This window comes from Camelus ferus, chromosome 3 (assembly GCF_009834535.1).
Source record: "Camelus ferus isolate YT-003-E chromosome 3, BCGSAC_Cfer_1.0, whole genome shotgun sequence".
In the NCBI taxonomy this organism is placed as follows: domain Eukaryota; kingdom Metazoa; phylum Chordata; class Mammalia; order Artiodactyla; family Camelidae; genus Camelus; species Camelus ferus.
This window is the reverse complement of record NC_045698.1, coordinates 111,404,339-111,547,840: the sequence shown is the minus strand read 5'-3', so window position 1 is coordinate 111,547,840 and position 143,502 is coordinate 111,404,339. Positions and strand designations below refer to the sequence as shown.

Genomic DNA, 143,502 nt, shown 5'->3' with positions numbered 1-143,502 from the left:
TGTTCCTTAAGCAGAGGCTGTTAATGTAATACATTTCATCAACCATATACTTAATTGTATGTAACATTTCCTCTTCCCAATAAAATTTTTTTCATATTTTATATTTATTATTACTTTGTGCAATATCATTTGAATGTGGTTAAAGACCAAAATTTGAATTTCTTGGTAGAGAGAAAACATGTAACTTCAAGTCAGAACTAAAGCACATTTGACACATACACCATGAAGGAGGTCTACACTATAGTATGTGACAGTCTGAGCCATTTTACCCCATCTTATTTTAATAACACTTTAGTGATTAAACTGGGTTTTGATCACAGACCTTAGTCTTTTTTTAATTGAAGTATAGCTGATTTACAATATTATGTTAGTTTCAGGTGCACAACACAGTGACTCAATATTTTTATAGATTATACTCCAGTTAAAGTTATTAAAAATATTGGCTATATTCCCTGTGCCATACAATATACATTTGTAGCTTATTTTATGCATAGTATTTTGTACTTCCTAATCCCTTACCCCTATCTTGACCCTCCCCACTTCCCTCTCCCCACTGGTAACCACTAGTTTATTCTCTATATCTGTGAGTCTTTTTCTGTTTTGCTGTATTTATTCATCTTATTTTTAAGATTCCACATATAAGAGATAACATACTGTGTTTGTTTTTCTCTTTCTGACTTATTTCGTTAAGCATAATACCTTTCAGGTCCATCCATGTTGTTGCAAATGGCAGAAATTCATTCCTTTTTTATGGCTGCGTAATGTTCCTTTGTGTATATATGTCTTCTTTATCCACTTATCTGTTGATGGTCGCTTAGGTTGCTTCCGTATCTTGGCTTTTGTAAATAATGCTGCTATGAACATTGGGGTGCATATATATTTTCAGACTAATTTTTTCATTTTCTTTGATGTATACCCAGGAATGGAACTGCTAGATCATATGGTGCTCTATTTTTAGTTTTCTGAGGAACTTTCATATTGTTTTCCACAGTGGCTTCACCAGTTTACATTGCTACTAACAGTGTACGAGGGTTCCCTTTTCTCCACATCTGTGCCAACAGTTACTATTTGTAGACTTTTTGATGATAGCCATTCTGAGAGGTGTGAGGCAGTATCTCCAACAGACCTTGTTCTTACAGACAGATCTGTTGGGGGAATCCCCGTGTAAGGCAGTGGAATGATAGCATAGTTCAGTGTTTTCTAGCTGTCTGTCTTCAGGTTAGTCCTGCACTGCAGATTCCTTCCCCAGTCTACTTTGTAATGGCTGTTGAGTCTAGGCAATTCTTAATCTTCCTCCTCTTCCTCAGTGCTGCATTTAGAAGTCAGTTGAGATTGTTTACAGATCCACAATATAATTTGGGCTGGGAAATGAGCTCTTATGTGAAAAAAAAATCTGATTGCAGTTACACATGTCTAGCTACAAATGCCCAAATCTTCTCATTTATAGCTTCTCATAGACTAAACAAAGCCCTGCCCCGTTGGAACCCATTCATTTGCCTCTCCAAGTCATCAAAGTGAAATTCTCTAAGCCTGAAGCCACAAGCACTTTCTACCAGGTCTCAATGCTTTGTTCTTATTATAAATTGGAGGTAACCATACTTTTAACAAGAATAACCTTTTAGAGTGTGTTGAAATGTCAGAACACTTAGAATGTCACTCAAACTGTTCTTCCGTGCTTTAGACAAAGCTGCTCTTCCTAGTTGTGAATAAAACTCTTTTCACTGCAAATAGATCGAAAATAGATTTAGTCCCAACTTTAAAGTAGCTGAATTATCAAATTTAGAAAGTCAAGAGCAATCTTTCTCTAAGGCTGTTAGTTGGAACACAAGCGTTTTAGATATTCTGACAAAGTTTGGTCAGATAAATTTGGGAAACTTATACCATGTCCCCACTTTGCAGAGTGTCAATGTCCATTATCATTGTAAAGGTTCTCAAAAGTCTTGCCATGAAGAAACCTGTTGAGCTCTATGTATCTCAGTACTCCCCTAACTTAGCTTGAGTACCCCTATTTTGTTTTAAGATAATTTCTACTAACAGAATCCACTTTGGAAAATCCTCCTTACAGCTGGTTGCTTCGGTTTTCAGTTGTTGACTTCACATATGGTTTTCTGCATTGATCACCTTAAATCTTCTACTGAAAGAAGGTAGTGTCTAAATCAACTGTTTTCTCAAGTATCTGATGGTCTTAAGAGATTGAAGAGCTAAAGTTTAGAGTTTTTCTAAATTTCAATTGTCTATGAATCTGGCTTTTTAATGAAAGTTGATATTGCACCCAAGAATTCAAGTGGGCAAATGTGCTAAATTCCCACACAAGTGCATTTTTCACAGTGAAAACCAGCTGTTAGAGGGGTTATTCCTGAGCCAAAAGTACAAGCTACTTTTGAAAGTTCTAATTCGGAACTGATTTTAAAATGAAATCCTGGGGATTCTATGAACTAACTACTTGCAATATTTTAAAGTAGTATAATTTTGATGTGAACAGCGTAATTCTGAAAAGTCAGTCCTACACGTTAGAACAGACTCTGCTGAGGAACATCCTTTTTAAGCTTTTTGAATCATCTTAACTTTTTAGGATTTTAGAGAAATTCTGCGGGCTTCACAATAAAACTACTTTTCTGAAAACAAATGTAGAAGGAGTTACTTTCTCTCTAACTCTCCTTGATGAAAAATTCCACATCTTCTAGACAGGTCTACTCTTTATCTCTACGTTCTGGATTCTAACTGCCTGACCCAAATTTACATGCCTCCTTTCTGATGAGTAACACGCACAAATCTTACTAAACTTTTCACTAAATGATGAATGCTTGTAGAAAAAGTGGGGAAATTGCGGTATAGGAAAATGACTGTTTGATGTACCTTTATACCTCTGGCTCCTCTGAAACCTGAACTTCAGGGAGATGTTTTATTTCTTAAAAATGATTTGAACAGCATCTTACATATACTATTTTTCAAAGGACGACCTTCTAAAAGCTACATTTTTGTTTGTGTTCCCTGGGACACTGTAAAGGCTGATAACCCCTCCTGGAAAAGGCTGATAAACCTCCTTTTCTTTTAAGCTGTGCATAATTATATGGGTAATAGGCAATGGAAAAGTATAGAGTGACTAACCATCCTGGTTTGCTCAGTACTGAGGGGCAGGGTGAGGTGGGGCGGTCCCAGGGCCTAGGACTTTTGGTGCTAAAACCAGAAAACTGAGCAACCTGAGACAAGCTGGTCACCCTAATGAATAAAATGATTATAGCATCTTCTGGATCTGTGCAGATCTATGCTTGTGCAGACTGCACTGTGCAGACAGAGTGTGAAATTGCTGTGCTTCACTCACAAAGGCAGGTTGTAGCTGAACTTCTATCAGGCCTGTTAGAAAGGCACAGGATAAGTTACAGGATGCATGGAAACTGTAAAAGAACTGAAGATACATAACTGTTAGTACCTGGGGTGCTTTTATCAAGACATCTTCAAGTTTACTTGGAAGACCAAAAGAGAAATGACCAAAGCTGTACCTTTTAGTGATATTTCACTTTATAAACCAGAAAGAGAAAGCATTTTTGTTAATATGGAATCTTTGTTTTAAACTTTCTTACCATTTCCCCAGCAATGATAGAGGAATATTGACGAGAGTCTTTAGCACAATATAAAGCTGGACTGCTTTGGCCCAGATAATGTTCCAACTTTATACCTTTTTAGGTGTCTCTGAGACACTAGTGATGGTGGTGGTTTTCAAATGTGGTCAGTGCACTGCTTCCAAGAAAATGACTTGAGATGCTTGTTTAAAATGCAGCCGTTCCCTAGATCTATAGAATCATCATCTCGCTGGCTACAGCCTGGGAATATGCATTTTAAACAAGCTCTTCAGGTGATTCCTAAGTACTCCCACCTTTGACATCATGTAAAGTTTGCAAGACTTGTTTAAAATCTTATTTGTTATGACAACAATATAACTGCACTAACAGAATTTTCAGAGAAGAAAAAACCTTTCATCCATACAGTAATTGTTTTCATTTTATGATGATCTTCCTATATATGCCCATATACACACATTTTCACACAGTTGTAATCACAACACACAGTTTTGCATATCCACAAATTTGCATTTCCTCAATATTTTTTCATGAGCTGTTTTTCATACTCTATAGCTTCATAAATGATGACCTTTCATGTTTGCATAATATTGCTTCAGGCAGATGTGCCATAATTAATCATATGAAAGGGTTAGGATTGCGGTTTCTTCCAAATTGGTTTCAGTAATTTGTCCTAGTAAATTTCTAAGTGAGCTCTCTTAGAAACCAGAGGAAGGGGGTATCTCTGAGCAGCCATGACTTTAGTGACATGATGAGTTTTGATGTCATTTTAGATCTGAACGCTGAATGGCTAGGACAGGCTCATCCTAGGTGGTCTTTGGGTCACAACGTGAAGGATGAGGAACATAGCAAGTGGAAAGAAAAGTGCTGCATGGTGACCTTCCTGCCAAGGAGGAAAATACCAGCCCCTCTTTCTGGACAGCCTTGGCTTTGCAGCTTTCCCTGTCTTAATTGCTACTGGCTCTTCATCTCTCAGTTTAGAGATCTGCCAGTTTTCTCCCAGTGGCTGCTCTCCTTTTCTTTTTTAGTAGCAGAGCCCTATATTTTTAGCTATGCTTCATCTCTTAAAGCAAGGTGTGGTCAAGTACCTAAATTCTCAACGATAAGATGTCAATGGAAGTTCCATGTGCAACTTCCATAAAATACCCTCAGAAGAAGTTATACCTTTCTTTGCCCTGTTGTCCTTTCTGCTGGCAGGAATATGGAAGCGATGGCTGGAATCTGAGCAACTATCTTGGACCGGATAGGCCTCATGCTGAGGATGGCAGAAAAACAAGAGAGGAGTCTAAGGCACCATACCAGCACTGAATTACTTTCCCTTTTATATGAGAGAAAAGTGAATTTTGAACTAGTTTAATCCACTGTAATTTTGTGTTTTCTGCCACATGCATCTGAACCAAATTCTAACTCATTGAGAATTCTTCCTCTCCAGAAAGTTTTCTCTAACACTCAGAGACTAAGTTAGTTGTTCCTGCTTTGCATCCCCACAATAACTTCATTTTTATCTCCTGCTGCATTCTAAGCCCCTTGAGGGCCATCTAGGGCAAATGTCCTAGAAACCAGAAAAATAAATATAGGGTGGCTAACAGAATACAGTCCTGTGTTCTCAGCCTAGTGACTATGGAATTCATAAGCTGTCTGATAAGCACTGCTTCCCATGATTGATCGCCCATTAGAATTACCAGCGAACTTAAAAAAAACAAAACAAAACAAACCCTGGATCTACAGAATTTTTAGGATGGGAGCTGGCAGTCTGCATCTTTAAACACTCCCTCAGTTAATTCTGAAGCCCACCAGGCAATGATTCACAAAATGGCATTTGGTAGCTATGAAATAGTGTCAAGATTCTCCTCCCAGCAACGTTCCACTTTCTTTTCCTCTCTCTGTCTTCTTCATGTCACTTTAAGAGCTAATAGTTCAGTGTCTTTCCAAGCTCAAGTTTAATGTAATTCTTGAGCTTTCTTTAATTTGAGAATGGCTCCAAAAACACAAAGGGGTGGAGAGAGATTAACCAGCAAGGTTTTTATACTAATAATCATTATAATTTCATTTTTCAAAACATTTATCAACAAATGTAATTATCTCATTTATTTGTTTCCTTATTTATTTTCTCCCTTTCAACCATGGCAAGAAGCTCCAAGAGAACAGGGACATTGTCTTTCTTGCTTGATTCATTATTCCTAACACTTAGCACTGTGCCTGCAATGTATTACATGCTCAATAAATAATTGTTGGATTATTTTTTTTCTCATTCCAACACATTTTAAAAATTTACTTAAATTTTTTAAAATTTCTTTTTTTAACACCTTTATTGTGGTATGGTTCCTGTACAGTAAACTACACATATTTCAAATGTACAATATGATGAATTTTGATAGATGTGTACGCCAATGAAACCACCGCCACAGTCAAGATAGCTAACATTTCCATCAGTCACCAAGAGTTGCAATTTTCGAATTCCCAATTTATCCCTTCCCACTCCCTTTACCCACTGGTAACCATAAGTTTGTTTTCTATGTCTATGAGTCTGTTTCTGTTTTGTAGATAAGTTCCTTTGTGTCCTTTTTTTTTTTAGATTCCACATACAAACAATATCATATGGCATTTTTCTTTCTCTTTCTGGCTTACTGCACTTAGAATGATGATCTTCAGGTCCATCCATGTTGCTGCAAATGGCATTTTTTATGGCTGAGTAGTATTCCATTGTGTGTGTATGTATATGTATATGTGTATGTATATATAACTACATCTTCTTTATCCAGTCATCTGTTGATGGACATTTGGGTTGTTTCCATGTCTTGGCTATTGTAAATAGTGCTGCTGTGAACATTGGGGTGCATGTGTCTTTTTGAATTATAATTTTCTCTGAGCATATGCCCAGGAATGGGGTTGTTGAATCATATGGTAAGTCTATTTTTAGTTTTTAAAGGAACCTCCATACTGTCCTCCATGGTGGCTGCACCAATTTACATTCCCACCAGCAGTGTAGGATGGTTCTGTTTTCTCCACAGCCTCTCTAGCATTTATCATTTGTAGACTTTTAAATAATGGCCATTCTGAGTGGTGTGAGGTGATACCTCATTGTAGTTTTGATTTGCATTTCTCTAACAATTAGTGATGTTGAGCATCTTTTCATGTGTTGGAAATCTGTATGTCTTCTCTGGAGAGATGTCTATTTAGGTATTCTGTCCATTTTTTGATTGGGTTGCTTGTTTTTTTGATATTAATGTGTATGAGCTATTTGTATATTTTGGAAATTAGTCCCTTGTCTGTTGCATCATTTGCAAATATTTTCTCCCATTCTGTAGGTTGTCTTTTCTTTTTGTTGATGGTATCCTTAGCTGTGCAAAAGCTTTTAAGTTCAATTAGATCCCTTTTGTTTATTTTTGCTTTTATTTCCATTACTCCAGGAGCTGGTTCAAAAAATATATTGCTGTGAATTATGTCCAAGAGTGTTCTGTCTGTGTTTCCCTCTGTTTGGTCTTACATTTAAGTCTTTAATCCATTTTGAGTTCTTTTGTGTGTATGATGTTAGAGAATGTTCTAGTTTCAGTCTTTTAGAGGTAGCTGTCCGGTTTTCCCAGCACCACTTATTGAAGAGACTGTCTTTTCTGCATTGTATATTCTTGCCTCCTTTGCTGTAGATTAATTGACCATAAGTGCAAGGTTTTATTTCTGGACTTTCTATCTTATTCCATTGACCTATGTGTCTATTTTTGTGCCAGTACCGTACTATTTTGATTTCTGTAGCTTTGTAGTATGGTCTGAAGTCAGGAAGCATAGTTCCCCCAACTCCATTCTTCTTTATCAAAATCGTTTTGGCTTTATGGGATCTTTTGTGTTTCCATACAAATTTTAACAATTTTTGTTCTAGCTGTGAGAAATGTCATTGGTAATTTAATAGGGATTGCATTGAATCTGTGTACTGCCTTGGGTAGTATGGCCATTTTAACAATATTGACTCTTCTAATCCAAGAACACGGTATATCTTTCCATTTGTTTACATTGTCTGCAGTTTCTTTGATCAGCGTCTTACGGTTTTTGGAGTACAGGTCCTTTGTCTCCTTGGGTAAGTTTATTCCTAGGTATTTTATTCTTTTTGGTGCAGTGGTAAATGGTTTTGTTTCCTTAATTTCTTTTTCTGCATAGAGTCAGGGCTCCATGGTGGCAGGAACACCTTGTGTTCCAATAGTTAGCCTTTGACTCTAGTTCCTGACACAGGGCTCCTGAAATCCTTGTAGTTTCCTGGGTGATAGGAGTGTCTTTGTTCTGATAAGGTGACTCTGGGTGGGCTCCTGGTTATCTCATGGATGAGGGTTGGTCACCAGAAAGACTAGATTAGTTTAGAAGCTTGGAATTTTCCAGCCCCAACCCCCATTCTCTTGAGAAGGGAGAAGGCTGAAAATGGAGTAAATGATCTATCATGCTTATGTGATGGAGCATCCATAAAAATCCCCAAACTATGAGGTTCAGAGAGCTTCTGGGTTGGTGAATATATGGAGGTGCTGGGAGAGTAGCATGCCTGGAGAGGGCATGGAAGCTCTGTGCCCTTTTCCCCGTCCCTTGCCCCAATGCATCCCTTCCATCTGAATGGTCCTGAGTTATATCCTTTTATAATAAACAGATAATCTAGTAAGTAAAATGCTTCTCTGAATTCTGTGAGCCACTCTAGCAAATTAGTTGAATCTAAGGAAAGGGTCATTGGGAAGCTTTGGTCTATAGCTGGTCAGTCAGAAACACAAGTGATAACCTGAGCTTATGACTGGCATCTGAAGTAGGGTGAAGACAGTCTTGTGGGACTGAGTCCTTAACCTGTGGGGTCTGACATTATCTCCAGGTAAATGGTGTCAGAATTGAGTTGCATTTTAGGACACCCAGCTGGTGTCACAGAGAATTGCCTTTTGGTGGTGTGGGAAATATCCCCTACCCCAGGTTGGAAATGGTGATCAGAACCATTTCAATGCCCAACATTTCTTTGTTCTAAATTTCTTTTTATAACAAGTTTTGCTCTTTTCACTGAATTAGGAAAACACAGGAAAGCCCCAAATCCTAGAAGCACTGTCCTTCCATAAGTTTTCTATGCAAATATAGTTATGCATATAGTTTTTCTAATTCTAAATATACTTATTGTTATTTTACACTTACAAGAGTAATAATGATTATTGTAAACACTTACAGCAGTGAATACACTAAAAAAGAATAAATCGTAATTATTCATTCAGAATTAATCACAGTTCATCAATCATTTTGGTTCATATATTTTTGCAGAATTTTTCACACATGGTTACAAAAATGAGATAATATACAAATGAACTTATTTACAAAACAGAAATAGACTCACAGACAGAAAACAAACTTATGGTTACCAAAGGGGAAAGTGGGGGGTGGGGGAGATAAATTAGGAGTTTAGGATGAACGTATATACATACTACTGTATATAAAATAGATAACCAACAAGGACCTACTGTGTGGCACAGGGAACTATATTCAGTATCTTGTAATAACCTATAATGTAAACGAATCTGAAAAGACTATATGTAGATATCTATCTGTCTATCTATCTATCTATCTATATGAATTTCTTTGCTGTACACCTGAAGCTAACACATTGTAGATCAACTGTAGGAAAAAAATGAAATCTTGGTGGAACTTAAGATCCTACTCCCTCTTTCTTTTATGTAATACGTCATAAACACTTTTCCATAACACTAGATTTCCTCTACAACATAATTCTTAAAAACCTTTTATTATGAAAAATTTCAGACTATATAAAAGTAGTTTTCTATACTATCATAAACTTTCTGTACTTATCATTCACATTCAACAATCACCAATTCTATACTTCCTACTCCTCGCCCTCCATGAAATTTTAAAAAGCAAATTCAAATACCTTTACTTTTTAATCCATAAACATTTCAGTGTATATTTCTAAAAGATTAGGACTCTTAGAAAAATTGTAATCATTCAGTAATATCAAATGTCCAGTGTTTAGCTTTCTCAATTTTCTCATCAATGACTTTTCTTTTTAACAATTGTATGTTTGAATCAGGATCTGAGGAAGATCTACCCATTGCATTTGGTTCAGATATGTCCTAAGTCATTTTCTCTATATGTTCCCATTTAGTCTTTTTTTTCCCCTTGTATTTTTTTTATTGTTGAAGAAGAAACTAGGTCTGTTTCATAGTACTTACATTCTGAGTTTTCCTGATTGCATCCCCTGCTGTCATTTGACATGTTTCCCTGTCCCCTGAATTTTCAATAGATTGGTAGTTAGACCTAGAAGTTTGAGCAGAACACTCCTTGGTGGTGGGTGGTACTTCTACCAGGAAGTACTAATCTGGAATACAACTTTTAATGGTCTCCTCTTGCAGATATAACATCATCTCTTTAATCAATCCCTTTCTTTCAAAATTTAAATTATTTCTGACATGTATTGTGATTACCAACACTGAGAGGACAACAGCTTCTTTTCTTCAGAATAGATTCCTATACGTAAATTCAGTGCCAGAGCTTAAAAAGTACAACCTTGTAAAAGTTTCTAACAATAGCTTCTTTTCTTCAGAATAGATTCCTATACGTAAGTTCAGTGCCAGAGCTTAAAAAGTACAACCTTGTAAAAGTTTCTGTGGAGCTAAACTTTCTAAGAGGCTCTCCTGGTTGCTCTGAGCTAGGCCAGAGCACAAAGACTGGTTGGGTCTGAGAATCAGTGACAGGATGTCCCATTCTACGGACTCTGCTCTCACTTTGGTTTACTGTTGCCCCGGCCAGTAAGCAGCACAGAGGCTGCACAGTCAGGGCTCCGTGGTGGCAGATGCAGCCATTCTCCACCCCGACCCCAGGCCTCCCTTCTCCTTGGGGCAGCTGCCTACCATCTCAGCCTCAGCACATTCTTCGCACTAGGTGCAAAGACTTGGCATGCGGAGTGAAGGATCTGCCAGGCCAGAGGAGCACTCCTTCCCTCCTTTGTTAGGTTTATAATGCCTGGATGCTGGGTTCATAACTTCCTGTGATACCATTGGTACTTAGCTTAGCTCCTCCCACATGATAACTTGTTTGCCAGTGGGCCTGGTCAAGGGGTCAGTGCAGCAGGCCAGCCTGGGTCTCCCCCACAACTTTCATTGGGAACCAAAACATCTGAATCATTCTGGAATCTCTAAATCTCAGTTCTTCACCGGAGGGTGAAGCAGCCCCTTTCCGCCCTGGTGTGAAGGAGAATGGAGAAGCAACCCCCACCCACTCTGACCTGGGAGTTTTGATCTCTGTCATATCGTGGTGCAAGCCTGCTACAGGCAAGGTGTAACAGTCAACTTCTGATTCCCCTTGGGCTGAGAAGACCGTCCAGACCACTCAAGAATACGGAAGCACTTCGCACTTGCAAGGGATCTTACCGAGGAAGCAGCAGGACCAAGCAGTGACTTTAAGGAGCTGGGAGAAGCGACTTGAGTGCAGGCCCTGTGCTCCAGATGCGCCTTCTCGGGTGGGACCACACCTTGCCACAAATGCGCGGAGGTTGGAATAGATCTGGAAGTAGGTAAAGATGCTGAATGTGAACAAAGATGATGATAGATCCTACCAGTTCAGGGCACTGAATTCTGCTGCCTTGAGAGGAACTCAAGTGAGCCTTTGTAACAGTCCAACCTTGTTTAGCTTATCAAACCTGGCTGGAGCCAAAACCCCAGGATCTACCCACCCCATCAGAAACAAGTCTGAACAAGCCGGGAACTGTCCATCAGATGCCCAGACATTTTGACGGTTCAGTTCTGACCACCAGCCAAATGTAAATTGAGAACTCCAAGTCATCCATCATGCTTTAGCCACGCGTGAGGTTAATACCCTGTCTTTGAGAAGCACACAAAGGGCCATTTGAGTAGGAAAGTCCTCCCAAATCCTGCTGAGACACACAGCCCACGTTTGGATCATCTTTCTGAACAGCGTCTTGGTTTGGAAGGCACAGCTGTTGCTGAGGTCGCTGAATGCAGCCTGTTGCTCTCTGTGGCAGCGAGGGTAGATTAGCGTGGTTAACCTGAGAAGCACTAATGCCCTCCAGACTGCCCCTTCCTCCCGGTAGCCAAACTGCTGGGAGCCAGATGCTGGTGTCTGCCATCGCGTCCATGTCTGCTTGAGCCAGTGCTGGGTGGCAGCCGATCTTCTTGTAGGACTTTAGGAAAGTCAGTACCCCTCTCAGGGGCATGGTCCCAATGAACAGGCTCTACTTCACTCTGGAAAGTCCCCTCAGGAATAAGCACTCAGCACTTCTGTTTCCTGGGAGGATGATGAGTAGGAGAAGTGGCCTTCTCTGACTCAACCTCTAAAAGTGCGGCTCTTGGAGAATACCATGAAACATGAGACGTAGACAAAGGACAAAGCCAGAACGAGGTTTATGCCTCTAACAGCTGTGGTTTTCAAATTGTTTCAGATTGCAGAAGTTCAAACAACAGCTGCAGATTTAGTCCTTGTTGTTGGGATGGGAGGTGATGGGTGCAGATACAACGGCAACGCAACTGCCATGACTGTTTTCTACTTCAGTAAAGCCCAGGTCATGTCTTGGGTTCTGTGAAACAAGATGGGAAACCAGTGATCTGCTACAATCTAACCAAAATGAATACATGGAGCTAGGTACCCCAACCCTTATGATTTTCCAAATTCAGATGAGTATTTTTGCTTAAAGATGCCCCAGACGCTTAAAGTTTTGAGAGAGCTTAAAGTTATCCAGTCTACATATAGGAACTTCATGGTCCTCCGGTGTCGCTCCTCATTTGTATGTTCATGACAGACAGATTGCTTTCTTAAGGACAAACATATTTTAAAGGCTTTGACACACATTGACCAATTGCTCTCCAACAAAGCTCAAAGCACAGGGCCAACGGTGTCTGAAACACTAAAGTGCAAGTTTTTTTTTTTTTTTTAGCAGCTTCACTAATGTGGGATCTCATTATTTCTGTTGTTCTTTTATTCTCTTGTCTGTATGCTTTGAGTATCAAGATGGAGTATAGAATTTCCAAAGGCAAAAACCACCCTTTTGCGGTCCCCATGGTGAGAGGCATGACTGAACACATCATAATGATGATATTACTGAAATGATAACATTTACTGAAAATTTACTAAGTGCCAGACATTAGGCATTAGCTCATAGGGTTCACTACAACCCATTTTGTAGGGGAAGCTCAGAAGGGCTGAGCAACTTGCCTGATGCCACACAGCAACCAAGCTCAGGGAAGTCTGGCAAGAGCCAGCACACCAACCCATTTGCCATGCTGCTTCCACATGGGCACTACAAATAAATATTTGTACATAGGTTGATTAATGGGTTGTTTTCTTCTGGTAGGACAGACCTGAGCAGCTTAGAAGGGAGCAGCCATAAAAATGGGTTAAAAATGCAATCTTAATTCTCCCAGTCAGTCCTGACAGAAATAGCCCCAATGGATTTCAGCATAAGCTGTTTGAGCATATGACCTGAGGTAGTATTTTTATTAAGGATTTCTTCTGACTGGAAACTCTAAGAAGGAAGCTTGAATTATCCCATATAAAAATGCAGCCATCTAAGATCATCAGAGGCATTTCCTTTTTATAGTGTTTGGTGCTAATAATAGCCTCCAAACTCCTCAGCCCAACTTTCCAGCTTTTTAAAAGAACAGTACTTATGAGAACTGAATCCTAAATCCTTGTGATGGGCGGGATTTACTCCATCCACTGTTTCCTGGGGCGCCCTTGAAGGGGAAGATGAAGGGCTCAGGGCTGATGGCTCGTACAGTCTTTGTGCGGCCCAGGGACCCGTGAGGGGACCCTGGCTGTGGAGGGAGAGCCAGGCAAAGAGAGAGACAGCCTTCGAAGGAAGTGAGGTGGTAATGTCGGGCGGGAGGGGGAGAGAGGCCATGAGGGTTTTCTGTCCGGGGTTCCAGGGGACTGAGTGGACAAAACAGGCCCCTTTCCCTGTATTGTTGTCCTTTGGGAAACCCTGCTCCTGCCTGGCCAGCGCTCCATGTCTGACCTGAGGAGGGGCTGCAACGCCTCAGAGTGTGAAAGATCTTGGCAAAGTAGAGAGTGATTTTATAAACTAAATGATTCCCTGAAGGTTTCCCACCCTTGCCAACTCCACGTCTCCCACAGCACGCCTGCCCCGGAGGCCCTCTCCCTGCTGCAGCACCTGTGGAACCATTCACCATGTTTCAAGTTTCTTAAAAAAAAAAAGAAAGAAAGAAATTCTGGAGGTGTAATTTACATATAGTAATATGTGCCCGTTTTAAGTGTACATATAGCTCAATAAATTTTGACAAATATGTGCACTCACACAACCACCACCACAATCTGGATTTACAACACTTCCATCGCCTGGAAAAGTTCTTACCTGCCCCTTCCCGGCAATCCTCACCCCTACCCACCGACCCCAGGCCACCACTGTTCTACCTTCTGCTGCTACCTTTTTTACTTTTACCTTTTCCAGAATCTCATGTGCATTGAACCACAAAGTATGTAGCATTTTGTTCCCAACATCCTTCACTAGGTGTAAAGGTTTTGAGATTTATCAACGTTGTTGTCTATATTAAGAATACTTTTTTACTGCTGAGTAATATACTGCTCTATGGATGTATTGCGATCTGTTTAGCCATTTGAGTTAGCCATTTTTTGATTATTATGAATGAAACTTCTGTGCAAATTCAGGTAAAAATCTTTTTGTGAGTCTATGCACTCACTTCTCTTGGGCATATACCTAGAAGTGGGATTGCTGGGTTGTAGTAATGTTTAACTTAATAAGAAACTGCCAAACTGTTTTCCAAAGTGGAATAGCTGAAAGTCCTAGGTGCTTCACATCCTCACCAACGCTTGGCATTGTCAGTAATTTAAAATTTAGTCATTCTCATGGATGTAAATTGGTATCTTAATTTGTATTTCTTTGGTGACTAACAGTGTTGAACATCTTTTCATGTGCTTGTTATCCATTCAGTGTGTCATTTTTTTGAAGGGTCTGTTCAAATCTTCTGTCCATTTTAACAGATTGAGTTACCTTCTTTTTATTGAATTTCCAGAGTTCTTTATATATTCTAGTTACAAGCTCTTTATCTGATATATACATTGCAAATATTTTCCTCCAGATTCCATTCTGTTTCCATTTCTTAACAGTGTCTTTCAAAATGCAGAAGCTTTTTTTAAAAAGGAAGTCTAATTTATCAGTTTTTTTCTCTTATGGTTTATACTTTTGTGTCCTGTCTGTGAAATCTTTGCCTACCTCAGGACTGTGAACATTTTCTCCTGTGATTTCTTCTACAAATTTGAAGTTTTAGCTTTTACTTTTAGTTCTCTGATTTATTTCAATGTAATTTTTATATACAATGTGAGGTAAAGGTCAAGATTCCTTTCTTTCATACAGACACCCAGTTGTTCCAGTACCATTCATTGAAAAGATCCTTCTTTTCCCATTGAAGTACTTTAGTACTTCTGTCAAAAGTCTGCTAAACATAAATATGGGTTTACTTCTGGTTCTGCTATTCACCAGCCTCATGATGTTAGAGAAAGACAGCTTCTCTGAGGCTCCATTTCCCTATCTGTAAAACGGAATAATAGCACTTACTTCTAGGGTACTTGTTTCCCTTCAAAGAGTGTGCATATAATATGCCACTGTGCTTGGCACAATAGGTCCTCCGTGACCGTGGACTGAATACTAACGTCAGTTATATTTACAAAGCTGTTTGCCATCTCCAAGTCATTTTTGAATATATTATTTGGCATGATCTTGTCCAATCCTTCTTTCTTATGCTTTAAGACCCTCGAAGGGGAAGAATTTCAAGACAATCGCCCTTGCATATCATCTGTACTCGGTAGAAATTGTAGATGTAATTAATTTCCTGAAGGGCAGAGGTTGTGTTTACTTTGCATTCTCTCCTGTTACCTAGATAGTGCCCAGCCACACACACTAGGGGCTCAGCAGTGGTGCGATTTTGTTTAGTGAAGGGAGGAATGTGCTACTCATTCTGAAATACTGCTTGATGCTATGGTTATTTGGGAAGCCAACTCATCTTTCCAAATGGATTCTGAATAGGAACCTGATCTTGTATCTTCTCATGTTGCTTTAGAGCAAAATAATAAGGCTTATCACCACCACCACCATCATCATCATCATCACTACCACAACTATCTATTCAACATGTGATGTGCTGGGTATAGCACTGAATTCTTTTCAACCTTTTTTATTCTAATCCCCAGAACACCTTTGAAATTTTATAGCTGAGAAATTTGAGGCTTAGAGAAGTATGTTCTTTAACTTGACCAAAGTGATTTCTTAAGAGGCACAGGGGAGAGAATGGAATCCAACCAGGCCCTGTTCCCAAAGTCCCTTAATCTTAAACCTTAAACTTTTGGACATTGTCTTAACTTTTGGCTTGCTTTTTCAGTGAAAAAGGCTCCATGTGATTGGTATTAGAAATCCCCCCACAGTCATCTACAACTATTGAACTATTGTTAGTGCAGTCCTGAACTAGAGATCTTTAATGATGACTTCGTTCATCATGAATGTTTCTGGCTCTTTGAAAATGACAGAGAATCATTATCTCTTCTGACCAGCCCTTCTTCAAATGGGATCCTAATCCTTAAACCTTGCAGGAATATTGACACTGGAAGGAAGTGATTTCTCAGCCCAGTTAGCACGGCTGATATTTGGGCAAACTGCTCCTTCTAAAGTTGTTTATTTGGCTTGGCTTTTTACTTAGAGAACTTTGGTTACAGAGAACACATGGGAAGGGCTTTGCAAATGATACTGATCAATAAGCTTCAAAGAGGCAGGGAGGATATGATGGGCTTAAGTGGTCCCTGGTGAGCCTCCCTGAGCCAAATGCACTTTCAAGATATCTAAAGCAATGGCTTTTAAAAACCCAGGTTCCTATTCAGTGAAAAAGACTACCCTATGCATTTGTTGCACTTTCTTTGAAAGGGAGGGAATCTTTGGGCCATCAAAGAAAACCCTCTAACCTCCAGTCTCTGAATCATGGTCTCCATATGCCACTGAAATTATTCAGTCTGTAAAAGCAGAAATGGGGCTATGAGGTGGCACCCTGGTCCAGGAAACAGTATGAATCATTGCAGTGGGGGGTATAGAGCACCACCCACTGTTGGCATTATATCCGAACGCTACTCTGCCCTCAGCACCCCCCACCCCCGCCTGTTGTGATAATCTAACATAGTGTCATAAATTTAGCTCTGAGTTGGATGATAACAGCAGTTTTTTGTGTCTGTGTAACTCTTTGTAGTTTGCTAGGCATTTTGAATCATTTATTGAGCCATCCACCTGTTCATTCATTCAGTAAATGCATACTTGGTAGTAAGATAATATTATGGGCCCACCATAGGACAAGTGTTGTGCCAGATGCAGGGGCTAGAGGAATAGTCAAAAGAATCCTACAATTATGGTCACTGCCATCGTGGAGTTGGTAGTCTAGGGGAGTGTTTTGCTTCTTTATAACCCAACTCAGTGAAACTCAGTTGAATTGTGATGTAAAAGGTATTTCTTACTGAGGATTATGGTCAAAAACATGGAAACACACTCATTTAGTGGAGGCTATTCTAAAATATTCCTCAAACTATCCTCCTGACAGCCATCAGAGAGTTCATGGAGGCCAGTGCAGGAGACAGCAAATATTAACACTATTCTTGTTTAAAATAGTATTCATCAGGTACTCTGCCTTGTAGGGGAAGCAAAGGTGATCAAACACATCAGTCCTTTCCTTCAATCCTTTTGTGACTCCCCATCATCCTTAAAATGAATCCTCAACACCTCAGCCTGATACGGAAGCCACTCAGGATGATCTGGTCTCTGGCTCCCTTCACCACTCTTCATATTACTCACTCCCTCCTCCTCAGATGCCCTCCACCCCAGATACCTGGAAACACCTCCTCACTTCTGAACACTCAGCTTAAGTACCACTTCCTTCCTGCCTTTGCCCTGCTCCTGCAGGCAAAACTGACTGCTTCTTGTCTGGCGTTTCACTGTCACCATTCTCATCACTTTTCTTCTTCTTCTGTCCATGGCACTCTCTATACTTGGGAGATCTCTCCAATTCTCCATGTAGTGCTGATGACAGGCAAGGTTTATAGAGTGGGCTCATGATCCTGGCCTAGAACCCCATATTCTGGCTGTTGCAGTTGGTCCAAGGATGATATTTAACCCAAGCAAGGCCAATCACAGCCCATGAGCCTTTTCTGTTCTGATCGTTCATGTTGCATCTCTAAATGGCCATGAACATGCAGTCTGACTTTGTAGTACCCTTGTTTGTCTGCAGCCTGTCTCCTTCCACCCCACACTGTCAGCTCCTTCAAGGCAGGGACTTTTCTTTGATTTTAATAATATATGTGTATGAATTTGTGTGTATAAAAGTCATATGTTCTCTTTGTGGGAAATTTGTAGGCAATTTATCTGTAGAAAATTCTAAAACCACACAAAAAGGTTGTTAAACAGTTGTAATCCTTCCTCTCCCAAAGACATTTTAACACCATTTTTATGATGCAGATACACACAAAACTCACATGTTATGCAATTAGGATATAATTGAACATGTGATTTTAAAACTCAGTATCACTTAATGATATACGTGAAAACTTCCCATGTAATTAGCTGTTTTTCCACATGAGTTTTATTGACTATTATTCTGTCAATGGATAAAATGTAGCATGATCTATTCATCAAAAGTCTATTAGAAATTTAAGTGGTTTCTACTTCTCATTATTATAAAAAATGCTGTATCTGATTTATACCAAGGGTGACATTGCAAAGAATGGTACTTTTATTAAATGAAGCTGATTAGTGAGCTATCCATATGGCAAGTGTATTAGTTATCTATTGTCATGTAACAATAGTACCACAAACTTGCACTTTAACAAAACACACATTTATTACCTTAAAGTTTCCATAGACCACAGTTTGGCATGGCTTAAGTAGTACCTCTGCCTCAGGGTCTCACAAAGTTGAAGTCAGGATGTTGGCTAGGGCTGCAGTCTCATCAGAAGTTCAACTGGGGAAGCATCTGCAGTAAAACTCATGTGGTTATTGGCAGAATTCAATTTCATGCAGGCTGCCAAACTGAGGGCCTCAGTTTTTTGGCTGACTGTTGGCCTGCAGCCACCCTTACCTCCCTGCTGCATGCTTCTCTCCGTGGAGTAGCTCACATAATGGCAGCTTGCTTCTTCAACGCCAAGAAGCGTGAGAGACAGAGAGAGAGAGAGACAGAGAGACAGAGAGAGAGAGAGAGAGAGAGAGAGAGAGAGAGACATTCCTCTGAAGTCAAGCATTACAACTTTAAGTAACATAATCACATACCCATAATCACATACGTCTTGTCACTTTTGCCATAGTCTATTGGTTAGAAGCAAGTCACAGGTCCCACACACACTCATGAGGAAGGGATCACACAAGAACTTACAGGGCATGAATTATAGGACTGCCCTAGATTTTGCCTCAGTGAGGGTCCCAAGCTTTCTTGATATATGGCACTTTTAATGTTAATCATTTTGTTTTCATGGCACCTTATTTATTAAGAACTATGTATTAAGCAGTTAGATCCAAACAACTTAGTAGTCATTTGAAAATTAAATTAAAAGAAAAAATAATATTTTATTTTACTTTTAAGCAACCATAGTATTTACTAATGGATTTGTGCTTCTCTTGGGCACTGCAGAACTTATCAGGCCTTGGAATCAGATTGAACACCATTACACTCATCTCCTGATTTAAAGTGATATTTACTTTATATCACAAAAACTTTGAAAAACCCAGCTTTGCAAAAATACGATGCCATTGAAGGGAATGTATTATAATTTAATGTTGAAGCCACGAACTACTTCAAGTTAACAGTTTATGTGGTACCAAATAAATGTCACTATGCTTCCTTCAAAAATGTGAAATATGCCATGACACCCCTGTGAATCGACTGTGGCACCCAAGGGTGACTTGGTGCACAGTTTGAGAGCCATGGCCGTATGGAAAAAATTTCCTTACCTTTACTTCACAGCATAAACAAAATCAGTTTCAGAAAAATTATGAATCTAAATGTAAAATGAAAACTGTAAGGCTTTTGGAGGAAAACATTGGAGAACACTTTTCTGATCCTGGGAAAGGACTCAAAAAGTACTAATTGTAAAAATGTTGATAAATTTGGCTGTATTAACTTTATATTACATTTTTTTCCATCAAAAGTGAATGATAAGGCACCTCGTGAATTGGAAGCAGATATTTGCATACATATATCCAACCAAGGGTTTGTATCCAGGATGTTTAAAGAGCTCCTGTGCACCAGTAAGATAAAGACAGACTACTCAGTAGAAAGATGGGGAACAGATTCAACAGACTCTTCAGAAAAGAGGATGTCCAATGGCCAATAATAATATGAAGACGTTTCAAACTCATTAATCATTAGGGAGATGAAAACTGAAACCACAATTCGATACCAACACAACTGCCAGATGGCTGCAGTTTTTTAAAAAGGGGAAATACCAGGTGTTACCAGAATTTGAAGAAACCTGAGCTCTCTTACAAAGTTGGTGAGGCGTACATTGGTGGAATCATTTGTTAAACTGGATCATGAACTATGACCCAGCATGCTATGGTCCAGCAATGTCACTCCTAGGCATATACCCCAAATATATGCAAAGGTGTATTGACCAAAAAAATGTTCACAGCAGCATTGTTTATAATAGTCTCAGTCTGGGAACTATCCAAACATTTATAAATAACAGAATAGATAAATAACTTGTGGCACATTCCAATAATGTAATATTGTACAGAGTGAGCAGTCTATGGCTACATGAACAGTATCGTAGAATCTAACACAATGTTAATCAAAAGAAGCCAGGGCATCCCAGCTACCCACCCCCCCCCCCCCCGCACCCAACTGCAAACCGCATACTGTGTGATTCAATATATGTAAGGTTAAAAAGGGGCAAAATTATCCATACTCTTAGAAGTCAGACTAATATTTACCCTTGGTGGGAAGGGAATTTGTGACTAGAAGAAGGCAAAAGGGGGCTTCTGGAGTGCTAGTCTCATATTCTCTTTCTTGATTTGAGTACCAATTATAAAGGTGTGTCTAGGTTGTGAAAATGGCTGAGCTGTATACTTATGTGCAGTTAACACATATATGTATGTTGTACTTTAACAAAAAGTCGAAAAAATAAATAATTCTGCAGTGAACATCCTTGTAGCTATATCTTTGGAGACATCCCTATTTTGTTTCTTTTGACTAAATTCCTAGGAGTGGAATTACTAAATCAAATGTTTTGAACATTTTTACGGCTTTCAGTGTATTTTGCCAACTTGTTGGGGACTGCCTTTATTTATCTTTGTCTCCCTGTGCCTAGCCCCATGCCACTGGCTAATATGGTTGAATAAAGGAAGGCCCTCTTTCTGTTTCTTGAATGAATCAGGCCCGTGCAAGCCTAAAAGAAGTTCCTGTTTGCTATTCCCAGAACTCTCTTGCCTTTGTTCTTCATAACGCTGGCTCTCAGCATTAAAGACACTCAGCTGGGAGCCTTTCCCAACTGTGTTAAGTTGTCCTCCATTCTTATTCTCTTTCCTAGCGCCTCTTGTTTACACGTCCCAATGTATAATTATTATATTTTATTTAATTGTATGGTTGCTTGCTTATTGCCATTCTCCCACTACACTCTAAGTACCATGAAGATAGGAATGACACGTGTCTTGTCCACTATTGTAATCCCAGCACTTCTCACAGAACCTAGGGTGGAGAAGACCTCTATGTTAGCGCGACATTTTTGGCCACCAGGGACAGAATCCTAACTCAGATGAGCTTAAGCAAAAACGAACATTTTCGGCTCATGTAATTGAGAAGTTCAGAGCATAGGTTCAATTCAGACATGGCTGGATCCAGAGGTTCAGATAATATTATTAGGCCCCAGTCTCTTTTTCTGTCTCTTGCCACTAGTTGACTTAATTTTCAGACACATTCTTTCCTGACATGGTAGCAAAAGGACCACCCATCTCAGAAGAAAAGGAAGCAGATTTTTGGTAGGGTTGTCAGCAGTCTGGGGAGGATGCTCATTGGTCCAGCTTAGGGCCATATACCCATAGCTGAGCCAAACACAGTGGGTCTGGGGTTGGAGTTCTATATCCAGGCCTTGGTTCTTTGACTATCTCTGAGGGGGTGGATGGGTGGGAGAGGAGGCTCCACCCCACCCAAACCGCAAGAAGATGTGAACAGGTGCAAGGGCTAACTTATTTGCTTAACTCCCAGTCCAGCTTACCACTTGATCGGCTGCAGAGATTCAGCTTTCTCACTGGGTGTATGCAGCCATTAACCTTAAGCCAGGCAGCTGAGACCTACAAGTAATTGAGCTATTTTCCAGCTAAGTGGGACCAGCTGAAATCAAGTACTTCCTTGACCCTTGATTGCCTTATTTTATCAGGCAATATATTGGCATTCCCTGAATGCCTTTGCCCTTTGCAATTTATTTGGGATTTAAGTGGATGTCTGCTCTTTGTAACAAACTTAGGGGTGGAGTTCATACAGAACGTTTTCCTCCTTTCCAATCCTTATGCTAAACTAGGCCTGTTTATACAGTTTTCTTGAGCAGTTTCAAGATCATACTTCCACCCTCTCATTTTATGCACCTCCTTCTCCTGCTTCAGCCAGATCAACCCGAAGTTGACTGAGCTAAGTGACAAACAGGAATTTTCTCATTGGTATGCAGAGGTACATCAGATACATAAACTCACTGGCAGTGTTAGTATTCACTGGCTCGCAGACTCATCACTTTAGGCTTTCAATCTGGCTTCTTTTTCAAGGTTTCTCCATGACCTTGAGGAAGTCAATTCCCTCTTTCTGGACCATATCAGCTCTCGCTATAAAATCAAATAATTACCTTGTCTGCTGAACAAGATAGTTTCTGGATACCCCCTTGCTCCAAATCGCTGATTCTGGAATTACCTTTCCCCAGCAATCTGGTGATGAGAAGGTTAACATTAAGTGTGGGGTGGCTGCACGATCAGCCACATGATTTGTGGGTCCTTCTACAGAATGAAAATGCAATTTCCCTTGTCCAAAAATTATTAAGAATTTCAAGATCACAACAGCAGAACATTAAGCCAAGTATGAGGACCTTTTGAGACTGGAGTCCTGTGCAACAGCCTGGGTCGTACTTCTGTGAAGCCAGGCCTGGAAGTCTGAATTAATCAGAAGATTAACCAGCTATGCTCATGCCCCTCCTTAGAAGTCTGCATTATGTCTCCACCACCTTTCACGGGGATAGCAAAATCAAATGCCTGTAAAATAAATGAGTGATGTGGGTGGGGGTGATAATGACCATAGGGGAATTTAGGCTTAATATTGCCCAACCTTCTAATATTTGAAGAGAAGCCAGGATCAAAAAATTTTTAATCTCCTGATTTATTTTGTGTGTGTATGTACTTTAAAAAAGTTTATTATCTTGCACACCCATTCAGGTAACGTCATTTATACCAAATTAACAACATGGAAGAAGTACCAGTGGGTGACATCTGATGACATATAGGCACTGAGCAAAGCCTATGCTCTGAACTTCTACCCGGTTCTGCTGCCTGCATGCCGGCAGTTCCCTGAACTCTTGCAGTTCCCTGATTGGTCCAGAGCCTGGCAGTTAGTGGGAACTCAGTCAAGGTTGGTTGAATGAATCTTTTTTAAAGACTGACTTACATCACTATGCGTTTATACATACTGTTTTCTCTTCTTGAAACACTCTTCACTCACAACTACTGTGTCTACCTGGGAATGCTTACTGATTCTTTAAGATCTATCTTAGTCATTACATACAGTATGTAAAGACTTTACAGAACAGTCACCTTCCCACATCCGGTGGACAGTCTTAATCATTTCTTAATCATTTCCTCCACATTTTAAAATATCTTTTTTATGGCACAATTCTTTATGCATCACATCAACAAGAGAAAGGACAAAAACCACATGATCATCTCAATCGATGCAGAAAAAGCATTTGATAAAATTCAACACCCATTTATGATCAAAGATTTTTAACATAAAGAAATTTATTCTGAAATGGACTTTCTGTTTTTCTTAAATTGAGGTATAGTTGATTTACAGTATTATATAAATTTCGGGTGTAAAACACAGTGAATCACAATGTTTAAACATTATACTCCATTTATGGTTGTTATAAAGCATTGGCTATATTCCCTGTGCTGTACTATATAGCCTTGTAGCTTACTTATTTTGTACAAGGTAGTTTGTACCTCTTAATCATCAACCCTCTTCCCTCTTCCCACGAGTAATGACTGGTTGTTCTCTATATCTGTGAGTCTGCTTCTTTTTTGTTATATTCACTAGTTTATTTTTTAGATTCCAAATATAAGTGATATCATACAGTATTTGTCTTTCTCTGTCTGCCTGACTTATTTCACTAAGCATGATACCCTCCAAGTCCATCCATGTTGTTGCAAATAGCAAATTTTCATTTTTTGTGGCTGAGTACTATTCCATGATATATATGTACCACATCTTCTTTATTCATTCATCTGTCGATGGACACTTAGATTTTTTCCACATGTTGGCTATGATGCTATGAACATTGGGGTGCATGTATCTTTTCAAATTAGTGTTTTTGGTTTTTTGGATGTATACCCAAGAATGGAATTACTGGATCATATGGTAGTTCTATTTCTAGTTTTTTGAGGAAACTCCATACTGTTTTCTGCAGTGGCTGCACCAATTTACATTCTTACCTACAGTGTACAAGGGTTTCTTTTTCTCTACATCCTCACCAACACTTGTTATTTATGATCTTTTTGATGATAGTCATTCTGACTGGTGTGAGGTGACAGCTCATTGTAGTTTTGATTTGCATTTGTCTGATGATGATTAATGATGTTGAACATCTTTTCATTTGCCTTTTGATCATTTGTATGTCTTCTCTGGAAAAATTTCTATTCAGTTCTTCTGCCTGTTTTTTAATAAACTTGTTTGTTTTTATGGTTGAATTGTATGAGCTGTTTATATGTTTTGGATAGAAGTCCCTTATCAGTCATATCATTTGTAAATATTTTCTCCCATTCAGTAGGTTGTCTTTTCATTTTATTGATGGTTTCCTTTGCTGTGCAAAAGTTTTTAAGTTTAGGGGATTTCCCAGGATGGCAGTAAGTGGCGGGCAGAAGCAGCCCACAAGGTCAGCCATAAAATGTCCCCTCCCACCACTTCCAGCCAGCTTTCACTGACGGCCCTGGTGGGCAATCATGAAGTGCCGAAGGAAGTTCCCTGCAGCCTTAATTTTTTTTTAAGTTTTAAAATTTCATTAGATCCCATTTGTTTATTTTTGCTTTTATTTCTTTTGCCTTAGGAGACAGATCCAAAAAAAATATATTGTTGCAATTTATGTCAAAGAATGTTCTACCTATTTTTAATGTTCTGATTTTTTAGTGTTGATAATTGTTGAGAAAAATTATCCAAAAACTGGAGATAAGGCAAAAGGACAACTGCAGTGTTTTTCAATGGCATCCAGAAGCAGCAGCTCTCAAAATGTGCTCGCTGGTCAACAGCATCAGCACTGCCTGAGAACAATACATCAGTGTGTATATGTATTTACAGAAATGCTTACATATAAATGAAATGAATGAAGGCAGCAATACACGGGAAGAATTAGGAGTATTTTGTTGTTATACTGTACTCATACTACCTGGGAAGTGACACAGTGTTATTTGAAAATTGGCTTGGATTAGATATAAGTGTGTATTGTAAACTCTAAGGCAGGCACTAAAAAAAGTGGGAGAAAAGTATAAGATATACTAAGATAAGAGCAAAAATGGAATCGTATGTGATGTTCAAATAAAACCACAAAAGGCAGAAACAGAGACAAAAATAGAAACAACGAACAAAGGCAACAAATAGAAAACAGTAACAGATATGGTTGATATCAATCTGACCACGTCAGTAATCACTTTGAATGTCAATGGTCTAACTGCTCTAATTTAAAAAAACGAGATCATCAGAGTAGACCAAAAAACAAGACCCAATTATATATGTGCAAGAAACTCACTTTAAATATAAAGATAAATGTATTTATCTGCAGCCAATTAAGCCGACTATGCTCTTTAACTTGTGGGGACCCAGTGTGTAATGGTCCAGTGTGTACAGCTTCCTTGGTAGTGTATGCAGCCTGTTGCCTGTATGGGTTGCCCCTAAGAGACCTTGGAGACAGCTCTTTCCAGTGGACATTCATGTCTGTCATGCTGTCCCCAACCTAGGTTCCAGACAGGGATGCGGGGTGCCTTTGGAAAGCCCCAGGACATAGTGGCCAGGGTCCATGTTGGCCAAATCATCACATCCATCCATACCAAGCTGCAGAACAAGAGCATGTGATTGAGGTCCTACGCAGCCAAGTTCAAGTTCCCCAGCTGCCAGAAGATCCCCATCTCCAAGAAGGGGGGATTTACCAAGTTTAATGCAGATGAACTTGAAAACATGGTGGCAGAAAAACAGCTCATTCCAGATGGCTATGGGGTCAAGTGCATCCCTAATTGTGGCCCCCTCAACAAATGGCAGGCCTTGCACTCATGAGAGCTTTGGTGCTGTCCCCTCCTTATTCACACCCACCGATAAATCCTACTTTCTGGTAAAAAAAAAAAAAAGATAAATATTCTCATATACATAAATTAAAAGGATGGAGATAAATATACCATGCTAACACTATCCAAAAGAAATCAGGAGTAGCTATATTAATTTTAGACAGAGCAGACATCAAAGCAAGGAAAGTTTTCAGGGATGAAGACGATTTCATAATGATAAAGAGATCAATATTCCAAGAAGACGTAAGAATCCTTAATGTGTCTGTGCCTAACAACAGAGCATCAAATTATGTGAGGCGAAAACTTACAGAACTGCAAAGAGAAATAGATGAATCCACTATCAGAGTAAGAGGTTTCAACACCTTGCCATCACAAATGGACAGATCCAGCAGGCAGAAAATCAGTAAGGACATAGTTGAACTCAAACCATGAATCAATTGGATATAAATGACATCTATAGCCTACTTCACCACCAACAGCAGAGTACGCATTCTCAAGATGACATGGAACATTCACCACTATAGACCCCATTCAGAGCCATAAAACACATCCTTACAAATTTCAAAGAATAGAAATCATACACTGTCAGCTCTCAGACCACAGTGGAATTAAACTAGAAATCTATAATTAAAAGATAACTGGAAATTTTCAAAATACATGGAGATTAAATAATACAATTCTGAATAACATATGGATGAAAGAAGAACTCTCAAGAGAAACTGAAAAGTACTTTGAACTAAATGAAACTTGCTAAAGTTATACTTGCTAAAGTTACGCTTCCAGGAAACTAGTTTACAAAGCAAAGTCATCACAGGGCCAACACTATTTTCATAATAAGGGCGCATGAGGACAGTTCACTCATGAGCAACCTGGAAGTTTGTGCTGAGCCAGAATGAAATAATAATTATTATTAATTATTTAATTTATAATTAGTTTAATTAAACATGTATTGTACCTTCCAAATGTGGCGGCAGGGGGTGGTGGTGAGAGAAGAAAAAGGTGCGGCTCCTGTTCACAAGGGGCTCACAATATAGTGGAGGTGGAGTAAGAAAAAGATAATTACAGTATAACAGGATCATTGTCTTTGATAATAATTAAAGAATCAGTATATAATTAGACTCTTCACACGTTGCACAGCTAAAAGCACAAGCCAAGCATCATGAACATACTCCCCACTACCACACTTTTTAGCAGTAGAATGAGAATAATTAAAATTAGCATTTGTTGACTGTTTACTGTGTGAGAGGTGCTATTCTAAGCATCCATCTAAGCCTCGCAAAAACCCTGTGATGCAGGAACTATCATCGTTAGCATCTTTTATAGATGAAGCAACAAAGTCACAGAAAAGGCTATTTGCCCATGGTCACGCAGCCAGTAACGGAAAGAAAAGGGATTTAAACCTGGCAGGGTAGCCACCTCCTAACCATGATATTACACTGTAGCTAGAAGGAACAGGGATCTGGGTCACCCGGACTCCTGAAATTTGGAACTGGTTGCTCTAACTCTGCCTCGTTTCCCTGATATCAGAGGAGAGAATCAAGCATGCAAAGAGAGGTCAAGTATGCAAAACTCTCTGCATAAGACACTAGGAAAAACCATTATTCCTTTTGTGTTTTTTCCTGTGTTCGCCATTTATTTATCCACCCACCCCCATTACTACAGTAACACATAAGTACATAAATGTTATAGAACATAGAAGAGGCAAAAAAAAAAAAAAAAAAAAAAACCCAGAAAATAATGAACAAAAACCAAACAAACCAAACCAAACAAAAAAAGCCTTCATCCAACCATAGTCTCACCATCCAGAGGTGACTGCCGCTAACATTTTGGCACATTTCCTTCTAGTCTTTTTTTAAAGTCCTTTATTTACATAGCTGAGATCGTATTTACATTTGTAATTTTGGACACTGCTTTTTCCACTTAACATCAGAGCATAAACTCTGTGCAAACATTGTTTTAAGTGGCTGCATAATAATCCATCATATGAATATTCTATAATTTATTAACTGTTCTTTCACAATTGGATATTTAGGTCATCTCCAATATTTTCACAATTATAAGTAACACCAATACGAACATTCTAGTCCATAGATCTTTGTATGCATTACAGATTATTTTTTTAGGCTAGTTTCCCAGAAATGTAATTACTAGGTTAAGTATCATGAATATTTTAAAGATTGTGTAGAGATGTAGTATTCTTTATAAATAACAGATACGTTTTCTACAAATAAAAGGAAAGTCTTCCAGGGGCTCAGGAGTTGTGTGTACGTTTGTTCCTGTGTATAAATGTGGAGGAGGGTAGTTGCAAGACAGAACTGAGAACTTTCTCCTTGGTCAGTGCAGTAACCACGGGACTTTTTCTTCTTGTGAACTACTTCCCAATTTTCAGGGCCACATGCTGATTAAATATTGATCAGCTGAGTGCCAGCAAATGGAAGTAAATTTCAGATATGGAGTTTGGATGCCTTTTGCAAGTAGATTGTCCATAGAATAAGTTAGACTTGATACTTCAGCATTTTTTACCTGGCGCAGTACTTTCACTACCATTATCTCAACAGCTTCTCACAGCTCCTGAGTGAAATGGATTGGAGTAGCCATTAACATTCCCAGGGCATTGGTTAGAAACTAAGGCCCAGAAAGCAGAATGACTTACCCGAAGTCACAGAGCTGGTTGGAGAGAGCAGGGACTAGAATCGTAGCCTCATGGCTCTAGGGCTAGAGCCCCTGTTATGGACTAAATTGTGCCTCCCCCACCCCACCCCAATTCATATATCGAAACCCTAACCCCCAATGTGACTGTATTTGGAGGTAGAGCCTATAAAGAGGTAATAAATGTTAAACAAGGTTATCAGGGTGGGGCCCTGAGCTGATAGGATTAGGGTCCTTACGTGAAGAGGGAGACCAGAGCTCGCTCTCTCTGCATGCTCACACAGAGAACAGGCCAAGTGAGGACACAGCAAAACAGCAGCTGTCTAAAAGCCAGGAAAAGGGGCCTCATCAGAAACCATCCCTGTCAATACCTTGATCTTGGACTTCCGGTCTCCAGAACTGTGAGAAAATAAATTTCAGTCATTTAAGGGTGTCAGTTATGCAAAGCCCTGGAAGACTAATACAGATGTCAGTACCAAGAAGTGGGGTCCTACTGTAACAAATGCCTAAAAATGGAGAGGTGGCTTGGAACTGGGTAGTAGATAGAGGCTGGGTAAGCTTAGAGGTCCATGCTACAAACAAACTAGATTGCCTTGAAGGGACTGATGTTAAAGGCAGTCTGGTGAAGGTTCAGGAAGAAAAGAGAGGAGCTGTAAAGAAAGTGTCATTTTAGAGAAGACACATATCATCATGAATAGAATGTTTCTAGGGCTGTGAATGTTAAAGGTAATTCAGGTGACGTCTCAGATGAAAAGGCAGAACATGCTATTGGAAACTAGAAGAAAGGCGATCCTTGTTTTAAAGTGACTAAGAACTTGGTTGAATTGCATTCTAGTGTTTTGTGGAAGGTAGAATCCCAAGTGTATTTAGATATTTGGCCGAGGAGATTTCTGAGCAAAGTGTTAAAGGTGTGACCTGGTTTCTTCCTGTTGTTTATAGTAAAATGCAAGAGGAGAGCGATAAATTGAAGGAATTGCTAAGGAAAAGGAACCACAACTTGAAGATTTGGAAAATTCTCAGTCCATCTACAATGCAAAAAATGAGAATGCATGTTCTAGAGAGGATACCAAGGCTGTGGCCGGACGATCACCCTATGAGGAGATGACTTATGCAGTTAATCTGCCATCTCAGCAGGTATCAGGAATAGAGATGGGATTATGCTAGCAGAGACACTGCCAGTTTGGACCAACAGGAACAGAGATAAAATGAAATAAAGGGAGGTCTTTGAATTGCTAGGATTCTACAGGGCAGGACAATAGAGCTACTTGGCTGTGAATATGCTTTATCCTTTAAGAAAAGGGAAGAATGACCCTGAAGGTGATTCAGAGACCATCAGGGCTGCCATTCGCACTATATACCTAGAGCGTACAGACCCAGAAGGCAAGGCTGTTTCTTTCTTGGTTTCAGAGGTTGGGACCCACTCTTGGTTTCAGGGAGCCAGGCTTCCCCTGCCCAGTGCCTCAGGGGCAGGAGGACTGCAGCAAGAAGCTGCAGGGTTGGGGTGCTGCTCAGGGAAGACAGGACAGGGCCGCTGCTGAGGGCTGTGGGGATGACACTGCTGCCCCTGTGGGCCAAAGGCAGAACATCCCGCCAGAGGATTATTCTAGAGCTTTCACACCTAATGGAATTTGCCTTGCTAGGTTTTGGACTTGTGTGGGGCCCATCATCCCTTTCTTCTTTCTGATCTCTCTTTTGCAATGAGAATGTCCTTCTGAACCTGTATTTTGGAAGCATGTAACTTGTCTGGTTTCACAGGTTCACAGATGGAGAGGAATTTTGTCCAGGATGAATCACACCTCAAGTCTCACCCATAACAGTCTTTTTGAGGCTGTTGGGATGGGGTAAATGTATTTTGCTTGAGAAAAGGATATGAATTTTGGGGACCAGAGAATGGAATGTTATGGACTGAGCTGTGTCCCACCCCAAATCCGTATGTTGAAGCCCTAAGCCCTAGCGTGACTATATTTGGAGACAGAGCCTATAAAGAGGTAATAAAGATGAAATGAGATCATGAGCAGGGCTCTGTCCGATGGGATTAATGTCCTTAAGAAGACCTGTTGTTTAAGCTGTCCAGTCTGTGGTTTTTTGTTATGGCATCTTGAATGGACAAACCAGCCTCTAAATACATCAGTAGCAGAGCAATACATTTATTTGTCCCTCTAGCGCCCAATGGTTTCAACAGACCTACCTACTAATCCTTAGGAGTGCCTAATCCTCCCCCAAACACAGCATCTTGTTTGGTTGTGTAAACTTGGATTTGAAGAAAGAGGCTCAGTGAAAGGAATAGATGACAAGAGGTCTGAGGTTCGGTTTCTAGAACAAGGCTTTGCCAAAATTTGCTAAGGGATCTTAGGCAAGCCACTTCTTTCTGATTATCAGCTTATCCATCTGGTAAGCACTGTAACAGGTTCTGGAGTTATTCAGATGTGGACTTGAATCCAGACTCTAACAGCTGTGTGACCTTGGGCAAATTACTTAGCCTCTCAGGTTTGGTTTTCTCATCTCTAAAGCAGGATATTACTACCTGACCCAGGGAATGACTGCGCTAATGAAAAGAGATGATGTATACAGAGTCCCTGGCACATATTAAAGGACAATAAAAGGTAGTTCTTTTCCTAGGTTAATTAACTTAAAAAGTTAATGTATGTAAAGTGCATAGACAGTGTCTGGCACTTAGGAAGTGCTCTGTCAGTCTTAGTTATCATTTTCTCCTTCTAACAGACGGTCAACTCTCAGTAAGTGATAGTCATTATTATTATTTTCAAGACTCATCTCCCTCCATTCCCTCCAAAGCCCTAATTCTCACCATCCCAAATTCCAGGTTTCCCCCGTACAGCGCATGGGCTTTCCAGCCCTAGTACGTTTGTCTAGGCGTTCTCTGCTTCACGCTGCATTTCTCTTCCTCCCGAGCTCAGATGTCTGCTCTGGGAATCCTCTCTTCACCACGCGGCTCCTCCCAGTCAGAAGGAATGGATCCTTGATTTGTGTCCTGCTAAAAAAACAACTCCTTGTAGCACTTAGTTCTCCGTGCCTGGTTAACTCTTTCGGAGCCTGCCTTCAACAGTGGCGGCCTCTACTGGACGGCGCTGGGTGAGTAGCCTCTTGAGGGTCACCCAAGGCGTCTAGCACAGTGCGGGACAGAGGAAATGGGCCGCTATGCAGAGAGGGGTCCAGTTTAACTCCTATATACCCGAGCCGCCTGCCCTCCCGAGGCCGCGCCCACCGTGAATCCCGATCCTGCCTCCGGCTCGGAGTCCCCCTCCCCTGCTCCCTGGTCGCCAGCACCTGAGCCACCCCTTTCCCGGCTCCCCAGGGGTCCCTCCGGCTCCTCCTCCTGGCCGTTCCTCCCAGCCCCACCTCCCTTGGAGGGCGGGTCCCCACGGTAGAGCCCCGCGGAGCTGAGGGCGGAGCATCCCGGCCGATGGCTGGGAGCCGGCCTGGGAGCTGCTTGGCTTCCAGAAGCGCCGCGGCCTGGTCGGGGGGCTGGCATGGCCGCGTGCTGGTGAGCGCAGAGAGCGCGAGGGGCCAGCTGCCACCATGCCCTGGGGAGTGGGCACCGCCCAGCTCTGCCTGCTGGCTCTCGCCCTGCCGGGATGGACCAGAAGTAAGTAGCAGGGGACGGGGGGGTGTGGGGGGCTTTGGAGGTGGACACGCTGGGGGACCTGGGGACCTGGGAGCGGCCCCCCGAAACTCCTCGGGGCTGCGCGCCTGCCGTTTCCCGGACCGGGAGCCCCGGCTTTGTTCCCACGTTGTGCGCTCCGGGAGGTGGTTGGAGATGCGGGAGACCGGAGCAGGCAGAAAACAGTCGGTCCCTCCCTGGCTTGCCTCCCTCTCTCTTTTTTCTGCTTTTGGCTTATCTTTCCACTGCTCTCCTAGTCTTTCCTCTTTTTTCCAGTCTTTGTGTGTGTGCCTATAAATATATTTTGATAAAATTGGAACCATACCATATGTACAGTTTTGTGTCTTGCATATTCCACTTGACATTATGAGCATTTCCCACATCGTTACATTCTCCAGAAACATGGTTTTAATGACTATAAATTCCATCAAGAAATCGCAGAAGCATAATTTTCAAAAAGTTAACAGGACTCTCATACACATGTAGGATGAATGGGTTGCAAAGACTGATTTATTAATGAGGCAGTGAATAGAATGGTAAAGCTGGTTCAAAGCATTAGAACAGAAGTGATACAGCCATCCACGAAAGAATGTTGAAATCCTGTGTTGGGACAGATACAAAAGTGGTCAATGCCCCATGGGGGTAAACAACCATAATTCTTAGTTATCTGTACTACACTGAAGTCGTTCACATCTCTACCAGACTGAAATCTACAGTTAACATATAACTTCACGAGTATAGCCTTTAATTAATAGTAAATTTAAAGTTAAACAAAGATACATTTCCCTAGATAATTCAATAATCTGTGGGAAGGCCTGTTAAACAATGCTCCAATCTGACATTGAAAGGACATCCTGCTTGTTTTTTTGCCTTATTTCCAAGTTTTGAAGAATTCTTCTCAAGATGTACTGTGTTCCTCTATTCCTGAGCCTTGCTTTCAATATTTTTTACAACCCTAAGGATCATTTCATTCCTTTAAATATTCCATTAAATATCATAATTCCTTTTTGTTGCAAAGAATCTAGATTTATCAGAGTCATTAGAGCAGGGACTATGCCTCACTGATTCCCCGTTGAATATCAAGCACCTAGCATAGCATTTGGCGTATAGTTAAGCACTCAGAAAACATGTAATGAATAAATTAATGCATTGCTTCTGACTTTTACTAATATGACGAAACTAATGCTAGCCTAATGAGATTGTTTCTGGGATATATTTTGATTGAGAATACATTATATCAGTAATCTGAAAGGACAGTGAATCACTCTAATTGCGCCACTGTAACAGAACAATTATGGCCATCTTTTATATCACTCATTATATTCTATGTGATTGATGTGGTTGGTTTAGAAAGAATAGATTTTGGAGTCCTCACTTCTTTACCCAGCAGTCCTGTGGATTTGGCTTATTCTTACAGAGATTAATTTGCCTAGGTCTTTAGAAATGACCGCTTTATTAAGATTGTCTGCAACCAGTGTTTGAGGTCTGCCCTGCCTAGAACAAGTCTCTCCTCAAACAGATTTCAGTTCACCTTTCTTACAAAATAGGAATCCTGCTATCTACCTACCTCCCAGGATTGTTTTGAGTATGGAGAGCTGGGTGGTGAGAATAATTTGGAAAGTAGGAAGTGATATGTAAATGCAAATTTACCCTTAGGAACCTCGGGTTCATGTGATGATGCTTTGTGGATTGGGAAGCACTCCCACAGTAACTCTCCCCAGTAATGCTGTGAAAAGGGCAAGTAGAGATCACTGTCTTCATTTTACAGATGAGAAAACTGAAGCTCAATGAGAATAATACCCAGGGGCTTGCCCTCCAGTTATACCCAGAATCCAAACACTTCATTCCTCTTCACTGATGTCATTCTAGTCTGAGCCACCAAGCAAACCTCTACCCTTGCCTTTCTGCTTCTACTCTCACCCCTGCCCCCCTCCCCCACCCCACGCTCTCCATCTCCATGTCCACCCAGCAGGCAGAAAGTTCTTTTTAAAAACTGCCTACAGATCATGTTGCTCTGTCTAAACCCTCCAGTGCCTTCCAAGTCTATTTATAATAAAATCCAGACACTTTCCTTGCCCTCTGTGATATCAGACCCATGGCTGTCTTCTGATCAAATCTACCAATTTCCTCTCTCATTTGCTAGACTCTAACTTCTACTTGTTCCTTAACAGGCCAAGTCCGCTTCTGCTCTTGCTGGTCCTTCTACCTGGGGCACTCTTCCCCTGGATCTTTGCATGTCTGCTTTCTTCCAGTCCCTCAGGTCTCAAGTAAACGCCATCTTTGCTGATCATCCTGTCTAAAATCGGTACCCCATCTTCAGTGTCTCTTTATTCCATGACCCCGTTGTACCATTTGAGAATATTTGTGTTGTCCATCTCCCATCTCTAAAAGGTGAGCTTTGCGAGGTATACGGAGACCTTGTTAGCTCTGTTTACCCCTGTATTATCAACACCTAGCAGAGTGCCTGACCCAAAGTGGGAGCCCAGAGCCGGGAATCCAGCAGATCTTCTAATGACCCGCTACGGGGCTCTTCCCAGTTGGCAGTGCATGCCTGGCTTAGCTAGGATGCGGAGGTCCTGGGTATCAATGACGTGCACCCTGTATTGGCAGGAGGAAGTGGGGAAGGCAGCCCGCAGCTACAGCATGAACTAATAATACCTCAGTGGAAGCCTGCAGAAAGCCCCGTGAAAGAAAAGGTAAGACTCAAAAAGTCTCATTTTCAGAGGCAAGAGCTGACAACTCCATTCTGCTATCAGCTTGGGGTCACCTGCTCAACTTTCCTGGTGGCCTAGTTAGCACCATTAGTTCTGTCTCTGGCCCACTCTATCCTCTCTGTGTTCCAGTTTTGGAACTCCCCAGATGGGGCTTTCTTTCATTGTCTGATAACCTTCTAGGACATTTCCAAATGCCAGCAGTTGAGGAAATGAAAACCCATGTTTTTCAAAAATAATTAATTAATTAATTTAAAAAATCCAAGTGTAGTTGATTGACAATATTGTGTTAAGTTTCTGGTATACAGCAAAGTGATTCAGTTATACATATATAAATTCTTTTTCATATTCTCTTCCGTTATGGTTTATTACAGGATATTGAGTCTAGTTCCTTGTGATATACAGTAGGAGGAAAATCCATGTTAATGCTGACACAAGCTAAGTGCAAATATATGTCACAAAAGTCACCCCCTCCCAACTGAAATCGGTTAAATATTGTCATTCTTATTTTTTCTTCCTGCATACTACATGCTTCACTTAATTGATGCAATGATATACTTGGAGGGAAAAATGATAGTCCAAACTATTTTTTAATAAAAGGCTGGGTAGGGATCTAGTCAAGAGAAATCTATCTTGAAATCCAATAATCTTAAAATGCATTAGGCTCCTTGGGCCACAACACCAGCAGAATGCACAGGCTTTATCAGGGACTGGGGGTAAGACAGAAAACATTATCCTGTTCTTGAAGGAAGGACCTGTGCATCTAGGATATTCTTTGTGGTTCTGGTTCTTATAGCTCAAGTGAGACAAAAAAGAACCAGAAAGAAGGTGTGAGTGCTATGTAATGGTGACCAGCTATCGGACCCTTCATTTTCTGAACTCCTGTTTCCTCATTTGTAGACTAGAGCTTAGAGGGGGTAACAAGGAAGAGGGCTGGAGCAGAGGGGTAGTTAGTAAGATCCCTTTGGGTCCAAACACTCAATGATTTATTAGGCAACATAGAAGAGCAAGATTAGTAGGAGGCAGAGGAGAGAGCTATGTCAGGAAAGATCTCAGACTTGGTGGTTCTTGAGTCCAGAAAGGTAAATAGAGAGCAGAAATGCCCAGAATCCCTGAAGTTATGGCCAGAGTAAAACAGACATGTCCAAAAAGTTCCAATTTGGATTTAACAAGGGAACTCACAGTGAAAATATTATGACAAATGAAAGCAAGTAACATTTTATTCTAAGGACAATGAATACATGGAATTCATTTCTTCAGAAAGTTGGAGTGGCTGAAAATAGCTTCAGGAAAAGTCGAGACAAATTAATGGATGGCCATCCTAGAGCAGGTTATTTTTAAAAGTTAAGATCTTGGCCATTCCAACCTATCCATTATTGTCTGAATCTGATACTCTCGTAGAGGCCTCTCTGTTCCCTTCACATGAGGGATGCTGGGCATCCTCAGGAAGGACCTGAGAAACAAAGTGGAGCTCAGATCCTGTCTTTGTTCCCAGCCATTGTCTGCCCAGAATCTGGGTCACTGTATTTTGTAGAAACAATTAGCACAGTGCCTGGCACCATAAATATTTGTTGAATGAACAAATGAATGAATGTCAGAGAGGGAAAGGAGAGGTAGGTCTCACTCAGGCCTTTTACTCTAGTTTATGTAATTACTTCATTCATCAAACATTAATTGAACACTAACTGTTTGCTAAATATTGTGCTATGTCTGAAGAGAGATGCAAATGCACAGGATAGATTTCCAGTCCTAAAGATCTATTTAGTCTAACCCTAAAGAGAAAGGAATTTTAACCCTGCCCTGAGGAAGTATAAACAGTGCTCAGCTCCCTGCACTTCCTAGGAGAGGTGAAGTTGCCTCTTCCCAGCACAGAGTGGAGTTGTAAGAGAAAAGCTACGTGAATCTGGACAGGGACTCAACATAGACCCTTGCAGTGCTGTTTCATTGTTTTGCTCGAAATGAGCCCTGCAAACAAGGAACATCATATTTTAAATATCAGTGTCTGAGCATCTTCCAGACCACAGAGAGAAATATTTATGGATTATCCACTCAAAAATAGGTGCTCATACTCATGTTGCAAGTTGTGTCCCTTTGGGGGAGGAATGACAGTGCTTTGATTTGTGTCAACTTTCCTTTTTTTTGTGTGGGCTCTTGGCCACCTACCACTTGGATAAGGGAGCTGATACAGCTAAGTTGCGGTGTGCTTTTCCTCAAATGCCTGCTTGGGACTCTCTGATGTTTAACGTGATTGGACAGGGCCCTTGCTCTGGAACTCCCTAGAGTAAAGTGGCAAAGAACCAGCAACCAGAAATAGGTGCTGGCCAAGCTGAATCAGGGCATCAGAAATAGGGAAGTGAATTTCTTAGTGAAAGTTACTGGGTAAACATCCCCCCAGCTTCCTCTCCCCATGGTTTTGAAATGCCCCTTCTTAACAGAATTCAATAGGATAAATTAGCAAAAAATAGCAAAGGACCAGTTTGCACAAGCACCCTAGATCAGAATGTTCAGATCTTATCAGAGCTCTCAGTGTCATGAAAGTCTCAGGGATACCCAGGACCCTAATGGGAAGTGAGATTTGAGGCTAATAAGAAGAGAAATGTGCCTGGAAGAGGCAGGCCCCCAAACCAGAGTTGGCAAAGCAGGTGACCCACTTTCTCAGACACACCAAAACTAAGCTTTGAGGTCACCCTTAAAAGGGGTAGAAAAAACTTTCAAGAGTTTATCAGTTCGTTGCTCCCAAGTTAGAGAGTGTGTATTTAAAACACCCTAAGGAATCGATTCTGTTTTTAATATGTTTAAATGTATAAATATCCTGTTTTCTGCCCATAAGAAATAATTAAATAATTAAATTATTAAATTTTTCCTGCCCATAAGAAAAGTTCAATTGCCCTGAATTGAACTGTTATTAAAGCATGGAAGTTTATGTCAACAGAAATAAAATCACACAACATGAGAGTTGTGAGTTAAGTTTTATTTGGGGCAAAATGAGAACTGTAGCTTGGGAGACAGCATTTCAGATAGCTGAGTGACTGCTCCTGAGGGGAAGGAGGGAGGGTCAGATACATGTGATTTTGGTGAAGGGGGTACATGCAATCATGCACACTTTTTGGTGTGTGCGCTGAAGGTTGCTGCTAGTCTCATGAAGGTAATTGCCAGCCACGAGGAGCATGTGGCTCTATTGATGATTTTCTAGATAGGAGGAGGCACAAGAATTGGGGCTCATAAAATCCTCTTCTGAAAATATGTCTAAAGGCCTGTTCTGCGAGTTTTTCCTGGAGCACAGAGCGCCTCATTCCTAATCTCCACCCTGAACTCCTTTCAGGGCATGTGGAAGGTCAACAGCTGCAGTGGCTCGTGATTTAATCCTTGTAAAGGTAGATGGCAAGTGCCAGTTGTTAGCTGGCATTTATGATGACTTGGATTTCCAATTTCTTTGAAATTTTTCACAATAACTAGGTAAAAGGAGATTAAAAAGTCCATTTCTTAAAGTATAAAAAGCAATTAGAGAAACATGGAAAAATGCACAAAAGAAAATAAAATTAACTCATCTCACTGCCAAGAGGTAACTACGGTAACCTTTTGATTTATTTCTGCCTACTTTTTTCCCTTTACAAAAGTAGGCATGAATAAAACATACAGTGTTATGCTTTGAACTTTCTGCTTAATCATTATCATGTGTACTTTCTTAATAATTTAAAAATCATTGAAAGTCATCACTAGTGTTTTGTCTTATGAATGGGCCATCGGTTATTTAACCATTTTCCTATTTTTGGACATTCAGCTTCTGTTTCATTAGTCATTATTGTAGGTAACAAGCATCTTTGTGTATAAACCATTTGTACCCTTCAGATAGAATCTTACATGACTCGGCCAGGGGGTCTAAACATTTAAAACTCTTGTCCGTACTGTCAAATTCTCACTGGTAGGGTATGAGAGTGCCCATTTTATAGTATACGCTCCATTGTGATTTATTGTTTTAAAAAATCTTTGTCACTTTGATTTTTTTTGAAAATATCTTTAAAAAATCTTTTTGGGTGGGGGGCAGCTACCGCTGATGTTGAACATATTTTTTAATCCATTTTGTTCCTTTGTATGATACCTTACATGGTCTCTTCTGGGTGTGTAGCTCCTTTAGCCTTCAGCAGATTTTCTCCTGTGTGTGAAATATGTCTTTTGGACCTGTAAAACCTTAGTTGGAGGTTCTCCTAGTTGTCTCCTCTGAGATGGTTTGAGAGTATTCAAACGGAGAGCCAAAATAAAATAAAATAAGAGCCCAGGATGAAGAGGCTTCCCCTGGTATTTTAAGTAACAGCCAACATGTATCTAGGGCTTCCTGTGTGCCAAGCACTGTGATAAATTCTTTACATTTACTAAGTCACTTAATCTTTACAAGATCCCTACAGGGCTGACCATTAGTATGTCAGTTTTATAAGTAAGGAGGCTGAGCTGCAGGGAGCTTCAGTAACGTGCCCAGTTGCACAACTACAGTGTCAGAGCCAGCACTTGAATCCATATCTAGCTCCACTCACAGTTTCCTGTTGAAGGTCGTGTTTTCTATCGTTTGCCTTTACCAGGTCTGCATGCAGGAGGTTACATCACATTTCAGCTCTGAGTTTCTTTCTTTTGTCTTTTAGGAGAAGGCAAATGAGGGAGGGGAACGGGTCCTTCTGGGATTGACATGATTTCGTGTTGGGGATGGAAATCGTTCACTTCCTGTGGATCAATGTCAGAGCCCCGTGCTAGACCCTGTGCCCCTTCCTGGGAGCCTGGTTCCCTGCTTTTAGGAACTGACATTCTTTTGTTGTTGCTTTTAGCATCCACTCAGAGCTGAGCTCAGGGTGACGGCTGAGGGGCGAGAACTGATCCTGGACCTGGAGAAGAATGAGTAAGTGGACTTACCCTTTGTCTAAAATGAAACGATCCACTTTCATGTCCATTCCGGACGCAGGTGCCGCTGTTCTGGAAGGAAGTAGTTAGTGGAGTGACCAAGCTCTCAGTCTGTGGTTCCTTTGCGAGGAGCATCTTGCAAAGCCAGCGTTTCCACAATCTCTTTATTTGCTGTGAAGTTGCTGGACTGTTTAATGTCTTCTTTGAATTTCCTCAGGCTTGTGTCCGGGACCTCTTAGAGTTCACTACAAGCACATGGGTGCGTGTGTGCGTGTGTGTGTGTGTGCTTGTGTGTGAGAGAGAGAGACAAAGGGAGGGATAGGCTGGAGGACTCTGGCAGCTCCAGCACAGCGCACAGCAGGAAGTGAAGGAGAAGGAGATTAGAGGAAAACAGCAGAGAGGAGAGAGGCCAGGTGGAGTGTTCCGGGATTTGACGCTTAAACCCTGGCTGCTCCATCTATTCTGGGTCAGCTCCATCTGAGCTTCTGCCAATAAAGGCATGGTCTGCAGTCTCCCGCCTTCATCCGGCTGGTTCTTCCATCTTCCTAACCTCATTCCTCTTGGGTGGCTGCCTATTACCACATTGATTTGCTGTCAAGTGCAGTTGTATCTTGATTCATTATATTGAGCAGGTAAATAGACATAAGGCATGGCTGTGTCTGTTGCCCATTCCTTGGCCATTCCCAACCTTGCTCTCCTTACTTGGCCATAGCCTTCTGAAGGCTTCTGGTATTTCCCCGTCAACAGTCCCACTTACATTCTGCCAGGCAGACCTTGTAGATAAGGCTGCACAGCTCAGAGAACTGCCTGTCTCCTTTTGGCAGCCTGGAGTACCCTGGAAGCAGATGAGTAATCAGATGCATCACTGCCAAGAAAGGGATGGTTAGGGACCTTCCCATATCCAGAAGGATGGGAATGGCTGATAAGCTTTGGTGGAAAGCAAGAATATAAATTATTCCAAATTTGGGCTTTTAGGACACTCACAGAGGAGGGTGAGTGGTGTTGGAAGTGCAGTAAAAGTGCAACTGAAGCAGCTTGTGTAGTGCTTCATCCACATCTTTCCTCTGCCTCCAGTGTACAGTGGACTTCGGGAAACCAGAAAGATGGGCATCTCGATCATTTTTGCTACTTTCCTCCTGAGAGTAAAACCAGCCCAAGATTGCATCCCATTTCCCTGGAACATACCTGGCTGGCTGCGTCTGCAGAGGGCGCAGGCCACGTCTGCTCTGGATTTCTTCTTTCATTGTCTTTCTTTGGTCCTGCAGGAAAGGCTCTTAGAGGGTTTGTTCTTAACAGCTCTCTCAGGGGCTGTTTCAGTTTCGCATGGTCCCAGCCCTCTAGCTCTAGTCTAAATGTTCCCTATTGCCACCTCGGTCTAGTCTGTTCAATTCTGCCTCCAGTTGGAGCATTTGCCCCAGTTGGTGTCATGGGCAAATCCTTTGGAGTTGGACTGGCCAACCAGGGGTCCCAGGACTCATCCTTCCCTCATATTTTGGAATCTTTGCAAGAGGTCATAGGAAGTTAGAGCTGGGACACACCTTAGAAGACACTGAGTACAGCAGGCTTATGCACAGATGCAGCAACTTCAACTCAGAGAAAGATGGGCACTTGTCTGAGGCCACACAGCAAGTAAATGAGAGAGATGAGACAAGAGTCATTTGTGTTTGTGGGTCTGGAGCCAGAGAAACCCGGATCTGACTCGCTAGCTCTGTAACCTGGGGCAAATTGCTGCACCTTTTGGCACCTCAGCATCCTCACTTACAAAATGACAGTCGTAACGGCAGCGTGGGTGGTATGACGGCCGAGTGAGGGGACGGGCACAAAGTGCTCATAGAGCACGCGGTGAAGAGTCAGCACGGCTGTGATCCCACGCTGAGGTTCCCGGGGCAAACCCGAGGATGTGGTCCTATTGTCTGCTGCCCTGAGCAGCCCTCTTGTTTCCCAGAGCTCAGCAACAGGCTGGATGTGGTTCCCGGCCTCGGTGAGTTGGCAGAAGTGGAAGCAGCGGAGCTGAGCAGAATGACCTCACCAGGTATCCCTGGGGCACAGCTTCCTGCTATTTTCGTCTAAATTGGGCTTTTTGTTTCTGAACACATGTTAGCAAGCGGAACTCCAACTGCACACGACTTCCTAGTGTGTTTATTTCCCAAAGCCTTCTCATTCATGGTGCGTGCGAGTCTGGACTCCAAACAGCTTTGGTGGGAGGGTGCTGCTTTTCTGATTTTTCAAATTTCATGAAGCACTAATGAAGCTTTTGTAATCCCGTGATATTTGAGCGGAAACGAGGCCCTGTGCTAAGTGATCCTCAGGCTCTGGTTCTTAACTGTCTCGATTGATTCATTCATCCTTTCCCTCTCGTATGCATCTGTCACATTCCAGGCACCAGCGCAGGTACTGCAGACATAGCTGTGAATAACACTTCCTGCCTTCCTGGGGCTTGGGTTCCAGTGCAGGGAACAGTGAATAAACAAGCAAACATATAGTGTGTCTGCTGACAGTCACCGTGGAGCCAACAAAGGGATATAAGTGCTCTGGAGAGCAGGGGTCGGGAGGGAGATGCTGTTTTGGAATGGTGGTCAGAGAAGGCCTTAGGGGTGAAACTATATTTCAGTCCAGACTTGAAGGAGGTGAGGAAGTGAGCCATGTGGACAGCGGAGAGATGACAGTTCTAAGGAGCAGGAACAACCAAGTTCAAAAGCCCTAAGAGATTAGGAAGTCTCCATTCCTGCTCCCTACCCCCATATACATTTCCCCATATATTGGAGTCTCTGGCCTCCCAGGAGCTGTGGACAAGGGCTTCTGGGACTCTGAAGGGAGGGAGAGAACATTTCTAGTTTCTTTCTCATCCTCATGAGGTGTCTGGCCTTCTCCCATCTAATCAAAGCCCATGTGCTAATGCACGGCCCAAAATAGCAGTGAGCAGGCCTTTAATGGAATTCACATGGGGGAGATTGCCAAGAATGGTGAGGACAGAGGCGCATGGGGGTTGGGCCAGGAGAGAGGGGACAGCTCAGCTAGCAGACACCCCGAGGTGCCTTAGTTCAATAGCATGGCAGCTGGTAGCCTTTTTCTGCTGTGACATCCCCAGGGGGCACACACACCCTTTTCTCTGTTGAGTGCAGGTGGGAAGGAGTGACATCGTAGGGATAATCTGAATGTGGCTTCCATGTCGGAACATCCTAGTTCAGATCCTGACTCTGCCGCTTACTAGCTGTATGTCCTTTTTAAGCTTCAGTTTCCCTGTCTGGGTATAATAATAGTCTCATGCTGTAGAGCCATGGGGAGGGTGAAAAGAGATGGTGCATGTCAAGGGCCCAGCACAGTGCCTGGCTTGTACTCCAGACCCAGTAAATGGCAGTTATTATTTTTGTCCCTTGTGGTTTTTTAATTGCAAAATGTGCTCATTGTAAAACATGTAGCAAGACCAAAATATAACAAGTAAAAGAATGAAAGTTTCCCACCCATGAGGAGAATCCACTGTTAACAGTTTGGTGGGCCCACCCTGGACCCTTCCTGTGCACGTGAGAACACGCACATAGATACTCATAGACACAGACACACAGAAGCGCACCCAGGCTGCTATTTTTGCTGGGTAGGGAGGAACAGAAATGAGATTATACTATACATATTGTTCCACACTTGTTTTTTCAGACTTAACTGTATGTGATGAAGGTAGTAATCTGCTCTGATAAAAGTACATGTTGCATAGTTTTACATGTACTCACACACATATACACCCTTTGCAAGTGTTGGTGCATAGCTGTCGTTAGGAGAACCTTACCTGTGATTGGAGAAGTGTAGGACAGTAGAAAGAGTGCTCAGCTCAAGAGACAGACAGTGTGGAATTGGTCCACAAACCAATTGGCCCTCCTGGGCCTCAACTTTTTCATCTGTCAAATGGAGTTTTTTGTCCCAATTGGGCTCCAAGAGCCTTTCCTGTGCTACCTGTTTAGAGGATACTGCATAAGCGGAAGTTGGAAAAGAAGTCCCTGCCTCTGGCGTTTGTTCTCTGGTTGTGGAGACATCCCTGGAAATAGGGGGCCATGGGATAAAGGCGAATACCCCCAAAACCACAGACACTGGAGTTAAGGATGAGCTGCTTGCTCAGGGCTCACCGTTTAGGCAACATCAACCCAAAAAGGGAAATGACAGAGAAGCAATTATAGGCTGCTATTTCCACAACCCACAATTTTGAGGCAAAAAATCCACAATATTTTTTCTCCATGTAATTTTCCCCGGGCTCTGAGGACTGCCTCATCAATCCACATACCATATTGGACAACAGCTTGTTTGCTGAAATCAAATGGAATCTTCCTTAGCTATAGGCATCTGGGGAGATGAACACCTCCAGGGGGAAGCAGGCTCTGGCTGTCTCCCTTCTCCGCGTTTTCCAACAGGAGGGCACCCTGAACTGTTGAACCTACTTGCAGGATGCTCCTTGGCTGCATCACTACATTACAAAGTCACCTTTGAAAGCAAATGAGCAGCAGCTCAAGCAGCGGGCACTGTGCCCAGGGGACCTTTGGCCATATACTTCTCTCTGCTAGTCTCTTGAGCACATGCTGGAGGTCTCATCTCTAAAGTAGACTTCCTACCTTCCATTCCAATGATGCTAAGATTTAGGTTTTGGCTTGGGGAAGGGAGCCACGTCCTTGGGTCTCACCCCGTTAATTATGCCCTAGCCCAGTTAGCAAAGAGAAACCCTATGTGTACAAGTCTAGCTGATAAGAATGGATGTTTGTTTTCTTTTGTGTGTATATCTACCTCCAGATCTCATGAGCAACAGTCATTGTCAAGGCAGAATTTAGACATTTGGAGGTTTACTGATGATTATACCTGCCACTGCTTCTGACTTTCACCTCTCTTCCTATCTCTAACTTCTTATCAGTCCCTCAGAGATATCTTAGGGAAGGAGACTGCTTTTGCTATCCTGGAAATCAAGCTACAACCTGGAAAATTAACAGTCATTGAGAATGGAGTGATCTAGCTCCTTGGTTTTCCCCCTCAACCCTCGAGTTATATAACACTGGAGGGCCCAAGAAGAGGAGACAGAGCAGGCAAAAGAGGAATTTTTCCTGCAGTAGACAGGATGGATTAGTTACCCCTGCTTACTGCTGCACTCCTCCTCCAAGGAGGCCTGGCAGAAACACATAGCTGATCTGGAGCAAAACTACATACAGCCCAGGCCACGGAGCTCCCCCTGGCTCCCAGCTCCCCAGCTTCCTCTGGAGTGAAGAGTAGACTTTAGCATCTTATCTGGGATAAAGGACAGCTCTCTCTGACCCTCCCTTGTCAGGAGCTTCATTTGCTGTTGGCAAAATTCAATTTCCTGGATCAAAGAGAAGCTTAAGAAAGGCTTAGATACATCCCAGTGCTCTTGGTGAACCGTGCTTCACTGAGTTGCATTTAAATGAGTCACAGACATATGGGTTACATTTCACTTAAAATACACATGGCTTAAGAAATTAGAGGATATCGTTCTTTAACCAAGTATTTGGCAGATCTCAAGTATTCGAAATGTTTTTCCAAACTCGGCACACAGCTGGGCTCCCCCGTTCCCCACAGCTGACATTGTATAACCCAAGGAGACCGGTGCCGAGGAAACGGTTGGATTGGCTGGGTGGGGACCTCAGAATTTGAAGAAAGCTGCCTGTGTCTGAAATGTTCTTCCAATTTTTTTTTTTTTTTGAAGTATTAGGAACTGGAATTAACCCTGCTGCGTTGACTCTGAGACAGCGACTGCATCAGCAGATTTGAATTCTAAGCGCTGGGCTGGGCACCTTGCCCCAGAGAGACCTCACTGTCCTGTTTGAAGTGCAGTTTCCAAAATTGTAGCTTTGTAGACAGAGATTGATTTCAACTCCAGAGCCCCTGGAGTTGCAGACCAATCTGATGTGATCTTTATACAAGCCAAGTTTTCAACCCCACCCGTGCATAAGCAGGGTCTTCATTATTTCTAAATCACTGGAAACATGACATTGCTTTCTTCAGATCCGCTGCGTAAACTAGTAACTAGAAGTGGTGATCTGAAGGGAGGCAGCTATACAGTTGCCGAAAGACAGTATCGATAACCTAGATGTGCTGGGTCTTAAGGCTGTGAGCACAGAAGCCCGAAGTGCCATAATCCATAGGGTAGAACAGGCTTGGGCTTTGGTGCCAGAGAGCCCTAGATGTGGTTCCAGGCACTGACACTTTCTGGTTAGGGAGCCTTTGTCAAGTCACTTGCCTTCTGAGTGTTGTTTCTTCATCTGTATCCATGATAACATTCCCTCCTTAGGGAGCATTTACTGAGAGCCAGTCCCTGTGCAGAGGCACTTCACGTACTATCTCATTTAATCCTCATGGCACCCCTTTTAATGAGATATTATTATCATTCACATTTTATACGTGGGGGAACTCAAGGGTGAGGAATTTGAGTAATTTACCCAGTGTCAGGCACAACCAGGAGTCAAACTCAGATCTACCTGCCTCTTACTATATTTTACTTCCTGCTTAGAAAATAGACATTAACACCTTCATTGCAGGGTTGGGTAGGCTGAAAAATGTGCCCCACCCTCCAAGAGACCACACTCTCCCTGGGACATGAGGCAGTGCTGCCTTATGTGACAAAAAAGGATGTTTGTAAGTGTGACTAAATGAAGATCTTGAGAAGGGGAGATTATTTTGGATTTTGTGGGTGGGCTGCAAATACAACCACAAGTATTTTTGTAAGAGGGAGGTTTGCTCACAGACAGAAGAGGGGAAGGCAGAGTGACCACAGAGGTGGGAGTGATGCAGCCACAAGCCAAGGAATGTAGGCAGAGGCCTGGAATGGAACCTCCCAGAGGGAGTGCAGCCCTGACTTTGGTCTTCTGGCCTCCAGAACTGTGGGAGAATAACTTTTCGTTGTCTTAAGCCACCCAGTTTGTGGTAATGTGTTACGTGTCAGCCACAGGAAACATATGCAGGGTTCACGAGCCTTTGCAGTAATGTACTGTGATGGGCTTAGGATCACTCCTGGCACAAACATGAGCAGGTTTTCAGTACATGCTAACTTTCGTTAGTGCAAAGTCAACATCAGATGTTTTCCAAGGTGTCTTGATGATACAAGGCATTGCATGTGGCCCCTGTGACTGTCTTCAAGTAAGAAACTGACAAGAGAAAAACATTGAGAAATAGCATGTGTGGTTACCACTTACCGGCATTTCTTAAGTTCCGGGACGTGTTGTCTGATTCTCAGTCTACCTTTGGGTAACTTCTGGCTGAAGAATGATGGTCAGATATGAGTAATGATACCATCAGTTGTGGTAATGGCCACAGTGTAGGGGATGCCTATAGAGCAGTCTCTGTGTGAGTCATCTAATTGAATCATCACAACAACCTAGAGGTGTGGGTACCTGTATTAACCCTATTTGGCAAATGGGGACCCTGTGGCATGTAGCTGTGTGGCTTGCTCAAGTCACCTGGTGGGAAGGGCAGAGCCAGGATGTGGAGGAAGATATGTTTGACTCTAGCCTCAGGCTCTTAGCTGTGGCCTCATATTGCTTCTTGGATGCACTGCCCTTGCTCAGTATGCGCTCCTTCAGTTAGCACTGGTGTTACTTCTTTGTTATTCTGCCCTCCCTCTTCTCTTTCCTGCTGCTTTCCCGGGGCCCTGGTTAGAATTTGGATTTCAGTGGACTGTGATGGTGTAATCCTGGCAGGTTGGATTCAGAACCTAGCTCCTTGTACCCACTGGTGATGTAAGCTTTGGCAAGTTGCTTCACCTTTGCGAGTCTCAGTTTCCTCATCCACATGATGGGGCTAATAATAGTGGCCACCTTGTCGGATGTCACGTGACATTCAGTAACTTAATGCTCTTAAATGGCTTACACGGTAACTGGTGCACAGTGAGAGTCCAACAGATAGTCGCTATTATTTGTGTTCTGCAGGATCGGAAAAACATTTAAGAATGAAGTAAGAGGGAATTCCCCTGAGTTGCTTTCCAAATGTAATTAGGAAGACGACCTTAAAACTCACTGCCCCTGGGAGGAAACTCACTTCTGCTCTCCAGCCGTGCCCAGTTTGACCTAACTGTATCTCCAGAGTCCAGCTTTGCAGGTTCTCCGGTTGGCCAAACTGTACCTCCTGTCTGCGCCTGCAGAATCAGCGCCCGGACCCTCCCTTGGCAAGGCCCTGAGCTGTCTGATAAAGAGGCTGGGATCTGTATACCGGTTCCGGCTCTATCTCCTTCCAGGGACCCACAGCCAGGGCTGCCTGTGTAGCCAGGAAGGATGTCCATGGTTTTCTTTTGTCTCAAGCTTATTTCTCCTGGCGGCCCTTCAGCAGGAGCACAGGGTAAAATGAATGGGAGGAAGCTGTCAGCTGCCCTGTTGGCCTTAGTGGACTCTTGTCGGAGTGAAGGGAAGTGTGTACTTGGAGGAAGTCGGGAGTTGATTCTTGAGTTTGAGGAACCCTTGACCATCAGACTGTTTACCTTAAGATAACAACGATAGCGCGCATCCAGGGAGTGAGCATTTACCCTGAACGTACGGTTTCACATAGATTTTTTTTTAACCCTGTATAAATGTCCATGTAAATTTACCCAGATGGGGTCGTACTATATCCGAAGTTTCATAGTCAATTTTTTTTCACTTGGAAATATTCCATGGGCAAGCATCAAATTATTTTTAAAAATTTACACAAGAACTTTTTGGAATGTCTGAAAACTTCAATAATAATATCCTAGAAAAAATTGTCAGTAATAGAGTTTTAAAATAAATGAGATCATACTTTATGTACTGTTCTGTAATTGGCTTTTTTATTATTGGTCTTCAGTATCTTTCCACATGAGCACATGTATAGATGTATTTCACTTTCTTAATGGTGACATAGAATTCCTGAATAGATGGACCAAAATTTAAAAATTTCCCTATTAATGGACAGTTTTCCAAGTTCTTGCTAGGACAAATAATGCTGCAGTAATAGGCTTATACATAGTCTTTAAGCATATTTGCAAGTGTTTCTGTAGGACTGGGCAGAGGAGGAGATACCTAGAAGCAGAGTTGCAAGGACATACAGCCTATGTGTTTAAAATGTTTTAAATTCTGACAAATTGTCCCTCCCATTCCACAGATTCCTCCCCAAAGACAGTACCATTTTACATTCGTACAGCACTGTATGGGAAAGTATTATGGATACGTTTCCATGTAAATTTCTTGGTCGCTTTTAATGGCTATGTGATATTATATTGTATGTGTATGCCATCATTTACTTTAAAAAGTTCTTAAAATGAAAAATGATGAAATGCACACAGGAGGAGAGAGGATAATGTAATGAATCCCCATATACCCTTCATTCAGATTCAATAATGATTCAGATGCCATGATTAATTTAATCACCCCATATTGATGGGCATTCAAGATGGGGTTTTTCCCCCCATTTTTACAAACAGTGCTAGAGTGAATATGTTCATGTTCTTTGGAAGGTGCTTTCAGAGGATTACCTCCTAAATGCGACTCACTGGGTCCCAGGGAATTTACACAGAACATGCAGGTAGATAAAGGCATATTGCCTTTGGCTTCTCTGTCAGTGGCATCCCACCACCCATGTTGAGAGAATTTGTTCCACACGTTCTCACCAATGGGTTGATTGTTGAGCTTGGGCAGCCTCTTTAAACCCAAACTCTCCTGCCTTTGAAAAAAAAAAAAAACAACAAACAGCTTTATTGAGATATAACTTACATACGGTATTGTTGATCTGTTTAAATAAGTATGCCATTCAATATTTTTTAGTACATTTAGAGTTGCGCAACAATCATCAGAGTCACCTTATTTGGAGATAGAGTCATTGTGGGTGTAATTAGTTGAGATGGAATCATTCAGGGGTAGGGTGGCATCTAATCCAATATGATTGGTGTCCTTATAAATAGGAGACATTTGGACACAGACAAGCACACAGGGAGAGTGCCATATAAAGATTAGAGTTATGAAGCCGCAAGCCAAGAAAATGCCAGAAGCTAGGAGGGAGACCTGAAACAGACCCTTTCCTAGCACCTTCAAAGGGAGCACTGCCAACACCTTGATCTTAGACTTAACTTTCAGAACCGTGAGGCAATAAATTTTTGTTTTGAAACCTCTCAGTTTGTGGTACTTTGTTAAGGCAAACCTTATAAGCAGTCACCCCCACTTTCTCCCTGAAACCCATTAGCTCTTGGCAATCTCTAACTTGCTATCTGTCACTGTAGATTTGCCTACTCTGGATAGTTCATATAAATGAGATTATACAATATTGGTCTTTTGTGAGGGGTTTCTTTTACTGTGTAATGTTTTTGAGTTTTATCCATGTTGTATAGCAGGTATCTGTCCCTTGTTCCTTTCTATTGCTGCATAGTATTCCACTGCATGAATATACCAGATTGTGTTTATCCATTCATCAGTTGATGTATTTTTCCTACCTTTTAAACCAGAGCTAACTCAACTCCACTCTACAAGTTTGATTTCAGTGAACATTAATTGAGCACCTGTGTGGAAAGTCCTGTGCAGGGTGCTGTAGGGAGTCGATGCAAACCCAATATTCTGGCCCTCTCACAGTTTACTCTCTGTAGGAGAGAAAACACACAAACAGCACAATCCCAGGCTGGTTACAAATTTGCTTAATAGAGTTAAAAGTAAAGTGCTGAGGAGACAAGAAGGAAGAGAGAATTTCTGACTAGAGTATAGAGAAAGTTTCCCTAAGGAGGGTTCCTTGGAACTCTGTCTTGCAGGAGCAAGGAGGGGAGGCTTTGCATGAGGAAAGGGGGAGAGATGAGTGAAAGAATGAGAAAGGAATTCAGACTGAGAAATTAATATATAAATATTTGGTCTGGATCAAGAGGAACCAAAATTGTAGTGCTAATAAGCTCTTAGGAATTCAGTATTCCAACTAGGCCAAATCATCGTAGTTCAGAAGAGCAGTATGTAGGTTTGGGGAAGGAGTTTCTGTCCTTTCTACAGCTGAGCTACCTGAGATTTGAGTGGCTTAGAGCTCCGTTTCCTTTGTTCTCTTATGTTTGACTTTGAGTTGGGCTCTCTCTTGCCTCCGGTAAAACTTTGTGATCAGAAAGATAAGTGGAGTATTTCTAGGAAAGAAGCTTGAGGTGCAATTTAAAACTGAGCTATATTTTCTGCACCTTGGATGAGAAGAAGCTCTTCCCCCACCCTCCCCGTCAAAGGGAAATTTGGGCTGAGCTGAGTGGATGGAGGTGTACCTGGTGGATGGAGCCATGGACTGCAAGGGGCTGAGCCCAAAGCAAAGATGGCTTCTTCACAACTCGGGGAGAGGATGGAGTCTCCTGAAAACAAGACATGGTGGGTGGGATATGGATGGATGTGTGGATGTACATTTGGACTGGAGGTCCCACCTTCCAGACCTCTGTCTTCATCTTCAAGGATGTGCCTTGGCTCTTCATCCAGACTCCCTAGAAGCTGGTGATGTTTCTACTCCCCAGTCTTTGTGCTTAGGAAGTAGAGCATCACCATCTCCTGGAAAAGTCCACAGGAGGAAGAGGCCAATTCTGAGGTCTCTGGACTAGTTTTATCCTGAGCATGAAACCTCATTTACATTTTACCCAGGAAATACTCTGATTGTAAGAAAGGAAGCTTTACCCTTTCTCTTTTTAGAACTCGGTGATACACACAACTTTTGGCTGATACCTTGAACGCTAAATGAATAGACTTTTGGGCACCCTGGAACAAGCTGTGGGTCTTACTCTTACTCATTCAGGGGCAGGTATTGAGTCAGAGAATCCTTGGTTTTTCTGACAGGCGTCTCCGCGTTTCGGGCTTGAGCTCTGGATTACTCACCGGGGATTCTCACCTTCTTTCTCTCTTTCCTTCTCTTCCTTCATTCAACAAATACTGTGAGTGCCAAATGTGTGGCTGGCATTGGGCTAGGTCCTGAGTGTTCCTGGAAGAGCAACGGCGAGCAAAACACAGTGTCTACCATCATGGGGCTTAGAGCTTAGTAGAGACGAGAGGTAATCCAGCCATTACTGAACAGTGTGGGGCAGCTATGATGGAGGAAACAGAGGGTACCGTGGGAGCATGGGGAAGGAGAACCTACCCTGGATGGGGTTCAGGGAAGGCTGTCAGGAGGAAGTGAAGTGAAAAGAAGTAGGGCGGTGGTGGAGGGGGTGGTAGAGTTAGCTTATACAAAGGGAGTGGGTTCCAAACAGCACAAGTAGCAGGAACAAAGGTTCAAAGGCTAGAGTAACATTTGAAGATGCAAAGAAGTTCTTTATGGTTAGAGCGGAGAGTGAGAAGGGGGAAGGAAGCGATGAGAGAAGAGGTTGGCCAGGTTGGCAGGAGTGTCTTTGAATGGCTTTGTAGTCTCCTTTAAGGGACTGGGTGTTTATCTTGAGGGCAATGGGAAGCTGATGGAGGCTATTTTAAAAGCCAGACAGTGACACATCCAAAATACATGTGAGAAGGACGGCTTAGACTGAAGCGTGGAGGGTGGATTGGAAGGGGGCAAGATTAGCGATGGTAGTAAGACCCATTCACAAGCTCCATTATAATCTGAGTGAGAAATTACGGTGATCTGACTTAGGGCACAGATAGCTGATATGGAGAGAAGAGGACAGATTCCAGAGATACTTATTTATAAGGTGGAATCATGGAGACTGGGAGATGGGTTGAATATAGGCTGAGGGAGGGGATGGACTCCAGCGTCAATCTGAGGCTCCCAGTTGGAGTAAGTACTGGGACAGTGGTGTGAGTCCCTGGGCATGTCCTCAGCTTGTGGTGGGACCTCGGACAAGCCACTTCTTTTCTCGGATCTTTAGTGTCCTCATCAGATGAAGCGTAACCCTTTCTAGTCACCAACTTTGCGGGATCTTGGTGGTGGGGATCCACTGATAAAGTCTATGTGAGAAGTAGTGTCCAGCACTCTTTCTATGACCCTAAAAGGCCCTGCAGGAGCGAAGTCTGTCCTTACCCTGGTTATCTCTGTAATGTGGACCCTTACGTAGTCTTCGCTCCTTATCTACAATTCTAAACACTCGATCTCCCAGGAACTGGTGAGACCTCTGCCTATTCCGGCAGCTGAGGCCTCTCTGGGGGCCTCCCTGGGGGTTCTCAAACCAGCTTTTGTTGAAAACAATGATATCATTGAGTGGGTGGAGCTGGCCAGGCTTTCCTCAGCCAGTTTAAGGAGAAATGGGGTCTTTATGACTTCTGTACTTATGGCTCTTTTCCAGTCCCTTCCATAGCTCCCATGTGCCCTAATGCACCCCCCTCCTTTTACCCCTGAGGTTACGGGTTTGCAGAGAACTGGCAGCCTCTACATTTTCTCCTCTTGCATCAGTCTCCCTGGAGAGAGGTCTCGATGGGCCAAGGGGCTATAATGGCTGCATTATATTGGGTGTGGTTTCTTTTTCCAAGCCCCCCTCCTCCCTCCGCGGGAAAGGAAGGACAAATCATGGAAAGGGATTCCTTTGGAGGGAGACTGGAGTGCTAGAGAGAGAGGAGACCACTGTGTTGGGAAAGATGTCAGGCTCCTTGTGTTCTGGAAGCTCTATCTCTTACTGATGCTGGATTTGGGGCTTGAGTAGGAATGCAAAGGGTAAACTGTTCTTTCACTTATGTGATGATAGGATTATGGCTGCGGAGAAGATCAGCAGTGTTGAGGATGCTGCGTTTCGGACCCCTAGGTGGCCTTTTCCTCTCTGCCCTCAATACACACGCGCGCACACATGCTCATGCACACACGCTCATGCACAGGTACCCCCCCTCCACAGCTGTGTAGGCAGCTTGCTAGCGGAAGTTGGACGTTGCTTGCAACCCTTGTTTGCAGCAGTTCTAAGAAGGAAGGAAGAGAGGTTGTGAAATGGTGACTTGGTTTCCAGGAACCAGACAGTAATACCTACCTCTTGTGTGTCCTCTTTGTGTTTGCAAAGTACTTTCACAGATGACCTTGGAAAGGAGGAAAACTTAATTTTCCCTCTACCTTTCTAAGTTCTCGGTTAAGAACCCTATGACAAAAGACAGATTAACAAGAGAGAAACAAACAGGTTTATTAACCTGTACACATGGAAGATACCCAGGGGAAAATGAGCAACACAGTTAGAATTCAGGCTTCTGTAGCATCTTCAGTAAAGAAGAAGACATTTGTAGAGAAATGGTAGGACAAAGGAAAGAGGTTTTAGTCTCTCAAAGGCAGTAAACTGTGCGAAGGTAAATATTTGGGAAACAAACGGTAGATACAAGGCTGATGAGCAAAGTTTGTCATGTGGATTCCTCTGGTGCCGTCTCCAGGCTGATGGGGTCTAAAGTTGTCTCTGATGGTTAACTTTTGTCCTTCCTGGTAGAGAGAGGAAGAGGGACACCCTTGGAAATTTATGTGCTTTTAGGCAGCGAAGGGGAGGGCAGGGAGCTTTTCTTGTACCTGCTTCTTCTCGATTGCCTTCAGCTGAAATGATCCTCATACTGAATTGGCGTTTTGGGGGCGACCTAATCTGTCACCCTTCAGCCTCCTCTAATCTCCATGACGGGAGATGCCGGATGGAGGGCAGAAAAGCTGTGCTCGCCTCCTTCACATCCCTTAGCCCAGTACCTGGCACATGACTGGCCCCAGTAAATACGAGGGAGCCCGCTTGCAGGCGCAGAGCCTGAAGTTCTGAAGAGCGTGGCCAAGAACCCAGAACAGCTGTGTGACGAATTCAAGCCAGGAGGAACTTGGTCTTCCTGAGGCCATGTGCTCTGCATTTTGTATCGTATTATGCAGCTTAATAAGCAATTATCGTTGAGATGGCCTGAGCATCCTTCCTCTCTGCCTTCAGGAGCGTCTGGAGGGCCTAACTCTTAGATTATCTACCACTGATGTTTAGCTAACTTTAGTTTATTTAGACTGATGGGTTTAGAAGCAAAATACAACTGTGTGATGTTGGCAAGTTGCTTTGCCCTTTTTAAAATTCTTCATCTGTAAGAGTGGAGTAGGGGGAAGCAGTGGACAGAGAGGGTGGCATACAAGGACTTTTTGCTGCAGTGGACTCTGCAATTTATTCACCAGTCCTCTTCCCCTCCTTAAAAAACAAAACAACAAAAAACTTGATGGAAAGGGAATGAGGCAATACATAGAGTGAGGGGAAAGCTGAAGGACTAGGGCTCGGAAAGGACAGGGTGCAGGAATTCACAGTCTCTTCAGGTGCCATCACAGGCGTGACACAGCGCCAGCCGTTTTCACCAGCTGTCACTCATCTTGCAATTCAGTGAAACGAGATCTGGTTGTCCTGGCTTGTTATGACTGACTCCAGGGGCCCCCAGTCCAAATGCGGCTAGAGCGGACCATTTCTCTAAATGCAGATCAGGCACTGTTTTCCCAAGGAAGTGGCAGGGATGCTGGGCAGGCCAGGACAACAGGTGTACCCTATGATTTTGGAGGGCTTTCCGATTTCCCACCTTCTTGACCTGTGCTCTCACTGTGATTTGTCCTTTAGGATGCTAAGAAACACTGGACAAAGTTATCAAAGTTACTGGGATATGTAATCAGAGACTAAAACAGACTAAGAACCTACATTTAGGGCAGCTTAGTTTGTGGTCTTCACCCACCTGCTCTTTGTTTTTTTGCTTTTATTCATGGGAAGCCCCACCTAGTCTCTTGTTTCTAAGCATATTTTCATAGGTCTACTGATCTTAGAGGTTCCTTTTCATCTCTTCCCCTGTGTCTTATCCACAGTGTTTATCTGTACAACGTTAACCGCTGCCTCGTGCGTTTACCCTTTCCTTCAGGTCGATCTGATAAACAAGGACTGTAGTTATTTACCAGCAACTGGTTGCTAGAAAGGCTGCTTTAATTTTTCTCAGAAATTGTAAAGATATTACCCCATTTCCCCGAACTATTCTTATCCAATTCTAGTAAATACCCATAATAGGCTATTTGGGACACTGGAAAACAAACCTGTAAACTTTTCTTGGGTGAGCCATTTTGAGGGTCTCTCAGGTCCCTGACAGTTAAGCGTCCTGATCCCAAGAAGTCAGCCCTATTTGCCCAGAGAGGTTACCGATCTTGGTGGACGCAGCCAAGAGCAAGGCCCGAAGAGGATGAAATAAAGACCCTGCTGGCCAGAGGAATAAACAGTGCTCATCCAAACATCCTTTGGTCTACTACACGAAAGCAGAACACAGGACCAGGAGCCGGTCGGAAGGGTGCCAGGTCCTGTGGGGACTGGGAGAAGATGTAGTGGGACTCGGTTGGTGAAAAGGAGTGTTGATTGAATGCACTGTTAGGAAACTTCCTTCATAGAAGGTTAAAGACGGCATATTTCAGCTTTGTGCCAGGCTTGTGAGTGGGGCCATCTTGCTTTGCCGCCTTGCGTCTGGAGCTGGACCTCGGGCAGGGATGACGTCTACTCAGGTGAGTCCCTGGAGTAGGAGGAGCTCTCCCACTCTTCACATCAGGAGCAGCCTCCGCAGTTCCCCCTTCCTTGGCCTTTCTGCTCCCTCAGAAAGGACTGCCTTTGCCTGTGGGCCCCGGACTCCTTGGTCCCTCGTTTGGCTCTAGAGCCATGCCTGCGGCAGGTTGGCGTGTTCCCACTCCTCTGCAGTCACAGGTGGGAGGAGCACAGCTTTGGAAATCTTAGTCCTGAGACAGCTCGAGCTGTCTCTTCCCCCTTTTCTTTCTTGCCCTTCGAAAACAAAAGACAACAAAACAATAGTTACTTAATGTGTTATTTTGTCCCAAATAGGGGCACGCATTAGCCGTTACGTTAGAAAAACTCTGTCTACTCTTCAAAACCTCTTCCTAATGTCTGCCCGTTCTGGGCATCTCCATTTCCATTTGATAGAAAGGGAAATTCTGAGCTGACTAGCTTGTGATGTGCGTAGTATCTCCTTGCTAGTTAAAAAAATACGAACACAAGAATTTCTGAACATACCCAGAAGGAGAGAGACTAGTATCATGAACCCTCAGAAACCCCTTTGTTTTGGTTTAACATTAACTGAGTTTTACCACATGTACACATAGCTAGAAAATGATAGCAGTGATATTTGTAGAACACAAATACTTTGTACTTTACAAAGAGTTCTTTCTCATTTGTCTGTTATATTTAGCAAACATTTATAGTCAGGCACGCTCCTAACATTTTACAGCAACCCTACGAAGTAGATTCTATCATCTCCCCCATTTTATAGGTGAGAAAACCGAGGCACAGAGAGGGTAACCGACTTGCCCAAGTTCGCAGAACTTACTAGCATCTCAGCTAGTTTTGAATGTATTTTCTCATTTGATCCTCTCAGTGAGGCTGAGAGATGGAAATTATTACTCTGTTCATTTGCAATCTAGGGAATGGAGAGAATTTAGGTGGCTCAGGTGCAAACAGTTCTCATACACACACAAATGGTGAGCACTTGTCAAAGTTTTATTTATCTAATGGGGAAACCAACAAAGTGGTAAAACTGGTTTCAAGATTGAACAGATAAGGGAAACATATGCATATATATTTTTTTCTTCAAGAGTGAAAAAGGAATGCTGAGATAACATCGCTAAATTAGATACAAAGCTGGTTAATATCCTGAGGCAATGCAATCATAACCTGGAGAGTTATCTTTTCTACTCAGTGGAAATCATTTTCATCTCTAGTGTGTCTTACTAGGTTTTTACTAGTTAACATCTAATTTTACAGAGTTTTACAAGAGCTGCCCTCATTAACTGTAACTAGTCTTTCAAAGCTACATTTCCCCCCACCAGAGTCCAAAGATCCTTAGGCCTCTTAGAGTCTGCGATTTGACAGGGCTCTTGTACCACGTTGAAGGGTGCTGTGGTGACCTTCTGCCTCATCTCCAGAGTGTGAAATGCCAGTCATCTGGAGAGTACTGTGACAAGGACTGAAGCGAAAGCTTTCTGAGCCCTGGTCATTCCCTTTTGGCTATGCTGGTATCACCTTTAGATTTTGAGAGGGTGCTTAGGAGGCTGGAAATGAGAAAAAGAATTAAAAATATTAAAATTGACCCAATGGAGTAAGTAAGAGCATTCCCAGAGCCTGAAAAAGTATCACCTGGAAAAACTATTAAAAATACAGATTTCTGAGTCCTTCTCTAGAGAATATAATTCTCAGTGGGGCTGGGATGGGGCCTGGGATTTTATATTTTTTCACAGCGTTTCCGGGTGTTGTGTTACTGGGTTAAGTCCCACGATGACGGCACTAAAAGCATGACTGAGAAATGAGAGAGCCTTGTGTTATCACCAGCATGGGTGGGCAGGGTGAGGGTGAGGCTCCTTCGGGGAAAAGAAGAGGGACCAGCAGGCTGTCCCTCCCAAGCATCCCCAGGGTAGAAGTGCCCGGATCCTCTTGAAAGAGCTAGATGTGCAGCAAGACCTGGGAGAAGGAGGTGTTAGTAAAAATAGCCACTGGGTTGAGCATGGGCTTGGTAGGCTGTTTTTCAAGGTGAGGTGGCTTGGAAATTGTTATCACTTCATCTTCACTGGTTTTGCTCACCTGTAGCAGCAGGATGGGAGTGTGAGCTCTGAGAAGATGTTCTGCAAATTCTAGTCTGGCTACTTCTCCCCAGAGTGAGTTTTAGAGATGCTTAGAGAGGCATTTGAAATTCGTCTGATAGCACATAGTCCTTAAAGGGACAGCTCTGGGTCTGAAGGCTGTGAGCCTTAGGAAAGGTGGGTCAGGACTGTGGCAGACTGCAGTGTGTTTGTGGGGAGGGGTCTGGCTGTGTGTACAAATGCTTTCCAGGCCACTATGGGCAATTCCGTGGTCCTTCCCCGGAGAGTGACTTTCTGTTTTATGTCCAGTATCTGGGAGACAGCTTGCTTTCCCAGCTGAGATTCAGAAGATGCAAGTTTTGCTGGAGGACTTAGGGGTCTGAGCAACTTGGGTTTCCCCCAGAGCGAGCACACCAGTGCTGGTGGCTGTTAGCCTTGGGATGATGTGTGATTTCTGCCTGCCTGTGGGCCTGTGAGCCTGGAGGGCACGGGCACAAGGCCCCTTCTTCAGAAATTGCTTTTCCATCAAAGCCAGAAAAGGGAGGGGGCGGGGTGGGAAGTCTTGGACAGTCCTTCTCTCTTCCTGGACACACATCACTCACAACTCGTTTCCTGAAAATCCTAATACACTCCAGTGGTGAGAGACGGCTTCCTGCAGATCTGCTGAGCCAGCCCCATGTCAGAGAGGAGATGAGAACAAGATGTGGTCAGAGAAAGGGCAGCTGGGCTGAGCTGGGCTGCTCAGTGGCTCCGTGGCCCCGTCTTCGGTGCCAAGAACAGCGCCAGGGCACCGCCTGGGCACGTGGGCATAGATGGGCCTAGCTTGGGGCAGTAGGAAGCGTTTGAAAGTAGTTTTTTGTGTCCTGTAAAATTACACAGATGATGGTGATGAAACACGACCCTTCCTTTTGCTTCTCAAAGGAAGGATGACCTTCCTGGCCAACAACCACAATCCCATTTAGGGAAAGGGTTGTTATTTTAAAAGAAACAAAAACAAAAAGAAACTAGCCCTGAAGTTTTTCTACATTCGTCCTCTTTCTCTTGCTCTGTGCTTTGCTTACCCCTGTTGCTCTTCTCTGCAGATGTTTACATCTGAGAGCTAGGAGCCTCCTTTTTGTGGCATCACGGGTTCTCAAGGCCACTATCATCACCATCAGACTATGCTTCGGACCACCGGTTGCTGGCAGTGCTTTGGTTTTAGGCTTCTACCTTCTAAGAAAGACAGAGCAGGAAACTGCTTAAAAACCATGGTGGGGCTGGGGGCAGGGAGGGAGAAGCTCAGTGGCAGAGTGCAGACTTAGCATGCACAAGATCCTGGCTTCAATCCCCAGTACCTCCACTGAAAAAAAAAGTATGGTCAGTTCCAACAGACTTGGGTTTTAAACCCGGCTCTGACGCTGTGCTATGATAACTTAGACAAGTTACAGTTCTGAGGTCCCAGTGTCCTCATAAGTGTGTTGTGAAGGTGAAATGATTTCACACTTAAATACATGTGAGCTGTTTTGATTGTAACTTTTCCGAGTTTCTTAAACTCAGAATGATTCAGGGTGTGGTGCAGGCAGAAAGGTGATGGGGGCACGTAGTCAAACACTTGGGTATTTCTGAAGTTTACTAAAACATATGTTGAGAACTTATGGTCCAGCGTGTAATAACTCTTGGAGAGTTATTACAACAGACTATGTGCTGCAGAATGTCCGGGGTGGGGCCCAACACTCTGCGTTTTTAACTATTTCCTAGGTGATGCTGATGCTGCTGGTCCTGAAAAGGACAGTCAGGTAGAGGAAGGTGCAGATTGTCTCACCCAGATTCAGAAGTCAGAAGGAGGCCAGTGGGTGCTGGTTATAGAAAGGTCGTTTTGTTTCAATGTAAGAACTTTCTCTCTCTCTATATGTGGTCAGAAATGGAGTGAGTGATCTTAGGACCTCACTGTCACTGGAGATGTCCAGTATTGAATGACCATGTGGCACATTCCTACACAAAGTAGAATGTCCATTCATTAATTCGTTTACTCATTGATCCACTTTTTCACAGACTAAACCTGACTGGTAGGTGCTGGGAGCTGGGAGAAGGCTTGAACAAGGCAGCCGTGCCCCCTGCTCCTAGGGAGCCCACAGTCTAATGAGTTTGGCTTAATGATTCCCTTTCAACACTGAGGCTATGAGAGTCCTATGATGACGGTGGCAGAGCCTCAGAATAAGAAGGTGCAGAAAGATGCTTGCCCTCCTGAGGACGTGTGGCCGAGAACCAACAAGAACGTGGTCTCTGAGGTTCAGTCTGGATTGCCCTCTTTGGAGCATCTTGGCGTCATTGGGTGAATATTTCCCCCTCAAGACTCAGAAGAGGCTGAGGATGTACTTTCCAGGAGTGCACTTCCTGCAGAAAGATTCACATCTCCCCAGCAGCACCCGGGAGGGACCATTAAATTCTGAACCCCCGACCAGCCGTCATTATGCGGTCTGTGCAAGCAGACCCAGGAAATGGGCCGCAGGGATGAGCTCATTGCTTTTTCTCCTCTCTCAAGTGATACACTGGGGAGTTAATGGCTGGGGAAAGTTAGAAGGAAATAGGTAAATTCCGCTGCTTTCTCTGGGTTCTTCTATCATAATCCCTGTTGAAAGCAATCATGATAATCACTAACCTTTTGTGGGCTCCACTATGAGCCAGGCCTGGTTTTAAGCTCTTTTTGTGCAGTATGTCATCTTACTCTGATGACAGCCCTGTCTAGTAGGGATGTTATCCTTGTTTTTGCAGAAGAGGAAACAAAGGTTCAGAGAGGTTAAAGTAACTCACTCCTGGCCATAGAGACAGCAGATGTCAGAGCTGGAACTGAAAGCTAGTCTCTCGGACTCCAGCCCGTGCTCTGCTGAAGAATGCGCTTGTTCATTCGCTCGCTCATTCATTCAATAATTAGTGAAGTCATTCTTTTATTGAGTAAACATTAAGCATTGATACATACTGGTGAACAAAACAGCTTGGCCTCTGTCCTCATGGGGCTTACAGTTTATCTCCCTCAGATAAACGGGTGACGCCTCCCTTGGATCCTTGGCTGGTTAGAAGCTGAGGAGAAAGAGAAAGGGAGGAAGAATCTGGCAAGTTAGCTACTGACCCAGAGTTCCATGTGATTAGAGTTTCTCTGCACAAGCTGGGTTTTCTGCTTTGCTTTATTTTTGCATCTCCCTGTTGTGTTTCTTCTTGTCTAAGGCTGGATGTTGCAGGGTTTCACATAGCACAAGAGGCTTTTGCCTTCTGCACTCTGGGTCGAAGAGAATCTGAGAGTCAGGAGTCCTGGCATGTAGAGCTGGAAGTGACTCTGGAGACCCTCTCTTGTGGGAAATGTCACCTCTTCCAAAACCAGGGTGGTCCCTGCAGATTCCTTTGGTTTTCCGTGCTGGCCTCAGCTTGTATTTTCTTTCTTTTTTTAAAAGTGGTTTCAAATTAGGTTTTCAGTTTTCAAAATAAATATACGATCATTATTTTTTTTAATCAACTAATTTTTTAGAAATGTGCAACTTACACTGTGAACATCTCTGTAACCTCCTGAGATGAGCTCCGTTAACGACGGGCGCTTCCTTCTCCCACTGCTTGTCAATGCAGGCACTAGGGTGCATGCTGCTGTTACTTCTTCATTAAAAGGGATTTAATAAATGCGTACTTTCCTGAAATGTACTGTCTTTATCTAATTCCCTTTTAGACATCTTTCCATATTGATAGATATAGATCCACTTAATTCTTTGTATTTTTGTTAGACTCCAATTTTTAATGGTGCCTTCCATTAGACACTTTTTTGCCTTCTGACCTCGACCTTCTTCAGATTCATTCTGCTTTTAATGGGGCTGAGCTAGCTGAAGCATCCATTTGGCTCTTTTATTTCTGTTTTAACTTTTAGAGAAATTCTAAAAGCCTTATTTGGGATCACCTTGCCTTTGGTGAGGAATTTTTAACCTCAACTTCAAGAGGTCTGTGGCAAGAGAGAAACAAATGTCCAATTTTAGAAAAGGAAAAAAAAATATATTGATAGGGTAACACACAGAACTACCAGGTCTCAGGTAATCTGGACCACTAGGTCTCAGAAAAGATGGACAAAGGCGGCTCCCGGAATCCACACAGCAGGAACAAAGGCACAGATGAATAGCGCCCATCTGTTAAGTCCTTGCAACATTACTCCATTGCTTGCATCATGGGCCACCCTTGGCCAGGGCCAGGTAGGACACCTTGATTGACAATCTCACCAAAACATGCAAATAGGGAAGAAGGATTCCCTTAAAGAGAAACTGGTGTGCTGATACCAACAGTTGGTGGAGGCACTGGGAAAAATAATCAATCAAGGTACACCATAGGATCCATAGACCCTGGGAAATTCTGTGAATGTGTTTACACATGTATTTTCCCAGGACCCAGAAAAAGTTCAGATCACTGCTTTGGTGGTCACCTCCATCTGGTTGTGTCTGAGTTAACGGATGGTCCCAATGAATGCAAAATTGATAACAAACTTCATCCTGTTTTCCTTTTTGTTCCTTAAGCCCTTCCATAAGACTTCCCAATTCCTTCTGTGTGGAGATGCTTAGGGTAATTCTACCAGGTTCAGTTCGAATCACTGACTGCTGTTCCCAGGAGGGTGAAGTCCAACATCTAAAGAGACAAATGTCTGTTTTTATACTTTTCAGGCACCTTTTTGCTCCAGCCTACACAGAAACCCACTATACTCCAAGTGGCAACCCTCAAACCACCACCCTGAAATCCGAGGTAAGTTCAGGTCAGCAAATATTAGCAAGTAGCTGCCCTACCCAGACTCACCCCTATACGGTGAGGAGATGCCTGATGGAGACCATCCCTCCCTTGAAGGAACTGTTTCCCCTGACCGAAGGCCAAGGGAGTGAGCAGGAAAAGCAAAGTATGAGTTTATTGTTTCATAAGTGCACCCTCTCCTTTCTGGCTACAACGGTGAAACAAACAGAATATTTTCATTAATTGCATCTGATTAAAATTGATACAAATCATTGTGAAACATACATTTTCTCTGCATTATGTCAATTACCTACGTATTAATGAGAGTTTAAGGAAAAGAAATAATTTACCAGGTCAAGCGTTTGTTTCTTTTTCGTATGGATGTGTCAGGCTTTGCAGTCTGCCTTTTTACTGTGATTCCAGGCTCTGAAGGTTTTCTTATTTTGCTGCTATTTTCACATTGGATGTTTTTCCCCTCAAAGTTGAGTTTGGATATTTGCACAAAGATGTGTCATTTAAAAGACAGCCTTTCAGTTTTAGTCTTTTAGTTTGCTTCCTCACACCAGCGGTGAACATTTGGTCACTGGTGGACATTTACCTAAGGTCACGAAGCACACGCATCTCACGGTTTGCTAGCTTTTCCTGCAGGGGACCGGTTAGAATTTGTAGGATCAACAAGGTGGTTCTTGACCAGGGGTGACTTTGGTTTAAATCATTTCTTTTCCTTAAAGTTTTGTTGGTAACTGACATAGAGCAAAGAAAATTTGCTTCACGATGATTTATACTGATTTATCTATTCATCTATCTATCTAAGTATAAGAATAGAAAGGACTTTATTAGGTCTTGCTGCCATAGACAGCAGCAGGCCACACAGACGAGAGGTGTCTGTGTGAGCACCGAGGGCCGGTTGTTGGGTGTTTTATAAGGTCGGGTCACAAGGTGCCTGATTGGCTTGTGCACGAGTCTCTGATTGGTTGTAGGTGAGGTAAGAGGTTTAGGGTCTGCAAAGGGCAGTGGGGTTTGATTCTGATAAGATGGGCATTACCTGGGGCTATTAGTTCGTTAGGGGAAACACGCCCAATAAATAATGTACTTTATCTGAGAGCCCAGAAACGGGGGTCGTTGGACTTTGAAGGACGTCAGTGGGCCCAGCTTTCCCTCCTGACAGAGTGGCAGTGACAGATCTTTGGAATGGGGGCAAAGGTCTCTTCTTCCGTATCTACTTTCTGTGGAACTGATTTATACCGACTTAAATCAGATGCAGTTACCCTAAAATATTCTATTTCTTTCTTTGACTATTTTAACCAACAAAGGAGGGGACCAATGTGTGGAGGCAGTTTGGATTGTCATGACGGAGAGGTGGATGCTGCTGGTGGGTGGGGGCATCTGGTGGGTAGGGGACAGGGAAACTGCTAACTGTACTACAATGCGCAGGACAGCCCTCCACAACAGATTGTTACTCGGCCTCAAATGTCGGTAGTGCCCAAGGCGCGAAATTCTGGATTAGAGTGATCCTTCTCAGACTCTGTGCCAAAGAGCTGGGGTGAAGAAGAAGGGAAGAGGGAGTCCGGCCAGAGGAGGAGCAGTGTCTTTTGCCTTTGGGGCAGGACACGATGGACTTTTGTGGCGTGCACGTCTGGGAGGTGTGGTGTGTGGGACGCAGGACAGGCTCCTCTGCCTCAGTGCTCCTCCCGCAGCTTCCCCTAGAAACTGAGATGCCCACATGAGATCCCCCGCTCTTTAAAATATCCCCACCAGAGTGTGAATGTCTAGAAGATAGTGACAGCCACTGTCAGCCCTTAAGAGCACAGGGGAGTTTACCAGATCGCCCTTGATGAGGAGAGGGACACAGGGCAGATAAATTTCAATAGATGTAAGAAGTCTTTAGTAATTGGGTAGCTGAGGGGCTGCACTGGATTGTTGGATGTGAAAATCAGTGCTGCCTTCTTCACCAGGACCTTCCTGGATGAGGAGGGAGTCAGGCAGTGTGGCCAGTGCCTGTGACGAGCAAGGAGGCTGTGTGTCTTCTCATCTCTGGGGAGGCTGTCCAGCAGAGGTACCACACCTTCTTCAAAGCTCCTTGGTCAAAACATCTTCCTTCCTGGAGACTTCTCTGCCTCCAGGGAGGTAGGATGGGGACAGGCATGCCTCGAAAGCCCCTTGCCACTATGTCCTCATAAAGCACCCTCCTCAGGGTTTGGCTCTTGCACGTCTGTACCCAGAGCTGCAGAGTGGGTCTCGGTGCACAAGTTTGCCATGAGCTCACGCTTCCTGCTACGAAAGCCCCCTTAGGCTGGCCCCCTCCGGCCGAGAAGCTGAAATGGAATGTGATGACTTCATGGCTGCTCTGTTCGTTTACTTGTTCTTTGTGCTCTCAGGATTAGGCCCAGACATTGTACGGGCCTTTGAGAAACAGCAGAGGAAGAGAACTTCCCCTCCCTCCCAGAGGTCTTGTTGACCCTAGCATGGCACGACTCACTGTCATCTTCCATCCCACGCTGCTGGGCCCTTGCAAAGCCTCCACCCAGCCTGTGAGGCTTCCAGTCAGCTTTCTTATTTGGGAGCTGAAGAACCAAAGAGAAATGGGATGGAATAAACCATTTAGCTGTGCTTGGCCAAAACGTTGAGGACCACAATCTGCTACCAAACTTGGCCTGGGGTGGTGGGAGTTCTGGGAACCTTATCAAATTCATCGAGCCCTGATCTAGGTCAGGTCACTGGGGGAATGGTCTGTGGGTGTGTTCCAGTAGAAAGAGTTGCAGTTTGGGGTCCAAAGCCAGGGTTTTCATCTTGGCTTTAATTAGCTGTGTGACCCGAAAAACCCTTTCAACCACACTAGTGTTGAGTTTCCTCATCTGAAAATTGGATTTGCTAAGATCTGACTCTCGGGGCTATGGAAGGGTAAAATGAGTCACTGCTTTTATGGGAATTTATAAACATCTCTTCCAACACCACATTTTACAGATGAGAAGATTGAGAGGAGAAGAGAAAAAGGAACGTGCTCAAGTTGAGATAACCAGTGAGCGGCAAGGCTTAGACTAGCTCTTCAGCCTCCGCTGGTCTCTTCTGACCTATTTGGGAAGCAGTTTGTAGGAATGTGTCCCTTGTTATCACCCATATTAGAGCTTTGACAAATTAAGTTCCATGCCCTTTGCTGGGTCTGCTTTTGCTAAGAGAGGCAGAGCTTGGAGCCTGAAATCAGGCTGCTGGGGTTTGAATCTCCACTTTGCTGTGTGGCGCTGTGAATGACTTAAAACTTCTCCAGCTTATAGTGTCCTCTTTTAAAAGATGGGGATAATAGTATCTACCTCAGAAGGCTGTGATCAGAATTAAAGAGAAAGAAAATCCATGTAAGTTGTTTTATCCAGTGGCGAGAGCTGGATAGAGGTCAACCCTTCTTGTTAGTAGCAGTAAGTGGCAGGCATCACTATCACATGCAGGGAAGTGTGTGAGAGTCCTTTGTAAATTTAAAGCATGCTACACTATATTCATGCCTAGAGCTGGGCAGGAGGTGGAACCGGGGAATACAGATGATGGGTTAGCTGTCTCCTGGGTCACATGCCTGCCTGCTGGGACCAAGGAACAACCGCATGCGATCGTGGTCCTGGTGATGGACCTCTCAGACTGCTGTTACGTAGGCAAATGCCAGGGATTCCTGATTGGCCCTGCTCAGGCCCACGATGTTGGTGGGGAAAGAAAAAGCTTCTGAAACTACACAGTTTATATCCTTCTTAAGACCGTCTTAAGAATCTGGTTCTGCCCTGGGGAGTTCACCTTCTCTCCTGACCAGTTTATCTTTTTTGACCTATTTGGGAAGAAGCTTGTAGGAATGTGTCCCTTGTCGTCACCCGTCGTGTGCTGGGGACAGCCCCGGTTTGTGCCCGTCTGTCCGGTTCAGCTCTTGATCACTCTCAGCAGGGTCCCGGTTTGCCTCATAAATTCTCTGGCTGCCCTGCTTATAAGACACTCCACTGGCGTCTTGAGCATTTATTTCAAGCCACTCTTCATACTTCGTAATTATCTTTGTATCTTTGAATGGCTTTTTGATTAAGACTGGCTCTCACGAGACCGTGAGTCCCACAGAGGCCGGAGCTGTGTGACTGCTCACAGCTGTGTCCCGGGGCCCAGCCCCGGCCTGACACTTAGTCGTGCACAACAGCTCTTTGCACCACGGAGGAATCCAGCCAGGTAGGGGGGCCAGATGGCCATGAGACTCACTGACTAGGGAGCAGCGTCAGGCCTGCAAGCGTCCATGGGCCCAGGTGCCGAATCAAGTCTGCTGCAGGTGCCCAGGATTCAGGGAAGGCAAGGGAGAGGGGTGGACCTGTTTCCTGGGGCTGCTGCAACACAGTAGCACAAACTTGGAGGTTGAAAACAACAGAGCCGTGTTCTCTCACAGTTCTGGAGGCTGGAAGTCTGAAGTCAAGGTGTCGGCAGGGCCATGCTCCCTCGGTAGTCTCTAGGGGAGGATCCTTCCTTGCCTCTTCCAGTTTCTAGCGGCTCCGAGCCAGCCTGGTGCTCCTTGGCGTCCAGGTTCATCACTCTGATCTCTGCCTCCATCTTCCAATGGCCTTCTTCTTTGTGTATGTGTCTGTGCCCTCTCTTCATAAGGATGCTAGTCCGGTGTCACCTCATCTTAGTTTAATTACATCTGCAAAAACCCTAATCCAAATAAGATCACATTCTGAGGTTCTGGGTGGACGTGAATTTTGGGGGGACGCTGTTCAGCCTTACAGGGGGTCGGAGAGGTGGCGCAAGTGGAGAGACGGGCTTTTCAGAAGGCATTGTCTCCGTGGCCAGCATCATGTCATGGAAAGAGATCTGAAATCCTGGGCTCTCCAGCTAGCAGGGAGACCTTCAGCAAGTCTCTGCTCTTCTGAGCCTCAGCTCAGAAGTTCAGTGGGGAGGACGGCATTCGCCCCGTCCCACCTCCCAGGACTATTATGAGGCTCAAAGAAAATGGTGGCTTGGAAAGCTCTTTGCAGACTGTAAGGTTAGGGTAGGTGAATAATCATCCCTGATTTTTATGAGACAGTGACACTGACATGCTTGTCAGTATCCTGTGGTCTGACTACCCACCTTCTCCTTGCTAGGATGACTGCTTTTACCACGGGACAGTGAGGAAGGCAGAACAGTCCAGCGTCTCACTCAGCACCTGCCGGGGAATGAGGTAAGAGTCCCTCACAGGCTAGGGGGCACCTGGCACTCTCCCCGGGAATGGAAATTTTAGGGTGAGCAGGGCTGGCCTTGGGCACGGAACTTGAGAAGCCGTCCATTGAGAATGTATGCAAGCCAGCTCTGAGAAGGGTTGAGCTTGGGAGTTACAAGGGAAATAAGAATATAAACATCATCATCATCATCGTCATCCACAGGTTCACTGGGACTGAAGGTACTCTTGCCTGAGAAACTTGAGGTTTTACTGTTATTTAGGTATGGTGAAGCCCACAGAGTGGGAGACAGCTGCCACTGAAAAGAGAGTTTATTTTACTTAAGATCCCAAGAGGAAGGGGCATGCCATGTGGGATGCAGGGCGAATGGGGTGCAGGGAAGCACGGGGTCATTCAGGAGGCAGAGGGGAAGGCGGAATGTGGCCAAGAGTCTTTATTGTGGTTTCTGTGGGAAGGAACTGGCAAGGCAGGGCACACAGGCTTAGTTTGTATTAGCTAGTTCGAATAATTTCAGTGGGAACTAGGGCGTGGGGCTGTCTGTCCCTAGCTGTGTGGTGCTCGGCCCTGGGGTGAACAGGCAGGGGATGGTGGCCCAAGAGTGAGAGCCTCGCTGGAAAGACATGTTACATTCACTGGTGAGTTACTCTCTCTAGGAACTGGCTAACCCTGGGGGCAGGGGCAGGGCCCCAGATATCAAGGCATCAGGATTTAGGTTAAAAGACATGGCTCGCACACTTGAAATTGATGAGTTTGCACATTTATTCCCACTTCTTCTTTGCTCTTCTCTGGCAGAAGTGCTTATAGGTGGCAAAAAGGGAAGTGGGCAGCTAGTGAAAAGAGAGCAGGAAGAGAAAGGAGAAGCAAGGATAATCTTCAGGACAGAAAATGAACCAAAAAGTTCCAACCAGATGGCTTGTTGGGAAAAGAGTGGCTTTGTTCTCTGAGCCAGACGAGCTGGATTTGAGCTAGTAGCAGCTGACCAGCTTGGTAACCTAGGGCCTCGACGGTCTCATTCGTAAAATGTGGATAAGGGAAATATTTATCTGTAGTGTCGTGAGGATGGCACGTCCTGATAGAAGTCTGATGTTTAGAACTGGCTAGTACATACAAGCACTCAGTCACCTCCCAGAGCCTTGCCTCCTGGGTGGGGCTCGCAGAAGGGTGCCGTCAACATCCCCTGGGAGCTTGTTCAGAATGCAGTATCTTAGGTCCACCCAGACCTACTGGATCATAACCTGCATTCTACCAAGATCCCCAGGAGATTTGTGTGCACGTTAGTTTACACCCGAGAATATGTGTTCCCTAAGAATAAGCGTTACATCTCAAATATATGTTTGTCTCCTCCAGCCTCCTCCAGTGCTTTGCATATAGAGGGATCAATACATGTATGTTGAAATAATAAATATCATTTATTTAGACTCTTCCTGCTCTCCTCTCCTTTTGGAAAAGAGATGGTGATCTGAAAAACCTGGATTCTAATTGCCTGGGTCTTAATTGCCTATACCATGTTGTACCTAAACCCGGCATGTTGATAAACTAGCTCTATGAAAACAGAAAGAAAAACAAAACCGTGATTTGTAGTATCTGCCAATATGCTGGTAAGAATATTCCCACCATGACCAATTCAGAGCTATCAACATGATGCCACTGAAGGCAGCACTGGGACGATGCACGCGCGATTGGCCCTCCTGAGCCAGTAGGAGGTGGTTCCCCTGTGTACCCTTCCTCTCTGTTGACTGATTTATTCAATGATCGTTTCTTTCATTCGGTAAATTGATACTGAGTGTCTACTCTATGTGGTGCCCTACACAGGTGGAAGGAAGACAGGCATATGAAAATCATTTCCTGAACCCTTAGTTTCTCATCTGTAAAATGGGCATGAATGATGGACAGGGCAGAGGTCAAGTGCTGTGTTAACTCTACAGCACTCAGATGGGATTATTACCATCTAATAACAGTGACACTATGCTAAGGCTCACCCAGGCTCGCCTGCCAATGCAAGGCCCGTTATGCTGCCAGTCAGCATTTTGCATTATGCTGCTGAGCAGCATTCTGTTTATAAATTAGGCCGTGTCTCCTCTGTAAGACTTCATGGGAGTCAGCTGGAGGGAGTTAGGCAGGAAACAAGCTTTGGCTGGGAGGCCATAACAGGGGCCCCAAATCCCCGCTCAAGTGACCTGATTAAGCCCAGCCAAATGGCCTCCCAGTGGTGTTTACAGGCCCAGCCACTGCCACCTGCAGTCTGCAAGTAAACAACGTCTGTCCCAAGGAGGAGGAAAGGGAACATGCAGGTGTGCCTTGCTTCTCCCCGCCTCTTCCTCTGTCCCCTTGTGTGGAGCGGTGGGAGCTTGGCTTGGCCTCTTGTAAATCATTCCCGCAGCCGTGCCGACAGGGGGAAACCGTGTGAGCCATCCATGTGTTTCTGTTTTGCATGCTTCCCCCGGTGAGGTCCACCCGCGTTATTTCCCAGGCTTCTCGCTACATACCTTAAGAAACCAAGGGTGTCTGTGGGCCTGACTGATTTAAGAGCTGGAGACGCATGCCAGATGGCTGGACTCGGGCCCTGGAGAGGGCGCAGCTGCAGCAGCCTTCAAACCCCTGTAACGCTCCGCCTGCCCCCCACCGAGGCTCATAACGTGGTGCTGCAATGGAAAATCTCCATAGCGATTATGCTTCTCTCCTGGAAACACGCGCTTCGTGGCTGGAGAGAGTAGGTAGGATTTATACCAAGTCGGGTCTTCAGACTGATGATACAAGTGCAGAGGAATTCAGTGTCCAGATCGTTGCTGGCCGCCTCTTTTCTTCAAAGCAGTTCTTCAGGGCTAATTTAATTGAAGAAGTAGAACATGATCATAGTAAAAATAAATTCAAATAACACAAGAGTGTACAATGAAAGAGATCTCTTCCTTGCCCTGGATTTCCAGAATCCCCTCTCCCCAGAGGCAGCCATTGTTACCAGTTTCCTGTGTATCCTTTTAGAAATATTCCTTCCAGAAAGGATCATGGATATGTAATATAATACCTTATAATCTTGTTTGGGCCATTGAGTAGCAGCTATGAATACTTGTGAACTACATCAATAAAAAGATGCGGTGCACCAGTTCTCAGGCGTGTTCAGTGTCCACAGTCCCCAAGCCTGTCTCTGACGGGCTCATCTTCTAAATGTCTTGCACGACGTCTTGCACGCACAAGTGCTTTGCAAATTAGTGCGAAGTGTAAGTGTCAAGAGCAACGGTTGTCTGTGAGGACACCTGGACACTGGGTTGAGGTGTCCTCGACTGAACCTGTGGGATTTGGCAGACATTGTGTGCGTGCGTGTGCGTGTGTGTGTGTGTGTCTCCCCAGCTCACTGGCTATTAACTGGAGAGGTATTGATTGCAGTAAAAACATTTTTCAACCTGATTGGCCAGTTTATTTGTAAAGAAAATGCTTACTAAAAATTACTGTCACATAACGTAGTATGCTAAACATTCAAATGATACAAGAGCATCAGGCTAAAAGAAGTGAAAATTCTTTATCCCGTCCCACCCTTTCAATCTCATTCCCCATCTGTAATCACTCTGCATAATTGAACTACGTAATTGTGTGTGTGTTACGATTTTTTAATCCAAATGAGATTACTTTATACATGGTATCATTCTGTAAGTTTTTCCCAATTTAACATTATGCCTTCCTTGGCACACATAGATCTATCTCGTTCTTTTAATGGCTGCATAGTACATCTTATGTACTAATGTCTGGCAAGTTTGATTACATAGAAAGTCTTTCAAAGACAGACAATAGATCATTGGTAGTGATCTATGTGATGCATCACTCTTACATTATAGCAGATCTGTCCTCAAAACTCTGGGGCTCCCACTCACTGTGGTTATATCTGACCCTGGTCTCTGGACTCAGACTCTGCAGGAGAGAGGGAGAGAGAGAATATGAGATTGAGGGGGACCACAGGAGGACGTGTACAAACGTGTACATGATGGCCTGGAAGGAGCTCACAATTTAGAGTCCAGGGACCTGAGTTTTGGACGGAGCCCCACACCTCCTGGCTGTGGGGTCTCTGAGCTCTCCTCTCCCTGTTTCATTTCATTTCCTCCTTGTCTTTGCCGTGGCTAGTTTGCTACCTCCCATGGGCCTCACTTAGGTCTGCAGATGATGCCCACCGTGCAGGAGGCTGCTGAGTCCTGGGTAGGGGGCTGAGGGTGGTGTAGGGCCCCACGCATGAATAATAAGCAGAGGGGGCAGAGCTTCCTGGAGGTGGGTGCCTGGGACAGAAGGAGGTGGCTCATATACATGCGGCCAGTCCATACCTGTCTGCTCCTTTGCCAGGGGTGGTGTGGTCCTTTCCCCTTTGAATACTTGACCTTCCTCTGCAGAACAGATAAGAAATGCTACCTCTGTGTCAAGCACAGAGTAAACCCTCACAGGGCAGCACCGTTAAGTTGTGCCAGGTGTAGATTCCGGAGTCAGACAATTCCTGACTTAAAACCTGACAGGTTGCTTCAATTCTCTAGCATCAGTTTTCTCACCTGTAAAATGGGAATAACAATCGTAACATCATTGCATCATTGGTGGATTTACATTAGGTGTTGAGTGCAACCTCCTTGAGATTGGGGACTTTTTTTTTTTGGATCATGCTGCATCCTCAGTGCCTAGAACAATTCTGGATACACTGGGTTCTCAATACATATGTGTTGAATGGCTACTGAATAAGATGACTTGTACTCTGCCTGGTGCATAACACACGCTCAGGGACTGTGAGTTATCCTTTTAGAATTATACCTGATTGTTAGTAAATGGTGCGTATTACTTCAGTCAGCTATCACAGCAGCCCTGTGAGAGGCGCAGCTGTGCTGAGCAACTTACCACAGAGCTAACAGATAGCAGAGCCAGAATTTGAATCCAGGTGTGTCCCACTCCCAGCCCATGCTCACGCTTGTGCCTTGCCACCCCATCCCAGAGGGACCACATCGCCCGCTCTTCACCCCTCCCTGTGCTGCCTTTGAAGCTCCCTGTAACTCCTTCTCGCCTGGATGCGGACTGAGGGGAAAGGGAAGAAGGGTGACAGAGTGATTACCTCTCAGGGCAGCTCTGGATGTAGTGATGTAAGCTGTGTCCCCTGGGGTTTAGCTGTTGCCTGGGCTTTAGCTGTTCCCAGGAAGCAGTTCTTGCCTAGTTCTTTGAAGGATGCATTTGAGTCCTGCAGTCATTCAGGGGTTAAACCTGCTGCCTGCCCGGCCTGCCCTGCCAGGGCTCCTCTGTACAATTTCATTTGTGTCAAGTGCTCGACAATGAGGAATAGGACGGAGAGCGGAACAGAGAATAGCGTGTGAGGTCCTGGCCACCGGCCTCCTGGGCCCCCCTCCCCGGCGCCTGGCTAAGCTCTGCCAGTCCTTACGTTTAACAAATTAGATCAACTGAGATGCTCAGAAGGAGAAATGACTGGTGGATGCTCAGTGGAGGGCAGCTAGCAGAACTAGGCGGTGCTGACAGGGGTGGGCCCTGGGAGCTAGATTCTCACAAATCTCCCCAGTCTCAAAGCTGGGGCCCCCTGCAGAGTGCTGGGGCTTGTGCCAGCCTCTCCCCCATCCCCGGGCAGTCGGGAGGGTTGCAGCTGTGACACAGGCGGGTGACCAGGGGCCATGGACAGGGAGGGGAGCGGAGCGGTGCAGAGTCCTGTTGCTGGAAGGACCTCAGTGTCCTGAGCCTGTGTTTCTCAAATTATAATCTGCTCACTCCCGAAAGCAGAACTGTTTGGGGCTCTGTGAAAAGAGAGGCCCCCGCCAGAGCCTGGACTCCAAGTCAAAGCTCCTGCCGGCAGCTGTACAGGGGTTTCTCTGGGACGTGTTCACAATGCAGATGCTCAGGCCGACAGAGCCTCAGTCTCCTCTGCTGGGCCTGGACACCTGCACTTTTAATACACCCCGTGGACTCTTCTAATGGGAACTCAGATCCTAAGATCTCTGACCCACAGGTTTGGAACTCACTGATAGAGGCAGATAACGCAGAGGTTAAGGGCATGGGGTCCAGAGTCTGCCAGACCTCAAATCTTTGGCCCCAGAATACCCATGAGAGCTTGTTATTTAATCTCTCGGGGGCTCAGTTTCCTCCTCTATAAAATGGGACCCGTGATGGTGCTTGGTAGCACTGATGTGAGACTGAAATAGGGACGACGATTGTAAGCACAGTGCCTGGCATATGGTTAACTCTCAAAAAATAGTGTCTGAAAATGAAAAGTAAACCGCCTGCCTCCTCTGTCTTCTTATCTCCCAGCTGGTGTCCTAACGTCAGACGGGCCAGCTGGGTATCGCCCAGGCACACCTCAGAGGAGAGTTGCTGGCGCTTGTCACTTACAGCCACCATGATTACTGTTCACTGTGCACCAAAATTCTGTGTGGTCTCTGTCCTATTCGGCTTCCAGACTTATTCAAGTGATGCTCAGTCAACGACGCTGGAACTTTCACCCATCCCTGTGCGGAACTTTCCACTGGGTGTTACCTCCATAGCCACAGCACACACACGCAAAACCATCAGCTGGTTAGTGGTCACGCCCTCTGTTTCCAATGTTTGTGGCCATTAGGGGAAACTGAGGTGATGGGAGGGGCCTTGGTCAGCCGAGATGAGAAGATAGCTTGGGAACAGGATGCCCGCAGCAGCTCTGCCCACTGCCCTTTCCTGTCTGGACTCAGGAGAGGATGTGACCCTTGCTCTTTGCTCCACTCCCACCCCCAGCTGTTGAGGGAGCACCTTGGGTGTCCCCGCAGGGGCTGGTCTGGGACTGCTGCGTCAGCCTGGGCGAGGCAGCCGGGAAGTCGTCAGGCTCCCGGGTACCAGAATGAGGTCAACCAGGGATGGATTCCAGGAAGGGCTGCTGCTTATCAGAGCTTGGCGCTGTCTCTCCTGAGAGCATCACAGACTCTTCCCAAAAGGCAAAACCTGGGCGGGGATCCCGAGAGGCTACCGGTGGGGATGGAAGCCGAGACAGCCAAAGATGAGGTCCGGCCAGTTTGGAGTGGCAGAGACGGACCCTTAGACACTTCCCCTTTTGAATTCTCTGGATGGATGAGGCCGGAGGTTTTGGAGCATGTGAGATGCTGTGGGGCCCCTGGGACTCACTGCAGGGATCTTCCTTCCCTAGGGCCCTGAGTACATTCCCTCGCTCTAGTTTTCATCTCACTGTATCAAGGATGGCAAATCCCCACTACATGGGCCTCTGCTCACCCTTCCATTGATTATTTGTGATAGTGACTGATGGTACGTCCTGGCCGTCTCTCTCACCAAGTCCAGATGAAACACCCAGAAGCCTCACTGAGGCAGCACCCCAGGCAGCTGCTTCCAATCCATCAGTGTTAAGGGTGGTGAAAGCTTTTCGCTTTCTCTGTTACATACTGTAGTGATTTATGCCGATGTTCTGACTCTGAGTTCCATGAGGGCAGGCATCTTGTCTGTCTTACTCAGTACTCCACCCTCAGCAACTAGCGTAGCACCTTACACGTGGCAGGTGCTCAGGAAATATTTGTGGAATGAATGACTGTCTGTCCCCCAATGGGCTGTGAATGACTCAAGGACAGGAATGATGTCTAGATTACATCTAATACAGAGTAAGGGCTCAGCGAGTGAAAGAACATAATGGATGCTGCCCATCTCTATTCTGAGTTCAAGGCCAGTATCTGTAACCAGAGAACAGAGTCACCCGTCCTTGGCTGTGGGTGTCATTTCACCCGGAAACCGCTGGTTGACATGGGGAAGCTGGGGCTGGTGGGAATGCTGTCGGTGACGTCTCCAGCTTTGGTTTCCGAGAACTAAGACACTTGTCTTTCCATTTAATCATCCCAAGAATCCTGCAGAATTAGTAAATTATCATTTGCTTTTGCACGTGGGGAGACTGAGGCTTGGGGTGATTTAAGAGATTTTTGGAGAGTGTTTGACAGTTTACTTTTGGAGCTAAGACTAGAACTTGGGTCTCCTTACTCCCAGGCCAGCGTTCTTTCTCCAGTCTCCACACTGTCTTTTTCTCAATCTGTAAAGTTTTGACCTCTGATTTGTCGTATGCCATGTTGGGGTTTGGGAAGCTTTTTGGAATCCTGGTCCTACTGTCCTTTATAAGTATTGACTGTCCCGGTCCAGCCCTTTGAGAACCTTGAGCTTCTCTGTGGTAAGTTTAAGGTTTTATGCCCTGAGACTGTGCACTGCATCTATCATACACGAGTGTTTCTCTGGAGAGGAAGTGTGAATTTGCATCAGATTCTCACCAAGGAGTGCGTGACCTCATAATCAGATTAAGAAGCAATGATCAAAGCCATTTTGCATATGGGGAAACTGAGGCCTGAGCAAAGGGCTCTTCCAGGACCATAATCTTTGACCAGAGGTTCTATTTCTTATCGACAGAGGACTGATTATGGTGAGCAGTAACCTCAGCTATGTCATCGAGCCCCTCCCTGACAGCGGGGGCCACCACCTTATTTACAGATCTGAACATCTCAAGCTGCCCCCTGGGAACTGTGGGTTCAAGCACTCCAAGCCCACTGCCAGGGACTGGGCCCTTCAGTTTACGAACCAGACCAAGAAACAACCTCGCAGGGTGAGTTTCTCAGTGCAGGAGCCAGCCCGGGGATAGGCTTGTCCCCTCTGAGGACCCTTAGCTTGGATCCAGGAGTATTTCTAAATGAAAGGGAGAGGGCTAAGAAAGAGGAAATCACTTTTTTCTTTTAATCTAAGTCGCTGTTGAGTGTGAGATACCCTTGTATTCAACAGAATAACTGCTTTGGGGGGGAACATCACTGCATTTAAAATAATCTGAGATGCTGATTCCAGAAACTTTGAAATGTGAGGAAAAATATGCCTCCGTTTTTGGCATAACCACTTAGCCACATGCACAAAATGCTTGTATCTCTTTATACCCAAAATAGAGGTACATGGTTTAAATGCCTTTTGGGAACTTGATTGTCAGCATGTTCCCTCACAGTGTGTTGCCTCTGTTCTGGCTGTACCAGGCAGCTAGTTCATTATTTTTTGAGAATAAAGGACTGGAGCCAGTGTCCCAGAGCAGCCTCCAGCGGTAACCAGGATGGCGGGAACCAGGTATAGTGAGGGCGACTGCGGCTGCAGGCAGAAGTACCCCTAGTGCCCACGCCCCGGTCCAGCAAGGAGGCCCACGGCTTATTCACCAGCAACATCTCTTAGCAGTTTTTTTGAAATGAGACCAAGTTCACCATTTCTGTGGCTCTGATCTGTTTCTATCTCTTTCTTAGATGAAAAGGGAAGATTTACACTCCATGAAGTATGTGGAGCTTTATCTCGTGGCTGATTATGCAGAGGTAAGGGGTAGGCAGTGGGGGTTTTAGCAGAAAAACTACACTTTTGATAGCTCCCATTCCAGCCTTCAAACAGCTTTGCGGAAATGCTGAAGCCTTCATCTTTTTTCCGGTTTGTCATGTGATTTTGACCTTACTTCTGACCAAAGGCTCTTTTTGCTATTTTAAACTTAGTTGGGGGGAAAAAAAACAAAGGAAAAAGTCTCTTCTAGCTCAATACATTAATCAGATAGAAAGTCAGGACAAATAATGTTATTTGGATTAACATTTCTTAGGCTGGGTCTGAAGACCCTTAGCTTTTGGTACTTATTCTCAGGGAGTCCGTGAGTTCACTATAGAAATTTAAAAAAAGGTTTTTTTGGCAAAGATAGAAGTGTATTCACCTGATTGATAATTTTCTTGCCAATGTATGGGTCTATTTGTATAATCATGTTAATCCCAGATGAGAACCTAAGCCATGGTTCCCAAAATGTGGTCCCCAGACCGGCAGCATGAGCAGCACCCAGGAACTGGGGGCTCTGGCTGCACCCCAGATGTGCTGAATCCCAAACCGTGGGCCTGGGGTCCTGCAATTCATTTTAACAAGCCCTCTGTGAGATTCTGATGCACAGGTGGGCTTGAGAACAACTGACCTAAAGGAATAGCTGTTTGGCCTTTAATTCCATATTCTTCAAATTAGGTTCTTGTCAGCCTTGGCTTCTGAGATTTGATGAATACTCACCTCTCTCACTCTTTCATTTCATTTTTCATGGATTTCTTGATTATCATGTGCTCAGCACAGTGCTTGGCCCCAGGAGACAGAGACAGACCTGTCCCCGCATCACAGAGTTTACAACAGCAGCACAAACACTCTAGTTCCAAGTGTGATGACAGCTAAGATGGTTTGTTGTAGAGGATTAGGGTGCAGGTAATGAGGGATCCAGCGTGGTTTTGGGAATTGGAGAAAGCTTCTCTGAGATTGTGGTGATGAAGCTGACTCGTGAAGAATGGGTTCAGGCCCCGGAGCCCACATCTGCCTAAACTAGCCGTAGTTTACCTCCAGTTCTCACTTACCTAGTGAGTCAGCCATCTATCTAAGTGCACCTTCCTGGCATGGAAGGTCATGATGAGCTGAGTGCTCCCCACATTCTAACACTGCACCTCGCTGGGGCTCCCTAATTAGGACAGAACTCATCACAGCTCCTGTCAGCCTCACACCAGCTCCCCCAGAGGCCTCATTCTCAGGCAGCTCTACCTAGTCCTCGATCCCAAAGCACAGATCCCGGAGGCAGTGCGGGGTAGCAAAAGAGACACTAGACTTCATGTCTGTGAGGGCAGGGAGTTGTTAACTGGGCAGAGAAGTGGAGGTGCAGGCACTCCAGGCCCAGGGAACATTGTGTTCTGCTTTGAGAGGAGTTTTGCTTTTTAATGGACATCAGTATTGGTTTTTCCAGCAGTCTTTTTTTCTCTCTTGTTTTCTTTTCCAAAGACTGATCTGTGAGTAGGATGGGGGGAGCAGTATGAGGAGCAAAATACAAAGCTGAATTTTTTAAAAATTTATTTATTTTATCTTTAATTTTTTAAAATTTTGTTGGTGGAGAGGTAATTAGGTTTGTTTATTTACGTCTAGCGGAGGTGCTGGGGATTGAACCCAGGACCCCATGCATGCTAGGCATGCAATCTACCACTGAGCTATACCCTCCCCAAAAAGCTGATTTATAAGCCCAGGCTCTGTGGTCATGGGAGGTGCTGATGGCGCTGGCCCCTGCCCGACAGAACTGCCATAATAGGAGGGTTGCTGGGAGAAAGCTGAGCTCCTCTGACTACATCCTTAAGCTTTGCATCTAAGATCATTTAATACACGGTCTTGAACCATTTTTTTTAAAGCCACAGAATTCTTTGTTCAGATGAAAGCTCCTGGACCTCGGGAGTTAAGCATATGGAAACAGGTCTGCTCTAATGTAAATGTGGAAGGATCCTCCCCCTCGGCCCTGCACGCTTCCCAGAGGAATCCTGGTGCGGGGTTTTAAAACCCACTGGGTGTGAGTCTGGGAGCTGGAGAAGTAGGGGCAGGGCAGGGTTTGGTCATCTTCAGTCTCCTGACCTCCAGAGTCACAGCAAACCCCAAAGAGGAAAAGTGTCTGCCCAGGGTGCCTCCAGGACTGTGGTGTCGCCTAGAGCCATCTTCCGGAGGAGAGAGCCTGCAGCAGGGCGTGATTTAAGCAGCTCAGTGGATGGTGCACAGGGAGCCTGCTCACTTCTCGGGGTCCTGGGCTTTGAATGATTCACGACAGGGGTTGGGTAGGGGATGTAACAGCCAGGCTGAGCTCACAGGTGCACAAATCCCCACCTTCTCACCACCTCTTCCCCCTCTCCCTCTTCACATGGCCTCTCATCCTCCACAGGCAGAAATGTATTCCTGACAATTAATTAATCTGGGAGGATGGGAAGACAGGGAAGGGGAGGGCTGCCTTATCTGTGATTTACAGCCTAGTGCTGAGACCCGCCAGGCTCTGCCTCTGGGCTGTGAAGTCCCAGCAGGCAGCGGAGATATGGAGAGTGCTTGCTGCCTGGAGAGAAGGGGTTTCAGCAGGAAAAATGACCAAGCAGCTCCCTAGGCCTGGGTGGGAGCCCCTGGGGTGGTTCTTAGCTTATTAGTTCCTCAGGTGAAACGGGAAATTCAGTCACGGGAATGGCAGGATGGAATGTTGGAGGAGGAGACAGGATGGCTGTGAAAGCAGGTATGCAAAGGGCTTTTGTGGTACAGATAGAAGGTGGGGTAGTTGGGAAAGACCAGGTAATGCACTGTGTCACCCTGGAAGGTGAAAGGGTGAGACACTCTTTTCTTTACACCAGGAGAGGAGAGAAGAAGAAAGGAGTAAATGAGTGGTATCAACTAGCCCATGGCCAAATCCAGCCCACCCCGTGCTTTTGTGAATAAAGTTTTATCCATGCCTACTGCTGCTTGCGTTGTCCGTGGCTTCTCTTGAGTGGTTGTGGAAGAGACAGTATTTTTGCAAAGTAAAATATTTACAATCTGGCCATTTACAGAAAAATGTTGCTGACTCCTGCCTGAGGTGCTCCCGGACAGTACTTGATGCACTCCTTAAACTATGGTGGTATTATCAGGCAGTAGTTTGAAGATAAGATTTGAAAGACAATGAAACCTGACTCTGATTGTTCTAATAAATACTCACTAAATGCTATGACACTTCCTGTGCCGTGAGGGGAATTTAGAAATGGGTTGACTCTGTAAGGAGAAACTCAAGGATGGAGACCTTGGAAAGCTCTCAGTCACAGGGCCTTACATTGAACTGAACGCTGTAGAAAGCAAAGGTGAACGTGAGATGATTACGGTTCTGACGAGTCGCAGCACCTGGGAAGCCCAGGAAGGTCCACAAGCAGCGGGAGAAAAGGAAACAGTGGGTTTCTCCCCTGGGTCATGGCTGAGACCCATCCCCATCCGGACACATATTCCCACGGTGTTTCATTTGGCTGTTCTTTTTGTCTCTTTCCTGGATATTCTTGTGGGATGCGATGGAGGAAGGGCGTGGAGGTTTAGACTGAAGTAACATATAGCGTGTACCCAAGGTAAATCCTATAGGTACCCAGATTCTATGTAACTACGGCAGCGTTTGGGCCACACCCATCATTTTCAAATTTAGATTACATTTTATCCTTCTGCTGTGGAACGTTCCTTCATCGCTGCAGCTGAAAGAGATCTACCCTTTTGAAGCAGGCACGATCAACGTGAGGCTGCCTACCTAGATGTGCTCCTCCTGGCACTCACTGCAGACCTTTCTAATCCAGCTCAGCACTCTTTCCTGCCGAGCCCCTTGCAGTCTCAGAATCCTTCTCCCTGTAGAAGGCACTGCTGGTTGATGAGAGCGGCGGGCCAGGTGAAGCCTGCTTGCTGAGGTCTTACATAGTCCTCATCGCCAGCCCCCATTCTGTGATATTCACGCGGCCTCGCATTGCCGTTCTTTCTGTGCAGGTTTTCTCAGCCGATTTCAATCGCAGACTCATTAAATGTAGAATCTGCCATTGTCATCGTTTCTGGTTAGCTCTCTGTTTTGACTGAAGGTCCTGCAGGCTAGGACCAGGACCTCACACTTTGGGTCCCGCCTAGTGACATTGCAGGCATTCAGTTGACTGATCACAGTTGGGAGATCCCTGTGATGGGGGCTCTGTGCTGAGTGATAACCAAGGTAAGGATTGGACCAGTCCCTCTTCTAAGCCCCAGTGGGGAGTTTGGGGGAGGCCTTGTAATTAGGAGGATAGGAGAACAAGGTTGATGTCAAGGGCTGGAAGAAGACAGTTCAGTTCACTACGCAGCGATTGCATGGCTGCTCTGTGCCTGCCACTGAGCTAGCAGTCGCTGATACCAGGTTCTGCCTTCCCCGAGCTGACACTGTGTTTTTTGGGGAGAAAGTTATATAAAAATAACTACTTATGGAAGAAAATGAAAACGAATTCAAAGACAAGTAGTGGGGCACACAAGGGAGGGGTCCTGGGAAGGGTTCTGGGGTCTCACCTACTTCTGCTTGCCCTGTTTAGTTTCAGAAGAATCGACGGGACCAGGACGCCACAAAACACAAGCTCATGGAGGTCGCCAATTACGTTGATAAGGTGAGACCAGGTGTGTACTTGTGGGAAAGGTGCCGGCGCCTTAGAGGAGCTCACACCTGACTTGCCTCTGGCTGGATTGGCCGCCTCACTGCTTCTGGGAGGCAGGCAGTGCTGAAGAGGCTCGGTGGTCACGACAAGGCTGTCAGCGACATGGACTTAACCAAGTAACTTGGCTTGTTTGGGTTGCTGTTTTGTTTTGAATTTACGAAATAGAGGCGTTGGCCTAAATCAATGGCTTCTGATTATTTTTGTTTTTCTGGTGGACTCTTTTTTCCAATGTCTAATATAAAAGCCTGGTGAAAAACAGACTCCTCTAAGCTGAAGCAGGGGTGAGGACTCAGAGTGCTGTCCTCTGACCCCTGTCCCTCACCCCTGCCTTAAAAGTTGAGGAATGGGTTGTTTGGGGCCAGTCTGTACAGTCTCCATCTGTTAAGACCGTTCTAACATTATTTGGCTTTGTCTTTTAGAAAAGCCGTGCAGGTGGTTAACTTTGCCAGGTCAGTCTCTTTTAAACATGCTCTTAGGAAATCCCCAGATTCTTGAATTTTACTGGAATAGGCTGGTCTGGGACTTGGAAATACTTTGTCTTTATGCTAGAGAACAAAATGCAGTAGAACAGGTAACTGAGAGTAACAGTAGCTTCTTGATAGACTAGTAGTAAATAGTTTTTAAAAAGTAGATTATAATGTATGGGGGATCTCAAATCTCTTTGAGAAGCTGATCACATTTATTGTACAATTTCAGGGCACTCAAAAAACTTCTGAAGCCTGTTAGGGATCCCCAGTCTAAAGGGGAAATCATTTTTTTCCTAAACACTAGAGGATCAGGAAGAGATCTCAAATATTTTTTAGGGATTTACAAGCAAATCTGGTAGTGTTCTGAAGTCACTGGATGGACCGGTCTATGCCCTGTGTTTTCGTTCTGCCCTAGATGACTCTGGAAACGCCGGCCAGTGACAGGCGAAAGTCAAACCCTGGCATTTCCTGGAAGGAAGGACCCCAGGGACACAGTCCAGTCCTCTCTCTGGCCCTTGACTCACTCAGCAATAACACCTAAATGATCGCACAACCCAAACACGCAACATCTGGGAAAACAAGAAAAGCTCGTTTCCCTGGGGGTACACGGGAGGCAGCCTGTTATCACCCACGTGTCGTCTATTGTTCTGGAGCCCCTGCAGGTGGGAGACTTGGCTGGGTCTCCCCTCTGTGCACTCTGCAGCTGGTCTGGATGATAGAACCAGGGGTGCTGGTGAGAAGTGGAAAGAGAGAAACATTAGCAAACCCCAGCCCTTACTGGTAGCCCCCAGCCTTGCAGGCTGGTCTCTTCTGTGAAGCAGTCTTGGTTCTCTCGTCTCCAGCTGAGCTTAGTCGCTCCCAGCTGGGGTGAGGGAAGGCAACCCCGCTTCTCTGAGGCACGCTGACCCAGCTCCTTGAACTGAACTATTACTGAACGAACTGCACTGATTTGCTGAATCAGGAACCCAATCCAAAATGTGTTTTTCTTAACTGTGAAAAAGTCAAGTTTTAGTCCTCCAAAATCTCCCTAGTGAATGAAGCAAGTTCAAATTGGGATCCAAACCCTTTATTTTCTGGAATGACTGACCTGGCACAAAAAAGGAAAATCAAAATTTCCATTGAAATCAACCGATACTCTGCTGAATCCAGAGCCCGCTTACACCCCAGATTCTTGGGGGCAAGTTGATTCTCTGGATGTGTAAATACGGCAGCCCTCGAGCAGTGTCGGGTCGTGAGCCGGCTCCAAGGTCTGATGATCCGGGCCCTAATCCTGACTCCACCATCTTCCAGCTGAGACTCGGGCAAGTTACTGAACTTCTCTAAGCCTCATGCTTAATGCGTACGAAGTGCTTGACAAACATTGGTGCTACGATTGTTATTTTTACCTGGGGCAGTACCTGCCACTTTTGGATTAAGACAGCATCTCTTGCTTACACGACTGAGGTTTACCTGCAACTTCTTTTTTTAAGTTACTGCCCCTGTGTTCTCCAGGGTAGGCAAAGAATTCCTTGTCCCTAGGCCTTCCAGTACCTCCCTCAGGATGCCCCATCTTCTGAGAAATGTGACTAGCAACACCCGTTCCCTCCCCGCGTTGGAGGCATGCAGAGAAGAGAAATCTGGTGTCTGTGCTCGGAGCACTTAGGCTCGGAAGGGGCTCGTGAATCTCAGGTAGTGCTGACAGATGATGCTGTGGCTTTTCTGTGTGTGTTTTCAGTTTTACCGATCCTTGAATATCCGGATTGCTCTCGTGGGCTTGGAAGTGTGGACTCATGGGAATCTGTGTGAAGTTTCGGAAAACCCGTACTCCACCCTCTGGTCATTTCTTAGCTGGAGGCGCAAGCTGCTCACCCACAAGAACCATGACAATGCACAGCTAATCACGTGAGTAGTCTTCTACTTATGCGTCACCTTGGCCTTGGCTGCAGAGCCCCTCCCCGCAGCGTGTGTGTTGTATTGTCCGCCCCTTTCTGCCCAGTGCTGAGCGTTGGCTGAACTAAGCCATCCGGACTCTCCAGTCCAGGTAACCAAGTATTTCTCAGGCATGTGCTCTGTACCCAGTATATCCAGGAAAATATTTGAAAAGCCTGATTCATAACGACCCCAAGAAGTGTTTACAACCTAGATGAGAAAATTAGTTGAGCATCTGGAACTAGGGGGTGTGTATTGCGGCAGTGACTGTTGGTCGTGGCTGCTTTGAAACAGGCTTTCTGAAGGGCTCACCTGGATCTTCGTGGCTCTGTGCCCTTTCCAGTACAGGAGTTAATCTCCCAAAGCAGGCACAGCAGAGGGGCCTCCCCAGCTTGTCCTTCATTTCATCCCCACGGGCTCAGGGCTGAGTGCGAAACAGAGGCAGATGGTCCAGGAACCGTGTGTTAGAGGGGAGGGAGACGTGGGGGGAGAGAGAGGCTGTGCTGGAGCTTCTTCAACCCCAGAGGAAAAAGAACAGAAACTGATGGGGGTCCTGGTGGCTTGTGACAGTTCCCCCAAGGTGGTTATCTATCTGGTGTTTATTAGTGTTGTAATACCTTCCAAAGATATTCTGAGGAAGTTACAACAAGAGGCACGTACATAATAAAACCAGTTTTTTTTCCTGTTCCCTAAATACTCTCTGCAACAACAATCGGTTAAACCTTTGTTTACTATTTAAAAGGTCCTGGGAAAACAGCTATACCAAAAACCTGGGCTGTGAGTGTTTACCTGATGATAAAGCATTCACCTAGGAAGAGTATTTGGTTGCCAAAACTTTTGGCCTGAACTTTGAAAGCCTGGTGTCCTGCTTTGGGCAAGACCTTGAATCCAGTTTCCAGTAGGACTTCCTCAGAGCCATGTCTAAGTTGGTAAAATAACCAGTAGGGCTTCACAGAGATTTGCATATATTTTGTATATTTTCTTGCATATTGTTTCTCTGAAGATAAGTCTGCTTTGACTACAGCAAAGCACCCACTATGTGTCTGATTCTATGCTGAATTCTCATGACGCCAAGATAAGTTAGTCTCAGCTCTCTAAGATATCATAGGACCAATACGGAGATATAAAAGCATGATGTAATGAATTTCTGCGTAGCTCCTTTAAATAAATCTCATGTTTGCGTCATGCAGGGCAACACTGGTATTATATACATTCCTCAGATGTGTACAGCTGAGAAAGGGGCGTACAGACTGAGGGAAGGTAGCTGGCTGTTGGCAGATTTGGATCACAATTGCAGAACAAAGGCTGAAACCGGTCATCCTTGCACCCAGCTGCACTTTGTGAGGGTCCTGATGGGACACATCTGTTTCCTTGGCCCCGAAGTGTTGGAAGAATGAAGCATCAGCCCCCACAGCTGCTGCCCCAGTCTCCCTGGCCCCTGCACATACCACCGAGCCAGGGACGTGGCGTGGGAGCCTGGCAGCTGGCGGAAGTGGGCATGATTCACTTCAGCATCAGAACTTGTGCCACGCTTCCCGCTTCCCCACCCTCTGACCTCTTCCTCTGCAGCAGGAATGGGACGCAGCTTTGCAAGCCCTGCCCATTTCCTTCCAGGAAACAGGGCTATGGGCATATTGTGGGAAGAGGTGACCTTCCTCTCTCTCTTCTGTTTCTCTGGAGTGGTGAGAGAGCAGGTGAGAGGAAGTGAGAGGTGTGGTCACCTGGAGTGTGTCCCGTTGGCCTAGAATACCAGGACCTCTCCCCTTGGGAGCAATCGGGAGTGTCGGCAGGGTCTTGGCCACCCCCTCCTGGGCATGTTGGGACAGCCCTCCCAGCCCCCACCCCAGGCACCCTGTCCTTCTCTCCTGCAGGGGCATGTCCTTCCACGGCACCACCATCGGCCTGGCACCCCTCATGGCCATGTGCTCCGTGTACCAGTCTGGAGGAGTCAACATGGTGAGTCTCAGCCAATATATTGATGCTGCAGAAGCTGGAAAATTGCCTCACAAGACAGGAGGTCATCTTCTAAAAAAATAATTTTATAATAATTATTGCAGGAAAAAAGAAACTTGGGCAGTTGTTTAAAATGAAGGCATTAAGTTCTAAGAGATGAGGTACCCAGAGGTGGATTTTCATTTATTGTAATCTATCCCCAGTTTTCAAACTCAGGAGATCCCCGAAGCAATTACAATTAGTAGTGCATCACTAGATCTCTCACATGTTCCAGACCAGGGGCTGGAGAACTGTCAGATACAGAGATAAAATTTCTTTTTGTACTCTACATCTTGTGTTGTTACACATATCTTTATGGAATGAGGGACTTTTTCAAAGTCATCGTTACAACATGACTGCCTTCTTCGGAAATTCTCTCTGACTTTGTGAGAACATTTGGACGATTCATTCCTAACCTGTGAAGCAGATCTCAAGGAGGCTGCTGTCTGTCTGTCTGTCCACCCCTCTATCCGCCCCATATTCACTGACAGACACAGCAGGCTAGTTAAGGGCACGGGCTATTATGACTGAGCCTGTCTGTACAGCGATCGTGTAATCAGTGGAGACCTGTGAGGCTTGGCTGAAGAAAAGGCAGGGCTAGAAGAAGGGAGCTGTCCTTGACCTGAGCTCTCTCCCTGAGCAGGACCACTCTGAGAATGCCATTGGCGTGGCTGCCACCATGGCCCACGAGATGGGCCACAACTTCGGCATGAGCCACGATTCTGCGGATTGCTGCTCAGCCAGTGCGGCTGACGGTGGGTGCATCATGGCAGCCGCCACCGGGTGAGTCGAGCAGGAGGGTGAGGGCGGGGAGGAGGGCAGAGCACAGGGGCCAGTGCCACCCAAGTGTTGTTCTCGGCCGGCCCAGGGAGCCTCTGTTATACTTTGGGGTGGGGGTGAGGGGCTCGAAGAGAAAGGGCTTTTGACAACAAAGACACTGGAAGAAGATCAAGAAAGCACATGTGGTTTCTAGCAGGAAAACCTTGGTGTGGTGGAACCTCAAGTAGACTTAATTTCTGCCTTGCAGGCGGTCTACAGCTATAAAACTGGCCTGCTTACATATGTCTTTTCATGAATTTTTGCTGAGGACCCATTTTGATAGCAGCTGCAACCCTTAATCCCTCTGTCCCAAGGGAGCATGATCGGTGCTGTTATGTCCCAGGCTTGGCTGAAAGCAGTGGTTCAGTCTCCTGAACAAGGGAAAGGAAGGGAGCATCCACTCACCCCACAGTGACTCCTCAGGGAATTTCCAGGCTGCGTTGACCACAGGGAACAAGGACAAGACAGCTGCATCTCCCTGGAGTTGTGAGGGGTCTTTACATAAGAGCCCTTCCAGGAGAATTCTGGAGTTTCTTCAAAGGACTTAAATATTGAGTGTCTAGACTCAAACGACAGAGAGCACTGTGGTGCTCTCTGGTGGTACCCAAGTCTCTCTTTGGAAGGCATCGCGCTGGGAGCTTGTGTTCCCCTGACCCCACACCCTGAGGGCCTGCATGCTTCTTAGGGAATGGTGTTTCCGTGTCTCCAAGAGGAGGTGCAGCTTTCTTGGAGCTCCAGTGTCCAGTGTTTTCTCCTCACTTCTGGGCTGTGACCCACAAAGGATGATGTTGACATGCAGGATATGAGTCATGTTCAAATCCTTATGAGCTCACCGTTAAGCCCACCCCTTTCTCTCCCAATCTAGAGAGGATATTTCGAGACTAAGGGTTGAGAGAAGTATATTAATTACTACTCCAATTTGTGTTTAAGCTATTCACAACTTTTAGTAATTTAACAATGATCAGTTAGCAAATTCCTTGTGAATACCTGACAACTGAAGGAAACCCTCCAGTGTTTAACTTTTAGTTGGTTTAGAAAATTGGAATCAGGATAACTCTTCCTCTGTAGACCCAGGTGGTGGTATTGACCGGCCACCAGGGAGTGTGTGACTTTTGATTCCTTTTCCCAGTAGTGGAATCCAGGACCTCTCAGACTCTTGTGATAAGGACCATGTGTTTGTGAGTTAGCTGGTTGAGTTTGGAGTGCTGCCTGCATCCTTAGAACAGAGATCAGATCACTGGCCCAACAGAGAAATTAAACCTACGAACTTGGCCTTTTTTGGCCTGGTCTTCTGTTCCAAGAAAATCGTCCATCTAATATCAGCTTCAGGAAAAGTTTGGGTTGGCTGGAATTGTATTCAGCTCCAAGACTCGAGTGACCTATTATAACACACTCATTATCCTTTATTTATTGCAACCCCTTCATGAAAAGGGCTGAAGTTGTTGCTTTGGATTTGCAAATAAATCCTCCATTCAGAGTGAGGTGGGGGGAAAGCATTATGGGGTGATTAATATTTCTTAATTCTTAGAAAGTTAAGGTTGCGGGTGGTGTTCTAAGGAGGCAGAATGTACGTGAATGGGACTATGGGAGCCTGAGTCCCCAGCTGGCATCAGCCTCATGGGCAGCAGGATTGACGCTGTTCTGGCTGTTTGATGTGCAGACTCTCAGCTAATTCCAACCTTGTTCTACCAGGCACCCCTTTCCCAGAGTGTTCAACGGGTGCAACAGGAAGGAGCTGGACAGGTATCTGCAGTCAGGCGGTGGGATGTGTCTCTCCAACATGCCGGACACCAGGACGCTGTATGGAGGCCGGAGATGTGGGAATGGGTACCTGGAAGATGGGGAAGAGTGTGACTGTGGGGAGGAAGAGGTAAGGTGTCATGGTGGTGCTAGTGGGAAGGGAAGAATTTGCATTTGGTTTCAAATCTCAAGGTCAAAGAGAAGGCAGTTGAAAATTTCTTAGTCATAGGTGTTTCCTGCACACACATGGCTACCAAAGACCCCATCACAAATAAGAGGCGGGGAGGAAGCCTTAAATACTGACCATTTTCTGTAGACTCTTCCAGTTTGAGTTTGACACTGTTTGTGTCCAAATCAGGGTGGAGTTCTTGTGAGTTTCTGGTCTACCCAGAAACCACAGTCTTCACCAGTGGAGCTACAGATGGCCTCGCCAGCCCTCCAGCTGCACTGGATTTATTCAGAAAGCCATGCGGCCGGATATATGAACTTGAACCTGGACCTTATGAGGATGCTTAAAATAACAAGCTCATGCTGTTTGGCCTGGAGAAGAGATGATTGGAAGGGGTTGTAGGAAGTCCTGTCAAGTCTGAAGCGGCTTCTAGGAGGAAGAAGGAGCAGGCCTGTTGGTGTGCAAGCTCCTTCCTTCCTTCTGATCTTCAGAATGAGCATAGTGGGCATACACAGCACAGCGTTGTCATTTCTAACGGATGCTTGTTGTTCTGCAGAAAGCAGAACTGGTTAGTTTCATATCCATTTTTGAAGGATGAAAATACGATTGTTAAAATATGTAAAGCAATTTGTGGGAGATATATGAGTATTCTGTGTGTGTTTGTAGTAAACTATGAGGGTGAGACTGAGGATCTGTATGTGTGAGAAAAGACTTTTATCTCCTTCTGTATGGTTTGATTTTCCTTTTTAATACCAGCACATCACTTTCATAATAAAACAAGAACTAGTTAAATGCTCACCACCCCCACCACCATGAGTTCAGAGAGATCATCCCAGGCCCTTGAGAAAGCAGAGAGTTGTGTCATCACGGAGGGCCCAGTGGGCTTGAGGAGCAGCCTGTGAGTGGGCTTGGCCACTCGACATATATTCAGAACAGCTTCTCATTCAACAAGTATTTATTGAGTATGCAGTTCTATGTCGTGTGCCAGGGATAAGAAAATGGATAGTTAGCAAAAATAGATGTGATCCCTGTCCTTAAGAAGTGTAGAGTCCAGTGGGGGAAACATACATTGACCAAATAATTGCAAAAATGTATAAACAGAATTGTGGTAAGGGCTAGGAGGGCCAATGACATGACGCTAGGAGTGTACGTGCTGTGAGGGGAGCTGCCCTCATCAAGTGGGAGTGTGAGCTCAGACCCCACATCCGAAGGCTCAGCTAGGCGCTAGCCAGGAGCGCAGGAGGGAAGGCACGCCTTGAGGTGGGAGGAGACGTGGTGTGTCAGAGGGGAAGGGACACGGGTCTGCCTGGAGCCCAGGGTGGTGGGAGATTCATGGAGAGAAAGTTCTCTTGTTCCTGCTCGGGGGGGCAGACAGGTGGATGAGTATCTCTGGTCCGGCGGTGGCATGTGTCTCTCCAACATGCCAGACCTGGACAGTGATGGTTAAGATGTGCATGAGGACCATGGGGTGGGCCCCAGGCAGACATGGCTTGAGTTCAGCTCCCACCCTTGGCAGGTGTGTGCCTCCACCAGCCCCTGGGCTTGTCTGAGCCGCGGTTTCCCCTTGTGTGAAATGGGCAGCATCTTGCCTGGGACGCCTGCTGGGCTGGGCCCAGGCTTGGAGCCAGCACGTTGTCCAGAAGTGCTTTATTGGTGGGCCTGTGACTAGAGTAGGAGTGTGATAAGGATGCTCTGAGTCACGGGGCATCTCATCACCTTTTTAAATCTCATGCTATGTGTCAGCAAGGCAGGAAGGAAGAGAGGAGAGCATGGAGCCCCTAGAGAAAGGTCCAGGCCGGTGAGGGTTGAGGAGGAGCTAGAGATGGTGAGAGAAGCCTGGGGAAGCAGGCCTGGGAGCTGACATAATCCGACTGTTCACAGATTGTTCTAGCGTTCCCTTACTCCCGACAGCCTCTTTCTGTGGGATAATAAGGCTTGGGAGTGTGGGGGGCAGGGAGGGCAGCAGTACAAGACAGTCTCTGGGTGTTCTGCTGGGAATGAGAAAAGCAGATCCCAGAATTTCCCTGTAATGTAATACTATGCTGAGAATCATGTTTCAGAGGAATTCATGATTACAAAGAGAAATGAGCATATCGTATTAAGTCAAAAAGCAGTATGGACACTATGATTCTGTAAAACAAGTATGTGTCTGTATAGGTGTAAAGGAAAAATGCCTAGAGGGACAGCCACAATCAAAATGCAGTTGTGCCTAAGCTGTGTGTTACCGATGATGGTGCATGTGTGTGTTTTCTGCAGTATGTACACATTACCTTACTGATAAAGCTGTAAGGGGGTTTTGGTAAAGACTTCCCGGGGAGCTGGGGCTCCAGGGGCATGTGGGGCAGGGTAGAGGGGAAAGGCCCTCACCCTGCCTAGTCTCCTGTCTCCTGCCCTGCTGCCCAGAGGCTCACGCCCCCTCCCGCTGCCCCCGCAGGAATGTGATAACCCCTGCTGCAATGCCTCTAACTGCACCCTGAGAGAGGGGGCGGAGTGTGCCCACGGCTCCTGCTGTCATCACTGTAAGGTAAGTGGCCCTTTCCCCCTGCCCAGGGTTCTGACCTGACAGTCCAAGGCGCTGCTGTGGGGTGATGGCCAGGATTCAGCCTCTATCCTGGGGGAGTGATGGCATCAAAGTTTCAGAACCACGAGGCTGGAAAGGCCCCTTGAACAAAGTGTACATATTCTATACCAGCCTCACTGAGGTCGAATAATCCGAGGGCTGTGTGTGCCTCCTGGAAGACGGGAGATTAAAAAAAAATGTGCCCAGAGAGAGTTGGCTTGATTTTATTTGGAGCTCATGCTAATCATCATTACAATTTTGATTAACACTAATGGATTGCTTGCTCATTAGTTAGAGAATTTTGTATATGTTATCTTACTCAATCCTTATGAGAGCTCCCGGAAATGTACATTAATATCCTCAGTTAAGATGAGGAGACGGGCTCAGAGGGGATAAGTGCCTTCTCCGGGATCTCACAGCCAGTAAGGGGCTAACCCAGGTTTCCCTGACTCTGGAGCCCACACTCTTAACATTTGATGGGAAAGACATTACTACTTTCACTACTCATATTACTGTAGGCCTGCACTCTCTTATCTACGATTGTGAAATTTCAGAAAGTTCAAAAAGCAAAAATTTTTTTTAACTCATTTGCTGGCAAAGTTTGACCTGAATTGATCTGAGACTAATTATAGTCTGTTAAAGGAAATCACACCTATAGTGAATGTTATATTTCATTGCAGACATTTTAATGTGCTTGATTATAAAGTATAATCCTAGGACTTGCTGGGGGGTTATGTAACATACATATGTAATGTGTATGTATGTATATATATATACACATATGTGTGTACATCTGTGTGATGTCTGCTTTCTAAATCTGAAGTCTGAGGCCCATCTGGCCCCAAGCTTCGGGTGGGACTGGGGACTATGCTTCCACCTACCACTTGCTGAGTGCTTATTACATTCTGGATACTGTTCCGGTGCTTTATTAGAACATGCCTTCTAGCAACCCCATGAGAGGGCTATTATCCTGACTTACGGGTGCATGAACACAGGTCCCGCTGCTACTTAGGGAGCTGGGATTTGAACCCAGGCAGGCCAGCTCCAGGGTGGGTCCTCCTCTTCTGCATCCTGCTCTCGGGTGGAGGGCTGCGTCCTGCAGCTTCCTCCTCCACATGTGGCCCACAGCCACCCTTGCACTGAGGCTCCGTGCTTCCGGCAAGCTGCTGAGCCGGCCCCTTCTCGCCTTGTCTCCTGGGAGAGATAGTCACAGTCCTGGTGTGGAGTCACCCAGGAGCCGGGAGGGGTACCATTCTCAGACGTAGCTCTCCTTGCCTGGCTCTCCCACCAGGGGAACTTGCATGCAGTCTGGTTTGACTCTGGGATGGACCCAGCAGTCCCCAGGGAGACTGGGCTGGGTCAGGTCCTCCAAGTCTTGGGCTAAGGCCTGAGAATGAGTGTGGAGAACGCCCATCTCAGTGCCAGGATTTCAGCTTGGGTCTTGGAAAGGAGTCCCTGGAGAGAAGTGTGTGGGGAAGGATAGGCTTGGAGTGTGAGACCTTCAGTTCAAGCCCTGGTGTGTGATTTGGGGCAGCCTGTTACCCATCTGAGCCTGGGTTCTTTATCTGTAAGAGGGGAGGAGCACTAATAACACTGAGCACCCAGGGAGGCTGGAGGACTCAAGTGGAAACTCAGCCTTTACCAGTTGCCCAAGGTGTGCGATTGGTCAGGTAGTTTCATCTGCAGACTGAGGCAGGTGGCAGTACCTGTCTCATGGATACTGCGAGGATCTCATGAGAGGAGTAGGTGTAACACTCTTAGCCTGGTGCTTGGCTCAATAATGGGGATGTATTATTGCTAGAGTGCTTTGTAAATGTGAAGATGTATAAATACTAGTTTGCATGTGTATGTCTATCTGTACGAGTATATTAGTGGGCCTGGCTCTTCAGCCACTTTCAAACCATGAGACTTTGGAGACATTTCTTACCCTCTTCTGCCTCAGGTTCCATCGCCTGTAAAGTAGGGATAATTCTATTACATAGGACTGTCGTGAAGACTAAAAGAAGTGACACTTGTACTGGGCACTTGAGTGGGCAGGCCATATTACTAAAGCATGTAGGAAACTAAGTTGTTGCATAAATATTATTTCTTACCTACTTCTTAAGACTGTGAAGAGTTCGTCTTTGTGAAAACATCTTGAAACTCCAAGTCACTATTCATATCAGAAGATTGATGGTGGTTTGAGCTAATGAGGTTATGTAAAAAGCACTCTGAAATAATGGTAACAGGAAGTTCAGTTCCACAAGAGTGATGCTCGTGGACTCTTGCTGGGAGGGTTGAAGGCAGATGGGAGACTGACTTTTTTTCCCTCTCGTTCCTCGACTTAGCTGCTAGCCCCCGGCACGCTGTGCCGTGAGCAGGCACGGCAGTGCGACCTCCCAGAGTTCTGTACGGGCAAGTCCCCCCATTGCCCCACCAACTTCTACCAGATGGACGGCACACCCTGCGAGGGCGGCCAGGCCTACTGCTACAATGGCATGTGCCTCACCTACCAGGAGCAGTGCCAGCAGCTATGGGGTCCTGGTAAGGCTCCCCTGGTGGGGAATGACCCTCCTCCTGCCCCCTGCCTCCCATCCTGCCTCCCTGTTCAGGCACTCAGGGTAGCTTAGATCCTGGCTTCAAAACAGCATCTCCAGATACTACCTTTCTTCATCTCCTTGACTCAGGGTAGATTTTTCAGGGGGAGGCAGTAGACAGTGTTCTTCCCAGTTCCTTGATGCTTTAAATTCTCAGAGTGGGTGAATGGATAAGAATAATCCAACAAAAATAGGCAGGGGATGGAGACAGAAAAGGAAATGCAAATGGCCCTTAAGCTGTGAGCAAACTATAACTACTGTGAGATGGGATTTCTTCGTATATTATATTGGCAGAGACTGGAGAATTAATATAATGTAATGGTAATAATACTATAACAACAAGAACAATAATAATGCAGTGTTGTGTGGAGTGTGGAGAAACAGATGGGTGCAACCCCTGTGGAAAGCAGTTTGGAGCTATCAGAACTGCAAGTGCACTTGTCATTGGACCCATCTGCTCTACTACGTAGCGATGGACCCTACTCGTGTGCTTGGACATTTACGTGAAGATAGATTTACAAAGATATTTATCGCAGCATTGTTAGTGATACCAGTAATAGCCTATAAATCCTTCAGTAGGGACCGATTAAAGTAATTCTGGTACATCCATACATTGGGACACTATGCAGCTGAATAAAAGGAGGCAGCTCTGTATGTACTGAATGAAAAATAAAATCATCTCCTGTGATAAATTGGCAAATGCAAAATGCAGACCAGTGGCTAGAATCTGCTGTCACTTTTTATTGGATAGATTATCTCTGGAAGATACCCAAGAATTGTGTCTAGAAGGAAGAAATGAAATTATCTTTAGAACATACACTGTCAATTACGGTTGCTTCTCCAGGTTGTAGGGAAGTAGGAACTGGAATGAGCAGTTAGAGGAAATCTGAAGACATGCTTTATTGAAAATTTTGCACACAGGCATTACCTATTTCAGAAAACCTGAAATGCGACAGGGCTTCTTTATTAGAGAGAAGGCTTAGCACACAAACCTCCCACAGATAGAACCTGATAAGGTGTAAAAAACTGATGTAAAACCTTTTCCTGTGAGTAGGTCTTGAGAAGGTGGAGGTGGAATAACTGATAGGGGTAAAGGAAGAAGAGGCTGAATATCCCGCCCCCCCAAACTTTCTTAACCTCCTGATTTTATCTAGGGCTCGCACTGCCCTCTGGGGGCTTCTGACTTCTGCTGAGGCTGGCTGGTGTACTGATAACTGTTTCTTGCCCACCCAGGAGCCCGACCTGCTCCTGATCTCTGCTTCGAGAAGGTGAACGTGGCAGGGGACACCTTTGGAAACTGTGGGAAGGACATGAATGGCAAACACAAGAAGTGCAACATGAGGTGATGACCGCAGGGCAGACCCCAAGAGATAAGGGAGGCAAAGCCATTCCCGCTCTGTGCTCACTCCCGCCCAGCTCAGCAGCTTGGCTGGCCCCAGAGCCGGGCCTTTAAATAAATCTCTTCCAGACCCCTTGACAATGCACCATTCAGCCCTAAGGAACTCAGAAGGTGGGTGTGGATGGCAATGCTTCCTAGAAAGCTGGTCAGACTTCCTTTCGGGACCTCCTTACAGTACGGCAGGGGATCAGCCCTCTTGTGTCATTTCCGCAGGGTACTAATTATACCCTCATCTGAATAGCCCATCATTCATCCATCCATTCATTCATTTTACCATCCATCCACCCACCCATTCACTGTCTACTGTGGGCTTACCATGTGCCAGATACCGTGCTGAGTACATACAACAATACAATGTGATAATGAAAATGTGGTGAGAGCCACCCAATCTGGTCTTGGTGGGTTGAGGTGGTTTCCCCAAGGAAGTTATGCATAAGCTGAGATCTGGAGAAATTCCCTAGCTGAGCAGGCGCTGATACATGGGAATGTTTCCCAAGCAGAGAGAGGAGTAGAGAAAAACTGGTGGTAGGAAGAACTGATAACAATTTGATATAGATAAAGTCTACTGTTGGGGTGCAGTGGGGAGGGGGCTGTTGAGAAATAAGCCTGGCTAGTTAAGCAGGGACCAGGTCATGAGAAGCCTTGAGTGAATGGCTAGGGGAGTTTGGACTTTGGCTTGAGAGCATTTTGGAAATAGGACTCCAACAGGGCAAGACTTGAGGCAGGGAGATCAGTTTCCTCTCATCCGGGTGAGAGAGGATGGTGGTGTGAATGAGGGTAGATATATAGAAGGGAGGATTGACAGGGCTTGAAAATGGCTTGAACCTAGGAGTGAGGGATTATGGGAAGTCAAGGATGACACTAGACTTCTGGCTGTAGCACCTGGGTGCATGGGGGTGCAAGGAGCATAGGGACAGGTCGCTCAGGTCAGGCAGTCGTCCTTGCAGTTAAGAGGACTTCCCAAGGCCAGCTCTCGGAGGCCTAGATCTGCCTGGGGATACGGATCTAATTTCCTGTCCTTCGTCTGTGTCCACATGGGGTCCTTCCTGCTGAGTCCCTTACAGCACACTCATTGCCCTTCTGCCTCTCCCCCATCCAAGCCTGCTGTCCTGGTCAAGAGAGATTGAAGCTCTTTGGTGCCCCAGCTCTACCCCTGCCTCTGATTCCATCTCCTTCCCTCCTTCTCTCTTGGGCCCAGAGATGCCAAGTGTGGGAAGATTCAGTGTCAGAGTTCAGAGGCCCGGCCTCTGGAGTCCAATGCAGTGTCCATCGACACCACCATCATCATGAACGGGAGGCAGATCCGATGTCGGGGCACCCATGTCTACAGAGGTCCCGAGGAGGAGGGTGACATGCTGGACCCAGGCCTGGTGATGACTGGCACCAAGTGCGGCTATAACCATGTGAGTCCTTCCTCCGGCCTCACTCAGCTGCTGGGTTGCAGAGGGCAGTGACTGAAGTGTGAGCTGTGGACGGAGGATGCCTGGGCTCAAAGCCCAACTTCCCCCACCTCTCCGCCTCTCAGTGGCTTCCTTTACAAAGTGTGTTAGGAAGAGCGAGGCCCACCTCACAGAACTGTTATCAGGATTAAATGAGATAATCCCTGCAAACCATTTAGAAGGGCCTATTATCTCTTTCGTCCTCATTAATTTTCATATGAATTAAGAAATGGACTAGACTAGGAGCCAGGGAAGCCTCAGGAAAATATTGGCAGCTGTCTCAGAGTTGACTATGAGAATGACATTGTAAAAAACATATGAAGCACTTGGCGCTAAGTAGACAGCTGTCACCATAATCATTATTTTTAAGTATTGTATTCGTGCATATTAATATATAATGTACAATGAAGTAATTAGCATATAATCACCATACAGTAACATAGTAATGTACTATATGTAATGTAATAATACACATTATATTATTATAGGGTTTAATGATACAATATTTGTTGTTTTTTCCCTAATCACAAAAGTAATAGAATTTAGTTAACGACCATCCTGTCCTTGGCTTTTTAGGTTGTTTTCAGTTTTTCACTGTAATAACCTGAAGTGGGCTGCCTCTTTGAGTCCCGTATGTTCTGAGTGTAAAAACCCAGTCTCCTAATTGCCAACCAGTGCCCCTTCTGTCATGCTGACTGATTTCCTCCTCATTACAGATTTGCTTCGAGGGGCAGTGCAGGAACACCTCCTTCTTCGAAACGGAAGGCTGTGGGAAGAAGTGCAATGGCCACGGGGTACGCTGGCCGGGGCTCTGGGGCTCCTCTGTGGTGGTGTCCGTGGGGGCAGGCCCTGGGGGAGGCCAGCGCTCTCCAGGGTGCTGACGCCTCAGCCCCACCCTTGTTTCAGGTGTGCAACAACAACCAGAACTGCCACTGCTTCCGGGGCTGGGCCCCACCCTTCTGCAGCACGCCGGGCCAAGGGGGCAGCGTCGACAGCGGGCCCATGCCCCCCGAGAGTGAGTGCCCCTGTGCCTGTGTGAGGCCTTGCCCACCTTTGTGAGGAGGGGTGGGCGCCCCAGGGGCGGGCACCGCGGGGACAGGTGGCATGATGCAGAGAAGAAGGGGGGCGAGTGGGAGGAGCGGCCAAGGCTAGCACTCTGGTGTGGGGCTCAGCTCAGTTGCCCTTCCTCTATCCCTTCCACTGGGGGGAGAGAGAGAGAGATTAAGGCAGACCATACGTTATTGCATAATTCCGTTTTGTGAGGAGTGGTGGTGGCAACTACCCTTTCTTGTCAACTTAAAAATAATCATGAACCTAGGGCACATTGTAGTGGCTCAGATCCCCTTGGATGAACAGAGCTTAAAATGGGGAACCAGACGCTCAGAAAATGTTACAGTTTTTAGTGGAAATCTCAGGGATTCTAGCTCTTTGGTTTCCAAGCTTTTAAAAGATAAAAGCAGAGGTGGTGGTGGTGGTTTTTTTTTAGCAAAACCTTTCAAGGAAGAAACCTCAATATATAAAAAGTAAAAGTTGTGTATCACTGGGTGTATATATATTTTGTGCATTTAGATTTATAATTCATGAGAACATGAGGCAGATGGGTGAAACCGTGTGTGAAATTGTGGATTATCTGTGAAGGTTCTAGTTTTCGGTCAGTCTGCATCTCTCAGTGTTTTTTTTGTTGGTTGCTTTGTGTTCAGGAAAATCATGATTCAAGCTGAAAACAAGTGGTAAATAATAATAGAGCTAGAACTCTCTGCCTCAAAAGGGATGCTCTTCAATTACACACAAGTGGCTAGAGAAGCTTTATTATGAGGTCTGTGCCAAGCAAGTTGACCTGGCTGTTCAGGTTAATATTAGGGCCTTTCCACTGGTACATAATGTGTGTGTGTGGGTTTTTTTATAGTTTTTAAGTTAAAATAAGTAATGCAAATCACGTATCTGAAGAGTATCAGGAATGCGTTATTTGAAACCCACTGCTGAAGCTCAAACTGCTTCTAAGTCTTTCCTTTGGGTTCTGTTTCTGGCAGGTGCTGGTCCCGTGGTAGCCGGAGTGTTTTCGGCCATCTTTGTGCTGGCGGTTCTGTGGCTGCTGTACCACTGCTGTAAACAGAACAACAGACTGGGCCAGCTCAAGCCCTTAGCCCTCCCTTCCAAGCTGAGGCAACAGTTCAGGTACGACCGGTTGCCATGAAGGATTTGGGGTCCACCTGCAGATCATGCAGCTTTCTGTAAGCAGTACCTGGTGAATGAGTTGTTGGTGATGGGTCTAATTCAGGGAAGGCAAATGCCCAGTGCACACTGCCCTCTCCCCTCCTGCCGCGCTCCACGGCTGTGGCAGACATTACTAGTTAATTTTATGACAAGTATGTTCTGCTGAGCCTGGTCGTCACTTCAGCATCCCTCTCAGGAGAATGCCCCCAGCCAACTCAAGCTGGAATATGAAATGAAATATCTAACTGATTTGATTGATTTGCTCCTCATTTTTAAGGGCAGGAAACTGGCACAACAGAGAGAAACTGACTAGCCCCAGTGAGTCACAGGGGTGGCTGGACATCAGCTCAAGACAGAGAGTAATTTTTTCCCTTAGTGATTCATTGCTTTGAATATTGAAGATGTAAGGTCTCTGAGTCCTCTATTAAATTACACTTGTTCCACAGGGAATTTTAAATTTCAGGTCCTCCTGGAACGATGCCTCAAAGGGGATTGGTTGATGGCTGGTCGTAGCCTTGTCTCCTTGAGGGAGAAAGGTCTCAAAAGGGTGAAGAGAAGGTGCAGAGGAACCTGCTGATTTGTATGAGGCCAACTCTCTTTCCTTGGGAGTTTTCCACTGGCCATCATCCCCACACCTAGGGAGCTGGAGCTCGGGGACAAATCCCGCTTCCTCAGAGCAGGCTTGGGGAAGATTTAGCTGCTCACTGGCCCTGCCTGGGTCAGAGGGAACTCAGGCTCTGACCCTCAGTGAACATTCCTCCCCTGTTCTTTGCTACTAGTTGTCCCTTCAGGGTGTCTCAGAACAGTGGAACTGGCCATGCTAACCCAACGTTCAAGCTGCAGACGCCCCAGGGCAAGCGAAAGGTAAGGGCTTTGCACCATGAACTTGGCTACTTCTCCTGTGTCCTTAGGACCCAGATGGATTTTCCTAAGCACTTCTGTGGGCCTGTGGGATTGGTAATAAAAGCCACTTTCTTGACTTGAGAGACAGACAGTTGGTTCTGACATCCCTTAATGACTCTAACAGTTGCATCTGACCTGTGGGATCCCAGGCTTTTAGCAAGTCAGCATGTCCCCTCTTGGCCTCTGTTCATCCCAGTGAGACACATGAGGCCACCCCTGAGTTTTTAAGTTCACTGAGGCTTCCTGTGTCTCAGGCATTCCTTGTCTTATGCATACAGGTGACCAACACCCCGGAAACCCTACGGAAGCCCTCCCAGCCTCCTCCCCGGCCCCCTCCGGACTATCTGCATGGAGGGTCCCCACCTGCGCCGTTGCCAGCGCACCTCGGCAAGGCTGCTAGGAGCTCCCCGGGGGCTGGACCCCCCGTAGAGAGGAAGGAATCATCCAGGAGGCCTCCCCCAAGCCGGCCAGTGCCCCCCGCACCAAAGTGCATCCTCTCCCAGGTAAGCGGCTTCTCAGCAACCCTGCTTTGGGAGCATTACTTTTCGGCTGTTAGCCACGAGGAGTGACAGAGGCTGGGAAGAGGGAGCTTGCTGAGTCGTGGGCTGACTGCCTTTTCTGCCCTCTGGTAAGTACAGGGCACACAGTGGGTGAGGGTGGTGAGCGTGGGGAGGTGCACAACAGAGGAGTTTCTCCCTAGTCGGCCTCCTTTATGACAAACCACTACCCACCTCCCACCCCAAATTAACTTCTTTCAGTTCCCCATGCTCTTTTCCTCTCCTCTAGGCGTTTGCAAATGCTGTTTCGCTGCCAGATACACTTTCTTCCCTTTGCACGGCCAGCTCCTGTTCATCCTCAGACCTCCTCTTACACATCACATCCCCCAAGACTTCTCTGACCCCCACACCTGAATCTGGTGCCCCCACGCTTCTCTCACCATAGTACTTATCCCACCAAATTGTACCTCACAGTATCGTCCACTATTTGAGAAGTCTTACTGAGGGTGTACGGTGATGCCTTGCTCCTTCGAGGGGCAGGTCAGGGGGCAGGGCCTCTGGGAGGTGTGAGAAGGGTCTGGGCTGTCCCCCCCACCACTGGTGTTCTTTGGAAGTCGAGCCGCCCTGCCCAGCTGTCTGTTCACCCAGCATGTCTGTGCTCTGATGACTCCAACTCTGCCTTCTGGCAGAAGTTCCTGCAGCACAGACACAGATGTTTCCAGGGCGGTGGCCAGGCGTGGTGCCTTCCGGAACCACCTGTGTGTTTTGGGTGTGACCCCTCAGGTGGGGCAGGGGACTTGCCCATTTTCCTCTGGGGACTGCTGTTGTTGGGCACGTTCCAGCGGGCTGCACGAGGGTCCATCCTGTCCTGTCCCTAAGGACTGCGCTTGGCTCCAGGTCTAGGAGGGTCCCTGGGACGTGGGGCAGGGTCGTGCTTTAGCAGAGCTGAGAGCATCGTGTTTGGTTCTCTGATGATGTGAAGCTGCTACTCTCCCTTTTTTCCTTATCTGGGGTAGGAATGGGATAGAAAATTCCACGCAGAAAGAGAGAGAGAAGAGGGAGTGAGGAAGGGAAAGGAGCAGGAAAAGCAGAGGAGGGAGAGGAGTCGGAGAGCGTGCTGGTCTCCTTGGGGCTGTAACAGATACCACAGGCCCGGCGCTTCAGCAACAGAAACCCATTCTCTCACAGTTCTGGAGGCTGCAAGTCCAGTAGGTTTGGTTTCTTCTGAAGCCTCTCTCCTGGACTTGCAGATGACTGCGTTCTCCCGCGTCCTCTTAATGGTCCTTCTTTTGTGCGCGTGCGCCCCCGTGTTTCTCTGGTGTCCAGACTTCCTCTTCTTAAAAGGATGCCAATCAGATTGGATTAGGGCCCATTCTGACGCCTCATTTCAATGTAATCACCTCGTTAAAGGCCCTGTCTCCTGAGACAGTCACACATCTGAGGTCCTGGGGGTTAGAGCTGCAACAGATGGACGGGGGGGGGGGGGGCACAGTTCAGGCCATAACAGAGGGAGAGCAGAGAAAAAGATCAAGAGGGGAGGACGCAGCCACGCAAAGATGAGGGTGTGAAGGGAGAACAGAGGTCCAGGAGGAGGGGGAGGGAGCAGTCCACTGAGACCATTGTTCCTAAAAATCCCACCCTGGAGGCTTGTTCGAAGAGGGTGGTGTCAGCCTCACCCCAAGGGGCTGAGCAGTAGGTTGCAGTAGGGAGCACCAAGGCAGTGGAATCCAGTTTCGGGGAGAAACCCTGGAGGCTCCATGTCCTGCCCTGACCCCACTCTCCCTGGTGGCTGCTGGCAGGAGTCCAGAGCCCAGAAGGCCACGCAGCCAGCGGCAGGTACACCAAAACACAGATCCCCAGCCTGGGGATCAGGCCCTGGGCCTCAGGCCCAGACAGGGGTTTCTCAAGGGTGGGCAGTGGGAGGCAGCTGCTCTGAGGGGAACTTGACCCAGTCTGGGAAGTCTGAGAAGGCTTCCCTGAGGAGGTGACATTTGAGCTGAGACATGAAGGATGAGCAGGAGAGGAAAGGGCTTTCTGGGTCCTGGGACCTGGTGGTGGGAGGTTTTGTGACAGAGAGAGCCCAAAGGTGGAAGGAACTTCAAGGCCCATTTTTCTGGGGCCCAAAGAACTATGAGATGAGGCTGGAGAGCCAGGAGGGGCCAGACTGTGCTGAAGGCCTTGATCAGGACTTTGGTCTGCATTCGATGGGAACGGGGCAGTGGTGGGGCATGGGAGACGTGATCAAATTTGCCATCTACAAGGGTGTCGCTTTGGGCTACCTAGGCTGGAGGGAGGTGCAGTGCCTGAGAGGGGCCCAGAGGTGTTTCTGGAGCTGTTAACCTTCTATTTTTCAAACCACGGTGGGGATCACATAAGTCTGTTCACTCTGATGAATCATCTGGTTGTGTATTTACATTTATCACATATATATATATATATATGTATGTATGTATGTGTGTATGTATGTATTTAAAGGTCAGTTTAAAAAAAAGAAGCTTTCAAAAAATGAAAGGCTCACTCCAGCAGCAATGTGATGGGAGGGGGAGGAGACTAGGTGCACAGACAATACTAGTTTGCAGGTTTAAACGGTGTCCAGAGGAGAGGGGATGGTAGCTTGGAGAAGGGGATGGCAATGGTGATGGGGTGAAGCCGATGAGGGATGTGGAGAATAGAGACAGGACTTAGGAATAGCTACCAATGAGGGTTGGCAGGGAATGACACCCCCCCACATACCTGCTTGGGGTCTGGTTTGTGCAGCCCGATGATGGAGGTGCCACCCCCCCAAGGATGGGAGCAGTGGGCCTGAGCGGTGCAGGGACTATCTGCCTCTGGAAAACGGTGCTGGGGGAGGCCCCTGGCAGAGCCCAGCTGAGTCATAGCAGACGGGGCCTGTGGCAGGACCCTGCTCTGGGAGGCCCAGTGCTGCCATGACGATGAGGCTTCTGCCCAGATCCCACTCACTCCATGTGCACGTGCGTGCGCGCGCGCGCACACACACACACACACACACACACACACACACACACACACACACACACACACACACACACACACACACACACACACACACACACACACACACACACACACACACACACACACACACACACACACACACACACACACACACACACCCTGCTCATGTTGCACAGCGGGCAGGGGAGGGAGCACGGCATTTCCCCACTGCAACCTGCCATCTGCACCCAGCTGCCACTTCCCCTAGAAGGTCTCGGTCCTGGCCTCCAGCAGCCATAGTGATTTGGCAGCTGTCTGGGCTGGAAAGGTGTGGGATCGCATTGTCCTTCGTGGAAGGGACAGGGCTGGAGAACGTGGCTTTTTAGTCACAAGAATCTGCTGCTCATTTTAATTTCTGCTCTCAGTTTTCTGCTGGCCGAGGAGCTTGTTTCAGAAAATCTGATTTACTCCCGCTCTCTCCCCGTGCTTGGTTTTTAGCCATTTTTAAGCGTGCTAGTGGCCTTCTCGAGAAGGGCAGCACTCAAGGACAGCAGGCACTGGGACCCCCACCTGGGGAGCTGGCTTCTCCCTCGCACACCACCAGCTTGGGGATCTGTGGGTGGTGGCCCGGTTCATTCTTTGCCCCTTAAATTGTTTTTGATCACAGAAGAAATATATAGTTATTTAAAATTTTTTGACAAGTACAAAATTTTATTATTTATTCAACTGATACGTGTTGAGTGCTGACTGTATACTAGACACTGTTCTGGAAGCTTGAGCTGTATGAGTGAAACAAACAGAAAAGCACCCCTGCCCCTGTTTCTGGCCTAGTGGAGGGTGGAGAGGCAGAAAATTAAAAAAAAAAAAATTTAAGTTGTATAACATGGTAGAGTGGGGATGATACACACCAAAAAAGGATAAGGGTCCTGGGAATGGTGAGTGTTAGGAGCGTGTTGTAATTTTTTTTTTAATTGAAGTATAGTTGGTTTACAGTGTTGTGTTAGATTCTGGTGTACAGTAAAGTGATTCAGCTATACCTATATGTGTGTTTGCATGTCTATTACTTTTTCAGATTCTTTTCCATTATAGGTTATTACAAGATATTGAATATAGTTCCCTATGCTATATAGTAGGTCCTCGTTGTTTACTTATTTCATATATAGTATTAATCTCAAACTCCTAATTTATCCTTCCCCCCCACTGCACTTTCCCCTTTGATAACCATAAATTTATTTTCTGTGTCTTTGAGTCTGTTGCTGTTTTGTAAGGAAGTTCATTTGTATCATTTTTTAGATTCCACATATGAGTGATATGATATGGTATTTTTCTTTCTCTTTCTGGCTTACTTCACTTAGAATGACAATCTCCAGGTCCATCCATGTTGCTGCAAATGGCATTATTTCATTCTTTTTTATGGCTGAGTAGTATTCCATTGTATATATACCACATCTTCTTTATTCATTCATCTGTCAGTGGACTTTTAGGTTGCTTCCATGTCTTGGCTATTATACAGTGCTGCTGTGAACACTGGGGTGCATATAGCTTTTCAAATTAGCGTTTCCTCTGAATATATGCCCAGAAGTCAGATTGTTGGATCATATGGTAACTCTATTTTTAGTTTTTTGAGGAAACTCCATACTGTTTTCCATAGTGGCTACACCAAACTACATTCCCATCAACAGTGTAGAAGGAAGGGTTCCCTTTTCTCCACACCTTCTCCAGCATTTATCATTTGTAGACTTTTTGTTGATGGCCATTCTGACCAATGTGAGGTGATACCTCATTGTAGTTTTGATTTGCATTTCTCTGATAATTAACAGTGTTGAGCATTTTTGCACGTGCCCATTGGCCATCTGTATGTCTTCTTTGGAGAAATGCCTATTTAGGTCTATTTCCCATTTTTTGATTGGGTTGTGTTTTTGTTTGTTTTTGTTACTGAGCTATATGAGCTGTTTGTATATTTTGGAAATTAAGCCCTTGTCAGTCAAATTGTTTGCAAATATTGTCTCCCAGTCCATATGTTGTCTTTTCATTGTGTTTATGGTTTCATTTGCTGTACAAATGCTTATAGGTTTGATTAGGTCCCATTTGTTTATTTTTGCTTTTATTTCTTTTGCCTTAGGAGACTGACCTAAGATAACATTTCTATGATTTATGTTAGAGGATGTTTTGCCTATGTTGTCTTCTAGGAGTTTTATGGCGTCATGTCTTATGTTTGTCTTTAAGCCACTTTGAGTTTATTTTTGTGTGTGGTGTGAGGGAGTGTTTCGATTTCATTGATTTACATGCAGCTGTCCGGCTCTCCTAATACCACTTGCTGCAGAGGCTGTCTTTTCTCCATTGTATATTCTTACCTCCTTTGTCAAAGCTTAATTGACTGGAAGTCTGTGGGTTTATTTCTGGGCTCTCTATCCTGTTCCGTTGATCCAAATGTCTGTTTTTGTTCCAGTACCACGCTGTTTTGATTACTGTAGCTCTACAGTATTGTCTGAAGTCTGGGAGGGTTATGCTTCCATCTTTGTTCTTTTTCTTCAGTATTCCTTTGGCAATTCTGGGTCTTTTGTGATTCTGTATAAATTTTAGAATTATTTGTTCTAGTTCTCTGAAAAAAATATCATGGGTAATTTGATAGGGATCACATAAAATCTGTAGATTGCTTTGGGTGGTATGGGCATTTTAATGTTAATTCTTCCAGTCTAAGAGCATGGGATATCTTCCATTTCTTTGAATCATCTTCAGTTTCATTTATCAGTGTTTTATAGTTCTCAGTGTATGTAAGTCTTTCACCTCCTTGGTTAGGTTTATTCCTAAGTATTTGATCTTTTTTTGATGTGATTTTAAAAAGGGATTTTTTTTTTTTTTACTTTCTATTCCTGATATTTCATTATTAGTGTAAAGAAATACAACAGATTTCTGTATGTTAATCTTGTACCCTGCTACCTTGCTGAATTCGTCTATCTGGTCTAGTAGTTTTTGTGTGGAGGCTTTAGGGTTTTCTGTATACAGTATCATGTCATCTGCATATAATGACAGTTTTATGTCTTCGCTTCCAGTTTGGATCCCCTTTTCTTTTTCTTGTTTGACTGCTGTGGCTAGGACTTCCAATACTGTGTTGAATAGAAGCGGTGAGAGTGGGCATCCTTGTCTTGTTCCAAATTTTAGGGAGAAAGTTTTTAGCTTTTCACCATTGAGTATTATGTTGGCTGTGGGTTTGTCCTAAATAGCTTTTATTATGCTGAGATATGTTTCCTCTATATCCACTTTGGTGAGAGTTTTTATCATGGATGGATGTTGAATTTTGTCAAATGCTTTTTCTGAATCTATTGAGATGATCACATGGTTTTTGTCTTTTCTTTTATTGATGTGGTTATCACACTAATTGATTTGCGTATGTTGAGCCATTCTTGTGACCCTGGGATGAATCTAACTTGGTCGTGGTGTGTGATCCTTTTTATGTGTTGTTGGATTCTGTTTGCTAATATTTTGTTAAGGATTTTTGCATCTATTTTTATCAAAGATACTGGCCTATAATTTTCTTTTTTGGTAGTATCTTTTTTTGGTTTTGGTATCAGGGTGATTGTGGCTTCATAGGATAACTTTGGGAGTGTTCCCTCCTTTTCAATCTTTTGGAAAAGTTTGAGGAGGACTGGTATAAGGTCTTGGTATGTTTGCTAGAATACTGCAGTGAAGCCATCTGGTCCTGGAATTTTGTTTGCAGGAAATTTTTTTAAGTACAGATTCTATTTCACTTCTAGTGATTGCTCTGTTCAAATGATCTCTTTCTTCTTGATTCATTTTTGGTAGGCTGTATGTTTCTAGAAACTTGTCCATTTCTTCTAGTTTGTTGGCATATAATTGTTCATAGTATTCTCTCGTGATTTTGTGTATTTCTGCAGTGTCCGTTATTTCTCCTTTTTCATTTCTTTTTTTGTTTGTTTGTTTGTTTGGATCCTCTCTCTCTTTTCTCCTTGGTGAGCCTGGCCAGAGGTTTGTGGATTTTGTTTATTCTTTTAAAAAACTAGGTTTTATATTTATTGATTTTCTTCTATTTTTTTAATCTCTATTTTATTTCCTCTCTGATCTTTATTATTTCCCTCCTGCTGACTTTAGGTTTTGTTTGTTCTTCTTTTTCTACTTCTTTTAGGTGGTAGTTTAGGTTGTTTATTTGAGATTTTTGTTGTTTTTTAGGAAGGCCTGTATCATTGTGAACTTCCCTCTTAGGATTGCTTTTGCTGCATCCCATAGATTTTGTACGGTTGTGTTTTGGGGGTGTTGTAATTTAAATAAGGTCACCAGGGAAGGCCATATTGGGAAGGTGGCAAAATATGAAGGTAACGTAGAAGCACAAAGGAAAGAACCGTGCCACCCATAGGCAACTGACATGGAAAATGTTCTTCATTTTTAAAACTTTATTTTTATTTGCACAGGTAATACACATATATACTCTTGTTTAAAAAAAAATTGAATGTTCACTTGGGCGACCCCTGTCCCCACATACACCCCACTCCCAACCTCTGACCTGTTATCGATTTGGTCTCTGTCCTTCTGGACTTCCTTCTGTAACTTTGCATTTACAACGAGGGTTGGGGGAGAGTAGCTTGTTTCCCATAAAGTATCCTGTACAGCTTGTACTTTGGCTTGCAGTGACTCTTGAGCATCTTTCCACCTCAGGACGTATCAACCAACTTCATTCTTTTTAAACGCCGCATTGTGTATCACTGTATAATTTTAGCAGTTGGTCTATTGGTAGAAATTTTGGTTATTTATAGTTTCTTTTGCTGTCACAAGCAGTGCTGCAAGGAACATCCCTGCAGTTTCACTTTTGTGCACCTGTGCAAATAGTCCTCTAACATGGGTGATAGGAAGTGGAATCATGTATTAGGTCAGAGAATGATCATTTCTGATTTTCACAGATTGCTGCCATCTTGCTCTCCACAAAGGCTTTTACCTGAGCTTGTAAACACACATGCACACAAGTTCTTTTTAAATGAGACCATTCTTTTAAAATAGTATATCCCTTTTCTCTTCTGACTTCGACCCATAAAATACTGGGAACGTTTTCTTTCAAGCAGGCCCTTCTGGCCTTTGCATGAGGATTGTGGCTCTCTCCTCAGGATTTCTCCAGGCCTCGGCCGCCCCAGAAGGCGCTCCCAGCTAACCCGGTGCCAGGCCGCAAGAGCCTCCCCAGAGCCGGTGGCGCCTCCATCCTGCAGCCTCCTGCCTCCGGCCCTCAGCAGCCCCGGCCCCTGGCAGCACCTGCCCCAAAGGTGAGTCTTCAGAAGCCCTTGAAGTAAATGCTCGGGGCAGAGGGCTCCAGAAGGCAAGGATGTGTTGAGAAAACAGACTAGTTCACGCTTATTGTTGTAGGCCTGAACTTCCAGAAAAGCCGATGACGGAAGCTTAGCATTTCTTGGTGCTGCGTGACTAGCCCGTGGACTGGTGATAGGGGTTTTTGGTTTCATGCGAGACGTGATATTTAGGAGGCTGAGCTGTGGTAGCTTCAAACCTGGTCTGCAACTGACCAGCTGAGCGGCCCTGAGCAAGTCACTCTCTTGAGTCTCCATTTTCCTCACCTGGAAAACGGTGTTGGGTTGCTGGGAAAGTCAAGGCAGTTATTTCACATTAACCGCCAGCCTGTGGTAGGCTGTGCGCTAACGGCCCCTCTCATTACCCCTTCCCTGGGGCTGACAGATTCTCAGGCAGCCAGTCCTGGGAGCTGGGGCGGCGGGGAGGAGGTGAGGAAGCTGGATGACCGCCCTGTGTTCCCACGAGGCCCCGGGAATGCTGCGGACTGACTGCAGCTCTGCCGGCAGAGAGGCGGTGGGGGCGGCTGGTCCGCTGGGGCTAGGGCCACGACCGTGCCTCTCGCCTTACAGATGACAGTCTGGGCAAGCAGACACGTGACAGACTGCTGCAGAAACCGTCCTCCCCATCTGCCACAAGCAAGAGGCCAGATCCCCACTGATCCCCACTGATGAGTGTGGAGCTGATGTTTCTCTCCCTCCCGTTTCTTTTTTCCCACAGTTTCCTGAATACAGATCACAGAGGGCTGTGGGGATGACTAGCTCAAAAATCTAGCCCCATCTAAAGGGGCTTCTCCCTTTCCTTGAAGACTCTGAACATCACGGAGGATCCGTGGCCACAGAATCTGGAAGAAGCATGTCTGGCCACCTCCGAGCTCCTCTTCTCCGCCCCACTCCTCCTGGAACCACCGCATCTCTGAAAATCTCCTTGACTCGGCACCTCCTCGGCCTCCTCCGAGGCCCAGAGTGACTACTGTCCAAAGGCATCCAAGTGTTGTTTTGTGCAATATTCAGCCCCGGGGTGGGAGGGGAGGAGATGAATGGCTGCTTCTCTCCCATCCCCCCTTCAGCTGGCCCCTCCCTCCCGAGGTGCCAGGTGAGCTGGTGCAGGCTGTCTGAGCTGGCGAGCCCAGCTGGGAAAAGTCTGTTTAGTCCTTCAGGCCAGGACTCAACTTGGAGAAGCCATCCATCCCCATCTTATGCTGGAGGGTACGCCTAAGAGCTTTCCACTGCTTCCATCTTCCTCAAAGGCCCCAGGCTGGACAGAGGCTAGGCACGTGCCATCCCTTTTAGCTCCGAGATGGAGAAGGGCCACTCCAGCCGCAGCTGTGACCCTGACCAGGGCTTGGTTGAGGTCACAGCTCCTGGTTCTGTGGCCACATGTGAACAAGTCAAGTCCCCTCCTCATACCTCCCCCCTCCAAAAGCCCCCGCATCCTCTTACTCACACGGGTCACTCTGACTCAGACAGGTACTATTTGTAGGCAGTGTAGACAGCAGGGGGAGCACAGCCTGGGCCCCCTCTGAGCCCTCAAGCCAAAGGTTGCGACTCCGCCCGCCGTCCTTCTTTGTTGCTCTTTGTCCTCTCTTCTGCACTTTCCAAGTGCCTCGCGCTTTGGTTTTCTCCTTCCCACTCAGACTCGCCAACGCGTGGTGCTGCAGAGAGCGGGTCCCCAGCAGCCCCACTTCCTGGGACCTGGTGCTGTGACCTGCAGGTCAGGGTCCTGCCTGAGGGCCGGCCACGGGATTTTCTACGCTGGTTCTCAAGAGTGCTGACCGGGCAGACTCGGGCCACGGCCGTGGGGTCGCAGCTTTACTTCCCATTGTGTGTTGTGACCTCAGCAGAGTCTGCTCTTCCTCTTACTCCCTGACCTAAATCTGAGTAAGGTACTCGGGCACGGCAGCGGGTGCGGTGAGGGGCACGGACATCCTGGGAGCTCCAGCCTGTCCCCAGGCCTGGTCACTGGCTTGAGGCAGGACCCCTGCCCTCCGAGCAGAGCTGAGATCTCTAGAGAAGCAGCAATCAGCAGCCTTCATGGAACAGAGTCTGTGCCGGGACCAACCAGGTTTCTTTCTCAGCCCCTTCCTAGTGTTCTTTCCTCTGGTCCTGTCCTCCCCGCAGCAGGGAAGGAGGGCTGTGCGGTGCTCTGCTAGATGGGATATTTTCAGAGTCACTGGAGATGTTCTCCGGGACTGTCTCCCACCCCAGAAAGGTGCTAGGCAGTGTGGGGTCTCCCCACCTCCTGCAGTGAGCAGATGTTTGCTCTTAAAAACCTCATGTAAGGAAGAGGCTTGAGTTTTCACTCTCAACCACTACCCCAGGGCTCCCTTATAGTTCTCTGCACGCAATAGGTGCTCAATAGATGTTCTTGGGTTTGTAGACAAGTGAGAGGTTGAGGCTGTGCACTGGGGGACACACTTGGAGTAGATTTAGAAAGAGCTTAGGAAAATGAAGTTCTCTTCCCTCAGGTAGTCAGGCTGTTGTGATATTAGTGATATTTGTACCCCGGTCTTGCCGACAAGGGCCCTGGTTGCTCCCCAAAGCCAATGTCCACTGCCTCTGCTGCCTGATTAGGTCGGGGACAGCCTTCCACTTAAGTGTGCTCCTCTAAACACCCCAGGCCTCAAGGCTGGGTCCCAGAAAATTAAAGGAGAAAAGACCCCCCCCCCAAAAAAAATCACCCTTCAACTCAACCCCATGCCTCAGTGCTGTTCCTGTGGCATGTCCAAATTTTCACTGCATCAGTAGGTGGAAGGCTCTGAAGTGAAAATGCCACAGCCATTGTGGCTGCATGAGCCTTCTGAACCTGAAACCCACCCTCCCTGGAACCATACCAAAAAGAGACCTGGGTTGTTGCTTGCTTGGGTTTTTTCGTTTCTGTTTTCCACTATTTTAATACGACCTCTATCCCGTAAAATTGTACTGTGAACTGGAAGATGGTCGAGTTTTTACAATTTGATGAGACTTTTTGGCAGCCAGTTCTATTTACTGTTTCACTCCTGGCTCTGTTCAGGGAGCTGGGAGTCACCATTCCGGCCGGCCAGGGAGGCTGCCCAGGAGCAAGACCGGCCATTACAGGCCCGCTTTTCCCTCCTGTGTCCATGTGCTGCTTTGAGGTGACAAAAACAAATGCGGGCTTAAGGAGGGGCTTTATTCAAAAGGATGATTGCAGGACTGGGGAGGGGGGTGCTGCCCGGGGAGAATGCTCAGGCATGCCGAGCTGCTGCAAGATGTGTAAGCACCTCACAGCTCAGAAGGAAGAGGCCTTTGATAGGAAGGGCAGAGCATGGCTGGAGAGAACTGCATGCTGGGACCATCTCTGTGCTCAGCCCTTTCGGGGAGTGGCTGTGTGAGGGCTCTAGCCGAAGGCCGGCCCATGTTCTGAGTCTGGGTGGGAGGAGAGGCGCTTAACTGAGGCCTGATGGAGGGAGTTAACCAGCCCTTTGTTCAGACGGAGACTACGTTAATCTTGGTAAAATGTAACAGCCTCCTCTCAGTTTTTCAACCCTATTTGTTTTTCTTAAGAGCCCAGGTGTCCTCTCTGAAATGTGGACCTCACGGGAGGTCACATCCTGTCCCTGTGAGGGTTTTAGCCCAGGACCGGGCTCCAGGGCTAATTACCTACCAACCATAGGTGCTTTTGAGCCTTGTTTACTTCTCCCTAAAAAAGAAAAGCTCCTTCTGCCCAGCTCTGAGAGGCTCGCAGATCTTACGGTGTCTCCCTGCAGGTCTCACGGTAACAGAGTAGCCTCTTCGCCTACTGCCAGGGCCCCTTGCCACCTCTTGCAGGAATCCTTTTGAATAAAGCCTCCCCTTGCCTATGTCAGAATTTGTTCTTATTTGCCAGAGGGTGTGGAAGACCTGAATGTTTCAAATCGGGGATCAGTTCAAGTCAGTGATTACGTTAAAATGTGTCTATAACAGCTCTACTGGACACCCAGGAAAGGCAGGAGTATGCCAACGGGGAAGGTGCCCCACCCCCGGGGAACCTGGCAGAGGAGAGGGTCTCCAGAATCCAAGCCAAGCGCCAAAGTCACCCTCCCGCACCCCCTCTCTCACCATCCCGTGTGTACGTGTGTGTCTGGGACCCAGGGCAATGTGAATTTTCTTTTTATTTGGGAGATTGTTCACGGAAAACAGACCCTCTTTTCTCTCGTCCACCTATCAATTGTTTACAATGTTTGTATATCTATGCAAAATACTTGAATGGGCCATGGTGCCTTTTTTCCTTGTTTGTATTTAATTAAAATAAATTGTCATTTGAAATGTCTGGTTCGGTAACTCTTTTTTCCTTTTTTTCAATGTTGCGCTGGTCGGCCTGGATAGGATCCATCAGTGAGAACTCCCGAGATGAGTTCCCACAAAGACCATCAGGCCAGCCTGTCAGGCCACCATGGAAGAGCTGGAGCCAAAGGACAGCCCCGGGGTTTCCCATGACCAGTTGAGGGCGTTGTCTGTCTTTGCACCGGGACACAGGTTGGTCTAGTGTAACTAGGTCTAGGGGTCACTTAAGGCATGAATGATATAGATCTACCTTGAGGATTTGTGAGGGCTTTAAGGAGTCACATGACGCTCTTAGCACTGTGCTTGGCTTCTCGCTAGGGCTCAGGCATGAACAAGGGCTGGGTGTCTTTGACTCTATTCGCGAAACAGCCTTCCTCTCTCTAGCAGGGGCGTGGCTGTGGAAGGCACTAGAGGGACTTCCTTGGCAGCCAGAGGTCTCCAGAGATCGAGGACTGCCCCCCACCGAGGAACCAGTTTAATTGTTCTGTGTCCAAGGAAGGTCAAGTTGCAAGTATCAGGGAAACACACTCAGAGGTCTTTATTCCTGACCCTGCAGACCACACGCTGAGGGCCCTCAGATTATGGCCATTCTCAAGATCCAATGTGTTGTATTGATTTTGGTTACAGAGAGAAATCCACATTCATTAAAAACTGGGGCTTTGAGGCTGGAGGTGCAGGAAGCCAGTCTGTTGGTGAGCTGGACCAGCACATTGGAGCTCCAAGGCGAACAAGAGTTTGGCCCAGGCTTAGCTAAGTTTCGGGCATGGGATGTAAACCCAGGGCGAAGGTGTGGAGTTACACACGGGAGGCTCTGCACCAACTCGGGGGCGGAGGGTCAGGTCGTCTTTATAGATAGATTGGTTCCCTTACGTCCCTGCCATTGGTCCTTGCACCAACTCACATCTTCACCGCTGGAAAGAGGACAGGAAGGGACAGGATACTAATTCTCTCTCCAGCTGCTCTTGTTTTTTTGACTGTTCCTGGCCAAATGTGAGGGGACTAAATGCAGTTCCCAAAGCAGGTGGTGTTGGAGCAGTCGTGACACACGGCTTCCCAGTGCGGGCGGCTCATCAGTGGAGTCGGGGACTTGGTTGCAATCTGGTCAACAGCCAGAATGCACCCCGTGTCCAGCTTACACCCCTACCTGGTCACCGATGTTCAAAGCTGATCCTCCTGGCCGAGGCTTTGGGGCTGCAGCCCAGGGGTTACCCAGAGCTCTTTCCGCCTGGGTTCCCGGCTGGGCACCAGAGAAACACAAAAGTTAGCCCCTGGTTTCCAGAGAGCCTGCAGCTGCTTTCTGCCCAACCCTGACTTTGCTCCTCCCTCTTCTCCCCATCTCCTCAAATCATGTTTTGGTTTACTCCTCGAGGAAAAGGAAAGTGCGCTGTGCTCCACAGCCAGGCTACCTTGAAGAGCGACGCAATTGCTGTTCCTGTTTGAGAGTGAGGCAGCACGAAATCCTGGGCATGGCCAGCAGAGCTGGGCTGTGAAGCACCTGATGTGGTTATTGTTTTGAGTTCTAAGATAACTGCCTGGATATCTCAGTGACGGACCCCTTAGGATGTATGTAGAGAGGGGAGGAGCGGGGATGGGGCGGAGCGGGTGGAAACAGATGCTGACCTGCAGGCTGGCGCGCTCGGGGACGGAGCTGGTGGAAGTGTTTCCCTGAGACGTCAGGTCGCTTTCACAGTGAGGAGGTCAGCTGAGGTCTTGCTCTGTCTCTGAAGATGAGGTGGCCAAAGCATCCAGACGTTTGACAGTAGTGGTGTCTTTTAGTTCTGGGCGGGAGGCATGGTCTCTGGGTGCCAGCTGCACACCATCCTTGGGCTCAGGAACTGTGAGTCAGTCTCAGGAGGAGAACTAGTGCTAAGGGTTTCCTGATGACCAACATTTCAGGGAGGTTCTTGGCTTGTGCTGCTACATTCAACAGGTCAAATTCTGTCTTCTTCCCAACGACATAGAGATGGCACCAAGGAAACAAGTGTGAAGGTGGCCCAGGGGACCTGCTGGCACCAACGTCAAGTCGGGCATTTGGTCACTGAGGCTGTGTTTCCAGGAAGTTTTGCCACCACCGTTCACTGGGTAGGGATTTTTCTCCTGGAAACAGTGATGAGGTATAAATGAATGTCTCAAGAAAAGAGAGCCCACTGGTAAGAGCTGTGCTGAGAATAACCAGGTAGCTCTGAATTGACAGTACCATAGGGCTCCTCCGCTCACTTATGTATTCCAAGCTTTACGAATGGATTGTAAATACTCTGGGCTTCTCTTCTGGTGATGGGGTGCTGCAGAGTTCTATACTGTCCACGAGGACATTCTTGTCTTCGCGTCTAGTGACGCTGGGCTCTGGGGCTGGGGGTGGGGTGGGATTTTTGTGCATGTGTGGCAGGCTGGTCTGGCTGATGTCCAGGTCTTTGAAAGCATGAAGCATGAACACACCCAGGATGATGGTGACAAAGCCAGAGAGGGTGCCCACAATGTCCACGGCAGACATACTGTACCACTCCTTGAAGAGGACAACGGAGGAGGCAACCACCATTGTGGTGAAGAACACGTAGTAGATGGGGAACACCAGGGAGGTGTTAAAAATGTCCAGCGCCCTGTTGAGGAAATTAACCTGAGTGCTGAGCGAAAGTGCCAGGATGAGGGACAGGATGTAGGGGAGAGGGTGCTGCACAACGGGCATCCCCTGGAAGAAGTTTTTAATGGTGATGCCCAGGCCCTTGACGGCGGACACAGAGAAGGCTCCGATCACAGAGCAGATGATGATGTAAATGAGGATGTTCCTCTGTCCGTAGCGTGGGGCGATGACGAAGATGAGGATGAGGCAGAACACCAGCAGAAGCACGGCAAACACAATGTACCCTTTGTAGGGGAGAGGGAGAAAGATAACCTGAGCTGTAGAGGATATGATAAGCATCTAGAGACCAGGTTCTTAATGTGACATCCCATTGCCATGGCATTAAGAAATAAACTCACACACCTACAGTCAATTATATCTTAACAAAGGAGTCAAGAATATACAATGGAGAAAAGACAGTCTTTTCGGCAAGCGGTGCTGGGCAAGCTGGACAGCCGCATGTGAGTCAGTGAAGTAGAACACTCCCTCACACCATACACAAAAATACACTCAAAATGGCTTAAACACTTAAACATAAGACAGGGCACTGTAAAACTCCTAAAAAAGAACAGAGGCAAAACAGATCATAGCTCTGTTGTCCTGGGTCAGTCTCCTAAGGCAATAGAAATAAAAGCAAAAATAAGCAAATGAGACCTAATCAAACTTATAAGCTTTTGTACAGCAAATGAAACCATAAGCACAACAAAAAGACAACCTACAGAATGGGAGAAAATATTTGCAAATGATTTGAGTGACAAGGGCTTAATTTCCAAATTATACAAACAACTCATATAACTAAATAACAAAAAAACCCTATAAAAAATAGGAAAAGACCTAAATAGACATTTCTGCAATGAAGACATGCAGATGGCCAATAGGCACATAAAAAGATGCTCAACCTCACTAATAATCAGAAAATTGCAAAACTGCAGAGAGGTATCACCTCACACTGGTCAGAATGGTCATCATGAAAGTCCACAAATAATAAATGCTAGAGAGGGTGTAGAGAAAAGGGAACCCTCCTACTTTGTTGGTGGGAATGTAATTTGCTGCAGCCACTGAGGGGAATAGTATGGCGAGTCCTTAAAACACTAAAAATAGACTTAACATATGATCCAGCAATCCCATTCCTGGGCATATATCCAGAGAAAACGTCAATTCAGAAAAATACATACACCCTCAATGTTCACAGCAGCACTATTTACAAATAGCCAAGACATGGAAGCAGCCTAAATGTCCATCAACAGATAACTGGATAAAGACAATGTGGTATATATACAATGGAATACTACTCAGCTGTAAAAAAATCAAGGAAGAATAAAATAATGCCATTTGCAGCAACATGGATGGACTGGAGATCGTCATTCTAAGTGAAGTAAGCCAGAAAGAGAAAGAAAAATGTCATATGCTATCACTTATATGTGGAATCTAAAAAAAGGACACAAATGAACTTACCTACAAAACAGAAACAGACTTGCAGACATAGAGAACAAACTTATGATTACCAAAGGGGAAGGGGAGGGGAGGGATAAATTGGGAGTTCAAGATTTTCAGATACAAACTACTATATATAAAATAAACAGCAAGGTCCTAATGTATAGCACAGGGGAGCTACATTCAATATCTTATGATAACCTGTAATGAAAAAGAATATATATATCTGTGTATATGTATAACTGAATCACCATGCTGTACACCAGAAATTAACACAGCATTGTAAATAAACTATACGTCAATTAAAAAAAAAAAACCTGGGTTTTAGAGTCAGACAAACATGGGTTCCAATCCCAGTGACATGACTATTTAATAACTTGTACAAGTTATTAATTAAAACCCCACGACCTCAGTTTCCTCATTTGTAAAACAGGGCTAGTAATAGGACCTTCCTCACATAGGCTTCTTTTGTGGGATTAAATAAGGTAATGAATGCAATTACTGACTGTACCCCACTTCCCTCCTGGCCTCTTGCATTCACATGTTGAAGCCTAACCCCTAATGTGATGGTACGGAGGTGAGGTCTTTGGGAGGTGATTACATCATGAGGGTAGAGCCCTCACGAAGGGATTGGTGCCCTTATAAAAGAAACTTCAGAGATGGGGGAGGGTCTAGCTCAGAGAGAGAGCACATGCCTAGCATGCAGGAGGTCCTAGGTTCAATCCCCAGTACCTCCATCAAAAATAAATAAGTAAACCTAATTACTTCCCCCCAGAAAATAAATAAATAAAATTAACGTTAAAAAACTTAAAGAAAGAAACTCCAGAGAGCTCCCTGGCCCCTTCCACCAGGTGAGGACACAGCGAGATGTTTGTTTATGAGCCAGATCAGTGGGCCTTGATCATGGACTTGATCGTGGCCTCCAGACCTTGGAAAAACAAATGTCTGCTGTTTATAAGCCACTCAGTCTATGACATTCCATCACGACCCATAAAGCATTTAGAACAGTACCTGGCACATAATAAGCACATAATAAATGGCATCAACTCCCTATCAGGCTGGGAACCTGCGCGCTAGCCTTAGTAGCAGCCCACCAACTTCCACCTGCCTCCTCCAGGTGGCAGCACCTGAGATGGCCAGGACCCAGTCAGACCTTCCACGTGGTTCCCACCCCGCCCCGGGCTTGGAGCCCACCTGTGTCTTTCATCTTGGCAGCCATCTCCATGACGGTGGTGATCTTCCCTTCCTCGGGGGCGTGTATCACCATCACGGTGCTGCCGGCCACACAGATCACACAGCCCAGCTTTCCCAGCAGGTTCAGACTCTCTCCCAGGAAATGGGAGGAAAGGATGGCACTGCGTGTGGACATGGAGAAGGGGTTAGAGCAGCCGGGCCAGCCCCAGCGTCCTGGAGAAAAGCGGGGCTGAGCAAGCCCTCAGGGAGAACAGGTCAGGACTCACAACTCTCACACGAGGAAGCTTTTCTGGACCCCTAGGAAACGTCTGACATAGAAACTTAGGTTCGGGAGGGTTACCGTGGGGGCTGGAAGAGTCAGCAACATACATGTGGGCTTCTTTCATTTTAGAGACAAAGCAGCCCACGCAGAAGAGTTGCAGGAGCCTTTCAGAGCACTCTTGTCCAGCTTCCTACCCACAGAGCACATCTTCTCTTATTATTGCCAACAGACAGCTCTCAGCTGTGGCTTGTATATCTCTGGTGGCCAGCTGCTCGCCCGCCACCAGGCAAATGAATCCACTGTAGGTCATTCTGTTATTCACCAAAATACGGTAACTTCTCATCCTTGCCCATTTCTATTCGTTGAGCCGTACAGAACAAAGCCATTCCTTCTCCCATTTGTATGCGCCAGTATAAACAAGCACAATGACCACTGTAGGCGCCGTGTCTTGGACACACCTTACGTACTAGATATTATGCTAGCAACTTCCCGCTTACTATCTCACTAACATCTTGTAACTCTTAGAAGAGTAAAATATGCTGATGCCCATTTTATAGATGAGAAAACTGAGTCCCATAGAAGCTTAAATGGTGGCAAGATCATACGACTGGTCAATAGCTGAGTGGAGATTTGAGCTCAAGTTCTGCCTAAATTATAAAGCCTGTGGGTTTTCCTCTACACCTTATTGAAGAGAATTCTTCCTTGAGTCTTTTCTGGACAAAACACCTCCAGCCCCTTGCTGTTCCTTGGTGATGTGACTTTCATTCTCACCCAGCAGAGGTGAGGGAGGAAGGGAGGCAGGGAGGGAAAGTGGACAAGACAGGTGTGATCGTTGGGGCATGCTTCTGTTTCTTTATGAAGGTGGTATTCGTTTAGGGTAAAAATCTGTGGGCCGGCCTAGGCTGACCCAGTGAGCCTCAAAAGTCCTGGGGAAAGGTATCAGGAGAGAGGGGAGTGATGTCCAGGCTCCTCTGAGAGTCCACCATCTCTCCTCTAAAACCACCAAAACCGTTCCACCCATAATGCCTGCTCACGAGCATCCGGTGGCATTAGCAAAGGCACAGGTCACGTGCTGCAGGAATCCCTGCCTCTCCCAACTTCCTGGGGGTGGGGCTTTGTAAACTAATCAGATATGCAATAGTGGTATCACGGCTCCATCTGGTTTTTGATTGCATAAACGTTACAAAATTGTCATCAAGCCGGTAAAACAAAACAGAGGGAATTATGGGTATTGCATGTGGTTGGCTGGGCTTTACCAGGGCTCCAAGGTTAGAACAACCATCAGAGCCAGCTTCAGATGGGGCACAGGACCCCCAGAGAGGAACTATGTCTGTAGCTCGGGAGGAACGGGGCAATGCATTTAATACCAGTTATCTTTCAAGCTATCAAACATTTTGGAGGCAACATGACCTAGTGATTAAGCACCCAGACTCTGAAATTAGACTGCCTGGGAGGGAATCCTGGCCTAGCCTCCTGGGGCCTGGGTGACCTTGGCCGAGACGCTTAACCTCTCTTGGCCGCAGGTCTCTCCTACTTTCTAACTAGTAGGGATGCTTCCAGGATTAAATGAGTTAATACACGGAGCACACTTGGAACATTTAGCACACAGCAATAGATGTTACTTACATACGTTAGCCGTGGTTATTCTTCAGCCCCAGTTCTGTATCTGCACTCTGTGCCTTATCTCACGTAGTCCTCGAAGCAATGCCTTCAGGAAGGTATTACGAACATCCCCACTTAGCAGGTGGGAAGTTGAGGCTTCGAGTGGTTAAGTGGCCTGCCATGGTAACTTTACTAAGTGGTGGAGCTAAGGTTAGAGCTCAGGGAGTGCTAATCTAGGCCTTACACCTTCAACTGGTACGCTTCTCCTATTGAGGCGCCGAATGCTGACGTGAGACATTCAGCCTGGTGGCAGCGGAGGCGCTTCCAACTGGTTTGCGCTTGGCCTGCCCCTTCACTGACCAGTCAAAGAGATGCTAGAGCAACAGGCAGCAAATAATCCAAAGGTCTGGAGTTCTGAGCAGCACACAACTTTTTGGGGGGAGCTGGGACTGACCCAAGTCCCTGATTACAAGTAGCAACTGTTCCAGACACCAACAAACTGAAAAGAGGAAGAAGCCAGAGGCGGCAAGAGAGGTGACAATAACCTTATGAGGATACTCAGCGCTCCCAGAGGTGTGACGACTGTCGCAGGAGCAAATGCATAGGCCCCGAAGTTGGCGACTTCTCCAGCAGCCACTAGGAAATTAAGGGGAAAAAGGGGTCATTGGCTCTAGTGCACCATCTCCAGTCCAAATGAATCTGGGTAGAGATGCCTTCACTCAGCGTTCAACCCCTCACAGAATCCCAGGCCAGCATTACTTGAAATTCTGATTGTTACGCCCTCTCCCTGGACAATCTGATCTGAAGGTCGGGCTCAGACTATCCTGACCAAATCCTTCCATTTTAAAGATGAGAAAGCATGCCGAGAGTCCCGGGTCACAGGATGCCTTCTTGATCTTGAAGTCTCTTGGCTTCTGGTCGAGGCACGGTTAAGTGTATCTCAGGGACTGCCAATGATTGGTCTCTATCTTTAAGGTAAGTTCTAGAAAGTGTTAATTATCAGATAAAGAAACAGGTACAGTTATTGATTCTCCGGGTACCAAATGGTCCAAGGACCATCTTTTCCAGAGGAGGTGTGGACTGTCTAGACGGACAGGCAGGTGGTTAGAAAGTTTGACATCCCCAAAGGGCCCACTTCTCCCCAGGTGAGTTTCCAGTGTGCAGGCTCCTTTAAGTGTCCTTTCTGTCTCTGCTCGTAGAGAATGAACTGGCTCCGCTCTTTGAAAGCAGATGATGAATGTGATCGCTCTGGCTGAGACTGGGATCAAAACCTGATTTAGGGGATTACAAATGGAAAGCTGGCTAATTTTCCATCTGAAAGAATTAGGCTTTGAAATCCAGAGAGGGTGGGTGGAAAGCGGGGGAAATGTGTGAATGTACAAATCTGGGCAAACTTTAGATGGCAGGCCAACCATGTGCTAAGTGAGCCAACAACTGCCTGAGGAATGGGGAAACTGACTTAGGAGTCCCAGGCTATCCCCTGCAGAAAAGTCCAGGAGACTCCAACGGGCAGCGACAGCTCCCTGTGTTTCCAGGGAAGCTGAGAAACGACATCTTTATCATCACCAGCTCTGGACAAATCTCTCTGGGGGTAGATGCTTCATGGATGAGAGAGACTTTGGGTGGAGAAAGTGATCTGAGATACAGGTAAGATGTTCTACCAGCAAAGACTGTCAAGGGTTTCCCCCTGGGAATCTTGGCCTCAGATTCATACCTTGCACAATAGGGACAGAAATGCCCCACCCACCCTCCTTTCCTCTCTGCCTCTGTCATCAATCGGGCACAGTCGTTAGCAGCAAAGGGCTCACTTACTGGTGAGAAATCCAGCCCACCACATCGCGTCCTTCAGGTAGCCGTAGCCTCCGTCCACTGCAGAAAGCAACAGGCACCGAGTGAGTGCGCGGCCACGCTTCCCAGGACCGCCCCTTCTCTGCCTGCACGCCCCAGTCTCCAAGCATTCAGTCCGAGTCAGCTGTGGTGAGTCCCCCAGGCTCGCTTCTGGGCCCTCCCCCGGTGAGCGCAACCATTCCAAAGCCTTAATTTCCATCTAGCTGCTGGTGTCCCTGTTTCATACACGCACCCTGACCTTTTCTTCTGAGCCCTGGTGTGGATCCAACTGCTGACTTGACAACTCTTGGATCTCTCACCGGCATCTCAAATTCTGTCCTAAATGGATCTCTTGATTTTAAATGCTCCCCACCCACCAAATGAAACTCAGTAAATGGCACCTCTGGGTCCCTAGTTGCTTAAGCCAGAAACCAGGGAATCATTTGACTCTCCCACTACTCCACCTCCTGCATCCAGTCCATCCTGCTGACTCTGTCTCCAAAAAGCACCTCACATGTGTCCACTCCACTGCCACCACCCAACTCTGGGTCGAGGCAGCAGCCTTCTAGGGTTCCTCTGGTTCTACCTTTGTCCTCCTATAATCCATTCCTTTCATAGCAGCCAGGAGTCTTTAAGAACGTAAATCAGAATTTGTCACTTCTCAGCTTACTGCTGGCCAGTGGCTTCTAAATACTCTTAGGATAAAGACCAGAATCTCTACCAAGCCCTGTTCACAGTTCTGACCCTGCTCACCTCTCCACAGGCATCTCCTGCCACTCTCCTTACTACAGTCTAGCCACTCCGGCTTTCTTTGAGTTCTTCAAAAATGATGAGCTCTTTCTGGCCTTTAAGGCCTCTGCATGTGCTTTTCCATGTTCAGAATAGTCTTAACAATATTTGCCTAGATCCACATTCCCTTCACAGGTCTCTGCTTGAATGCTGCTTCCCCTAAAATGCCCTCCCTGACCCCTTATCTTTATTATTCCCCCTGGGACTCTCTCTCATCACACCCAGCTCTTCTCCTTCATGACACTTGTCATTTATAATTGAACTGATTTATTTTCTTGCATTTGCTCCACTGAAATGGAAGTCAGGAAGTGTGTCTGCTGTGTTCGCATGATGGCCTCAGAGCCCAGCACCCAGGCAGCGCTCAGGAACATTAGCTGTGAGGCTGAGGATGGGATGGATGGGTTTTAGACTGTTCTGTGAAAAATCCCAAATTCACATTCTGCTTTTTGTGAATGCCCATTTTCCTAAGAAGGCCTTTCAGTTCCATCAGGCTCCTAAAGGAGTCAGAGTCTCCCTCGTTCACGTTAAGAGCTCTGAGAGCATTTCACCCTAAGAGCTGAAATCTCAGGAGATGCTGAAATATCAGACTGGAGGGAAAAACTGATGCCAGGGCCGCTGCCTCTCTGAATGGTCAGGGGTACTTGCCCTGCTCTCCTGAGCACAGGCAGCTGTCTTTCTGGCACTTTGGGAGGGCTCTGGCCATTCGAACATGTGTCCAGAAGTGGAAGACAGAGCAGCGATGACCACTGATCCTGACTTCATCCCCACACCTCATAGCTCTCCGTATCCGCGCACACCTGGCCCAGACCTGGGTATCGGGTTGTCCGCCAGGCCCTCCCACTTAGATAACTGAGGCTAACATTAGTGCCCACTCTGTGCCAAGCGTCCTTCTAAGCACACGACCCATCTTCATGACAGTCCTGCAGGCTGGAACTAGTCTTATCCCCATTTTGTTTTTAGATGAGGAAACTGAGGCACAGAAAAACTATGTTCTTGCCCAGGATCACGTCGCCAGGAACTGAGGAGCTGGAATTGGAGCCCTAATGGTCTGCTGCCAAAGCACAGTGTCTCACAGAACATTAAGTTGAACATGTCCAGACCTGAACACGTTGTCTTTCCATAAACCTGCTCCTCCTGTATTCTTCATTGCAGAAAAGAGCACCTTCATCTCCCCAGTTGCTCAAAGCAGAGGGCTGAGTCATCCTGACTCATTTTTTTCACACTCCCCTTGGAGCCCGGCAACACCGAACCCAGTATGTCCTACCTGCAGAAACCGTCTCTGCACTCCACCACCTGTCTCCATGCCCACGGCCATTCCCTGGCCCAAGCTCTGTTGTCTTCCTCCTTTAACCGGCCTCCCGCCCTCCAGTCTTGTCCCCTAACCCATTCTGCACCCAGCAACTAGGGATCTTTTCAAATCATAAATCAAAATACGTCACTTGCCTGCCTAAAACCTTTGTCATTTAGAGTTACACTCAAACTCTGGAGCCCAGTTTACAAGACCCTTCATGAGCTGGCCCTCAGCCCATTTCTCACCCCTCCATGCTCCAGCCATCCTGAATTACTTTCAGCTTCTAATATAATTCATGCTTTCAGCCCTGGGCCTTTGCACATGCTGTTCTTTCTGCCTGGAACACTACGTCATCTTCCTCTTCTCCCCTTCATCTTTTCCCCATGACAGCACTTAACAGGCTATGGGACAAGTGTTTATCGACTTGCTTATCTCTCCCACTCAACTCAAAGCCCTTCAAGGGCACAGTGGCTGCATGTCTCGCATGGCACCTGGCATGCAGCAGGTACACAATAAATGATGATTCAATGAGTGAATTCTTTTATATAGGATTCCTTTTCTCAGGAATTGTTTTCAAGGATACACACCTTATTTTCCAAACAAACGAACCCCTGTGGACAGAGACTCAGCAATTCTTTTGTATCCTATACAGGAGCTCAGTTTGACAGTAAGTGAGGGCACCCTAGTGTCTGCCACTGTTCTGGGCAGAGGCATCGTGTTCCCATCTTGTAGGGAGGTTGTTACCGGCCTGCCACGGCACAACTGGTAAGAAATAAAACCAGGAATAGACCTGGGCTTCCTGATTCTTGGCCCTGAGACTTTTCCCTCTCTTCACCCCAGTTAACTGACCACGAAGTTCTCAGGAAATACTGGATCATAAAGGAAGGTGTCCCGTTGGTGGACTGATTCCCCATGGGGTTGACAGTGCACCTTTTGTGCCCTTAGGACAGGCTCTCCAACTGCTACAGCGGACCCGGGAGGAGGCTCACAGGGCTGGCTGCGGGCTCGGCTGCCCAGCACCCCGTCCACACCCACACCCCACCGCCAGGAGCCTACCTGCCCTCGTGGCCCCCGAGGCCACCAGTCGCTGGAGGCCTTTCTTCTTGAGGATGACGCTGCTGCCGATGAGGAAGCTGGACAGGAAGGCCAGCCCCAGGCCGATGTAGAAGCTGTAGCTCTGCCTGAACCTCTCCTGCCAGCTGTGAGAGGTGACATTGCTGGGCATCTCAGGGCCAAGGTCAGCGATGATCTGACACAGAACTTGCTGAGAGGAGCAGTACAGGCGGATCAGGGAACCTGGGGAAGACACCGGGGAGAGAGTCACGCGGGGGACGTTTGCATGCTCTAAAGATACCGGCACCGGCCACTGCCTCAGACCCCAGGCCTCAGCCACTGCCGCACTCCAGCCATACCCTGAGCCCCAAACTAAAAACAGCGGTTAACATTTACTGAGTGTTTACGCCAGGTTAGGGACTTCATTGGCGTGAAGTCATCAAGTTCTTCCAACCGCCCATCAAATGAGGGCTGTCTTTAATTCCCATTTCATCGACATGGAAAGGGAGGCAACAAGAGGTCAGGATCCTGGCCTATGAACACAGGCTGTCTGACTCCAGAACCCCAGAACATAACCACGACACCATACTGACGCCCCACACATCAAGCTGGGTCCCCCCAGATCTCAGGTGTCACTGAATCCAACCTCACCAGCCTCTGGGCACACGGGCCTCCCACAGCTCAGGATCACACAGGGAGTCTCCCCTCCCAGAGGCCTCTTCACTTACGTATCACTAACTCCAGCCATGATGCAGAATCCCGGCGGGTACCAGGAGGGAGTGAAGCTGGAGAGTCCACAGCCCCTCCTAGGCCTGAAGATGACGAACTCTGAGCATCCTGTTGGTCAGGACCAACCATCCCCAGGCCATCCTTCGAAAACCTCTAGTGCTCCTGGTCAGTGGCTGGGGCCTCCTCAGGCCGCCGAGGGATGGGCGTCCCTGCCACCCCAGGCAGGATCTGTCTTCACTTTGCTGTCTAGAGTCCTAGAGTCCGTGAGAGTCTGAAGCAGCCCTCATGCCCTAAAGCCAGCCCACACTTGCTGGCTCTTGTGACACAAACACCAAAGACAACAGGACAAACTCGGGCATGAAGAGCAGACCCTCAGTCAGAAGCACCAAGCTGCCCAAGTTCAAGGAGACAGTACAAGGCAGAGGCAACAATCTTCCCGTGCTGGTGCTCACAGCTCTGGGCCTTCCAGTGAACATCCCTATCATGGAAATGGCACAGCGATCATGTCCAGGGTTTTAGCTGAGAAACTGGGGTCCTGATAAGCTCAGTAACCTATGGCTGCACTGGTGCTAAGTGGTCAAGCCAGAACTGTTCCCCAAGCCCATATGATGTCAGAGCTCATGCTCTTGGTCAACACACACCCCGTCACAAAGCAGGCAGCAAAGGGGATGGGGTTTCATCTAGCTTCTTGAGGGTTATCTTAAAGTATGAATTCATCACCAGTATTTAAAAACCAGATTCCCTATGAAAATTCAGCTTCAAGGCTGCCTTCGCTTACCTTGCTGGGCAGATGGTCCCAGAGGCAAACAGCTGGCTCCCCGCTAGACGGGAGGTACTCTTAGCGATTCCCCCAGAGTCCACACCTGGCTCCTTTCAGTCAACTGTGTTATGTGCTCGGCCCCTACTGGCATTTAAGTTTGTGACTTTTGGTGGTAGAAGGTCCTTACAGCCTGTGTGTCATAAAGACCCAGGCTCCTGTGCCAAGAATGTAAGCCTGGCAGGCCCTTTTCCTCGGACCAAGCTAGAAGGGCCCCAAAGTCCAACAGGTCAGGCAGCTCTAGCTTTGGCCTATGTTGAGCACAGAGTGGCATTCTGGTGGAACACAGTAAGGGCAATGCTGACTTTCCTTCTACGGCACAGCATGGAACAGCAAAGCTGGAAGGGCCCTTAGAAGGCAGCCCATCTAACCCTCTTGCTTTTCAGCTGGGGAAACTGAGGCCCTGAGATAGGGAAGGACTTGTGTGAGTCTCCCAAAACCCGGGTAGCAGGACTGGGTCTGGAACCCACTGGGGGATGGCCATGTGTCTTCTGCAGTGGGAGACCTCTCTTTCTAACAGCTGGGTCACAATCAACAGAAGATGAGATAAGAAACCATCTGGGTCCCTAATCAAACTTGTTCTGTCAGCTAGGACAGGAGTCACATCCTGGGAGTTCCCTGAGCTTAGGAAAAGAGCCAGAACCTGGCAGGATGTAGGGCAAAGAAGGTGGCTCCCAAGAGGAAGGCCAAGCCCTTTCGCACACCCCTCCCCTGGCCTCCTCCAGGTGCATTTCCAGCAGGTGGAGCCAAAGGGTGGGTCTGGCTGTTTGGGGGAGGCTTGAGGCACCCAAGGGGCACAGGACCCTCCACTGAGTTAAGTTCTCCCACCCGGGGAAAAGAACAAGGAAGAGGGCCGATGGCCAAAGGAAATCCAATTGTGAGAAGGATGCTTATCTGACAGGTGGGTGTTGGGCCAGATGATTCCTGCTCCTCTTCCAGGATACGCGGGGACTGGGGAACATATTCTTCCCCAGGGGAAGGTGAGGCTGAAAATGGACTGTCTCGTTGGTCAGGAAACCAAAGCCAGCCAACACCCAACAGGCCAGCTCTGAAAGCTTCACTGGAGAAGAGAAATTAGAAAAACAGGGATCTCCCACAGCCTGCGATGCCAAGACAAGGTAGGAAAATGATGCTATACCAAGAAAGGAGGTGACGCAGTGGTATGAAGACAGGTTTTAGAATCCAAGCCCTGGTTCTGTATTCCATCGCCCCACGGTGATTAATACCTTGAGCAAATTAATCAGACTTTTCAGAGCCTCAGTTTCTCTGTCTCCAGAGCCGAGACACTAAGGTAGAGTTGTGTCAAGGATTGACAGGGATGATGCAGGTAAACGGCCTAGTCCACCACCCAGGTTCATGATGAGAACCCGAGCATAAAGCCAAGCATCCTTCCTTACCCCTTCCTGGGGTGTTCTTTCCCTCCCTTTCCCAAAAGGTGCATGTGGGTTTGAGGGTGGTGAGTCTCTGCGCCTCACTCCCCTGTCTTTGTTGGGCCCCAGGGAGGCAGACCTGGGCAGGTACTAAAATCTGAAGCAACTATACATAAAAGACACCCCCCAGTCCCCCACCTCTTGGTGGACCAGCTGTAACCAGTAAAGCCCACCTCCTCCCACCCCTTACTCCCGCAGTACGGTCCCCTTTCCCCCATTGCCCCTCTCAGCAACCCAGCTCCAAAGGTGGGGGGGCACAGCCAGAACCTGGCTCCTCCCCAAGGCGGGCCTGAGAACCGGGTGAGGGACGACGCGTGCGGACCCTCTCCCCCACTTGGGGCCCCTTGGCAGGAGAGGACGCGGAGGAAAGGAGCGGCGGGGAAGGGCAGGCGCTCAGCGCGGGGCGCACCCGGGTCCCCGCCGGCCCCACGCACCGTTCTCGCAGCTGGCGTTGCCGGCCGGCGGCTCCATGGGGCCCGGCGCTCGCACCGAAGCGCGGGCGAACGGCGCCCCGGTTCCCTGGCTCCGGAGCAGGTGGCTGAGACTCGTCCCTGGTGTGGCCGGCGTACGAGGAGCCGCCGGGGTCGGGACCCGAGGGTGGAGAGAATGACGCGCCGCAGAGGGGGAGGGTCCCCGGGGAGGAGTCACCCGGCCTCTTGGGTAACTCCAAGGGCCGGGGGGCCCTGCGCTCAAGCTGCCCGCAGAGGGGCGCACGCCCTCCCGGGGCGCAGGAGGCTGCCCGACGCCCAGCGAGGGAGTCACCGCCCCTTGTTCCTGGCTGGAGTCAAGGGGGCGGGTCCCCGGGCACCACCCCTCCGCAACCCCGGGACCTGCACCCAGTTCCGTCCCCAGTGACACAATTGATAGGCCCCAGGATGGCAAGAGAGAGGGCAATTTTCTGGCTGGGATGGAAGTGGAACGCGGGGGCGGAAGGGAGCACTGCTGTCATGTGGAAGCCTTTCGGGCCAGGGACATCCAGGACCCCAGGTTTTTCCCTTCCTCCCTGCCTTCCTGGCTTCCTACCTCCCTGCTTGATTCATTCATTCAAGGTAGGTCCGATCTATACTGGGGCACTAATACGCAATAGGCACATAGTAGGTGTTCAATAAAAGGTCGATACATATATGTGGAATGAATGGGTGATGGAAGCTTAGTAAATTGAATGAAAGAAGCAAACGAAGTAATTGGAGACCAAAATGAATCAGACATATTCCCTGTCCCCCAGGAACCTCATATACTAATATAGGAAACAAAATGGGGTCACCTATCTGGAGACTGGTGTTTTCCAAATCACTATGAAAAAGAAAAATGGTGGTGATGGAAAGCATGTTTGTTACTGTGGGTGCTACTAGGGAAAAAGTTAGAGAAACACTGACCTGGAGCATAAAAACTCTTGTGCAGTGCTTGCTATCAGCCAGGCACAGCTGTTAGTGCTGAAAAATCCCAGTTCATTTAATCCTCATGACAACCATGCTTGTTGTTTTATTATTTACAGAAAGGAAACTGAGCCACAGAGTGATCTAGTAACTTGCCCCAGAGCCCCAGCCAGGAACTGGAAGAGCCAAGATGAAATGCATGCTCCCAGCAGCCACACTGAGCTCGGCATCATTTTAGGCTGAAGTAAACGCCTGCCCCCGAGTAGTGAGGATGTGGGGCTGCCAAGAAAGCAGTGGTGGGTTCTGACAGGTCCCTGGCTTCCTGGAGGAAGCAGCTTTCAAAGTACTTACTTATTGAGTCTTTACTCCAGAACAGACACTATACTAAGCCCTTTACAGGCATTATCTCATTGAAGCCTTCTGTGAGGCAGGTACTAATCTCCATGGTACAGGTAAGGAAAAATTACATTAAAAATTTTTTTGATTATAAAATAATTTTGGATTTATAGGAGAGTTACAAAAATAGTACAGAGAGTTCCCTTATACCTGTCACCAGCTTCCCCTAATAATATTTCGTACAGGAATAGAAAAAGCCACATTTAAAATTTTTTTGGGGGGAGGGGGTCCTTAGGTCTATTTAATTATTTATTACTAGTTTTCTTTTTTTTAATGGAGGTACTGAGGATTGAACTCCGAACTTCATGCATGCTAAGCATGCACTCTACCATTTAAGCAATAACGTCCCCCCCAAAAAGCCACATTTTAAATACTCTGAGAAACTGGCCCCCAAGGTTCCATAGCTAATAAGAGAGGGTGCCAGAAGCTACTCAGCCCCCAGTCTGTCTCCCCAGCCACCACCCTCCACCCTTTACTGGTGGCCTTCTAGCTGGGCCTCAAAGGATGGGTTCTCCCAGCATGTGGCTTCCCTTAATTTGCTGGATAACATTAAATAAGTCACTTACTCTCCAGAAGGATCAGTCAAATAAGACAGCCCTTCCTGCCCCTTTCTGTGTGTGTGTGTGTGTACCACCATGGGGTCTAAAGAGTGTGGATAGGGCAGAGGTTAGAAAGGAAAGGCAAGGGGAGGGTAGAGCTCAGTAGTAGAGTCCACACTTAGCATATGTGAGGTCCTGGGTTCAATCCCCAGTTACCTCCATTTAAAAAAATAAACCTAATTACATGCCCCCCCCCCCAAAAGTGTAAACAAAAAAGAAAAGGCAAGTTACAGGTCTAGCTCGCATTACAGATTCAAGTTCACGGGACTTTACCCCTAACATCTAGGCCTGCCCCTAACTTTGGAGGGATGTGGCGCCAGAGTTCACATGGAGGTGAGTACTTCCAAGACCAGCATGAATCGGAACACGGAAGAGCCAGAAACCAGAGACTGGCCTTCCTGGGGACTGACACCTCATTATAGAAAAATGTGTATGTCCATTCCCCTGACAGGGAGGACCTGACAAGGGAGTCTGTCTTTTCTCTAGCGGAGCATCTCTGCTGCTCAGATCCTAATTGTGCTGCAAAACAGTATCCATCTCTGGGGCTGGCCAGGTACAACCCTCAAACTCTCACTGCATTCAAACTCCTTCGCTTTTTTGTTCCAAGGACATAGGACAAGAGAGCTGGAGTGTTTCCCTCTGGCCTGGGCTTTTTAAGTCACAAGAGAGGGTGCAAACAAGGTTATAGTTGCCTTGTGCCAGAGGTCAGCCCAGATCTTAGGAGACAGACGCACACGTGTTCTTTAGTTCAGTCACTGTGTAAGTGTTTGTCATTTGTGGAACTGCTAAATTTCAGGGTATGGGGCAAGGGTCCCCGTGCCCAGGTTAAATGCAGTACTGAGTTCACCCTGAGCTTTGAGAAAGAGTTAGGTGGATTTCATATTTTAGGGCAGTGGGCTGAGGCGGAGGGCGCTGGGATCCAGTGGAGGGCTTTCCACGCCCTCTCTGGGCCTCAGGGTCCCCATTTGTCCTAGGAGGGGGTGGAGCCTCCCCAGGGCTGGCCTGGAGCATCCCGGGAGTGCAGACATAAAGGGCCCCATTGAACTGCTGACTCCTGGGCTGCTGTCCTGACAAAGCCCTTTTCTCCCGGAGCCACAATAGCCCTGTCAGGTAGGTAGCAGGGCCTGCAGCATTGTCTCCCCAGAAAAGAACAGCCTTCACTGTCTGTCCCAGGCTGTCTCCCAGGGGAGGGCGGGTGGCTTTGGAAGAGTCTGACCAGCCAGGGACAGATGGGCTCTGTCCTTAGCCAGCCAGGGACGGGTGAACCAGCCACATCTCATGTAGCCACTTATTTAGAGATGGGCAGGAAAATAAATTTACCAGAACCCAAATTCCTAAAAACGTGGCTTTTTAAGTGCATGTGCAAATGTTTTATGTTACAGAGCTGCACTGTCCAATATGGTAGCCACCAGCTCCATGAGAATTTGGAAAGTGGCTAATCTGAACTGTGCTATACGTGTAAAACAGGCACTGTTAACATGTTGGGCCAGATCTGGGCTGTGAGGGGCTGTGCTGTGCACCGTAGGATGTGTAGCAACATCTCTGGTCTCTGCCCGCCATCCCCCACCCCTCTAGGTTGTGACAACCCAAAACATCCCAGACAATTGCCAAAATCACCCTAGGCTGAGAACCTCCCAGGTCTCAAAGACTTAGAAAAAAAGTGTAAAATATCTCATTAGCAACATTTTAGTATTGATTACATGTTGAAATGATCCTTTCTTGGATACATTGGGTTAAGTAAAATATATTATTAAAATTAATTTTCTCTATTTCTTTTTACTTTTTATAAAGTTTGGCTACTACACAATTTAAAATTACATATGTGGATCACATCCTATTTCTATTAGACAGTGCTGCTGTAGAGGAAGAGACTGATAGACAGAGAGGGAGGATGACCAGCGGCAGGTCACAGAGCAACAGAGGGGCGGAGTCCTAACTCGAGTCAGGTTTCCAGACTGCCACCCCAGACCAACGCTACTACTCCGACACAGCTCCAGGCTGAAAGGAAATACAAAACTCAATGCGCTGGGTGTTCCCAGCATGGCATGGCCAAAAAGCACTGGAGGAGAAATGGAGAGTCACATGAGTGACGTGAAAGCTATTCATAGAGGGCTTGCTGTTTGTTATACGCATGCTCCCTTTTTGAATCTTTGCAATGGCCCTGGGAAGCAGGTTTTATTACTATCTCCATTTTTCAGATGAAAAAACTGAAGTCCAGTGAAGACACTCAGCCTGTGATGTGAGATGCCAAGAATCAAAAGTGGACACTCTTTTCAATACTACAAAGACTGCTTATGGTCCCAGGCGTAGTGACAGGCCATGGGACTTGGGTGGCCACTTCTCCCGCCAGCATCCTACACCGGGTAAAGGGGCTGGGAAAGGTGGAGTTTCTAGTCCTGCCGAGCTGGTCTTGTGGGCAGGGTGGGGAAGGACAGAGGGCTGTCACCTCCTTCAGGCTGACCTGGAATCATGGGAATCTCAATGGTCAACGTGCAGAGACTGGCCCACTCTTCCTCTCCAGGTGGGTCCCCACCATGGCTGCTGTCCTCATAAAGAGCTTTATTGTCATCAGAAATAATGCTGTGAATGGACACAGGTGCACTCAGACTGGCTTTAAGAAGAGACCGTGCCCAGAGATGGGGTCCACATGCAACTGGCAGCATAACGATTAACACCAAGTCCTTCCTCTGTGTGCTAAGCGAAGTCGCAGAATTGGCTCAGATGGTCATTATAATCCCTTACTCTGGGTACCATTTTAAGTCCCATTTTACAAATAAAGAAACTGAGAGGTGAAGTCCTTTCCCAAGGTCACACACTGTGATAGGGACAACTTCAAGCTGGGCTTCTGTATCCCCAGAACACCTCTCTTAAGCCAGGCACTGGTTTGAAGAGGCCAAAGCCTTCCTCCCAGACCGCTTCCTGGTCCTCCTCTGAATGGGGTAACTGGGAAGACTGGGTCCATCCAGATACTACACTGGGTGGCCATATAACCTTCTCACCAGCTCTCCTTCAATGTCAGAGCTGGAAGGACTCAATTAATCCACCCCTTGAGTTGGCAGATGGGGAAACTGAGGCACAGAGAGGGGCAAAGTCACGCTCAACATCACCCTGCTAATTTGTGGCAGAATCAGTACTTCACTCAAAGTCACCTGAATCCCGATCCAGTACTTTTATGTTCCACTATGCTCTTTCTGGGTAGAAAGGACTGATCTTAGTACAAATAATAGGAGGTCTTACTTTTTTGCCATGTTTTAAGGCTGAGCCAGTGCACCAAGAATTCACACACATTATCCCATTTACTCCTCACAGTAAGCCTATGAGTTTGGTCCTGCTATGATTCCTATATTAGAGATGAGGAAACTGAGGCTCAGGAAGGTTAAGTAACTAGTCTGCAGGTAAATAGTGGGGCCATGGTGAAACCCAGCAGCCTGATTTTAGAGTCTTTTCTCAACCACCTTTCTCAGGCTGATCACACCACGTTTACAGCATCCCTCATCAGAACACCTGCCTACAGGTAGGAGGAGTTTCACGTTACAACCAAGGGCAGGGCTCAGTCCGAGGAATGTACGTGGCAGGGCAGCATTGCCTGGCCTTGCTGCGGGTGTGCAGAGAGCGTAATGCACTTTCTGTATGGAAACGAACTTCAGATCTGATGGAAAACCAGCTGGAGTTATAATAATAATACTGATATAAACTATTCCCGCTGCATGACTTCCGTGCGGCAGATTCTTTGCCTGTAGTTACCTCCAATCCTTACAGCAGTCTCACCAGGTGCATGAAGTTATCCCAGCTTTACAGCTGATGACAGTGAGACTCTGAGGGGTTGGGTGACTTGCTCAAGGTCACGCAGACAAGGAGCGGCTAAGCTGGGATTCGAGCAGGTCCTCGAAGCATGGGCTGTAGTTTCATCCTCGTTCCCCGCCTCTCGCTGTCTAAGTCACTGGGCAGGTCAGCAGCCTGAGGGCGGGGGGCCGGGGGACTGCGGTGATGCTCGTGGCCTGTGCCTGTTTGGATCTGCAGCATCCGGTACGTGGGCACAAGGAGGGTAGGGGCACGGGGAGCGTCGTGGCCAGAGGGAAGTCTGGTCCAAAAGTGGGAGGTGTCAACTTAAAAATGAAGGACAAACTTAGGATCTGTTTTCCCTTTTGGATTTAAAAAAATAAACCCAAGTTAGACTCTGATGTCTGAGAGGCTGATATTAACAAAGTCAGGCCATGTGAATTCTCGTCCCCATTCTGCCACTAACACGCTGGGACCTGAGGCAGGTCCTTCCCATCTGGGTCTGTTTCCCCTATATGTGCGACGAAAAGAAAGCACTAGATCAGTGGTTCTTAAAACTTTTTTTGTTTTCCTTTTTTGTGTTTTGTTTTGTTTTCTTGGTGGGATGGGTGTAGGCATCAAAACCTTTTGCACTGACAAGGGCTTAATTTCCAGAAAATACAAACAGCTCATACAACTTAATAACAAAAAAACAAACAACCCAATCCAAAAATTGGCAGAAGACCTAAGCAAGCAATTCTCCAATTCAGACATACAGATGGCCAATAGGCACATGAAAAAATGCTCAGTATCACTAATTATCCGAGAAATGCAAATCAAAGCTACAATGAGGTATCACCTCACACTAGTCAGAATGGCCATCATTCAAAAGTCCACAAATGATAAATGCTGGAGAGGCTGTGGAGAAAAGGGAACCCTCCTACACTGCTGGTGGGAATATAGTTTGGTGCAGCCATTATGGAAAACAGTATGGAGATTCCTCAAAAAACTAAAAATAGATTTACCATATGATCCAGCAATCCCACTCCTGGGCATATATCCAGAGAGAACTCTAATTCGAAAAGATACATGCACCCCAGTGTTCATAGCAGCACTATATGCAATAGCCAAGACATGGAAGCAGCCTAAATGTCCATCAACAGATGACTGGATAAAGAAGTTGTGGTATATACATTTATACAATGGAATACTACTCAGCCATAAAAAATAAAATAATGCCATTTGCAGCAACATGGATGGACCTGGAGATTGTCATTCTAAGTGAAATAAGCCAGAAAGAAAAATACCATATGATATCACTCATATGTGGAATCTAAAAAAAATTAAATTAAATTAAAAAAGACACAAATGAACTTATTTACAAAACAGAAACAGACTCACAGACAGAAAACAAACTTATAGTTACGAAGGGGAAAGCAGGTGGAAAGGGATAAATTGAGAGTTTGAGATTTGCAGATACTAACTACTATACATAAAATAGATAAACAAAAAGTTTCTTCTGTATAGCACAGGGAACTATATTCAATATCTTATATGAAAAAGAATATGAAAATGAATATATATCTGTATGTATATGTGTGACTGAAACATTATGCTGTACACCAGAAATTGACACAACATTGTAAACTGACTATACTACACGAAAAAAAAAAAAAACAAACAAAGAAAACCTTTTTACTAAACGGAAAGTTACTTGGAAGGACACCATACAAACCTCTTTAAAGACGTCCTTCTTTCATGGATCCAAGACAAGGGCCTGGAACCTTGTCCCCTTGGCCTCCATGCTGTCTCCCTGCTGTCCCTAACCCTGCAGCAGCTGCTGAGAAATCCCCCATCCACACTAGGACTCAGAAAGTCCCAGGTTGATAGTGGGGGCCCGTGTGGTCTGCTGGGCACACAACGTTTGCATCGGCTAGTCATCCTATGGGATGTCCCCAGGGAGCTGCTGTAGGGATCAGAATGGCCAGGAACTTCTCTGCACAAGGAGGCTCTTGGGCTCAGGACTTCCTCAGTTCTCCAGAGCCCTGGAACACAGGCATGCAATGGGAGGCGTGGGATGGGAGAGGTATTTTATTTTCAAGCCAGGAACTAGCTCAGCCTCCTTTGGGGATCTTGGGGAGGAAGAGCAGGTTTGGGGTGGTGTATGGGTCTCACCTCAGCCACACAGGATAGCTGTGTGGCCTTAGGCAAACTATGACCTCTCTGAGCCCCAGCTGTCTTATCTGTAAAAATGAGATAAGATGACGATGTTGATAATAGTAGTTACCTCTTATTGAATACTTGGTATCTGCAAGTGCGTCTTATGCGTTATTATCAACAAACCCCCACAAGACCCTTATGAAGTAGGTGTTATATTATCCATTGTACAGATGTGGAAACTGAGGCACAGAGATGTTAGGTAGCTTGCACAAGTTCACACAGCTCCTGCTGTCAAATGGCACAGCTAAGATGCAAACCCATTTCTGACTGACTCCAAAGATAGAATTTTCACCTGAAACATTTTATCAACTTCTTAAATTACACCTGCCTCAAATTAAACCTGCCTGTTTTGAGACTCATGAAAGACAATCTAGGTCCATAATCACAGCTCTGGCTTAGTGAATAAGTCCCTATTCCTGTCTCCATGCTAAATGCCCCAAAGTTCCCTACAGACCTAAAGGAATCGATGAATGTCTACAAGTTAAGTCCCTCTCTTCCCAGCAAGTGAAAATAAGGAAAGGGAAGGGGGTTCTGTCTGATCTCAGGAAAAAGTAACTTTTTGCTGTAAACAAGCTTCTTTAATGAGTGTTTCCCAAATTGTGTTCTATGAACCACCACTCCACTTAGTTCTGTGTTCAAAAAAGCTTGGGAATGGCTACATCCTCAACCCTCCTCTTAGAGCCATGAATTGCACATTAGCATATTAAAGGCACTGAGAAGTCCTGCTGTAAAGAAGTCTGCTTAATTTAGTTTAACCCAGTGTTCCAAGCCCTACTGATCATGGAATCTCCGCACCCCCACCCCCGCCACCACACATACACACATAACACTATTAACATCTGGTTCTAAAGAACACACTTGTCTATTTATGCAGATAATGCAACTAAGGGCCAGAGAGCTTGCAGGGGTTGTCTTAAGGTCACACAGTCACCCGGTGGTGGATTCTTTTGTAAATGAAGCCTTATTCTCAAACTCACTGCTGAGATGCAGGGCAGAGTAGTGGTTCAAAGCTGTTGGACAAGCTGTCTCTACCATTCTCTAGCCATGGGCCCTCAGGCAGGTTACTTCACCCCCTCCCTGGGCCTCAATTATATGGGGACAGTGTGACATATACCTCAACAGGCTAATCAGGGATTCAGTGAATTAATATATGAAAAGTGTTTGGAACAGCACCTGGCATGAAGGAGTGAGTTAATTAGCACCGTCCCTGCTGGAGTTTGTGTAAAACGAAGTGACCGTGGCACTGCAGGGGAGGTCTGCTACTTTAGAAGGTCTGCTTGAGGGAGGCCAGGGGTTGGCTGGTGGCTCTGAGGAGCTCTTTCCCCAGCCAAAGCTCCCAGGGGTGGGGCGTTCCCATCTACCTGCCCCTGGGGCCAGGTCTCTTGGTGCTGCCAGACCAGACAGTCTCCATATGTCTGCCTCCTTGACGTGTCTCTTGTCTAAGCTCAGATAAATCCTTGCTGGAATGGTCAGTTTGTGAGGTCCAGGAGCTAGATTAAGTGGTAAGCAACATACAAGAGGCACCAGCTTTTGAGCCAGAGAGTCCTGGCATCAAACCCAGGCTCTGGACTTCCTACTAGTGGGATTTTGGCCAAATCACTTAACTTCCCTGAGTCTCAGTTTCTTCATTTGTAACATGAGGATAACATAGTACTTACTTCTTAAGTTTGCTCTGAGGTGCCACGTAATAATAACTAATGTTTAATAGGTGCTTACTGCATGTCAGGCACTGTTCTAGCAACTGGGGATCGTGAGTGTCACAGTAGACAAGATCCTACTCTCTTGGACCTTACATTCAAGAACGGTTAGATATGCTACAAATATGCAAATAAATTAAAATTATTAAATCAGAGTGTAATAATAGATAAAAAAATGAAACAAGGTAAGAGGCGGAGAATGACTGATAAAATACTCCAGGAAGGGCTTGCTGAGGTCGTATTGTTTAAACTGAGATCTGACTGACAAAGAGTGAACCATGGGAAAATCTGGGGGAAGAGCCTTCCAGACTGAAGAAATAGCTAGTGCAAAGGCCTTAGGTACAAGCAATCCTGGTTTGTTTGAGAGACAGAAGGAAGGCCCTTTTGACTTGGAGAGGGAGAGTAGTACAAGATAAAATTGTCGATGCCTAGTATACATGCAAGAGAAGTGAAAATATAGGGCAACACAAAAACTTGTATGCAAATGTTCACAGCAGCATTATTCACTATAGCCCCCAAGCGGAAATGCCCTAAATGTTCATCAACTGATAAACAAAGTGTGGTACATCCATTCAATGGAATATTATTTGGCCATGAAGATGAATGAGAGCCTGATACTTCCTCATGCAACATGCATGAACCTTGAAAACATATGCTCAGCAAAAGGGGTCAGGTGTTAAAGGCCCCATATTATATGATTCCATTTATATGAAAGGTCCAGATTAGGTAAATCCATAGAGACAAAAAGTAGATTAATAGCTGGTGGGGGAGGCAGAGTAGGGAGTAATTACTAATGGGTATATGGTTTCTTTCTGGGGTGCTGTCAATGTCCTGGAATTAGAGGCAATTATTGCATAACTTTGCAAATATATGACAAACCACTGAATTGTACACTTGAAAAGGATAAACTTTATGGTAATTGGATTGTATCTCAATTAAAAAGATCAGAGGACAGGAGCCAGCTTAGAAGTGATGCAGGGAGTTTAGAGGAGGTACCCCTGTTATGCCCATATTACAAAGGAGGGTCCAAGCACACACAGAGAGGGTAAGCAACTGGCCTTGAGGCCTCACAGCTAAAAGTGACTGAGCTGGGATTCACATCCAGGCTTCTGGACCAGAGCCCATTCTTTTCTGTAAAGCCTTTATACAGCACAGAGTTTGGCATTCATCCGATAAGCAAGAGACAAGTATATTTTGGGACTGGGGTTTTAGTTTCCGGATTCCCGCTCTATGGGGTTTTACCCTCATTGCTGGCCTCCACTCTCTGAGCTGCATCCCCCCGACCCCCTCACCATTCACCTCTTACCAGGAAGAGAGACAGAGGACCAGACACCTTGCACCGCCCCCTTGGGTAGATCCACTATATCCAACACCCTGTTCTCATCAGCTGCTCATTAACTTACTGTGAACACAGTCACACTGGAAATTCTGGTTTGCAAGTCGGGCCTGGATGAGGAGGCCTCCAAGGAATCCAGAGCGTGGGTTAAGGATTCTTTACGGCTTGTCAGGTGGGGCAGGGGGCTAAGCTGCCCCTCCACTGCAGAGGACCTCCACCCTGGTGAGGATGAGGACGGAGGGGAAGCGGGCGGGGACAGAGCTGCTCGCCTCCGGATTGGCTGCGGGCCAAGTCGTTGGGCCAATAGAAAGCCACACTTTTTAAAAATTGAGCTAAAAATCGACCAGAGATAATTATCTGAGTTTTGCTGAGCAAAGAAAAATGTTGTTTGTTTTGCGACCAGTCCAATAAATGTTTGTGCCTCCCCATTTCCATCCCGAATTTCCAGAATGCCTGGTCTGTACAGAGAGGTCTGACCTTGGGTCAAACCCCAGGAGGACCATGAGTGAGTGGTTCTCCTTTTAGGGAAGGGCGCCACTGGTAATTTTTAACTTCTTAGGGGCCCGCAACCCTTTAAGAATCTGACAAAAATTGTGAACACTTGGCTCAGATAGAGGCACACACTTATAAACACCACTCTGCACTGAATTTCAGAGGAACTCAGGTTAATAATTCTTGGCTTTTGATCATAGGAAAAAAATCCTAAATTTTTAAATGTACATTTTTACTGAGGCAACACTTCATAAAGAATAGTGCACAAATGTTAAAATGATGTGTGAAGATCAACGAACTTCTACATATGGATACACTCACGTAACTGCCCTCCTCATAAGAACAGAAAACATTTCCAGGCCTTACAACAACCCAAGGAAATTCTGACACCTTGATTTTAGCCTAGTGATTAAGTCAGAAGACTTCAGTCTCCTGATGTGCACAATCGTAAGATAATAAATTTGTGTTGCTGTCAGTCACTAAATTGGTGGTCATTTTTGAAAGGAGCAGTAGGTGGTAATTTGTTAAAGCAGCAATAACACAGGGCTACATCCTCTCTCATTTGCACCAAGAGGGTAGGAGGGTGCTTGATCCCCCACATCTTTGCACACACTGTTAAGGTGATGTGTGCAGACTATCATTTCATTATTGCAGCAACAGCAGAAGTAGGTACTATCACTATTACCATTCTCAGCCATAACGAACCTAATATTCAGAGATTAAGAATTTGCTCGTTCTTACAGAGGTAGGTTTTCAAGAACCCGGCTTTTAACCAGTTCTCCCTTTGTCCCCATTCTTGGGTAAGGAAGGTTGCAAGAGAGAGAAAAGGAACACCACCAAGGACTTCTCCCAGTAGGGAGCGTCCACACGTGTCCCCAGACCTCACCCCCATGCCTTATTCTGTTCCTTTCTGGAGTTTATCCCTGTCCCTCCTGCCTCTGTCCCACCCCCAACCCTCCCTATCACCCTATAAAGCACAACCGTAATGCCTACAGTCGACGCCAGACGAGTCCTTTATTCTCTCCTCTTCTATGACAGCTGCTGTTCGAAGGCAGCCTAACTTGTTGACATCAATTACACGGCAAGCTTTTTAGAGAGGATGGGGGATTGATTCATTCAGCAGACACAGAGGGAACACTTTCGATGTGTTGCCTGCTGTTAAAGGCACAGGCACCATGATGTGAGCAAGACAGATCCAAGCCCTATACTCAGCACATGGTCACACAATTATGCATTATGATTTTGATAAATGGCAAGGTCAAGTACAGAACCATGGAGCGTATTTAAAAGAGCAACCGGGACCTAGGTTTCCAGGAGGAAGGGTGTTTTAAGTGAGACTCGAAGGGTGATGGAAGGCCTGAGTCTCTGAAGACAGGGAGGTGGGCCGAGGGTGGAGGAGCATTCCTGGCAGGCAGGGGCAGGTGTGAGCATCTCAAGGGGAGCAAGCGGGAGCCTGGGAGCCCAGGATGAACTGAAAAGGGCCAGCGGTGTGGTTGTTTAACCTGCACTGCTTCCCGAGTCTGGGTCTTTAAGCACAAGATGGGGGTGTGAATGACAGGAGGGCTAAATTAATGGGAGAATGTGACAGCCGTGGATGGGCTGAACCCAGGTGGTCAGCCCCTTCCCAGGGCAGCCCCAGTGAGCCCAGTGAGGGTTCTCCAGCTCAGGGCTGGGCTCCTTGCCAGAAGTGTTTAAGAAAAGCCCCAACCAGGGGCTCTTTGATTTCCCCTTTTCCTGTTGCTCTGAAACTCCAGAAGGCAGAACTCCCTGGGTTTTAGTCTAACTAATGAGAGTGGAGCTTAGGGGCCACATATTTTTAGCTCTGATAGCATCTCACAGCATATTTTCCCAGGGAAACCCTCTGCCTTCCCCACTCTGCCGGAAGCTCTGGGCTAGCCAGACACGCAGCATCTGGGAACTCGGGGAACGGGCTGAGAGGGGAGCACAGACTGAGGAAATCAGAGTAAATCAAACCAGATGGGGAAGTGGGGACTGGCTCTGGGGGCTGGTGACTCTCCTCCTCACCCAGAGGGAAATCCGTCTTTGTCCCTTTCCCACCTCTGGCTTATTCTTTCTAGGGGAACTGAAAGCAGGATCTGAGCAGCCCCTCCCAACGCCTGCAGGGTCAGGGGCAAAAGTACCACATACCATATGCCTTTAAATAAGTACCAGTTTTAAATCATGCTATTAAACGGTTATAAAATACGCTCTGTCTTCCTGAAGACAAAATATACTTTTACAACACAAAATAAAGCATATACAAAGTCATGGGTTTTATATGACTGAAAGTTGGTAAAAATACCAAAGAGATGACAGAATTTAATTATCCTTGCATATTCCTGGGCGTTCTGTTCTTGTGCCAGTGATGTTTGGATGGCTAAAATAAACACATACATAATTCATAAATATGTATTTATCCTATACATTTTCTTTTTCTTGCCTTCATTTTAATATTATTATGTTTTTATAATCAAGACTCCCCTCTCCTCCGACCCTTGCACCTATGGTCAGTTATCAACAAAGGAGGCAAGAATATATAATGTAGAAAAGACAGTCTCTTCAATAAGTGATGCTGGGAAAACTGGACAGCTGCCTGTAAAACAGTGAGATTAGAGCATTTCCTTATACCATATACAAAAATAAACTCGAAATGGATTAAAGACCTAAACGTAAGTTCTGAAACCATAAAACTTGTAGAAGAGAACATAGGCAGATCACTCTCTGACATAAATTGTAGCAAGATTTTTTTGGATCTGTCTCCTCAGGCAAAAGAAACAAAAGCAAAAATAAACAAATGGGACCTAATTGGACTTAAAAGCTTTTGCACAGTTAAAGGAAACCATTGACAAAACAAAAAGACAACCAATGAAGTGGAAGAAAATATTTGTAAATGATTGGACAGACAAGGGGTTAATACCCAAAATATATAAACAGCTCATACAACTCAATAATAATATAAAAAAAAAATCAAAAAATGGGCAATAGGCCTAAATAGACATATCTCCAAAAACATACAAAGGACTAACAGGCATATGAAAAGATGCTCAACATCAATAATTATTGGACAATGCAAATCAAAAC

General features: G+C 46.0%; 2 protein-coding genes and 1 non-coding gene across 4 annotated transcripts; 2 read left to right on the top strand and 1 right to left on the bottom strand.

Moving 5' to 3' along the window:
* The first annotated feature begins 25,622 nt into the window (after positions 1-25,622).
* On the top strand, positions 25,623-25,759 carry LOC116662848. Its single transcript, XR_004318938.1, has one exon. It is a non-coding gene; the product is annotated as a small nucleolar RNA SNORA70 (small nucleolar RNA).
* Positions 25,760-32,310: 6,551 nt separating this feature from the next.
* Positions 32,311-113,484, top strand: ADAM19 (ADAM metallopeptidase domain 19). The gene is made up of 23 exons (XM_006195571.3): positions 32,311-32,377; positions 35,003-35,088; positions 39,918-39,988; positions 63,084-63,162; positions 68,238-68,314; positions 76,695-76,887; positions 77,558-77,623; positions 82,157-82,228; positions 84,458-84,624; positions 86,523-86,607; positions 87,287-87,426; positions 89,155-89,332; positions 91,806-91,895; positions 94,259-94,454; positions 95,741-95,849; positions 97,105-97,309; positions 98,062-98,139; positions 98,252-98,360; positions 99,376-99,520; positions 100,339-100,423; positions 100,741-100,965; positions 109,029-109,181; positions 109,939-113,484. The coding sequence occupies exons 1-23, from the start codon at positions 32,311-32,313 to the stop codon at positions 109,990-109,992; spliced, it is 2,730 nt and encodes a 909-aa protein (XP_006195633.1). The 3' UTR covers positions 109,993-113,484.
* NIPAL4 (NIPA like domain containing 4) lies at positions 113,435-140,206 on the bottom strand. Of its 2 annotated transcripts, none has more exons than XM_032477194.1 (6): positions 139,997-140,206; positions 125,574-125,813; positions 122,423-122,479; positions 121,156-121,246; positions 118,747-118,907; positions 113,435-116,363 (listed from the first exon to the last, which is right to left on the bottom strand). In XM_032477194.1, the coding sequence occupies exons 2-6, from the start codon at positions 125,740-125,742 to the stop codon at positions 115,735-115,737; spliced, it is 1,107 nt and encodes a 368-aa protein (XP_032333085.1). In that variant the 5' UTR covers positions 125,743-125,813; positions 139,997-140,206; the 3' UTR covers positions 113,435-115,734. The 2 variants fall into 2 exon arrangements, with proteins under 2 accessions (XP_032333085.1, XP_032333084.1); XM_032477193.1 differs by lacking the exon at positions 139,997-140,206 and adding an exon at positions 128,981-129,165.
* Positions 140,207-143,502: the final 3,296 nt, after the last annotated feature.

Bases quoted from the DNA above. Each gene is read 5' to 3' on its own strand.
- NIPAL4 (XM_032477193.1), bottom strand. From the start codon at position 129,017: ATGGAGCCGCCGGCCGGCAACGCCAGCTGCGAGAACG. The intron at 121,247-122,422 runs GTAAGTGAGCCC...TTAATTTCCTAG, and splicing joins GTGGGCTGGATTTCTCACCA to TGGCTGCTGGAGAAGTCGCC. The intron at 118,908-121,155 runs GTTATTGTCACC...GTCCACACGCAG, and splicing joins GCGCTGAGTATCCTCATAAG to TGCCATCCTTTCCTCCCATT.
- ADAM19 (XM_006195571.3), top strand. From the start codon at position 32,311: ATGCCCTGGGGAGTGGGCACCGCCCAGCTCTGCCTGCTGGCTCTCGCC. The intron at 84,625-86,522 runs GTGAGTAGTCTT...TCTCTCCTGCAG, and splicing joins GACAATGCACAGCTAATCAC to GGGCATGTCCTTCCACGGCA. The intron at 100,424-100,740 runs GTAAGGGCTTTG...TTATGCATACAG, and splicing joins CGCCCCAGGGCAAGCGAAAG to GTGACCAACACCCCGGAAAC.